This window comes from Aythya fuligula, chromosome 1 (assembly GCF_009819795.1).
Source record: "Aythya fuligula isolate bAytFul2 chromosome 1, bAytFul2.pri, whole genome shotgun sequence".
Lineage (NCBI taxonomy): Eukaryota > Metazoa > Chordata > Aves > Anseriformes > Anatidae > Aythya > Aythya fuligula.
In genome coordinates, this window is record NC_045559.1 from 185,705,442 (window position 1) to 185,849,620 (window position 144,179).

At 43.2% G+C, this 144,179-nt stretch overlaps 3 protein-coding genes and 2 non-coding genes across 5 annotated transcripts; 1 reads left to right on the plus strand and 4 right to left on the minus strand.

Annotated features, from left to right (window-relative positions):
* Positions 1-31,109: 31,109 nt before the first annotated feature.
* Positions 31,110-32,658, minus strand: RASL11A (RAS like family 11 member A). Its single transcript, XM_032201996.1, has 3 exons — positions 32,538-32,658; positions 32,286-32,422; positions 31,110-31,839 (listed from the first exon to the last, which is right to left on the minus strand). Exons 1-3 carry the CDS (start codon positions 32,656-32,658, stop codon positions 31,387-31,389), a joined length of 711 nt encoding a protein of 236 aa, XP_032057887.1. The 3' UTR covers positions 31,110-31,386.
* Positions 32,659-36,980: 4,322 nt separating this feature from the next.
* On the minus strand, positions 36,981-41,501 carry RPL21 (ribosomal protein L21). The gene is made up of 6 exons (XM_032207465.1): positions 41,436-41,501; positions 40,350-40,428; positions 39,698-39,759; positions 38,637-38,749; positions 37,838-37,988; positions 36,981-37,119 (listed from the first exon to the last, which is right to left on the minus strand). The coding sequence occupies exons 2-6, from the start codon at positions 40,414-40,416 to the stop codon at positions 37,030-37,032; spliced, it is 483 nt and encodes a 160-aa protein (XP_032063356.1). The 5' UTR covers positions 40,417-40,428; positions 41,436-41,501; the 3' UTR covers positions 36,981-37,029.
* LOC116485242 lies at positions 38,445-38,577 on the minus strand. Its single transcript, XR_004252841.1, has one exon. It is a non-coding gene; the product is annotated as a small nucleolar RNA SNORA27 (small nucleolar RNA).
* On the minus strand, positions 38,962-39,037 carry LOC116485227. Its single transcript, XR_004252827.1, has one exon. It is a non-coding gene; the product is annotated as a small nucleolar RNA SNORD102 (small nucleolar RNA).
* A 14,678-nt stretch (positions 41,502-56,179) lies between the features above and the next one.
* USP12 (ubiquitin specific peptidase 12) lies at positions 56,180-92,349 on the plus strand. The gene is made up of 9 exons (XM_032185063.1): positions 56,180-56,299; positions 67,223-67,303; positions 73,163-73,376; positions 76,428-76,654; positions 81,529-81,605; positions 81,811-81,894; positions 85,408-85,605; positions 87,605-87,683; positions 89,655-92,349. Exons 1-9 carry the CDS (start codon positions 56,252-56,254, stop codon positions 89,754-89,756), a joined length of 1,110 nt encoding a protein of 369 aa, XP_032040954.1. The 5' UTR covers positions 56,180-56,251; the 3' UTR covers positions 89,757-92,349.
* Positions 92,350-144,179: the final 51,830 nt, after the last annotated feature.

Genomic DNA, 144,179 nt, shown 5'->3' on the forward strand with positions numbered 1-144,179 from the left:
CCAACCATCCCCTACCACCAATGTCACCCACTGAGCCATGTCCCCAAGCACCACATCCAGCCTCTCCTTGAACACCCCCAGGGACGGTGACTCCACCACGTCCCTGGGCAACCCGTCCCAGTGCCTGACTGCTCTTTCTGAGCAGAAATGTCTTCTCATTGCCAACCTGAACCTCTGCTGGCACAGCTTGAGGCCATTCCCTCTGGTCCTATCACTAAACAGCGCTTATTAATAATTAAGCTGGGTAGCAGCAAGATGTTTTCAATTGATTTTTAGAAGAGGAAAAAAATAAACAATAATAATAATAATAATAATAAAAGGAAATTTCATTTTCTTAAGAAACAAGGAGCGAGGAGGTGCTGGCGGTCTCAAGCCATCGGATGCAGAAGGAGCCAAGCCCTGCAGGGACTCCTGCGGGGGTGCAGAGGGGGGTTTTCTGCTGGGATGTCCCAAGCCCTGCCCTGATCCCAAATCATCAGCGGGGCCAGAAAACCCTTGGGGTTCCTGTGCCTTCGGTGCATGGGTGACATCTACCGGGGTGACACCGAGCAGTGTCCGGCTTCCCGGCTTCTTCTGGAAAACAGCTCGAAAAGGGCCATTTTCAAGGCTTTTTGTGGACTGCGTCACCCCCAACCGGTGGCTTTGCGGTACAGCGCCCAGTTCTGCTGAGCCTCAGCAGGTATCTTCAGCTCCATCAGGCGCTTTTATGGCTGCAAATAAAACCCTGCCCATAAAGCGATACTTGAGCTTGCGGGCTGTTGTAACTGCTTGTTTACCTGTCCCAAGGTGAAAGCCGATAATTTTTTTCTTTATAACTGTATAAAGGCTGCGTGTGCCGTGTCAGGAGCGCACTCCTGGATTTCTGACAGCTGGCCAAGAGCGGGTGTTGGACTGCAGAGGTGAGACTGCAGGAAATCTTTACATGGGAATAGGAATTTGTTCCTCTGTAATTACAATCAGAGCTCGGAGCTGCTGCTTTGATTGAAAATTCGGAACCAGTCCGGAGCTACTGAATGGGTTTTCTGCCATTGGTCTTAGGATTTCTTTAAAAATGACAAAATAATGGTCATTTCTCTCAAGTTCATTTGCTTATTTCTTTGTTTATTTTACCTTCTGAAGGGTAGAAAGTAAAATTAACAAAAAATAAGTGCTTAACTTAAAAAAAAAAAAAAAGCAAAAACAAACAAACAAACAAAAACAGTAAAATAATTAATCTAAGAAGCAATAAGCAAAATAGAAATACTCATGTCCTTTCAGAAAGCAAGTAGGTCCAGGCTGGTGGCTCCTGCTGCCATGCAGTAACATCGTCCTGGAGTTAACGGAGCCATCCTCACCAAATTGCCCTGGCTGGATGCAGCCTGCTGAGGGCACGGATGCTGCACCGAGCTGCCAGACGCCTGCAGCTGGAGCAGTGCTGCAGCAAAGTCTCTTGCAGGAGGCTGTGAAGCCTGCTCTGCTTGATTACAAGCTCTTAACCCATGCAGCTGCAAACAAAAAAAAAAAGTAAATAAATACAGTACTTAAGGGCTCGTATTCCAAGTTGAATAGAAAGCAAACAACATTCATTCTTTAAAATGTTGTGATTTTAAAGCCTTTTATTATTTTGGCACCTGCCCTACAGCTTGTGAGTGTTTAGGCAAGGTGAGGCTGCCGTAGAGGCTGTGCAAGCAGTGCCTTGGCATTCACATGGAGTAATACCACTCACAGCCACTGCAATATTTGCAGTGCCATAAACATTGATCCAGCTCATCCTCTCTTCCTGCGTTATCTCCCCACAGATACAGTCGGTTCCTACAGCACAAGGCTGGGGCAGGAGGAGTCCTACTGGGATACCAGCAAGATTCATGTGCCCACCTGTGATGGGGACTAAAAAGCGAGCTGTTGGTGGGAGAGCTGGCTCAAGCTGGGCAAAGGCAGCCCTGAACGTGATTCAAGATCAGCCCTGAATGTGGGTGTAGGTGGACTCTGCGATACCATGTCTTTTCCAGTGTAGACCATTCCTTAAAGATGGGCACTCTTAATTTCTCTAAATTTCTTATTGCCTCTTCCCAAGGGAACAATGATCCTCCTGTGTGCTGAGTGTGCAACTGCAGGTACCATCCCAAGCAGGTAGGACCTGTTTTATGCCTTGAACACCAGGGAAATTCTGTCTGAAATCAGTCCTTGTGGAACAGTGTAAGTAACCTGCTGCTGTCCCTAAACTCACCTTACACAGACATTACATTGGAGCCCATTTTCAATGAGTTTCCAGAAAATTTCTCATAGACCGTCCCACGAGATGCTTTTCAGATGTCCACAGAGATTAGATATTGCTTTTCCCCTATAAAAGGACGGTAAATTAATCTGGCATGACCATGTTTCTTGTAGATCCATGTTCTTTTATATATATATATCCATTTTACATCCACTTCCTTGGCTTTCACTATTTAGCCCTTCATAATTTCATCTGAGGTCTTGCATGCTGGCAGCTGTAACCCAATGGGCCCATAGTTTTTCTGATTTCCCTTACTCCTTCTTAGTACCTTCATCTCAGCCCTCCTTTATTATATATTCTGCAGATTCAGGGGTCTCTATTGCTGCTGCTAAACCCAGTTGATTTGCCTTCATAAGTCCTGTTGTAGTCTTTTCTAACCTAATATCTACAGAGTGTTTCCATCTGACCTCCAGGAAAGCTTCCTTATGCTCCAAAGCAGAGCGTTAGTTCATCTATTAATCACTACTCCCCCAGAGTTAGCAGTCAGAGCTATAAATCAGAGCACCATAAGCAAGCACAGTGTATGTTACATGTGATACAGATGAGTAATGTTATGCCTCATCTTGTGAAATGTAAAATAAACTCCTTCAGGATATACAGGAATGGCAACCATGCAGAAAATGATTTTTTCAGACTGTCAACCATGCGGAAGAGGAGTGTTTAGTGGCTTTAATGTCTGATCTCAGACACTAGACTTGACGAATTTAAATGCAGATTATTTTGTGGCACTCTTCTGAATAAGATCCTATGAGGAAAAGTCTTGCCTTTTAAGATCCTGTGCTATTTTTTTACAATAAGGTTTAGCTTATATGTCCTTTGGCAAGACTCTCACTTCTCCCATTAGATGTTCTGCTCACCTACGCCCAGCTGACATCTTCCTGCCCAGAGACAATTTAATGGTGCTTTACAATTATTACTTCTAAAGTCCTTTGGAATTTACAGCTGTATAAATGTCTGTGGTATTCTGTAAAAGTTATGTGAAAATCTTGGACATCTGCCCAGCCTCGATATTACCAGGAATTTGGATAAAAATGTGGTGTGAATGGCTTGGGCAGGGAAGAGATTACAAAAAGTTATTTTGATTGATAGTTCCTAATGATCACGAGCTGAACGACAGAATAGTTCGCCATGCTTTTGCCTTGTCCAGTCCTTTTGAGCATTTTTTTCTTCTGCAAAGGAAGAAAATCATTGTACTCTGCTGAGCGAGGCAACAACATCATATAGGAACAAAGCATTTGCCTTTGGTCCTGCCTGCTTTTGGATAACCAAAACTCAGATACCGCAAGGTGGAGCCAGCAGGCAGGAGAAACGAGGGCAGGACGGGACGGGGAGATGGAGCTGAGTGCGAGAAGAGTGAGGTTATTTAAACACGGTTGGTCCTCTGTGCTTTCCGAGGTCTTCTTCAAGGCTGGCTGGCACCCGACCAGACCTCTTTTCTCTGATTGTAGCAAGGGATTCTAATTAAAAACTCTTCTAACTGCTCTTATGTTTTTTAGTTCACGTTTCTGCACTGTACTTAATAACTTCTTTTAGGATCCAGACCAGGATGCTGTGTAGCAGTTGGCATTCCCTCAAAAATTTGGCTTTTATAAAAAGACGAGCACTCCTGTTGTTTCCTCTATTTCCTAACAACTGTTTAAAATCAAGTGACGTGGAAAATGTAATGATCTCTATGTCTTAATCCCTCATGCTTCATTTCTTTTGGATTAATGTTTGGCCATGACTATTTTTGTTCCTTTGTCATTGTAAAATCAAAGCACAATCCAATGTTCCTTTTCAGAAATCAGTTGTTCTGCCTTCTGCAGTTTCATCACAGGCAAAGGAAGGCATTTTTTTCGCAAAGAAAAATGTTGGGACTCTCCTGGCAAGGTGGAGCACAGTCTTTCTGCTCAGCAGGTATTGAGCTCACATCCCACTAAATTGTTGTTGAGATATTTCCCATCTTTGAGATGGGAGAATAAAGTCCTGCTCGTACTTAAATATTAAAATGCAGCTGCACTTTTGTTGGGAAGCTTGGGATGGGGTTGTAGGGCTGCTGTCACCAGGGGCTGGAAATAGAGCCAGGTCTTTGAGGAAAGTAACACCCTGTAATAGATCACTCCATATAAGATGGACTCACAGACTGTTCCAGTGATAACTGAACAGCTAAAGTTAGTTGATACAAACCCAGTGCAAGGTCAGTCCCTGAAGGTCATGAAGGAACCTGCACTACATGGATTAGAAGCTTAAGTTTCTTGAGAATTGATCTAATACTTGAACAACTGCCTTGTTGTTGGCCAGCCAACTTGGTCTTGGTTTTAAGCTTTCCCCAGTAAATGAACGGTTTGCCAGGCCTTTACCATTGGTTTCCACTCATGCAAAAGTTAACCTATATATGAGCTTTCTTCATGGGTTATTCATTCAATGTAAGCCCACCATATCTACTCCAGCTTCTTTCAGGTGATTCAATCATCATTTCAACAGCAAAGTTTGCATTTATCCAAAGAGACCAAGTCTTTTAAAGTCCACAGCTGTGTCAGACGTTAAAGAAAACAGATTCTGTAGACCAATAGTATCCCATAGGGTCATGTGTAGTGCTGGAAATGACATGGGTGTGCTCAGCAGTTCCTGCCCTGCGATTTTCATTTGGGTGCCCTGCTGATTGATGCTGTGTCGCTGAGGTAGCCACAGAAGCCGATATTTCCTGCTCCCTGGGCTCGGCCCCTGTTCCTTGGTCAGGTAAGGATGTAATCACACTTGTTGTCAAAGGTGGAAGCTGAGGACACTTGGCAGTGCAGGAAATCAGGCCTCCTGTGCAAGCCTATAAATACAGCTATAGATGCCAAGCTAGTAAAGAAAATTGATAGAGCTGTCTCTGACATAGCTGCTGTCTTATAGGCTTCTTACAGACCATTAACACAGCTCTTGTTGTCTGTGATGGTGCCCATCGTAGAAGATAAGCACCCTGCCATCTTCCTGACTATATCTGCAAGCCACAGGAAGGGACGATAAAGATTTTACATACTTTTTTTTTTTTGTCTCAAAGACGCAAAATATGCAGTGAGACTTTCACTTTCCTCAGAGAAGCTGGTATTCTCTAAAGTTTAAGCAGTTAAAAAGCTGTTTGCATGATGTAGCCACCTCAAGAAGACTTCAAAATTTTAAAATAATATAAAGAAATCATACTTTTATTTTTCATTATTATTTTATTCTGCTTAGTTTGCTGTCCCTGCAATAGCTCTGCACCAATGGGGTAATGTCAGAGAGAAGTGTGACATTTGGGAACAAACATTTAAGAGCTACTGCAAGCTATATTTGATAACAGAGGAGGTGCCTGGCAGTCTGTGACCTTTAGTGTAATAAAAGAGTGGGATAACAAGGATCAAAATCTAAATCCTGAGACTCCACAGGGAGCACGGCCAGTGCTGGGCCTTGGCGGAGAGGCACTCCTGGAGCTGTCTGTCACAGCTGGATGTGCCATATTAGCATCTTTGCTGTGCTGTCCCCACTGAAATGTCACAGCCTGTTTCTTCCAGCCAAAGCACCCAGCAGCAGCACGATGTGCTTGTGGCATAAGCCTGCACCAGCTCCAGAAGATTTCCCATCACTTGGCCTAAAGGCACAAGATAAATATGGGTGCTCTCTGCCTCGCAGCTCAGCGTAACCACTTGTGTACATACTTACATGTTGTCAGTGTTTAGCTGAAAACAGCATTTCCCAACATGCTTGCCTTCAGAGAAGATGAGGGAAGACACATGCTCCAGATGCATGGCTGAGCACAGTGCTCTGTGGGGTTCAGTGCAACTGCATGAGCATTGGTGTAAAAACCCATGCAGAATAGAGCAAAGCATTTTCAACTCTTACATTAGCTTAATTTTTTTGAAAAAGAAAAAAAAAAAGAGAGAGAGAGAGAAAAAAAAAAAAAGAAAAAAGAAAGAAGGGAAACAAAAAAGAAAAAAGAGAGGAGAAAAAGAAAAGAAAAAAGAAAAGAAAAAAGGACAAGAAAAAAAGAGCAAAGAGCAAAGAGTAAAGAAGAAGAAGAAAAAGAAAAAGAAAAAGAAAAAGAAAAAGAAAAAGAAAAAGAAAAAGAAAAAGAAAAAGAAAAAGAAAAAGAAAAAGAAAAAGAAAAAGAAAAAAAGAAAAAGAAAAAGAAAAAGAAAAAGAAAAAGAAAAAGAAAAAGAAAAAGAAAAAGAAAAAGAAAAAGAAAAAGAAAAAGAAAAAGAAAAAGAAAAAGAAAAAGAAAAAGAAAAAGAAAAAGAAAAAGAAAAGAAGAGGTGCTTTAGAAGCATCCATAAACATCCATAAACCAGAGGCCATGTTATGCCTATAAACCTTGGTCTACAGTTTTCAATACAAGGCAATAAAACCTCCTGGGAAACAGGAGCTCAGTGTCCTGAAAAAAAAAAAAAAAAAAGAATAAAAGAATAAAAGAAAAACCTCCCTGAATTATTTCTGAGTTATTTTAGAAATCTGAATAGCACTGCACATAAATATATTTTCCTCCTCCAAAAGGCAGGTCACAGCAGCCTTAATTATCAGGGGCCGGAATGGAAACAACATAAAAATAAATCCTTTTAAAGTTTGCTCTCATTACCACATTTGGCATATTTAAACACAAACACCATCTGTGTTTATCGGGAAACGCGGCGATAGCTGCCGTCCGATCTCGCGGAGACACCAATGTTTATGGAGCATTACAGTAAGGGGCACATGCGATGCTTCCTCGGAAACTGAGCTCCCCCGAAATTATTTGCTCAGCCGCCAGCTGCCAGTGTAGATGGGAGGCGCTTTTGCCAAGGGAAGGATTGCCATGGAAGAAAAACAAAGCCTCCGACCTTGCTCTCATGGCAGCTTCTTCTAGCAACCCTGAGGAGGCAAATAGCAGGGAAAGCTTGCAGCAATGAATCAAGCTATAAAAAAATAAAATAAAATAAAATAAATGCCTGGTGGTTTTAATGCCAAAGAGACGAGGAGGAGGAGAACTGCCTGCAGAGCACTGGGGTCACTCCGCTGGTCTGTGCCCAGTCCTGGCACCGTGTCCTTGTGGTGGTCCCTGTCACTCGACTCTGGTATGACATCCCCAAGAGGTACACAGGAGTTTCGTGGGCAGACAGGAGCTGACTGCGCTCCCCATGGTTCCCAGCATGGGCTGCTTCTGGGGAGAAACAGGAGAATTAGGAGACAGCAATGGGAGCAGAACCAGGATATGTCCAAAAGGCAATGCTGCCAAGGGATGCTAGCTTCATCAGCAGCTTTTCTAGACACCATTATGCTTTTGGAGCCCTCCCACTGGGACCAAATTTGTCCCGTGGATCTGGATCCAGGGGATGAACCAGCAACACGTCCTCTGTGAAGGCAGAGCTACCAGAAACACAACACCCGGGGAGCAGAGGGGGGCCCACCTTCACCCCGGGCTGCAGCACTGGGACCAGGATCTGGCTCTCCCGTGACGACGCACAAGATTTCGGCAGACTGCTCATATTAACGTCCCAGTGTGTGGTTTGCCTCACCACGCGAAAGAGCTGTTTGAATAATTTTGTAAAATGTCAAGTATTTTTAGATGGTAGAAGTAATTATGTGAAGATATAACAAGCTCTTTGACAGTGGAAGACTTTAAAAAAAAAAAATGAAAGAAAAAAGAAAACACAAAAACCACACATGTAGACATCCAAAATGTGTTACATCACCTAAACCTGAACAACCTGGAATGGTCTCTGGTGCCCACTGCTCTCACTTCCCTTGCCCCAGACCAGGGAGGGCGGTGAAGATGGATGCTGGCGTCATCCAGAGCAGAATTTGGCTCATTATTTCCCTTCTCACAGAGACAGCATCAAGTGGCCTGATGTGTAACTGAAATACATTGGACCATGCAAGGACATTTGGATTAAAATTAGAACAGAAGCAAAAGCCCCAGAATTAATGTTAATTTGTTCAATTCCAGACTGATGAGTTTATGAGAAGCGGAAGTGCAAAAGTTAGCAAAACTGCAGACGGCAGTTTCACAGTATAAACTCCCTCATCAATAATAAGCTCCCAGAGCTTAATTTGAATTTTCCTTTTCTTAATTTCCTCTCATTTACCCTAATTATGTTGCCAGTGTGTTTGCCTAAGCAATTTTTCTCTATCAGTGGTGTTTACTCTCCTCAGATATCTACAGACTGTTTTCACTTCTGCCCACACACTGCGTTATATCTTCGACAAACCCTATTTATCTCCATGATTTCCCCGATAAGTCAGTCCCTCTGGTTTTCTCCCAGCTTTGTTGCTTTACTCTGGGCTCTGTCATCGCACCAGGATGGTGGTGTCGGACCCCAGAGCAGCCAAGCAGAAGCTCTGAAGGCACCGAGGACAACCTGCCTGGTGAGCCCACAGCCAGAGCAGCAATTTTCAGCCTGTGCTTAACTCTAAGCACATGAGTAATCCAACTTGCTTTACTCAGATTACACATGCCCTTAAAATAAAACCTTGCTCAGCTGCAGAGCTGGAGTGGGACCAGAGTGTTCTGCCTATTCTGCATCGAGACCATTTTAAAAGTTTTTTTTTTTTTTTTCACCATTTTTTCCATAATGCATCATGTGAGTGGCGTTCCAAGTGTGTTTCCTTGCAGACATTTGTCTGATTTGCTGCCCACTGTCACTCCCATGTCTGCAGGTGTGTTCTCATATCTGTGCTTCTCCGTCCTACAGACATTCGGGGTTTATGTGGATTCCCAGAACTTGCTGACATTCTTCCAAGCCAAGCAGCATTTTTGTCATCTTCCATCCATTTAAAAAAGAGCAATTGGAAAAGTGTGGGGAGGTGCAGATAGCTTTGGCAGTGAGCTTTCTCTGACAAAGCATGACTTAGGGTAGGAACATCGGTGAAGAGCTCCCAGCAGCTAGTAGGAAGCTGGAAAGTGTAGGGCTGGTTTCACAAGGGAGTCCTGCAGTGTCACTGGGATATTTTGTGCAGTCTCCAAGACTTTTTTCCAGCTGCTGAGGAAGCCCTCATGTCTTTCCCCCACACAGCTTCTCCAGTGTCTATGCAGACATCAGTCCTCTCCTGTTTAGCCCACAGAGACATTCACAGGACCTCTTTTTCTCCTATACTTAGACATTTGTTGTTGTAAAGCTTGTAAAAAACAAGCTCTGGCACAACATCAATCACAGTTCAATAGCGCAGTGATAACGAGGAAGGCCTGCACGCATGCCTGCCTACCTGAGCCACAGTCCTGTAGAAACCTCATTTCCTTATCAAACTGGGCTGAAAAGAGACATGTTTGGGGAAACAAGGAGCTACCCAAGATAACTGATGAGCTGTAGAGCTCTACCATGCTAATCACATTCAGGTTCATTTCAGCTAAACAGCTCTGAAAAAATCAGGGAGATCTGAGGTACTAAGTGCCATAAAGACTGATCTGCTCTCTTTAGATGTCCAAGCATGGACTGAAGGAGTGTGACATTAGTTCTTCAGATTTATGGCTTATGGCTTAAATTTATGGCTGCAACAAAGAGCTAAGACTCTCCACTTCTGGTGGTACAGCACTGGTAAGGCAGACAGATTTTGGAACCAAGTGTGAGGGGAGTAAAGAAGGATGGACTCCATTGATGCAATTTATGTGTGAACAGGACGTGTCCAGGGCATCTCCTCTAGCCTTTGAGGGCAAGAGGCACAGCACAGTTTGCATCTGCTTGGCTAACCTCATTTCACCTACAACTAAGTTATGGATCTGTCATCTGTTAGGTCTGTACATCCATTGGGTCTACTTGGAGTCCTTGGTTTACGTTGTCCTTGGTTGTTGGTCCTTGTTCTATGCTGTCCTGGGTCCTTGGTCTGTGGTCTACGCTGTCCCTGGACTGTACATAGACATTTGCTGTGTAGACAGGTTGCTGCCAAGGTCCAAAACCACACAGGGAATGTGCTGATGCTGCATCTCATCAGGACAGCTGCAGGCCAGTGGTCAAAGCTCATCTCCTGTCCCTGGCTAGTTTATTTGCATAGATGTAGCTGGAGACCAAAAGGATGCCCAGAAGGAGATGGGCTGTGCTGGAAAGTGTATGGTGGAGGTGAGAGAGGTAAATCCAGGCCATAGGTGGAATCACAAGTCCAGACACCATCCCATGCATTTCATTTGAGCTGCTGACCTTTGAAGAGTGATCAGGAGGCACCAGGCTGGGAGGAGCAGGCAGGGTGGAGGAGGGATGACTATACTCAGTAGAGCTGGATGGAGCTGCCATGCACATGGGGACTGTAAGGGCAATTTATTTAAGAAAAGCCATCCTCATGCTCAGAGCCAAAACTCTCAAATTTCATCTTAAGCAAGCCACCCCCACAGCACTGTACATACCTTACATATTTTTTTCCCTCAAGGAAGTGTTTTGTGATGATTAATGAATGATGAAGGTCAACTTCTGGGTCTTCAGCTTGCACTGGACTCCAAAGAAAACAAAATCTGGAAGAGTTCCAACTAAAAGTGTCATAACAAATGCATCCAGTTTACTTTATTTGTGATGATGTTCACAATGGACTTACTAAGTCCATTCTTTAAATAAACAGAACTTGAGACTGTTTGTGAAACGCTGGGATTTTCTGTCTTAAAACATCTGCTGCCTATTTCTTAAGGGCCATTTAGATGAAGCTAGAGCATGTCCAGATCTGTATCGATTTCCTGAAAATTGCTTAAACATCCTTCAAAAATGCAGAAATCTGCACCTTTACCACCTGAGGAAAACCTAAGGCTGAACCAAATGAGACTGGGTAGCCTCTAGCTGGGAGAAATTCAATAAATCTACCCTGCACATGAACTGTGTTGGTATGAGAGGCTGGAAAGGTCGCTGGCAGGAGACAGAGAAGTTGATGGTAAACCTACATAAGTCCAACGAATAGTGCTTGTTGTTGCATAAAGCACCACGGCTATTTCAGCAGCGTGTGTTTAATAATGACGTGCCCATTGAATAAACAACTGGGCTCTATCTTCCTCCTCGACTGTGTTGCTCTGGACAGGAATTTCCTGGTAATAGTCTGCCCCATTAGGTGGGCAATAATTGATATCCTTCAAGAATCTTCTTTGTCGTGCCATGTATGAAGAAGCACTAGTAACATCTGCAGGATAACTTATCCATGAGATGTGATCCTTGTCAAATATCTCTGTGAAGTTTGATGTCTCACTCCAGTTTGCTTAAGCCACACCATAGTGACTTGAGGATGAAGCTAATGTCATGAGAACCTCCACTGAACCTTCAGTAAGCTGCTGTCATGTGGGATATAGATCTCCCATCCCATTTATTTATACTATTATTTTTCCAGAAGGAAACAAAGGTCCAGTGGCTCCAAGTACTTGCTGGAAACATGGCTAGACTTCATGAGTACCTGCCTTTAGCACCTGTTAGAGATACCATGATATAACCTGTGTCTCTTTTGCTGATTTTTGCTTTTTTTTTTTTTTCACAACATGGAAAGAGCCCATAAAAGGTTGTGAGTCTTGGATTAAAGCTGCACTAGGCTACCATTTCCCTCTCGCAGAACTAGCACACCTCATTGGAGACTAATCCCTCTAGAGACCTGGGGAAAAGAAGAAACTAGCACCAGTTATAAAGTCTGGCTTGCAAGAGAGGCTTGAGAAACACACTTAAGGACTTTAATAAGGCCACAATTGGGAAAAGCCTTCCCAACCACTCTTTTGTGGCCTTAAATGATAACCACATGATCCCAGCAATGAATAACCACCCAGGTGGTGAGTCTTTAGGATGTCTGACTTTAAACAGCCTCCAGAGTCCACAGAGCCTCATAGCTGCTCACATCTGTGCCCACCACATGCAGTGTGTTATGTACATGACATGTGTGCAGAGGGTAAACTGATACCCAGATTGTTTTATATTTAGCTGGAGAAATAACTGAACATTATCACAGCCCCTTAAGGATCATCTTAATTATTGCAAACGCACAGATTCAGAGCACCTGGAAACTAAAGTGCCTCTTTGTACTTAGCAGTTTTGATTTTGATTACACAGTTTCTTTGGCGTTATCCTGCACTTAGCCACTTAATTGAGACACTTCAGACTTCTTCCTTGCAATGTCAAAAGAAACAGCTGTGTGCCAAACTCTCTTATTCCTGCAAATGAATAGGATTTGTTCCTTGATCAGCCAGCTAGCCTCATATATAAGACAGTGACATCTGGTTTTATGCTGGCGACTGACAGCACATACCTTTCTTCCTAACTAGCGTTGTCTCCATAGTCACCAAACTGGCAAAAGGTGCACACTGCATGCCCTCACTGCTGCTGAGCTGTGCCAGAGTGTAGGTACCTTGACCTCAGGGCATCACTCCAAACACTTCATATCCTGGAAACAGCTGCAGTAACTTGCACATGCGTCTTGAAAGAGCATCAGGCTGTATCCTTCATTGTCTGGATTTGTTACTAATGAAAACGCACTGATTGTACTGGAGTTTCTTTTTTCTAGTTCTTGTGTGGCTGGCAGGGAAGCTAAATCTGGGCTACAAATCATGACAGCATGCTTGATTGTTTGTATTAAATAACTACATGAAGCTGCAGCAGGGGAGGTTCAGGCTGGATATTCAGGAAAGGTTCTGCACCCGGAGGGTGGTCACGCACTAGGACAGGCTCCCCAGGGCAGTGGTCACGGCCTCAAGCCTGCTGGAGTTCAAGAAGTGTTTGGACACATCTCTCAGACACATGGTTTGGTTTTTGGGTGGTCCTGTGTGGAGCCAGGAGCTGGACTCCACGATTCTTATGGGTCCCTTCCAACTCAGGATATTCTGTGATTCTGTGATGCCTCTGAGCCCTGATGGATGTTTCCTTCTGCTATTCAGGAAGGTTATTGAATTCTTCTCCAAAACATCTGACTATTCTTAATTCTAGGAAAAGGGCCTCTGCCTCATGTAGGCACAAACTAGCAATTCCCATTCTCCTTTTCACAGAGTGCATGGCAGGGGGAAGGGGAAATTTGGCAGAAGCACATCTCTTGCAGAGAGCTAAAAGTTGCTGTGATCCAAAATATGCCACCTGGAGAAAACCTTCCTTGTCAGAGCCTCAGAAAGAAAGGCAAGGGTTCTTACCTAGATTAATCTCATTTTAGCATAAATTAGAGGGGCCCTAAAGCAACTTGTGTTTGAGCTGCCGGCTACCAGGTAAGAGGGATTGCTGTGTCACCCAGGGGTCACTGGAAGACAGAAAAATCCTTTGTTTGAGGGACTTCAACAGGCTGCTGGCTGGGAGCCTCGTGTCTTCCTGGCAGCAGCAACTGATGGTTGATGTGACTTCTGCCTCACCTGCAAAAAGAAAATAGTAGTCCTGTCTTGGAATTTTTTTTTCTTTTTCTTCTGTGTCAGAAGCTGTGGTGAAGAGCAGAACAAAAGTCAGGAAACCTGAGTCCTTTCATCTCCCAGATGCAAAGCGATGGCTCTTCTTTTACTGTATGGACCAATGCAGGGTGGGCGATCCTGGGTAGGGTTTATCTCGTGGCCTCAATCCCTGGCTGACATTGCCCAATCACATCTGTGACAAAGTGCACAACACCGTTCGGGATAGCTAAAAAGGTGAGAAAACAGGCTGGCACAAGAGTTGACCCTACAAAAAAAAAATCTCAAAAAAAAAAAAAAAATCTCAAAAGAAAATGAAATTTAATGTCTCGATAATAAAATCAAGGTTTTTATCAGCTCATCTGGATTTATGGGGTAGGAAGCGTTTGCTCTGCTCTGATTCAGTTAAATAATGATCTGTACCAGCTGCCACAAACTGGGTGAGTTCACCTCTTTGACTCATTTTTGCCAACGCAATCTGCAGCCAGCATCCTTCTCCTGTGCAGGGCGATCTTCAGCAAGGTCCTTACCCCCGTGGGGGAGCTCACTTGGACACAATATCTCTTTTGAAGATTTCTGTCCTGCTCCATTCGTCCCAGTCGCTCAGCTGATGGATGGCCACCTCTTTCAGGAGCGACACGTACTTCCCCGAGGCGTCTTTCACCCATGGAGATGTTCCATCACGTGTAGACAACGCTCCTCCTTGCTCCTGCAGAGAAAACCCCTTAAAGGAAGGTCTGTACTGGCAGATACCAAGTGCCCTGGACGCAGAGGAGGCAGAGCAGCCACAGGCAGAGGTCATTTCAATTTGCTAGGTAGGCTCAGCCATCCAGGCAGGACAATGGCATTACTGCCGTCACGACCTGTCTATTTCAGGCCTTTGTGCCCAGGTCCCTGTGACATGTACCACGAGTAAATGTCGTACTTTGGAGACATTCCTGCCAAATTTCCTGACACCGAAGTGTTTGGAAGGGTCACTGGTGATTTCTTACTGTGTTTTCTGCTTAGGAGTTGGGATGTCTTTCGTAAACCTTCAGAGAGAAGAAAGATAGCAGTAAATAGCTTCAGGTTCTGGCCTCCTTTTGTTCTTGATTTTAACAGCTTCTGTCCTAATTATAATCATTTGCCATGTGATTTTAAAGCAATTATGAATTGACTGTAATGCATGCAGATTACCAATCTCTTTGTCATGCACAAAATTCATTCACTCTGCCAGCAATTTCAGACACTGAACTTCAGCTTGTGACTCACAGCTTTGCGTAAATGATTCTACAGTAAAACCTGTGAAGTAGTAAAGCTTCGATAAACATTTTTCTTTAACAGATTCTTCAGTGTTATTACTCCTTATAAGGACTCTTTGCCAGCAGAAAAGAAAACACTCCCACACAAACATGGGCAATTTAACTGGAAACCTTTTATGAGGTAGGTGATTGTTTTATACCTGAGCAGATATTTATTGCAAATTACTCTTAGCTACAGCAAAAAATTCATGTAGGCAGAGAGGCAACAGGGAGCTGAGAGCAAAACCTTTCTAGGTTCTTTGTCCAGGAGTCACTGGGTCACCTCCTTAGGTGCTGTGTGTGAATCGATGCAGGTCTAGGAGCAGTGGCTGGAGGATGCAGCCCAGAAGAGGCTGTCAAACACAGAACATTCCTTAAAAATTAGAGGGCCCTCCAAAAACCACAGGCTGTTAATGAACCCAGCCAAGTCATCTAAAACAATCAATGGTTTTACTTTGCAAGCAGAATTGTCTGATGAAATAATGGAAAGCTTCATGGATATCTGGATGTCATTCCCCAAAGTAGGTCAGCTTGACAAGATCACTCAAAACAATTGCTGACAAGATTGCTACCATCTCCTGTTAGCCTGTTCAATATACCAGCACTGGTACAATCACCCTCCAATGTCAGGGAAGCACCAGATCCATCATCTACCTAAAAATGTCGTTCATCTGGAATTTAGGGACATCCAGGAGCCTGATCAATGTCCAACTCGGTGGCCATCCATCCAAACTAAGAGGAACTGATAGATTGGTGAAATGTATATTACAGCTGCTGGCACTACCAGGATTGGGAAATAACCCCCAAGCTATTGTTTGCCTTTAAAGTTATGCCATGCACTTCAAGTGGCAGCATTAGACCGGGAACTTGGGCAGGCTTTGTCACTGCCTACCCAATACTGCTTTCAGCACAGTTATGGTGACAGATTTACCACAGTTTCAGAAAACATCGGGAATGAGCACTTGTTCATGAGCCATATTATGGCTCTTCTGCAGCAGAAACTGGCTTCTAGCAAGTGTGTGCTAATTAAAACAATCACTTCAATGCAGCCCATGGATGCAAACACCCTCAGTGATTCATGTGGGCAAACTAGAATGCAAGCAGAAAAAGAGCTTCACCAAGACCAGCCCCACTGACCAGAATGCCTAATACCCAGCCCTAAACCAACTGTGTTTCCGTGTATTCTATACTTTTGAAAGCTGGGCTGCCTTTTATTTGTTTGCTTTTCTGTTTTGCCTTTGTTGATATCAGCCTCAGCATCTGAGGCTTAATTCACATCAAAGCGGAGTCCTACTGGCTCCAGAGAGGGCCGAGCCAGGTCCACACTTGATGGGAATTCTTTATTTTATAGAGTGAGCGTGCAGCTGCCTCACAGACTCTGGAGTTGTTAGCAAACAATGAATTAGTTCTGTTTTAGCTCCCCATAACAAATGCCTCACTGCAGTGCAGTAAGGGAAAGGAAACACAAGAGTCACTTGGGAGGGAACAACGGCACTGCAGAGAGAATGAAGCCTTCATTGCACAGTGGTCCAACAAAAACAGGACTCCATGGCTGCTGTAAAGGAACAGAAGCTCGGTAGTGTGCAGCCCTACAGTTGTATCTTTGGGTAATTATATAAGCTAAGACACCACAGGCTCCAACATGATTAATTGAAGGGGACCATTATGGGGACAAAGCGTAGGATGACCCTTGCTTTATAGATTTTGACCACGTAGGTCAAAAGATCCTTGCCTCTTCTTCTGCCAGGGGACAGCCAGGGCAAGGGCTCAGTGGGGGACATGGCCGAGTGCTTGAGCCTAAAGGCAACAAAGAAGAAGACCTAAGGGTGCTTCTCACAGCTCCTCTCACAGCGGACTTCACCGAGGGTACACGGCTGCACAGACATGGGGCATGAGGAGGTGGCACTCTGGGACTTCTTTTGTCCTCTGACTTCCACACATTTCCTTTGCATGACAGACAGAAGTCAAACCCCAGTGGTACTTACACTGAGGTGTGAGTGACTGCCCACCTCCAGTCTGGATTTTCTCAATGAGCACTTCTCAAGAGAAACCTTCTGGAAGAGCTAGAAGGACCAGCCCTGAGCACTGTGGTCACCCAGAGCAGCTTGGCAGTGAGGCTAAGGTTCCATCTCCAGCTGTATTTAACCTCCTGAAATACTACTTTCCACAGTATTTATCAATATGGACAAAGCCAGGAAGATTTGGGATATTCAGTGCACAGACAGCTGGTCTATTCTCAAGCTACTGTATCCTTGGAAAACAAAAAGGGGGTTCATGATCACACATCCACTCATGATCCTGGAAACAGGACAGGGTTGAAAGCTCACAAATGAGTCAAGAAGTGCAAATGGGGGTGAGATTCTGAGCATAAAAGTTTGAGAACCAGTGATTCAGTCCTAAATAGGACTTAGCATGTTTCCTGGGCTGAAAGCAAACACAGTGCTCTGTAAGGAGATGTGTACAGCGTTTCCCATCCCTAACCCAGGAATATATTTTTATTAAGCTAAAGGCAACGTGAGTTTGTTCTTTCTCCATTGGGAAGGAAAAGCAAGATGAGAATCATTTGGTGGCAACTCTTTCTCTAAAATCTCTGGATGGAGCTTATGTAACGCTCATATAACATTTTATTCTGTTTAAGGGAAATTTTCCAGCAGCTGATTTAGTCATGCTCCACTGCCCAAAATGTGGAGCTGAAGATGACAAACCCAATTCAAACCTGACTTCACCTTTAGAGCCTCAGACAGTACCTTGAATGTACTCCCTGGGAACCAGGAGTTGGAGAATTTTTGGAAAGCTGAGCTGCCAGCAGCCAGTAAGACCAGGATGAACATCTCTTCTGTGTGGAAAAAGCCTTCTTGCTTCTTTTTGTCTGCTTAGTTGTTTCTTTCTCTCTCTCTCTCTTCTTTTTTTTTTTTTTTTTTTTTTTTTTTTTTTAATTCCATCCTTATAGTTATTAAAAGGAATGTAGGATGCTTTGCCCACCTCTGTGGCATACTTTGGATGACTAAGAAGCAGTCTGTAATTTTATGGCTTAAAAGATGAACAGGGAAGGGCAGAACTACTGTACTTAAAGCCGTAATTGTGTGTGAGTACTTGTAAATATCAAGGCCACCTTCGGGAACAACTGTGTAATGGCTCTTCTTGCTCTATTCCATTTGTCCAGTACAATATAATGGTTAAATCGATGTAAAGTGTCATGTATTTCTTTTTTCTACTCTCCCTGGGGCTATTCTTTTCAGTTATGTATGTTCAGCTTTGATCCCCAGAAAAATCAATAAAGATTCAGTTGTTCTCAAAAAAATCAAACTGAACCAAAATAACAACAACAACAAAAACCCACCAAGCTAAGCATTTAAAGCATTTTCTGTCATCTTGGTGTGGATTAAGTAATCCTTCTCTCCCTCAGGTTGCCACAGAGAGTGCCCTACTCAGCAAACTTTTGTAAAATGAGCAATAGCATGAAAACAGGCTTATACTTAAAGGTTTTTCTTGGTCTCATTCATAACCATAATCAGTGGTGTTTGTACTTGCGTTCTCATAAAAGAATCGTAAAGACTTTGCTGTTTCAGAAACACAAAGGCTGTTTTCACACACGCACACACACAAATAAAAAAAAAAAAAAAAAAATAAGTACCATGCTCTGACACTCTGTTTGTGCCAAACTCTGACTTTTCTGTTCACTTCTATGCACAGCTGTGAATACAGCAGAGGTGTGCATGATGCAGTCAGCCCCTGACTGCAAGACAACACAGCACACCTATCCGAGTGCATGTGGGAGTAATCTGAAAATAATAAAAAATGAGCAAGCACATTAAGCACAAACTGAAATTTATCTATGTCTATACAAAAATAAATCTTTGCAGAAGACAAAAATATATTTGCAATAAAGCCTTCATTTTGGAACATAGGTCTTCACGGTGGCTTTTGTCTCCTGTGCAACCTTCTGTGCTTTCTAAAGGTCAGATAGCACAGCTTGGCAAAATGATGCCTCACTTCTCAAGCAGCCTTAAGAAGTGGCAAGGTTTCATGCTCTGAGATATAATTCTGGTCTTATTACAGAGAGCAATTTTGGGAAATGATGAAATACCATCAGAGCGCATCTCTGCGAAGCATATCATGGCCTCCAGGATTAAAGGCGTTGCACCCGGAAGGTCTCAGCACTGCAGCCCAGGGGCCAGCTGCTCAGCTAAGCAACCGAAGCAATTCCCTACCATTTTGGAATGTACTTGGGTCTGATTTAAGCAACTCAAATCTCGGAGTTGACTGGATGTTGGAAAGGAAAAGCATCCACTTAGGAACATCAGCAGCTCAACAGATAGAAAGTAAAAGCTGTGAACAGTACCTTCCCCAGGGCCCCTTGATCCACTCCTTTAATTATTCTTCCCATGGGTTGTTTGGAGGTTTGGGAGGTTTTTCTTGGAAACAACATCAGACTGGGGCAGGTTGGATGATCCAGTTCTTCCAGTTACGTGAACTTCTTACAAGGAGGGAGGAAAGAAGCCAAACGGGGGTGTATCATCACACTGTCTGTGTTATTATGTATGCTATTTCCCAGGACATCTGTGATGGCACTGATCACACCCTCCATGCCCCAGCACCCTTGGCTCCCAGGGCATTGAATGCTGTGCTGGTGTGGGGTACACCTGGGTCTGCTGGGAGGAAAAGAAAGTGTAGCACTGTTTCTGGAGGAAAAAAAAAAAAAAAGTTTTGTTTATCTGCAGCTGCTAGACAAATAATGTCGTCAAGAGTCTGTTCTCTTGCTTTAAGTGGAAAATGTTTGTGTCAAGCATCTTCCCCAACGCATGCAGCACTGGGGGTGGAGAATGCCAGGAACTGGTACACCCCCATGGCTGTGGTCGCTGGTGCCATCATCAGCACTTGCTCTCGGCAGCAACTGAGTCAGCAGAGGACAGCAGAGAAGAGCTCCCGAACTGAAGAAGTTTTTCACCAAACTACTCATCACCTGTGATGTCCTTGCAGGGCTTCTGCAGCGGGCAGATGAGTGAAGAAATTAGGTGGGAGGTTAAGTGGTGTTTGCCTCTGCAGGGAAGCGATGGTGAAACAGCCCACGGCATCATTTCCCATCTTATCCCACTCTCTCTCCCAGCTTCACCATCTCAGTTGCGCAGCTGAGCATCAGCAGCCATGCTGCCAAAATCTTGTAGCACTTAAAAGCCACCACAATCCAGCTGCAACTTGAGTGGTGCCTACAAAGTAATCCACGGGAAGCTGGAAGTTAAACAAGCAAGTTACTCACATTCCCTCCTCATCTGACCAGCAGAAGTTTCTGGAGAGCAAAGCAAAGCAAACCAGGTGCTACTAGCAGAAAGAGGAAAGTCTGGGCTCCAGGACATGCAACACAGCCCTGCCAAAACCAAGAAGCAGCTGTGTTTATCAGAGATGGCTCTGGAGGAGGGGGTCAAGTACACATTAGTTGGAGAAACTGTGTTTAAGTCTGCTTAATGCTCCTGAAGAAAAAAATAAACATCAGCCAGCACTTCAAGACTGTACTGGGAGGTGTGTGGGACCAGAGCAAGAAGGTCCAAGTGAAGCTGGCAATCCCCAAACCTCAGTGTCCCCAGCAGGTGTGATCATGTGAAGGATGGTGTAATCATTTCTCCCTTCCAGAAGGCTGCTGGATGCTGCACCTCCAGACACTTTCACTCGGGAAGGGTGAGAAAGGGGTGACCTGAGGACAGAAACATTGCCTTCCTATGTGTCTGGGTCATCCATCACACGTGTGGGCTGCTGCAGCAGAGACAATCCCAATTACCTGCTGACCCAGCAGCTCCAGACAGAAAAAAAAAAAAAAAAAAAAAAAAAAAAAAAATCAGACTCCACAGCAAGCAACAAAACCACCACCCCAGTAGCTCACTGGGGAAGGACAGGAGGAGAGGGTGATGTCCTGCACCCCACCACAGGGACCAGGAGTTAGCTCTTGGCAGGCCTGGAGCCAATGTCTCTACTTGGTGAGGAGCTCAAGAGAAATCCTTGTGCATACGCAGACGTTTAACAGAGCAATATTACACACTAAGAAATACAGTATAGTGACGCACTGCCAACATAATGCTTACAAGATGAGAATATTTATTCCTTATATGCTGGAAAAGAGAAAAACAAACAAACAAACAAACAAAAACAGCCTGCATTTTTCAGAAGACCTTGCATCTTTCTCCTGTGCCCTTATGAGCTCAGCCTGATTCCCCACATGCTTTGTAGTTCTGTGCTGGGTGTTAGCCTGGCACAGGCAAATAAGGCTCAGAAAGGCTTTACTATTACAAATTTCTGGTGGGGATGGACCCTGCAGGCCATGGTGTAAGAGTTTCCCGTGTTGTTCCCATGTCATTGATCATTGTGGTGCTCCTTGAGCTGGTTTTAGGAGACAGGAGTAATGCCCACCTTCCACCAAGCTAAGGCTCATGGTCACAAGGTTTCTGCTTCCTGCAGGTTTCCTTCCTCAGCTGCCTGTTCTGGCTGAGCACAATCCTCTGCCAGGTTTTGATTGATAGTGACAAGGGCCTGGTTCAAATTATGGATGTTGCTAGTAACAGCTTGCTCAAGCTTCCATGAACAACCCCAGGAAGATTGAACAAAGCTGTCCAAATCCCCAGTGAGCAACATTTCCTCTGAGCATAAGGGATGAATCAAGCATCTCAGTAATCCCGGAGGAGGAAAAGTCCAACAGGAAAACAAGCTGGATGATGAACAGTAACCAGCCGTTCCTTTCCCTGAGCACAGCAGCAGAGCAGGCTGAGGGGAGGCCTCATGGCGGCCTGCAGCTCCCTCACGAGGGGAGCGGAGGGGCAGGTGCTGAGCTCTGCTCTCTGGGGACAGCGACAGGACCCGAGGGAATGGCATGGAGCTGGGACAGGGGAGGGTCAGGCTGGGGGTTAGGGAAAGGGTCTGTACCCAGAGGGTAGTCAGGGACTGGGACAGGCTCCCCAGGGCAGTGGTCACAGCACCGAGCCTGCTGGAGTTCAAGAAACATTTGGACAGTGCTCTCAGACACATGGTTTTGGGGTGGTACTGTGTGGTGCCTGGAGTTGGACTTGATAATCCTTGTGGGTCCCTTCTAGCTCAGGACACCTGATAATTTTGTGATTTTCAACTGGAGCTCTCTTCCTTGTGAGCAAAGGTGCAGGGTGGCTGACCAGGATTCTAACTTCATGCAGCAGTTGCTATTTTTTTCCACTTTTTTTTTTTTTTTTTTTTAATTTAAAATATAGCTATTTTTTAACAGAAAGACTCCTAATACAATCAACATAAACTGGACATACTTCAGTCCCACCCAGTGGTGTCTTCCATGCAGTTCCTGCTCCCCACCAACTATCCCAGGGCACTCTGCCTCCAGCCTCTGCTTGGAGCTCCCAGGAGGGTCCTCTCAGGAGCCTCAATCCCCAGGACTTTGTGAGCTAAAGACTTCTGCTTCCTACACTTTCCCCATGGACTGGCCATTTTCTTCAAATGCAGAAAAGCTGCAGAAGGGATAAATCACCGTGAGCCATTCTCCCTCCTTTTGAATTCTGTCTTCACATCAGCAGGATAATTTGAAAATCATATGATATGAAAAATATGATTTGGAGCTCAAGGGTGCCTTTTCATTCTCTGGACCTTGAGGTCACATTAGATCATAGCCCATCACTTTTCTTTTCAAGCTTGAAGGCTAGAAACGTTCTGTGAATGGCAGCAGAGATTCAGCTCTAGCAGCCAAGGTTTTTAAGTCAAAGTCACGCCAAGGGACTTACTCTGTGAACACAAAAATGCATAACATTTAGAAATAATTTAGAAAAAATGAATATGAAAAGAAGTCTAGCTTGCCTTTGTGAAGAGTTTGTGTTAAGGAAAGCCGCATTTTCTCAAGGGCAGGCAGCAATAGCTACACAAATCTATTTTTATTATTTAGGCAGGAGAAACACTGTGAGTGTCTGTCTGCCAGCAATAAATCTTCTCTCAGTCTACCTGCTGGTAGATAGATTGTACAGATCTAACGGTCAGGGACAGAAAGTAAAAAACATAAGTCTTCCACCTTTCTTTTCACTTCAGGCAATCTTTCCGTATGTTTCTGCATGTCCTGAAGTTTACCAGTTTCAAATGTTGTTTAAGTGCTGTACACTATTACAGCAGTTGTGTAGCAGGTCCCTAACTTCCCTGCTTGAGTGCATGCTGTTATATATACAGTATTCACCCTATAAAAGAAACATCATCTTTCCTTTCCCTCACCATTTGTAGTGTGCAGAACACCATCCCAAAATGAGATCCCACCTTGCATGCAGTTTTTCAGCAAATCCGGAGTATTCACTGGGAAATAAAATCAAACAAGGAACACCTAGAGATTAATACTTCTATAAACTACTGTAGAAGAGCTGTGGAGCTACAGGTTGCAGAGACTCACCAACAAATACATTGGTCTTGATAAGAGATATGGAGGGTTCATTTTGCTTTTATCACCTCTGCCCTGAGTTAACTAGGGCAGATGCTATTGCCACGTGTGTGACTCAAGGTGGCAGAGAGCATCTAGATCTTCGGCTGCTAAACCTAAACTGCAGGAGGGCTCAGAAAAGGCAGTAGTGCTGTGTTCATGCCAGCTTGTTTATAGTTCTCCACGAGCACTTCAGACCTGGGCTGCTCTTGTAAATCTGATTAGATGTCACTGTTTTTCCCGGAGGAGCATCAGCTGAAGTGAAGAGCTGCTGAGTGCTGCTGCTTTCCGGGAAGAGAAGGATGGAAGTGCAGGTGGGGGCAGCTCCTGCCCCTGTGAGGTGGCAGCCCTAGAAGGCACAAGGAGGCCCAAGGGCAGCTCTGTACATCAGGGTGGCTCACCCCGGAGCAGCTGCCCCCACAGTCTGGGAAAGGGTGCTGGAAAATGGGAGAGTTGGGAAGGACTTGGCCATGGAGAAAGGAGCTGAAAAGAGCAGAGACTCACAGGTGAACAATGTAGGCAGCACACAGAAGTCATAGAAAAACAGGCTTAGCAGGGCTCAGAAACTTGTCCAACTTTCTTTGCCACCAGCCTCAGAACAGCTACCCTTGCTGCCTTTTTTGGTATTTTATTATATTATTATATTGGTATATATCTCTAGACTATTCTTAAAATTCTGAAGGGTGAGATTTTATCTACTTCCTGGGCTCTTTTTCCATTGCCAAGTGTCCAGACTCTTAGGAAGTATTTTCAATTTCAGACTAAACCCCTGTGCTGCAGCTTAAATCCATTGCTCCTTGTCTTCTCTACAGCTTCTTCTACATGAGAAGGAGAGAAGACAAGTCCCACGGGGAGAAGCTGATCTAGGGAAATGCCCAAGGGCAGGATCTCAGATCTTAGATCCTCAGATCTAAGCCTGTGGCTCTCAAAAATGAGGTAGGATTTAGGCTGGCAGCTAAGCCCAGCTGAAGGTGTGGGAGGTTACCCAATAACAACCATGGCATGGGGCAAGGTGTGTGTGAAAATGAGAGCTCAGGAGTAAACTATCCACTCGTGCAGAAAGACCAGGAGTGTGCTTGTTGATACTAAGCAAGTGTCTTCTCAGTGAACTGAAATGCAAAACAAGAGCTTACAGCAAGTGGAAGCATGGTAAAGCAACAAAAAGGAGCATGCAAGCACTGTTTATTCATCCTGGGATGAAATCAGAAGGCCAAAGCCCAGCTGGAGCTAACCCTGGCTGAGGACAAAGAGAAACATGAAGGGATCTTCTAAATGCGTTAGCAGAAAGAAGCAATTTGGAGAAACTGTGGGTCTACTAATGAAAGGATGACTCAATGCACTGACAGACAATAAGCAAAAGACTAAAATATTCAATGCCTTTTTTGCATACATTTTCCTTGGCAAAGCCTACTCCTAGACCTTCACTTGTCCACAATGACTTGTGAAGGAGAGGGACAAACACCAGGAGGGGCAACAAATGAGGGTCTACCTAGAGAAGCTGTAAGTATTCAGATCCAGGTGACCAGATGGGATTCACCAGAGGGTGCTGATGTGACTGTACGGCTGCAGTCCATCACCAGAAAGTCACAGGGACAGCTCTGACAACTGGAAAGTCTCCCACTTTACAAAAACTGAGCAAATACGGGTTGGATGAATAAACTGTTAGATGGACTGAAAATTAGCTGGATCATTAGGTCAAAGAACAGTAATCAATGTTGTGATGGGCCATCTGGCAGACAGTAATGAACAGAGGACCCCAGAGAAGGACACGGGAGCTGATATTGTTCAATATTTTCATCAGTCACCAAGCCGATGACACAAAGGACACTTTCATCTCATTTTCAGATAATAGATTAGAAGAGACAACTTCCATCTCCATTTGGCAGAGCTGGTAGAGCTTCCGACCAGAGGGACTTTGAGAAACTTGGGGTCTGGGTCAACAGAAAGTTGACCAATGGAGTTCAACATGAGCTGGGCAAAGTTCTGCAGTGGAGGCAGAGCAATGGATGGAAACGACCTGGAATTTAATAGGAGACTTTGGTGGGCTTTTACTGAGAGTCAGGGAAACCATATACTGGGTCTGCACAAGGACCAGCGTGGCTGGCAGACAGAGGGTAGTTATTACTCCCACTCTATCTCATGTCAGCGGGGATGCCCCAGGAGTAGTGTCCCATGCTGGCACCCCCACTTCAACAAGTCATTGAGAAACTGGAGAAGGTCTGCTGGAGTGCTGACAAGACAGTCAGGACCTAAAGATCCTGGGTGATGGGTTTGGTCAGTCTGGCAAAAAAAGAAGCCTAGGAGAGGTCTAATGCCAGCCTTCAAAAGTTGACAAAATGGAGCCACGCTCTCCAAATCAATGGTAAGCTGTACAGCAAGACCTTGGTCTTCACTGGAATGATCAGGTTTATCTATTTAGGGACCGAAGGAGGGTCGTGGAGTGGACCTCTGTGGTGGACCTCTGACCATACACTCCAGCTGACAGCTCTACCTTGGTTGGCCCCAACCAGCTCCCTCCAAACTAACACTGAGGCACTTCTCTGGGAACAACTCAATCCCACAGGTTGTCCCCAAAGGGCAGCATGAAGAAGATGATGTTAGGTTCCTCCCACAGGAAAATTAACAGGACACCATCAAACTTTGCACTCTGAAACACCTCCACACGCCTCATACCACACCTCCTGGCATGCATTGCTGAGGCCTCTTCCAGTTGGCAGCATAGGCACAGCCTCAGGGATTTAGGATGGATGCCCAGGGCAAGCTGGTGGCTGAGTTGGCAGGATGGTGAAGACCAGGGAGGGCACAAATGGTGAAAGATGGGGCATGGTGTTACCTGCATGGGAGCTGCTTTCCTAAGAAGCTTTCATAACTATCAGTTTCCTTTGCAGAAAGGTGGAAGGCAGCTTGGAAGCACTTGTCTGTGCAGCACAGCGTGGGTCCAGGTGGCAGAGAGCAGAAAAGACCACACTTACATCTCCTCTGCTGTGTCTACATGGAGGTGGACACATGGAGGTTCTACTTTCCTCCAGTGTTTTCCCCTTACCATGCAAGAGGATGATGCAGGCAGCAAGACAGCTCATTACCCAGGATAAAATGACTCAGTTCTGCTTCAGATCTTGCTTATATTTTACCAGCTTTGTATCCGAACATCTCATTAACAAAAGCAAATGGACTATAACATCTTCTAAGCAAGCTTGCTCAGAAATCCCTGAAACAATCAAAAGATGGGGAAAACAATTCATTGCATCTTATGCATGGATTCTTGGAATTTTAGATATATTAGGCAATACCCCTCTTTATTCACTCAAATTAGTCTAATTGCATGCATATTTATTGTCCACTGTTCCTTGGTATCCAAGCAAATCAAAGTAGGCTGCTTCACTACTGAGACAGCAATTTTGCATAAGAAATATGGACAGTTTTGCATCAGACTAATAATGCTGTTCCATTATTCAGAACCAGAGCTAAAATTAGCAAGCACCTCAACAACCAGATGCATATTTCATCTTCTAGGTACAAGCCTGAATTAGCACTGGCCTCTGCCTCCTACCAGTAGCCCTTAATTCCCAATGGGCTCTTCTACGCCAAGATCATTGACATGAGATAGACTCAGACTACCTTGTGTATTTGTATCCCTATTTAAACACCAAAGGGACTCCAGAAGTCAGGCTCCATTTGCTGTGTGCCAGAAAGCTACGTAAAACTCCAAATCTGACTTTTTATATAGCTTTTTAAGGAGAAATCAGCCCTGTGCTGGTACCTGTTTAAAGGAAAAGGCAGCCAAACCCACCCACAGAACTGCACCTGCTCATGCCAGGAGGACCAGTCCTTTCTCAGAGCCACCCTTAAAATGATGCAGCCTCTTTCTCCCCAGGCTGGCCAAGTGATGGGGAGCCCCTAGCACAGAGCAGGTGCAGTATCTCAACCTCACACTCTAAATAAAAGCCAAAGCTTTTCATTTTGTTGTGCAAAACCTACAAAACAGCCCTTTCGGAGCTCTTTTAATACACCATGGACAGATGGAAAAATTCCCTCTCGACCAGTGCTGTGTTTTAAGCACCCTTAATCTGCAGGGACATTGCCACTTGTATGGGAGACTGGGCACTTTGACGGATGCAATATACCCAAATGAAACTCTTTTCTTTTTTTTTAGCCTCTGTACACTGGGGTGAGAGAAAGGGTAAAAAAGTCACAGTTCTGGAATAAAATCCTCCAATGTCCCTTCTGCCTGTGCTTCAGGTCTAAACCCAAGACCAGCCTTCAGAAACCTTTGCCCCTGCCACAGACTTGCCTCCTCATGGACAGGATACCAGGGGTGTCTGCAAAAAACAGGGGCTGGGTGGGGACAAATATTCACCCTGCTATAGATGAAGCTTGCCCAGAGGCTGTTATCAACCCCTGGGTCCTGGGCAGGACCCAGGGCTGACTCCAAAGGGCTGGCAGCCTGGTCTTTTCCTCCCTGCAGCTGAGTGCAGCCCCCCTGCTTTTACCCCATCCAGCATCTTCGCATCTGTACAAATCATTTGCAACACCTCCTCAGCTGCTTTGGGTCCTAAGGGGCTGCTGATATGCTGCTGCTGCTGTTGCTGTGACTTCTCCATCATCCTTGTACTCCTTGGGCTCTTGCCAGTTCACCTCCTAGGTGAATCTGCCTACTGAGCATGGTTTGGATCAACCCTTGCTCCTAAAGCTCCTGGAAGGTTTTGGGGCTGAGAGCACTGTTTTGCTTGTTCTGAGATTTGTTTGCAGGAGGAGGAGGCGGTCTCAGCTGCAGGAAGGGTGCTCGTGGTTCACCAGCAAGTGGGGCTCAATCTCCCCTTCCCAGAGCTGTGCTCAGAAACACTATTTACTGATATTAGCTTACCATCCCAAGGAGGGGGGAGGAATTACTATGAAATGTTTACGAGGACCGACTGAAACCTGAGAGGAGGATGTTTTTAGTAATGGGAAAAGAGCCAAATACCTTGGAAGAGAGATATCCCAGCTTTAAGAATTAATTACCGCTTCCCAGTAATGCAGGCTGAACTATTCAATAAGCTTGCGCAATTTCCTGGGCAGATGCATTTTAATGGGAGTTTTGTACACAGATCAACAGCGAAATAGGGTTCACCAAGCCCGGGCACACAGGCAGAGCCCTTCAGCCCTGTGCTTACCCAGTGAAGGGCAGAGGATGCTGTGGGGTCTGAAGCAGAGCATTCACAGCATCTCACAGCTTGAGGGCCTCTGGGCAAGGATTTCTCTTGTGGATGGTTACTGTCAGTCCAGGAAGGAAAGCACAGATAGCAAACCAAGGGTGATCCTAAACACCACAGCTGTAACATCTCTGGAGCTCTGTAATTATTGTGCAAACTTTGCTATGTTGCCTTTCAGTTGTAAATGAAGTCAGTGAAATGGGTGCTTTTTATACCCTAAGTTTTCTTTTGGAAGAAAATATAGGGTGTAAATGGTCGTGCCACACAACGTACACTGGCCTAGCAAGTGTAGGTTATGTATTTAAACATTTGATCCTGCTTCTTGTAGTCAAGAGCATCAAGCAATGAATGAATTAGGAAAGCCTCATAAACCAGTTATCTCTGTTTTTCAATAAAAATGAATTGATTTCTTGATTTCTCCTTATCTTAGATATGTGGAAACAGAACTGTTGACGAGCAAGGCTGAGAACCAGAGGGATTTTTCTGGGAAGTCTGAACTGTCACAAATTACCCAAAACTGAAGCTGAGTTGCTGTTTTGTGAGCCATGCTCCAATTCAAACAAGCTTTTGGGGGCTGTCACTGTGGAGGTTTCTCTGTCAGACAGCTCTTTGGAGGGTTGTGTGGTACCTCGGGGCTCTGAGACAGCATCACCCCTGGTGATAGTACATTCTGAAACTGCTCAGACCTTCCTAAATAACCAACAAAAAAGCTACTGAAGTCCACCAGGACTAACGTTGTGTTATCAGAGGCCTGGGCACAGGATATGGATTTGTTTCTCGTTGTTCCTCCGCCCAGGATTAGTCAACCACAGCCAAAAGAGAGGAGGACATCCATGAAACCTCCTGAAGAAGATATTCCTAGCTCTACCTAGGGACCTGTGGCTCCTGAACAGAATCGCACGGAGCTGGTTGATGGCAGCAGCTATTGTAAAATTCATGAAGTCTTAAGGCATCACTGGGTGATTTCATTTCTGGGAGATAACTAGACAAAATAGCCCAGCGGGGGGGGAGATGCTGATGTAGTAGCAGCCATAATAGTGTGTGATGCCACAACGCGTTCCCGCTCCTGGAAACCCACTCATCCTTCTTGTCAGGGAAAATTGCTCTGATTCTGTTCCACAGCGGAGGTGGTGGGAGGAAGGAGGCAGATTCATACTTCCCTCTGATGGTGGAGAAAAGGCCAAGCTGAGCCCTGCCATGGTCCTGAAGGGGCCACCCCCTGCCCAAGCTGCCCCCAGCGCCATCCCCAGCTCCTGCTTCACTAGGACAGCGGGCACCAGGGCTCAATGCTGGGTGTATTTTCTGGACATGTACAAGCTGATCACCTTTAGCAGCTCGCTCAGTGAAACCCTGTACTGGGTGCTCAAGGGGGGAATCAAACTTCATCATTTCCAGCCACAGTTTCAAAAGTAACCAACACCCTAGCACTGTGGGTTTTTTTTGTTTGTTTGTTTGTTTGTTTGTTTTCCTGGAAAACAGTTTTTTTTCCCCATCTTCAGAATAGTGAAATGCTGCCTAAATACCCCAGTTGTGATTTTGTGATTTTTTAAATTCCCCTTCAAATTTCCCCATGAATTTGTGTCCCCTGAAGTTGATTTTGAGCTCACTACGAAGGCATCCGTCCCCATTAACCAAGTGCCCCCACTCCTCTCAAGCCCCCATCCCAGAGTCGTGGACCTGGCAGAGCACTTCTCAGGCTGAAGAAAAATATTTTCAGTGCATTTCAACCACTAACATCCCTTGTCCAGGCTGTCACCGTGCTCTGGCACTTCCAGTAATTAACTCAAGAGGTTTGAGCCCAATTCGCGGCCCTGCTTTGGGTCTGCCCGTGTAGATCTTGAGCTGCATCCCTCCTGCTCTCCGTAGTGGAGTCAGGTTGGAGCAGGGACAGCAAGCCATTACTCCACTTCCACGTTTTCTGCTCAGCATGGAGCAGAGCTTTATTTTTACCAGCACAACGCACGCACTTCGGAGGCAGATCTGAAGTGCAAAACCCACGTTCTGTGCTTAGACAGCCAGCAAACGTTAATAAAAAAAAAAAATAAAAATAAATAAATACATAAAAATCACTTGGGTAGGGTGGGAGAGCTGACGTAAAAGAGGAGGAAAAAGTCTGACCCGCTTCCAACTGGCTACAGAATCGCCCTGGGGAAGAGGGAGATGTGATTCCTCATAAATGCAGCTATTTTCTCTAAGGGAACCCACGCATCAGTCCCTCCTAGCACACGGCTCCGCAGAAAGCAGCAGCAATCCCCCACGCAGCTCAGCCGCGGATTGCTCAGCACTTTGTCCCACGGTGATGTGCAGCAGAGGCTCAGCCCTCCCGTTAGGGACAGACCTCTAGAAATCCGAAATCAGAGCTCATTGCTAACAGCTTGTCAGCTTTCGGGTGGGGACAGGTGCAAGCAAAGCAGCAGTCACTGAAGGAGGAAAGAGATCCTATTATAAGCAGTACTCTTACAGGCAATTCTCTCTTTTCATGTTTAATAAGGCTATTTTTTTTTTTTTTTTTTTTTTTTTTTCCCCTTCCATATAAAGCTTTCCAACAAGGGCTTTCCAAGCATTTTATAAAGGCAGGTTACATCATCATCATCATCATCATTTTACAAGCAGGAAACTGACGCCCAAAAAAAAAAGTCATTTCAGCAGAATAAAACAGCAAATCCCAGCCCAAAACAGAAAGAAAAAAAAAAAAAAAAAAAGAAAAAAAAAATAGAATCAAAACCTGCTGGCAAAAATCCCCTTCTCCAACCACATCTACTCAGTTGCTATGCAGCATTTTTTTTTTTTTTGAAAAATAACATAACCCTACGAGACCAAACAAAAGGGAACAACATAGAAACTGCAAGCTTCAACACACTTACTTCCATACTTTTGGCATTAGTACAAAAATAAAGATTTGTGGTTTTATTCGTTCACTAGTTTACAAAAATAAAGAGTCTATGGGGTCGCCCCGGAGGCTTTACTTGACTTTGGAAGACAAAGCCTGTTTGAAACGTCTCTTTAGGTCCTGCATGTTGGGGGATCGGGGCCGGGGGATGATGGATGCCCGCCGCCTGTCCGCGCCGCCGGCGTGCTGCAGCTTGCTGACCTCCTTGCAGAGGTACTGGAACACGTCGCAGACACCCTGGGAGTTCTCGCTGGTGGAGATCTCCAAAAACAAGCTGCCCAGGTCGCTGGCCAGCTGCAGTCCCTCCTTGGCCTGCACTTGCCGGGCGTGGAGGAGGTCGGCTTTGTTCCCCACCACGATGATGGGGGTCCTGGCGTCCGGGTGGAGCTGGCGGATGTGCTGATGGAGGGCTCGGACCGCCTGGTAGCTGCCGTAGTCCGTGATGGAGTAGACCACGAGGAAGCCCTCTGCCCACTTCACGCACCTCGACAGCGAGTCCAGCACCTGCACGCGGTCCCCCTGCACCTGCGGCACGACAGAGCCAAGGCTTTGACATCGTCCCGAGAGGTCTGAGCTCTGTCCTAGGGGACCGAGCCTGCCTGATTCCCTTTTAGGAAACACAGGCTCCAAAGCTGAGCCCTCAAGTGGCAGAGAACTGATCTAATTTAAGGAAGCGAGGCAGCACTCGGGGCATCCCACGCTCAGCTGGACGGCAGCGTGCCCAGCTCCCCAACCCAGGGCTTTTTATTTTTTTAGGAAAAAGGGCTGAAAGCTAACCCCACCAGAACCACGAGCTCATGCCCCTGCAGAAATCACAGTTTTTGACCCAAACCTTATTTTAAAGCGAAACCCGCCTCCTGTTTAGCTACCCGCTGCCGCCAGGATTTGGGGCGGCTCCGGAGCGAGCCGCCGAGATTTTTTTCCCCCCTCCGGTTCCCAGGGTTTTGGGGCGGGGGGCGGCGGGGCCGTACCTGGAGGCAACCCGGCGTGTCCTGGATCTGCACGGCGACGTGCTCGCCATCCAGGCGCACCAGGCGGGAGTAGAGGCTGCCGGTGTTGGGCTCGTAGTCCCCGATGAAGCGCTTGGTCAGGAAGCGCACGATGAGAGCTGGAAGAGAGGGGCTCGTTAGGACGGACGGAGGGACAAAAGGGGATAAAAGGGGGACAGGGAAGGGACAGGAGGGGACATCCCGGAGCGGAGCAGCCCCGGAGAGAGCACTCACCGCTCTTGCCGACGCCTCGGGCGCCCAGCACGGCCAGCCGCACCTCGCCGCCCGGCGGCCCCGGGGCGCACTCGGCGATGGGCGCCAGCAAGAAGGGCTGCGACATGCTCGGCAGGCGCATGGAGGGGCTCGGCTGGGCTCGGCTCGGCTCAGCCCGGCTCGGCTCGGCCTCAGCCACCGCCTTTTAAAGGCTCCGGCGGCGGCTCCGTGCGCGGCACCGCCCCGGCTGCAGCGCCCGGCCCCCGGCAGCCGCTCCGCGCCTCCCCCGTCCCTACATCGGCCCCTTCCCCAAAGGCTCCCCGCTCTCTGGGACAAGCTGGGGGACCCCACGGCACCGCCCCGGGCAGGTTTAGGGGGTCGTGGTTAGGTTTGGGGTGCAGCATCACCCCGCGGGATGGGTTATCCCTGCAGCCGGGGATGGAGAGGGGAAAGAAGGGGAATGATTTGGGGTTGGATCCCAGGTCTGTAGCTGGGTGCATGAAAGAAGGGGAATGATTTGGGGTTGGATCTCGTGGCTGCAGCTGGATATATCCCTCTACAGCCAGTGTAGAAAGCCAAGTTTACAGGTCAGCCCCCAAACTGAAGCTCTCTATCAGCCCCCAGGGTGTGGATTAAGCCCTTCGCTTTTTTGGAGTGGAGGCAACTTGAAAAGGGAAAGGATCGCACAGCCCGGCAGGTAAATTAGCCGCAAGCCTGCTAAAGGCTGGGTGCACGTTCACATCTCCGTGCAACCCGTTGCCTTGGCTCCTGCAGAATTGCTCATGCAGTGTGCTGCATCTCCAGCACGTGAGTGTTTACAAATGAAATAATTCATTTAGGGGATGCTTTGGTTTTATTATTATCCGGGAGGTAACACGAGGCAGCAGGAAACAACACGGAGGTGGCAGCAAGGGAGCAGGCTGGTGCCAAGGGAGGTGCTGTAGGCTCCCCATTTTTCACAAGTGCCCTTTGTACGCTGGGCACTGCAAATTTCCATCCCCTTTCACAGAAGCACACAGGATATTAGGGATTAGAAGGGACCTTGAAAAATCACCTAATCATGCCCCTTTCCAGCGGGGCACAGCTCTCAGCTCCACGGGATGACAAAAGATCACGTTTTTCTTTACTTTCTCTTGCCCTCCCTCCTGCTTTCTCCCCACGTCCAGGCAAAACCCAGGAACCGTGCCTGCTAAGCACTTCTTGGGAAACCTCCAGTGACACGAAACATCAGGAGGAGGGCACTAGAACATCACCAGCTCCGCTCCACCACAGCAAAAGCGTCCCCAGGGTAAGAAACCCTGGCACCACGGACCAAAAGGATGGGGCAGAACAGCATCCACTTCCCAGGGGCACGGCCCCACAGCGGGCAGGGGACCAACCGCCCCCCAAAGTTGTGCCCCACCTGAGTTCTCCCCCTTGTGCCCCATAAATCCCGGAGTTTTTCTACCTGATGGAGATGCCACATGGCTCTTCAGCCAGTCACACATGATTCACAGCAGGTAACACCCACAGCTAAGGCTGTGGAGGAAGCGCTGTGTATTATTTGTGTTACTGCGGTGCCCAAGAGCCCCTACAGGAACAACGAGGCAATTTTTCCCCTCAGAAGCCGATTGCCTCTAAAATCTCTACACCAACACTCCCTGTCATGCCGCTTTTCCTTTTGTAAACAAGATTTTCTTCCATCGCTAAAAGCTTTTGGTTTCCAAAGGTTCACGCTATTGTCATCCGCTCCCATTGTCATGCGCCGCTCATCCCTGGCCTTGTGCACAAACAGGGGCTATTTTTAAACGTTTCTTTATAAAAGAGCTATCAGAGCACATTCAGCGTGCCCTTGAGAGAGCGGCATGAAAACGAGTCCAGGCAGATGACTGCCAGGTGCTGGGAGCTGTGAAAGCAGCGAGCATTGAAACGCCACCCCCAAAATAAAATTTCCCATAACAAGGGAAGTTTGCGTCCCGTGCACCCCTGAATCACGAGGATCCGTGCAAACGAGCCCAGTTTAGTCGTGTCCTTTCTCCCCACACCAAAAATTTTGGGAACCACTGCACCTTGTGGTCTCTTGGCATCCTCTTGGCCAGCTGGGACACAGGAGACAGCTCAGCCCTCACCTCTGAATTAGACTCCCTGAATGGAGACCAAGCACTGCGTGGAAGTGCCTACAAGCACTCCACTCTCTACGTGTTGTACAGGGGCAATGGCTCTGATGTGTAACACCCACCTAGAGTAAGCTGAAGGGGAGATCTTGCAACTCCAGACACAAGCAGATGTGCCTCACCCTCCCAGAGAGACACGCTGAACTCAGCGGTCGCTCCCCTCCCCAGCAGTTTGCAGTTTGTGTGCACACTGAAAATGATTTTCTTGGATCACGGAGGCACGTCAGTTCAGGAGCTGGTTTCATGACAGCCAGTTTTCACCAGCTGCTCAACTCGCAGATCTCCCTCTTTTGTCAGGACCGTGCAAAAACAGGGCAGCTAAACACAATGAGAAGCAACTCCAACAGCAGATAGGGGTCTGCGAGTACCCGAGCTGTGCTTCTCCAAACCTGAGATCATCAGGAAACCACCGCTGCACTGACAGCAACTAAAAGGCAGCACCTATACACCAGGGAAGGTTAAACCTTTGTCAGTTTGTGCTTCTTCCAAAGATCGGAAGAAACATAGAGACTCTTGCTACACAAACCCAACCTCATATTCAGTCAGTTCTGGGAACCCAGACCGAGGAAATCATCCCCTCCCTCCCCTCCCAGCCCACGCAGATTCCAAACACGCATTTAGAGCATCTACCCTCCGCCGAGTGACCTTGGAAGGACAGGGGCTAAGTGGAAAACTCGCAATGCACAGGGTCTGCAGAAGCACAGCTCTCAAACGAGACCTCTGCATGCTGCCTGCTCCTGTTATCCCAAATTGCTGAGGAAGTTCCAGAAGTTGAAAGCTACCCACTGCTTAATTTGTGCTTGTTAAACTTTTCATCACGGTGCTAGTTGATCCACTTGCGTCTTGACAGGGAAGCACAAAATAAATGCAGAGCCAAGGTAACTTAGACAAGCAGGCATAAGAGAAATGGATGGAAATTGATGAAAAGGTCAGCACCGAAGATCACACCCACTAAAGCCTCCCACTTAACTCCTTCAGATGTGAAGCCTAATGGAAAACACTTATCCTGCTAGACAAATATTTATTTTAAATTGCTGTTCACAAGCCAAGTAAGCTGATAAAGATCTAAGGTTAGAATATACCTCAAACTGCTCCAAGAAAAATGCACATGATTGTAAGAGCTGAGTGCATGAATCAGTAAAAGTTAGGACAGATTCATCAGCCCTGTTTCGGGTGATGGTGGCGCCCTCCATGCCTAACCCATCGTGTCAAAACAGCAAAACACCCTTCATCAGTCTGCTAAGAGGTAGGAGTTCCACCTCCTGCAAGACAAGTGTTAGGCTAAACATGCATCAATCCCAATTTCTAAGCAGATTGTATGCAGCTTGAAACACCTGAGAAGATAAAAATAAACCTCATCTCTCCATTTATTACTCCCCCTCAAAAAATAGTTGTCCTACAAGTGACTGTTCAGTCATTTTCAGTGATTGACACCTACAAAGTGCTTGAGATCACCAGCTTCTCTGGTATTTCACCTCTACACGTTAGTTTTACATCATTTACTTGAGGTAGCTATGCAGTGCCTTACATCAGACTTCGGAAGGTAAAAGATAATCCAGAACTATCACCAAGCTAGAGTTCATGCATTTTCAAGGCTAAGCACGTTGCCTTCAGCAGATTCTTCAGCAAGCTTAAAACAAAATTTACAAAACCAGCCTTGGTTAGCACACAGTTGATTGTTCTTCTGCTCAAACACTGGGCAACTAGCACCAGGGTTTTGTGAAGCATTACTGAAGTTAATTGGATGAGAGAAATGCGTTAGGACATCCAGACAGACGCTTAGATCCAACAGATAGGTAATAAACATACAAAATCCAAGTGCTGAACTATGCCAGTCCATTAAATAAAGAACAAGTGACAAAGGCACGGTTTTGACATAAAAGCGTTGTTACTAAACTACTCTTTTCTAAGAATGCTTATTGGCCTGGGAATGCTCTAAGAATCCCTTTACACATTACAGTGATGAAACAAAAAGGCCTGCCCACGGCCTTATTTTTTTCCAAGTTATTTTCAAAAACCATTTTCTTCAAGTGACACTTAGCTCTTGATATATGCTCTCAGTTTGCCAGTGAAATATTTGATGTCCTCTCTTATTACCCCACTAGGTAATCAAAGGATGATCACCACTGAGCATTAGCAACTTTCAGCGTCCCTAAAATTTATGGTCTGTCAGTGACCAAACTGACCAGCAAAAGCTGCCAGTCATTTAAATGACCAATTATCACGTAAAGCAGGTTAAATAAACTTCATTAAGAAAAGCTTTCTAAAGAATCTGTTCAAAAAGTACTTAAATGAATCAGCCACAATCGCATACGCTTGTCCAAAAACAGATCTTTAATTTAATCTTTTCAAAATGTTCATTATGCCATGAATTCATAGGGAATTGGCTCCAGCAGCTCTGGATCCTTCCCGTTAGTTCTCACGAAGTGCGCTTCCCTTGGTGGAGCAGGCTGTAAACGAAAAGAGAAAGAACTTGTAACACGAACTCAGATGTAGCCTTACACAAAATTAATTGTGACACTTAATGCATTGCTATATAAACATTACAGCAATTTTATCATTTCTTGTCTCTTTAAAAACTGTTTCAAAGATTAGCTGTAAAAAAAAAAATGATCTGCTAGAAAATTTACTTGGCTTCCACTGCTGAATGAAGAAAACTACACTTCATCCTCTGCAATTTACTAATCTAAGTTAACGAGAAGTGATGCAGCCTGAGGTTCTAGAAGAAACAGCTGTTACTTTCTCTAGAAGTCATTCTTAAAGGGTTTTAACAGATTAGCAACCCTCTACAGTACTCTCTGAACAGGAAGCATCTGGCCCTTTGTTCACAGCCAAGGACATCATTTTCATCCAGGAACAGTGCACGTCTGTTCAGGCACCAAATATTACAGCTGAGATGCAGACACACTGCATGCTGTCACTCCAACCTAAATGAAGAAAAAGAAGGAAACTCCTACAAAAAGAACACAAACTAAGTGAGGCTGGTAGCACACACCTCCAACACAATCTGCAACAGACCTGGATTTTTCAGAAAGCTGTAAGCAGCTTCATTAATGTTTTTTTTTAACAAATAAATTCAGTTTGCAGCATAATGTTTTGTTGTTTTGGAAGAGAATAATGTTTTAGTCAACTGAATCAACAGTGCATCAACTACAATAAAAATATTACCTGGCGTTTCAGTTGAACCCAAATGCCTTTTTCCTTTGCTTCCTTTTTCTTCTTCTCATTCTCCTTCACCCGCTGCAGGAAGCTGTCTCTGCTCTTGGAATGCTTAATATGCTCAATACGCACATTAATTCTCTTGGCAAGAATCTTACCCCTAAGAAAAGAAATCAGGTTTTAATCTCCTGCACTTGCAAAAAGGCCATTTCAAGGCCAGCATTATGGCATTTCCACACGTAACTCCATGAGCTCAATTAGAGATCAGTTTTCTTTAAGTGGCAATCACTCAGAATACATTGCTGCAGATGCAAATCGGCGTTAATTTATGTAACTGAAAGCTTATTAATATATAACAATATGCTGATAATTCAGCCTTAAATTGCTGGAGAATAAATTATTTTAACCTTAACCTTGGAGCATACAGACAAGTAACTACCACCACTGTACTTTAGCCTCATTTCTGGAAAAAAGAAGTATCTTTTTCTAACTAAATTGTACAAAAAGATGAATAAAGCTGAAAAATAGTACTTTAAAAAGCCTTCAATATAAATGTGCAAGTCAGCTGAAAATCCCCATTAGATAATGTCACTATGTGCTGCTGAGAAGAATAACGAACTGTTTCCTCTGACAGGATCCAAGCCAAACGACCATCATTTGCTTGGGTTTTAAAAGGAAACGTACTTTACCCACCTTGAATGACCAATCAAGACAAAAAAATGTCTAACTGGCAAAGTGAAAGGAGGGTGCCACTGCAGATCAACTTCCCCCAGCACAAACTTTAGATGCTCGGAATTTCATTACTTACTTCACCTTCTTGTTAACAATAACGCCCACAGCGTGCTGCGTGACATTATATACCCTTCCAGTCTTGCCATGGTAACACTTGTGGGGCATACCTTGTTGAACAGTACCCATACCCTGTTAAAGAGGTAAAATGAGAATCAAGCCTCAACTTTAGCTTTAAAACACTCAAGCAATGTCGAGGTCTTTCTGTTCAGAAGTCAATTCAAGCACAAATACCACGTTACTCGAGATTGATTTAAAAACACTCCTGTTTTGTTCATACCTTAGAATTTCTAACCACACATTTTGTATCTGAAGACTACTAAATTCTTCTACGACCATTCTGGTGCTTTCAGCGTCGGTGAAATAATTCGATCACTTTGTCTTTAGCAAGCAATCACAGGAGACAATCATCATCAAGCTCCAGAATGTCAAGAAGCAATAATTCCTAAATGCTACAGTTCTCCAGGAGTTTTTTAAAAAAATAAAAAATTACACTTCAACCTCTGAGTTATGAAAACTCAGCACTTCAAACTGAAATTAAAGGATTCAACAGAGTAGGAATTCTTAGTGAAATGCTCAAATTTAATACAATTTCATGTTGAAAGTATGGATGATTTCAAATGACAAGTCCTAGAAAAAAAATGATTTATGGGAAATGATGCTGCATAAGCCATGCAGCATGAACTATGGCTCTTCTGAGTAGCAGGTGCAGATCAGGTGAAACAGCATCTACTAGAATGACACATGGGATTCCTGTGAGCTAGCAGGCACAACGCAGCAACCCAAGTATTAGATATTGCGTGCCTCACTCACTTTTTTCCAGCTGAGCACACAGCAACAGAGCACAGCCTAATGTAGATCACAAAGTACGTGACACTGAAGCATTAATACTGGCTCAGTAGCATTGTTATTCCAGTACTGCTCCAACAGAAGCCGCTGTTCGTGTTGACACATACGACATGAATAACAGAAGGACTACCACAAAAAAGGGAAATGGAAGTGGTAACACTGCTTCAGGTATTTGTGCTTTTTGTGTTTGTTTTATTTTTGTTGTTAATTACACTGCTTTGTAGAAAGTACCTTGATATCAACTATGTCGCCCTTCTTGTAGATGCGCATGTATGTAGCCAGAGGAACAACTCCTGTTGGGAGACACAAATATGGACGCTATGAAGCTCCCAATTTCACACACATATAAAAAGGTGGGGCGGGAGGGGAGGAGACACAGACCACGCATTTCGTAACATCTGATTTAAAAACTCAAATTCAAAATTAATTAAATAACAAAAAAAAAAAAACATTTTAAAGTAATTACCTCTTCACTTCCCAAAATAAAGAAAAAAGTGAAGAAAACTACAATTTTAATCTCATCCCTAATGCAGAAGCTGAAAAAGCGTTACAACTATTTATGATCTCACTGTGAATACAGCTGCTATCACTTATCACTTAGAAGCAAGAAACCATACGTTTTAACTAAGTATGACTTTTGACGTATCTTCTTCACTTTCAAGCAATGCAGAAATAGTACCATTACCATTGTCCAGCACTCAAAAGAGTAATAAATAACCTTTAAGACTACAAGTTTGCTTGTGTATCTTTCTGTGGGTTTTGGCCCAAGTTGCCAGATACCCATCCTTTGATGTAAGCTGGTGTATCCGTACTACCTAGGGGCTGCTGACACCCGACGGGTCAGTAGTTTAGTGCAGTTGTTCTCCCCACAGCACGTACTCACCATGTTTGCGGAACGGCCTTGAGAACATATAACGTGTTCCCCTCCTCTTTCCCTTTGTGTTCGTCATTTTGGATGATTACTGCAAAAATGAATGAAGGCTGTTCAGAACTACTGGTTCACTAAAAAATTGACTAATGATGTTTTCAGGAGTTTTAGAAAAATAATGCCTTCAAGCCTTCAGAATGATGCCATTTCCAAAAGGCAGGGTCAGACCAAACAAGATTATTAGACGCTAACACAAAACAAATATAATATTTATATAGAGCAATCACACAGCTGAGGTAACGTGGGATGATAGCCAATCACCACCTGCACCTTCTCTCTTCTCAAAGCACTGTCTGCTATGAGAGAGGGCCAAGTGGCTCAGGGCTTTGCCTGCTCAGGTGCTGAAACCCTTCAATGATGGAGGCAGGCTGATGAACAGCCAGTTTGGAGGCCAGACACCTCGTAACACAGAAGTTTTTCCTTACATCTAGTTATAACCTCTCTCATTCGGCCTTATGACAGACATCTCTCCTGTCACGTGCCCCTAATTAGGCACCAGGCCCCATCTTCTTGATGACAGCTGTTAAGTGCCCCCCAAGTGCTTCTTGGCCCTGAATGCCGAAGCCCAGTTCTCTCTGCCTCTCCTCACAGGGCTTGCCAAAAACCAAGATCTCTACTACCTAAATTATGAGGTAACTGCAGATACTACTATTACAGATGATAAATTTAACCAGTCTGTTGCTTCTTATGACTTTATCAATGCATTTTAACTTCATCTCGAGCCTCTCACCACCATAGACGCCCCTCAGCCCCGGCCCTTCACACTATGCACTCAACACCCACATTAGCGCACCCCATGTCCTACTGGACGAGACCTACACTGTAAAACTACCCTAAACCCTCCTTCTTTTATTCCTTTATTATCTCTTTCCCTCAGCAGCCTCCCGGCGCGGCGCGGCCTACCCCTCCACCCACCACCCCACGCCGCAGCCTCCAACCCACGGCCTCTCCACTCCCCCCCTCACCCCCCGACCCCTTCAAGGCCCTTCCTACAGCCCCCCAGCCCTCTAGCGGAGCCCCCCGGCCGCTCCCCGGCGGCACCTGACGGGCGCTGTGGGCCCGGCGCCGCTCCCCGCGTGTGCCCACAAAATGGCGGCGCGGCCCGAAAGGAAGGGGGCTGGCGCTGCGGCCGCGCTTAAATAGGGGGCCTCGCCGGGGCTGCCCGCGGCGCGCCTGACGGAAAGAGACAGGCGGGAGAATGGCCACCCTCCCGCCCGCCTGAGGGAGGAAAATGGCGGCCGGGGGGGGGCCTGAGGGAAAGGGGGGCGGGAGGGGGCTGAGGGGAATGGCAGAGGGGGGAGCTCTGAGGTGAACGGGGAGGCTGTGGGGGGTTCTGAGCGCCCCGGGTAGGGCTTTTGTTAGCTTGAAATACAGCTCCTTAACGAATAATTTCTCTTAATTTGAAATATAGTGGTAAAAAGTTGTTTCACGGTGTTGAATAAAGTGTTTTGCGTTAGTTTCCAGCGCTGCAAACCATCTGGTACTGTGTGTCAGTCGCAGGTGCCAGAATCAAGGTCCTGGGCAAGAAGATCCAGTGTGAGGAACAAACCAGCAGGATTCTTCAGCCATCAGAAGTAAAGAGGCTGCTCAGGTTCGTTTATATGTACATACTATTAAATGTTATAATGTCTAATTTCTGTGATTTATTTTTTTTTTCCCACACAGATAACGTGCGAATCCTGAACAAAGAGCCTCTGTACGGCCACAGGTTGCATCAGCAGTGTGGTGCCCGCAAATGAAGCGGGCTGGTGGGCAGCTTCCCGAGCTGGCAGCGTGACTCATGGTGTTTGTGCAGCGTGGATGTCGGAGCAGACAGGAATTACAATGGGAAGCGGGCTGTAGGCAGGAGTGAGTCAAAAGAGAGCCTCCCTCCCTTGGTCCAAACACGCAGGGACAGTTCAAAACTTGTTTCAGCTATAAGTTTGCCCTACTGCAGGAATTCTTGTTTCGAGTGAAAGAAGCACTTATTTAATTTGGGGGAGGGATGATTACTTAAAGCGATATATAAAAACATATTTGATCCTCTGACTAACTTCACAGTTACTCTAATGTTGTCTTGCAAGGCTTAGGCCTAAGTCCTTTCTGTCATCAGTTTAAAGCTAGCTTAATATTTAAGGATGATAAGAATGGATTTGGAGGATTAAATGTGCTATCAGGTTCTACCTGCAAAACTAGCTGGCTGACATGTTTTGACAGATAAAGGCCTTGTCTATACACAAAATCTCTTATATTGTTATATTTAGAAAAAATTGTATTCCGGTTCTGTACCATGACAACTAGAATTCACAGCACTTGGTATCTATGCAGTGGAAATCTGTATTGTTTAATATACCTTCAGCCTAGGTGCTATGGATCTTTTCCAAGCTTGAGGTAGTTATGAGCATGAACAGCTCCTAAGTGGAGAAGCACATTGGCAAGAGAGACAGAGACTTCAGGAAAGACATCAAGCAAAGTGAAGACAGGAAGCCAAATCCTAAAAGACACTATTAAATAAAGGAAGATAGATATTTTCAGTGAGCTGAACTCTCTACTCTTGGCAATGATAAAGGGTAAATTACATAAAGGGTAATTTTTTTCTCCACATCAAGCAGGAAAGAATGGGGAAGAAAATCCACATGTTGAAACTTATTTCAACATACAGGGCAGGTAAATATAATTCAAAAGGGAGCACTAACTGCGAACTTAATTGAACTCTGCTTACTTTGGGGCCAAGTAAGACATTCAAGATTTGCTACATTTTTTTTCCGAATAAATTGCACAATAGGTTTATTTGAAATTTCACTGATGTTCTCATTTGTAAAATTCAGCTTGGTGAACACATTCCCAGGATTCTTAATTAACTCAATATTTCAAAGAAACCACTGTGTTTTAGAATTTATCATAGAATCATTCACTGGCCATGCTGTCTGGGTTTGATCCAGAAGTCTGTCGTATCTACCAACACTCTACACGCAGTTTCACAAAACTGTTGTCTACTGAGCACTCAGACTGCAGAGCATTTATAAGCGCCTCACAAAATAATAAATAATATTTTTTGTCTCCAGCAAATAAAGCTGCACAAGGTGTTTGGTGAGTTCTGGTCTGGAAACCAGAGCTAGCAGGCAAGCAGATGTAGGGGAGATACAGCTCTGTATTCCACATTGCAGGTGCTCCCCTTACTGCCGTGCTTCATCCCCTCAAAAACTCAGGCTAAACTGCTCTTCCTTGGTCAAACTGCAATTGTAGGATTCTGATTCCAATTTCTCCTACACTGTATAGAAAAAAAAGCCTGTTCTACTTCAGAAACACCACCCTCAAGATTGGAGTGAACATGCTAAGCTACACCCAGCTTAGCATGAAGATCTAAAATCCCATGAAGAACTAAAAACCCACGAAGAACTAAAAACCCAGTCCCAGGCTGGTGCTCCACCCATTAACGTACCCTGGAAATATTTCTACACTGTGGTAGACCCAATTTCCATCCTAGTCCTTCTGGCTTGGAGGTGGAACAAATCTGAAAGTTGCTAGGGAGAGCATGTTGAAAAGTAGGGCCCATTGGAAGTGAGAGGAGTGGGGACTAGATAAACATCACTTTGTTTTTTTAGTGTTGAAAACATACCAGAAAAACATTTCCGGTCATTGAGTTCCCAGAGTCAGGATTCTGATACCTTCTTTGGGAGAGTCCCATTTTGTTTCTGACACTTCTCTGCAGCATCTGTCTGGACAACAGCTCTCTCTACAGAATAAATGAGCTATGACGATTCTGCACATGGGGTTGTCAGGAATTCTTCACTGAGTTTCTAATGCGCAGTTGGATCTGTCTTGTTCTTAAGCTCAGAGGACCAAATGATATACACAAGGATGTGGAGTGTGACATTCCATTTATGTTAGGTTATTCAGCAGGGGTGCAGAAGGAATTTAAATTAATGAGAGTTTGTAAATTGCTTTGAGGTGAAAAGAAATACATTCCCCTTCAGTAGGGTGTAGGTTTTCCTGTGTCTCACATTCATTACACGTTCATTATGTGGGGGAAAACAAACAAACAAACAAAAAAACCACCACTGACTATGACTGGAGCAAAATTTTAACAGAAATAACTGAGATTAGGTGTCAAATAAAGACGATTGAAATTTGCAGTTCCTCTCATGATAGCACTGCAATACCGAGAGTCTAAATGGGAAAGGTTAAAACAAGATTATGAAGTTGACTGGTTACCCTATAGCAGGCTTCCATCCATACTGCATTTACCCTGTGCCATTGATTAAAAAGTTACTATCCAAAGTTATGTGCCACCACTGAAGCTGATCGTGTTGTTCCATTGTTCGCTCTTTCCAAAATGATCCTCTTACGTTGCAAAGTCATACTTCTGTCCCCTTTTCACAGGTCTCTAGCCTCCCAATGATTCTGGTTCTACCAGCCTGGTTATTTCTGGTAGTTGGTCCAACTCCTCATCCACAAAACCCACTCTGTAAATATGAAAAGTCAGAGCTTTAAGTGAGTAAAATTTGCATCAGAGCAAGCAATCGCTTTGCAAGAAGATGACTACAGACAAACTCCTTGAGTGGGCTCACTGTGGAATTGCTTAAGTGCCAGTGCAGGTGCGGTAACTGAGCTGCATCACCAGTAAGGCATTTCATGGAGAGGGGAATGCAGAATAATGACAATATGCTTCTAGAACATTGGAAAGGCAAAAAAAAAAAAATAATATGCAGAACAAAAATAATGATGGGGTCAGCACATCACACATCAGTGGAAGTTTTCTGTATGCTGCTGTTATTTGTGCATTAATTGCTGCTTCAAAGTGTTACTAGATACAGCTAGACTGATACTGAAGCCAAGCAAATGTCCTTTTTCCACCATTATCTCTTGATTGCCACATAAAATCTGAAATACTGAACAAATTCTGTCATTCAGCTGCTTATTTGAATAACATGGCATTCTGCTTGTATATGCGAGTACCGCATTATTGGCCATTAGGAATCATTAGGAACGTACAAAGAGCCTGTCGTGTAACTGAGACCAGCTTCTCACGGGCACCAAACAATACAATCCATTTGTCAAACTTCCCGTTTATGAAACATCATTTCAAAAGCAATTAGCATCCTTTCTTCCCTCACTAATGGAGTGGCTTCTCAGGAAACTGGTTTCATTAATACTTTTTTTTTTCCCTCAGACTTCTTGTAAGTGCCACTAATTTTTTTGAGGTCACCTGTCTCTGTGTAACCTCCTCTGAGTCTAACCCATCTAACCTGGAAAAAACAACTCCTCATATTGTTAGCATCAGATTTGCTATATATATATATATTTGGAGTAAAGATGATTAGTCACTCATTGGCTAGCAGAGATGATAATTTCAGATCCTTTTAACTCCTTTCCTGTAGAGGAACTGAACTGCTGTGAGCAGCAAATCTGCATAATATGGAGATTTCTGTTGGCATCCTGTTTTGATAATGTATATATTATATATATATATTTAAATCTCATTTTTCACAGTCCCCCTTAAGCCCTTCCCTATCTTTCTGGGGAATTACAGTTTAAGAAGTGAGAGGCTTGATATTTATTAGGAGCATACTGTTATTTTCTGTTCATTTGTTTACAGCTGAACTTTTGTGTACTTTTAGCTGGAAGATCAATTATGTTTGCTCTGTTTCTTTTTCTGTAATTATTTACACTGAAGAGTGATACCCACTTTACACCTTTGTTTTACTAAGCCTCATAATCCATGCTCTTGGAGCTTCCAAACACACAGCAAGCGCTACGTATTTGCTCCCATTCCTATACATTGCTCTTGTGTATCAGTGATCAGAGCTGTACGCAACAGTCCCAGTGACCTTATTTATAATATGCTGATTAGTTCTGAGACATTTCTTCTTATTACAGAATATGATCACAATTCATGAAATACAAAGGTCATTGGGTTATTTTTTTCCCTGGCAATAAATGTTTCAGTGATTGTCCTTGACTTGCTAGCTGGGAGCTAGGGGACACTTTTTTAATCTAACCCTCATTCAGTAGCAGGCCTCTTGGTGGTTTCAGTGGCACAAAGTCAGTTCTTAAGTAGTGATGATTTTTCTCAGATAAAACTCTTGGTGTCTTTAAAGAATTTTTGTCTATAAGGAATAAACAGACATGGACAGAATTGGCCATTAATCGCTTTAAAATAGATTGGCCAAAATAAGTACACTAGGAAAAATTGCAGGCTGGTGTGGGCCACACTTAGTTTACCTTTTGCTTATCTGATTTCTAGCATGTGACTATTTTATTCACTATAAAGTATAATTTTAACAGAAGCTCAGCCTGAGCCCTATGCCAGGTTGGCCATACCAATTACTTTTTTCAAGGCAAACTAACATTTGGAGGGCAAAGAGATTCAGCTTTACATAGACCTGAATATGAGCTTTGTTGCTGAAATGCTGGAGCTTGGAGACCACCTGATGGAACCAAACACACACAAGTCTGTGGGGCCCAATGCCGTGCATCCCAGGGTCCTGGGGAACTGGTTGATGGAGCTGCCAAGCCTCTCTCCATCGTGTTTGAAAAGCCTTGGCAGTCAGGTGAAGTCCCTGGTGATGGGGAAAAGGGAAACATCACTCCCAGTTTTAAAAAGCTTTTTTAAAAGATCCTTATGGACAATAGCAATGTGCCCTTATTGCAGCTACATCCAGGGCACTAGTTGGCCAGCATGGTAAGGATTTATTTCTCACAGTTTTAGCACTTGTTAGAGCACATCTGGAGGACTGTTTTTAGTTCTGGGCTCCCCAGAACACAGCATAGACTTACAGAGCAAGCCCAGTGAAGAGCCACTGAGATGTTCATGGGGCTGAAGCACATAAGAGAAGAAGCTGAGAGAGCTGGGTTTAGCAGCTAGCAGAGGAGGAGGCAAAGGGGGGATTTTCTCTCTGTTTTCCACTTCATCTGTAGAGAAGATGGAGCAAGAGAAGGATATGAGGCAATGGACACAAGTTAGAACATGGGAAAATTCCAATTCAAAATAATGAAAACATTTCTAATGTAAGGATGGTCAAAAACTCAACCAGGTTGCTCAGAGAGATGGTGGAATTTACATCCTTGGAGTTATTTAAAACTGAACTGGACATGGTCTTGAGCAAACTGAGCTGGAGCAAATCTTAGCAGAGGATTGAATTAAAGACCTCTGTAGGTACCAGAGATTGTATTAATCTGTGATTCTGACTTCTCTACATCAGTAAAGTAAAAATGTTGGTGGAATCATTCTCTGTTTCATAAGTACTCTATGAAATTACACTGGTTCACTGGCATCTGAGGTAGCCATTTTTATTTCTCTTTAATTGTTCTAATCAGAGCCATTAACATAATTGTCTTTGCTTATGAAATGGCAAAGAGTCTCGTTGGAAGGAAAGGGCTTCATAAAATATTGGTAGTTTTATTTCAAGAAAAGGAATGTTTTCTACTTAGCCTTAGCTGAATTCCAGTAAACACAAATTTAATTTTATCTTCAAACTCCACCAAATTAAATTTGCTTTGCTGTGTGAGTACATACGAAGTTGTACATGATTTTAACAGTGCTGCAAAATGCACTTTTTAATAATGCATGAAGTAACTAGAGTTATTGCAAACTCAAGTACTGAGCAGATTGCAACAGTCTTTCAGCAAACATCATTGTGTTTACTGCACTTGTACATATCTTCTGAATGCTAAAAGAAAATCGTGTTGTGCCTTCGTAGCCTCTTCTTGGAAGAAAAGAAGAATTAAATTCAGAAACCACAGGAGTAAAAAGCACGCTGTGCTCTGCATGCAGGCACTTCGCATGTGTTTATAATCTCAATTATATACTCTTTCCTAGGACTTTGTTGGAATTTGTGCTCAGCAAGCTTCAGCCTTCACCGAGTGATTTGTTTTTTGCAGGCCAGACTTCTTTCCAAAACGTGAAATGGTCCTTAGCCTTTGCAGTCTTACACAGAACAGTTTCCTGAATCATTAACCTGAAGTCGATTCCTCGGTATCACAAGATACAGCTGCTTTAAAAGAGTTGCATTTTTTTTTTTTTTAATGCATGTGCTTTTATTTTCACTGTGTTTTGAACATGTTCAATGTTCTGCTCTCACATCTTTCGGTTTTCTAGCTTACTGAGCTAGAAACTCGTAAGAAGCAAAAAGTGATTTTCTCAAGTAATCCTCATCTCCTGACCCCAGGAGCTGGCATTGGAAGGGAGCTATCAAATTATCACAAGGCTTGTGATAACATAATGAGAGTTACCTATGCTCTGACAACCCCTGTCCATGAGACAACAGCAGCTGCACCGAACAAATATGTACAGCCAAAAAAGAACAAAATAATGGCAAGTCAAGGAGAAGTGAAACTGGGAATTAGCAAGGGATAAACTTGACCAAGCTGTGACCAACCAAGGATAACATTGACTGACTTTCCCATATGTAAAATGGGAATCATAGCACAGATTTATGGATCAGCGTTGCAGTTAGGGATCAATTAATTAATATTTGTGACAACTATGGAATCCTTAATGGAATACATGTAAGTAAAATAGTAATGTGAGATAAATAGTATCTGTGCCCCTCTAAGGCAGCCAAAGCTTATGCATGCGAGAGGGACAGTGCAGGTGAAGGGACAAAAAAAGGCTAAGGAAATAGAGGTCAAATGGCAAGAAGAAGTGCTGAGAGGGGGGAAAATGAAATGAAAGCACGGGGGAAATGGAAGGAGGCAATGGGGTCATCTGGGACAAAGAGGTGAGATGCCTGGGTTACTGCAGTGTAAAGACACAGGGCACAAGCCCATATGAAATTGAGCTTTATTAGTTCTGCTGCACATGCAATAACCTGTGTACGTTCCTGTTTTCAGTTTGTTGAGAAAAGTAATTGTAAGTATAACCAGATGGGAGTATTTAACTGACCATCTGCAAGTACAGAGGGAAACTATGGGTTTTCCAGGGTATAAATCTTCCAAGAGAAGAAACCAAAATCATTCTACTTCTGTCTTGCTGACAAAGAGAGCATTGTTTGAGAACTGATTGCAACACGCACTTGAACAATAGCTTCAGATCAGCGGAAGCACAAAATATTGCTAACTGTGACATATGTTTCAATTAAAACAAAAATAATGAACCACCCATTAGTGTCATGAAAAACACAGGCTATTAACAGTAAACGTTCTTTAGCAATTTTATTATCTCCACAAAGCTGTATTGAGCATTTTTTCCACTTCTTACTGATCATTTTTTCCACTACGTAACTATCTGCCATATGCATGCTGCTTTACATACTCCTCCCCAGCTTCCTTTATATCTTGGTGCTGTAGAGAACCAAGTGGGGGAGGCTGAAATTACACAAAGGCTCCTTACCTGGAGGCTGCCTGTTGTCATATTGTGCGTCAATGTTGTTACTACATGACAGCTAATCTTGCTTTTGGAGAAATGCTGCAAAGATCACAAAAATACTGTCTTTCTGACTGCAGTGGGAAGCTTTGCTTGGTGCTCTGGTAGGGAGCACACGCACCAAAGCAGCATCCTGTACTTCTCACCTCTGGCAATGGATTTTCCAAATTAGTTTTAGCGCACTTAGGAACTGTCACTGACTTCTGAGGTTTTCATTCTATGGAGAAACTGAAGTGAGTTGGTAACAATGGTTCCCCTGGTGCCTGTGTCAAGGATCAAATCCATTTAATTTTCTTTAAAAAAAAAATCCATAAAAGAAAGTTTTTTGATACAATATTAAACAGCCTTATTTCTAGATATACTTGTGGCCCTATTTCTGCAAAGAATTCTGCAGAGGCCTCTGCAGATGCTCAGAACAATGTCAAAAAGCACACGGTTGCTGTTTCCATCCCTAGCTTGCGTACTTTCATATTGAGATCATGGAGACCCAAACTATACACATTTCTCTTGCAGAATATGACGAACATTATCACTGTATAAATGGACTCTTTTTCTAAGAATGACTGCATTACTCTCAGGCTCAGGCAGAACTCCACGTTCTTCAAGGAGTCTGGAGAATCAAAGTGTGATAACATTTTACAAATCTGCTGTTAATCTCAGCACAAATAAATGATTTTATTTTACAGCCTTGTTGGACACCTCTCTTCCTAATGTGTATTTTAAGTTCTGTTGGTGGAAATTTGTATTCAGTTTGGCAGCATATTTTATTTTCTCTTTTATACTTTTAACTTTTTGGATGTTGGTAATCCTTTGCGTAATAAAAGGTTAACTGTTTGCCAGCTATATGTATGGCAAGATGCCAGTATCAGCTGAGCAGTAAAAAAATGCAGGTACCCAAGTATCTTTATCTGTGAACTCTGCAAGAAACAAATATTGCTCTCTGCTTAAAAACAAAGCCACAATGACTGAGGAAAGCTTTGGTCTTCTGAAATTATCGTAAGGTATAAATCATCGTGAGCCAGTTTTACTCTGCCAGATAATTCTCCTTCACCAGTGTTTTCTGTTTACAAAGTTGGTCTAATAATGATTACTTCTCATTACTTCTCTGTAAAATGTTCCAGGATTTACCAATGAAAAGTGTAAGGAACAAAATAATATTTGTCTTTAGTACAAGTATAGTTTTCATAATTTTCCATAGTTAGTATAGTTTTCTGTGATAATTTATTAATAATTTGTTTATGATTATAACTAAGATTGAACTATTTATTTTGAAACTATGAATAAAATGTATCGCCTCACCTGTTTTAACTATTTGCCTGGATCCTCCCATATTCACTTGGCCAGCCATCACCCCTCAGTCACGGCTCCCAGAGAGCACATTCAGCTGCTCTGAAAATAATTATTTTTGAATATGTACCAACAACATAGTTTACAAAGATTAGTCTACTAATCCAGATATTTAACCTTCTGTCGGTGAATACAAGATATTTTGATACGACTTTTAAAATATATTTCCTGTTTGTCTCTGCTGTTCCCAAGAAAGATCCAATTTCACTCACATAATGGGTTAAGATTCCAGTTCTGCATAATTTGCATTCAGCTTCAGGTTTTCTTGGACTCGTGACATAAAAGTTGAGGAAAAATTTCTTTCATGTCTCACTCCACTACCTCGTAGCACAAACCCTGTAACACCTGTTGCCCACGAGGTAAGGTGTATTGCCAGAGCAGGGCTGCTTACTCTGCCATGAGGATGGTGGATGACCTTCACTGGGTTATGTGTCAGTAAATATCCAGACGGTGAATTTAGATGATCTTTTTGCAAGGACTAGAACCCCGTGCTATCATGTCTGGATCTAAAATTACATTTCCAGGACAAGTAAAGAGGTTTATTCAGAAAGCAAGCTTTTCTGGCCTCAGAGCTGACTGCTGTGAGCAGGAGGTTGGACAAGAGACCTCCAGAGGTCCCTTCCAACATCAATTATCCTATGGTCCTGTTAGGTTATGATCCTGTGATCATACTACACACTGCTCTGACAACAGACACAATACGTCTGCATTCAGACACTGCAGCCACAGTCTGGCTGCTCGGTAGTTTGACTGGTTAGCAGACAGGGCAAGCAGATTCATGGGACCAATCCTGCCATCAGCCAACAGGAACAAAAACCTGACGTGCCCCAGCCTCAGCAGAACCACCTGCAGTTGCAGATAGACGATACGGGAACAAACATACCTGTGTACCATGCCTACTCCTCAATTTTTCAAGCCAACCTACACACACACCCTAGAGTAAGCTGGGCTCCTGCCAAGCCATGAGTTACGAAACAAGGAGAGGCACGGGGTGAGCAGCAGCAGTTCATACCTGCCATGTTTTCTCTTCACTCCTCTATATATTTGGATTGTAAATTCTTCAGAGGATTGAACAGATTTTCTCTCTCTGTCTTATATAGGGACTGATAAAGAGCTCTGGCCTCTGAGTTGTGTCTCCAGGTGTCATGGCAATTTGAATATTATATAATAATAACAACCACCATGCAGTGTGATAGATTTTAAGGGCAGGGAACTAATTCTATCTACTCAACTAATACATTTCTGTGAGAAAAGCACCTATTCTTCAGCTGAAACCCTTAGGAGATGCTGAAAGCAGCAGTTCTCTCAGCAGCATATCCCAACCATTAATGTCACCATCCACTCTTAAAAAGTGTGTAATTTCTAATTCTAATTTGCTTGATTTACAGATATTTTTTTTTCTTGTTACGCCTCTCACTGTGCAAGATTAAAGATCTCTGTGGTCACCTCCCAGTCTTCTTTTTGATAAGGCAGGCAGTAAGATCGTGTCCTTTAAGTCTCCCCACATCAAGAATTTTCTCTGGCCTCAAACAACCTCTCAGCATTCTTTCGACAACAAGGAGACCAGAGGCTGGTGCAGAATTACCACAAGAATCTCACCAATGCCATATGCAGAGACAAAACAACGTCTCTTGCTGCTTGCCACATCCCTGGTTATACAGCCAAAGACTCCCCTATTTATCTATGCTGTAACATTGGACTGGAAACTAATTTTTGTTGTAAATTCAGTCACTGCTCTCCATAACACAGCTCATCTCCGCAGGTATGACCTGCTCACTGTATTTTTGAGTAACTCTACTTGTGCCTACCTTTGAATGGAATGAATTTACCAAGCAATACAGATCTTACGATAACCTCGACCTTAACTTAATTTTCCATTTAGCCACTCCTTTTCCTCAGAGCACACCAGCTTTGCATTCCCATAGCTGAAAATCCTAATACATCTATCTGTTTTCCTCAGGATTAGCACGGACCATCCTTGTGCTCTCCTGAGAAACTTCACCCTTCAGAGCTGCTGCCCAGTGGATGCCACCTTCCAGTTTCTTGAATAACCTGAAGCCTGTTCTCCTAAAGCATAGTGTCTGCAGTCTGTTGCTCTCCTTCTTCAAGATCATGAACACCACTCCTGGCCAAGGCTTTGAAGACCAAGCCACCGATTGCCACATCCCCTGGTTCCTCCTTGCTGAAGTGGCAGATCCACCTGTGGCTGGCCCATCCACTACCAATAAATCATCCCCGACGCCCTTCCGAAATCATGACTGTGATGTGTTGTGCTTGTAGCAGATGTCAGGTGGGCTGAAATCCCCCCTAAAACCTGGGGTCTGTGATCAGAGACTTCCAAAAATCCTTTAAAGAAGGCTTAATTTGCCTACTGAGGTAATCTTGAACTCCCACCACACCACCCCTGCAGAGCTCTGGTTTCCCAGGCTGTAGGCGTTTGTGCACATACCCTTGGGGTGGGTGGCCCCTCACACCCTGTTTCATCGTTCCTGTGGTCTCTCTTATTCCCAGCATGCTGCACCATTTTCTTACCACCCGTGATCACCATTTCTTCTCTTCCCCATGTGTCACAGCCTCCCTCCCATTGTCCCCAGCTGAAAATTCTCCTGTCCAGGCTGGCTGGCAAAGATGCCCTTGTCTCACTTTGTCAGGTGGATCTTGTCTCTCCCCGGAGATACAAGATACAGCCGATATCTCCTCTCAGACAGGGTTAGTTACCATCCTGATCTACACACATTACATCAACTCTGTAGTTCTTCTCAAAGCTCTGCCTCCTCAAGTATGCACACACACACAATCTTAAGTCTACCCTACCCAAACCAGTCAAAATAATGGAATATTTAACTTTAAATCCCAATTGTGACAATTAAGCGATAATGTCCAATCATTTCTTCACATTTTAATAGGCAGTGACAGTGTTTCAGTATTCAGCTTTCTACAGCCCGTACGGTTCCACTCGGTGCCACTTTATTGGCTGCAAGCTGAATTATCTCCCAGATAATCTTGTAGAATTCTGCAATAGTGCAATCACATTTTGCATTCTTGCTCCGGGGAGACAGCATCCTGCCATACAGTCCTCGTGTCCTTCTTTGAATACTTTGTCCACTCCATGTTATACAAGACTCTCTTTTGTAGAGAGCCTAATACTGTAAAAGAGTCTTATTAAATATGGATTTTGCAGCTTTGTATTTCAATAGATGAATTGCTGGGTATCTGATGGCTTGGCGTGTCTAGCTGGTCAAATACATGTATCTTCCCTTGGTCTTTTTGCTCATGGGTGGCCAATCCACTTCTTTTGTTTCTATTTCTCATCCCCTTGATGCTGTCCTCCCCCATTGTTTCTGTGGCAACAGTTTCTGAATGTAGTCATCCAGGAGGTATTCATTTTCTCAAATACTGTACTTATGAAATACACACTTCTGGACCATGTCTATTATATAAAAGAAATGCTTGAGCATATCTCAGGTTGCAATAAATAGCTCAGATAGAAACCTTTTAAAAGACATAAATAATATGTTTCACATGAAGGAAAACTTAATCTTTCTTTCCATTCATTTAGTTGCTACAAAATGTTTACTTCTGAAAACCACGGAATCACAGATGTATCATAATTTAAATTTATAGTTATTAAAATGTCTTTCTTTTTTTTCAGTGATGTCTTTATGATCTAGGTCCTATTAAATAGTATCATTAATAATAATGCATCCCAATCTGCTATATGTTTCCCAAATGTGAAAAAAGCCAGGGTGAAACATAGCTAATTTTAGGCCTCCTTAATGCAGATATGAACATCTTGGACTAGTCATCCAGATTTCCGTTGTAGTCCTCAGACAAACAGGCACATCTAGGAGATGATTCACCTCGTTCCCAAGCAGACACCTTAAGCAGTTGATATAAATGCCTGTTCTACAGGTCAACTTCATTTTGGAGACATCTGAAGCTAGGTTGGGCAAATCTCAGATTCAGTGAAGGCAAAGAGCTGTTAATCTAGAGGCTGATTAAGAAAAAGGAAAGGAGAGAGGATCTCAAATGTCTGTCTTATGTGCTTGACTCTCCCCACCCCTCATCCTATGAGGGACCCTTTAGTAATGGCTCTGACAAACAGCTGCTGCTTGGAAGCAGAAGTCACTCCAAAGTTAACCTGCAATTATAGTGATGTTGATAGGAGAGAGAAGTTTCCTTAGCTCAATTTTCAGTTTGCTTTTGCTGCTTAGTTGGAATTTGTGCCTAATTCCATTCTCCCCATGCCACAAGGTAACCACTTATTTTCAGCACCTGCACTAAGGAAACTGCTCGCTCGCCCTCACTCCCCTCAGTTCTCTTCCTCCCTGTTTCCTCCCCATATCAAGTCTGTTCCTCAGTGAATAAAAGCAAATTCAGCTGATAAAATGAAATGGAGCCCTAGCAATGTAGAATGTGGCTGCGGACTTCACCACCAAAAAAAATAAAAAAAAAAAGAAAAAAAGAAAAAGAAAACAGAACCCAAGAGGCAGGCACATTTCATCACCAAAAAATGAAAAAAAAAAAAAAAAAAATAAAGAAAAAAAAAAAAAGAGAGAAGGAAGATGAACCCAAGGGGTGGGAAAGTGACATGTCTCTACACAAACCTCCCCATTCCACACAGCAACCCCTAGAATTGCACCCAGCAACCCCTAAAATTGAAACCTATGGGCACTGACAAAAAATAAATAAATAAAAAGGTGGTTGAAACATTAAGAACTGCAGCGCCTGGAGTGCTGCGAGCAGCCCCAAGCGCCCTCACACCCACCCCGCGCCCACCACCGCCATCTTGGCGGGCGACGGCCCCAAGCACCTCGCCCCCCTTTTCTCCCCTCTGCGCATGCGTGCCCGGCGGCTCCCGAGAGGGGGCGTGGCCAGGGAGGAGGGGCGTGGCCTGCTCGGCGGCGGGGCGGGGCGGGGCCGCGCGAGCGAGCGTGCGCGCGTGCGTGTGCGGCCGCGCGCCCTCGGCCGCCGTTGGGGCCGTTGGGGCCGTTGGGGCCGTGCGCGTCCCCGCGGCGGGCGGGGGGGGCGCGGGCTGCCCGGCCCCGCTGCCTTCATCCTCCTTTTTCTCCTCTTCCTCCTCCTCCTCCTCCTCCCTCTGCCCGGCCCGGCCCGGCCCGGCTCGGCTCGGAGCTGTGATTGGGCAGAAGATGGCGCTGGGCGGATGGAAATCCTAATGACAGTCTCCAAAATCGCCTCCATCTGTACCATGGTGAGAGCCGGGGCTGGGGCTGGGGCTGGGGCTGGGACTGGGACAGGGACTGGGACTGGGACAGGGACTGGGACAGGGACAGGGACTGGGACAGGGACAGGGACTGGGACTGGGACTGGGATTGGGGCTGGGATTAAGGCTGGGATTGGGTCAGTGTTTGGGATTGGGATTGGGGCTGTGTTTGGGGTTGGGATTGGGATTGGGGCTGTGTTTGGGGTTGGGCTGCCTTTGGGGAGCAGCTTGACCCCCCAAACGTACCAAAAACAGGGATGGGGGAGCCCCGGGATGCTGCCTCAGGTGGCTTTGTGTGGCTTCCTTCTGCTGGTCCCCATCCCTCAGAGCACTGTGATCGTGCTGTGGGGTGGCGAGAGGCTGTTGGCAGGTGGGTGTTGTGCTGGGGACCTGGAGGAGTGGTGGCATCCCACACATTGGGGTGTCATTGGGGCATCGCTCCGGGTCCCGATAGCAGGCTTGCTTCTTCATGGCTCTCTTGCAGAGGTGGTGAGGCTCCCCTGGAGTTCCTTTGTAACGAGGGGTGGGGAGCTCTGTAGGCTGCCCGATGAGGGAATGCTGGATTTAGGGAAGGAAACATCCCTTAGTCAGTAGAAGGCACCGCAAGTCATAGAAGAGATGTGTCAGCAGGTCAAGATTTATCTTGCACTGGGCTCTTTTCTAACGCTTCCATGGACAGATCAAAATCCTTGTTCCCAAATGTGTTTCCACAGGGGTAGAGATGGCTTAGGGGAAAAACACTCTCTGTGTGTCCTCCCATTTGCTAATTTGCTGAATGGGGATTGTAATGTATCATCGTGTCAAGGAGTGGGAAATGCTGATGCGTGCAGAACTGGAAACTGATTTATGATTTTCATAAATCTTATGGCAAAGAGTCTTTAATATCTCCAACAGGCAATTCGGAGTTGGCCTCTGAGAATTTGGAATGAGCGGCCATAAGCCCGTGGGGTGGGGTTGCTCAGGTGGGTGCTGATCAGCTGGAGTAATGGTGTTGGTGACCTGGGAGATCACATCTTTTCATTTGGACTCTTAGGGCCAGACGTCCTGACCTCATGAGGTGTCCACCAAGATCTTAGGACCAAATGTAGGACCAGGAGTTTCCATTTTCTAAAGCACTTACATTTCAGGTTAAGACTGTCGAGGAGCCAAAGTGATCCTTGAGCTAGGACAGTCTGGTTGTACTGCAGTTGTAGCTAACTCATTTTTTACCTACAGTTGATCACTGCCTGTTGTGTCAGCATGGGTTCAGTGCTGGTCCCCTCATTTAGGTCCAGTACAGGACAATGCTTCTCTGCTTATCACAGTGTGGAAGTTGTAGGTCTGGATGGGCCAAGCAGCTAGTTACAGATTATTCTGTGTATCTGTGGTTATTAGAAATTATATGTCACTGGCATGCAGGTCAATACCTAAACAAGGCTTTCAACTAAAAATTTTATGATTAACTAAAGCGTCTATACCTGTGAAGCTGAAATTCTGATGTCAATTAGATATTCTGTGGCCTGTCGTAACCATGTCCACTGAAGTGGATAAACTGTGGGTATAAGATTTTTCCTGCACCTTTCTGATGCTTAAGCTTTAATAGTGAGACTCGTGGTAGCTAGAATAGGATGTAAAAGTTTGGCACTAATTTATATAGGATTGTGCTTATAAATATTTCAGTAAAGATAGTGAGAAGAAGCGCTTGATATTTACTTTGGAGTTGTCCAGAATGACTCCTTTAATTTTCAGTCATACAGTAATCATGCTTAAGCATTAATTTTTCAAAAGCAAAAAGGAATATAAATGCTGAGCAATACTTTTCCTGGCAATCCTTAGTTGTGTCTACCCACCGTCTGATATGCTCTCAGCAGCTTTCTGAAAATTCTCACAAGATTTTCCTGCCCTTTGCCCATGCCTCTTAAAAGAATTCTCAGGCTGTTGTTTCCCGTCTTGGATTTGGATAGTACAAAACCAGTAACAGGTAATTTTTGCCAGGAGACAGTTGGTGCTTACACAAACCTAACACATACGTACACCTGCAGTCTGGAGCAATGTTGAAGAAGCTCTTCCATCTCAGTCCCACATTTTATGGCTTCTTTTTTTTTTTTTTTTTGCACCCAAATTAGTTTCACTTCTGCTCACTCACCAATATTTAATGCATTTTACCCTTGTTGTTCAAGCTCTGAATACTGGAAAGTAATAAACCAGGTTTTCCAGCACTGCCAGGTTGTGTAGATACAACGAAGAGTGATCACGTCCAAGATTTTTACTCTGTTAGCCACAGTGCCTTTGGAGATGATCTTGCAGGAGCACGTTCTGTGTACAAAGGGGACTTTTTTTCCTTCATTAGTTTGTTATCTATACTCCAGTGTTCATATCAATTATTCCAGAGCTCTTCCCGTAGTGCTGTTTTCTGCTCTTCTACCCCTTTGGTCTTCTCTCTATCACAGCTCTTTTGGTGTAATACGTCTTAATTACATGGCTGGAGACTGTGGGAGAGCACTGGAAAACGCCTTTGCTCCTGGTTTAGTCACTGGTCTTGTTGCAAAGTGGATGAGGTTATAAGGTGGGCTTTGTTGTTGGTTTTGATGTCTTTGCAGTAGAAGTAGAACCTGGCCTTTCACCCTCATCCACGCGTTGACCTGCAATCAAAGTCTTACCTGACTGAATGATATTGGGTTTTTAATGCATTTCTGGGAAGTGGTAAAATAACCCACGTTAACTGCAGCAATATGTGCCCTGAGCTACAGTCGCCATAAAATAATGGTTGAATCTAGTCCTTCTGACTTTTGCTTTTGCTGTCTAGAGTCCAGCAAGCATTTATCAGTGGGTGGAAGGTATCAAGCCTTGTAGTGGCTGGTAAGGAGAGGACAGAAGTTACCTCTGTAGTTTGAAAGGTGTCAGTCTCAGACATAGAGAAGGAAGTTAGGATAGTAGCAGTACTTGTTTTTCTGTTTTTCTTCTAGAAACTGGTTGATTATGTTAGCATGACCTGAAAAAGCTTAATGAAATTTACAAACGATGCTAATCTGTAAACCGTAGTGCTAGACACGAAAAGATTTTGCTTAATGTTTCATGTATTTGTCTAAACGCTCCTTCTCTATCTGCTAGATTAACGTTTTATTTACAGGGTCAGTGTACTTGGCCATTGACTGTCTTCAGCAACTAATTAAAACCCCCAAAACTGACATCAAACACATACTTTGTAGTAAATCTGGCTTTTATAATGTAATAGTGTGCTCTGTGTGAGGAGTTTGCACGTCTTACAGTCTGAATTCTCATTTTTAGGTTTGTTTTTGAAAGCAGTAAGGGGAATCACAGTGAATGCCTGGCTGTTGTCCTTTTCCTGCCTTCTTATCCTATCCCACCAGTACCCTCGCACCCATTTCAGTCCCATTTGACAAGGAAGAAGAGGTCTCAGAGATACCTGAGCTCGTACACGCATGTGGGGAAAGGCTGCTTAGGGGAACAGCCCCTGCCAGCGCCCCGCTGAGGGAAGGCCGCAGTGCAGCCTACCTCAGATGTCATGGTGGAGAGGCTTTATAAAACCCTTAATTGCAGCTTATAGTTAACTCTGAGGTAGGTGTACGTACACAGGCTTCATTACTGCTCAAGGAGCTGTTTGTTTACAATAGGCATTTCAAGCCTGATTGTGAAATCCGCGCTTAATGTAAATTGATGTTTGCCAGAGCTTGCAGTCAGCTAGAAATGGCTGTCCCGTACTCACTGCTGCTCCTTTGCTTTGCACCGTCTCCTCTGAAACACAAATTACAATACTTCAACAGTAATTGATGATCAGTTTAAGAGATTCCACAGAAAAGTGTGAGGAGGACTCACGCTGGAAGAAGCAAGTAGCAGCAAGGAAGGAAGCTTCAAAGAGAGGAGGTGATCGGAAGGAAAGCAGTGGGTGAGAGGGCTAAAGTGAAGTAGCACAGAGGAATTAGCAGCGCTGTGGAGTTCCTTATCCGGCTGTCTGCCCTGCTTATGTAGCAGGGCTGGCAAGAAACAACATGAAGAACATGTGCTGCCTCCCAGCCGCTCTGCTGCTCTCTGGCACCGTGGCCTGGACCTGCCTCGATCGGCAGGCTGGAGCGCTCAGGCACTGGTTTTGTTGCAGGGCACATTCATTTTTGGAGAAGTGTGTGTTAGACAGTTAGGTTAAGAGCTTATACTGCTGCAGGGAGGTTCACCCATGGGTTGGATTTCTAATTGGGAGAGCTTTTCTTGATGAATATGACACTAAGACTCAAGCCGTGGTTGTGGCATTTGTCATCATCATTCTTGTAGATGTAACGTTACTGTGAAGTAATAAAAGTCGACACATTTGCTCTTTAAAACACTGTCTTTATGGCTCATTTTAATACACCAATTAATTTAGACAAAATTGACTCTAAATACATAGAAAAAAAATGTCAAATATGAGACATGAAGAAAAAAGTACTGAAGTTGTGTAGCTATAAAGCAGTATTTGTCCCAGCACAGAGGATTACTTAGTTTGCATATTATGTAGCTGGATAATTTCAATTATATAAATGTTTCTTTGTCTTTTTACTTGTATGCAAACATACATTCATTTTGTATATTCTAAGCATGAAGAAACGATAAAATACAAACTTGGACTCTCATCTTTCCAACAGTGAGAATTTTTAGCTGTGTCAGTGGGACCAACTGATCCCATTACTACATAAAGCTTGATTATTCAGATTGGTCTTTTAAGTAGTCTTTGTTACTTTTTAAACTAGCAAAACAACAATTAAGACTTAATGAAAGTCTTAATTTGCATTAAGCCTTGTAGGAATGATTCTGTTAAAATGTGGTAAAAGGCTTAATGCCCATGAATTGCCATTCTTTGTTATTCTCTCTCAAATCTGTTGAAGGAAAGAGGAAGATAAAAGGCCTGTATTGGGAGTAACTTTTGTTTTCCTTGTTTAGGAAGTTTCATAAATTAAAATGCTTTTAACAAAAGACATATTTCAAATAAAATCTATCTGATCTTTAAAAAACAGGACAACAAAAAAACAACCCTAGATAACTTTTGTAGTATATAACCAAAATGTTTTATTAACATAAATGATGTACTAGCATAAATACATTGAGGTGGTATATTAACATAAATATTACAGAACTGGAAAATATTTTTTTACCATTTTTTTTTAATTCAAGATTTTTAATAAGTACATGAAAATAGGAAATTATGAAAGGAACATTTTTTTTATTAAACAGGAATTTATGTGGATTAAAAGCGTATTCAAAATACACTATAGTGTGAGTTAAGAAAATCTTTTGAGCAGATGTGTTACTGTATTTTTTTCCCTTCTTTATTTTGGGTGATAGGATTTGTTTGTTTGTTTTGGTTTGGTTTAACAGGGGGATAATGCTTTTAACTACCTGGTCTTTATAGGCAGTGAAAGGTTCCTAAGGTCACTGTCAGATCCTCATTTAAATACATCTCACAGACTTCCTGTCTTGTCCATGTATAATTTAACCACTAGAAGTCTACGAAGGTAATAGTGTTGGCCTTTTAGGATCCTGCTTAATAAGTGTCATAAAAGGTGTTGTATTGATACTAGCAAAAATCCATCTGATCGGAGGAACCTGTAGCAAAATCACTAGATACCATGAACAGCATTATCCTGGGAATTTTCTGGAATTATACAAGATAAATACGGCTTACTGCATTGGCAGTGTTTAATTTGTTGTGATATGATTTCCTTCTGCTTTGAGGGTTACAGTCAAAATCCATTTTTAAGTGTGGCAGCAACCTGGGAAAAATTGCAGCTTTCTGTGTTTTGAAGATTCATTCCATGAAAGAGCCGAGCCCAGAGCCTTAATTCTTAGATTCTCAGCTTTGTGTATGGGAGTACCTTAGGTTTGACTTCAGTGTTCAAAACAGAAGGAAGTATGACTGTCTGTCTGTCTGTCTGTCTGCCTGCTGTGAAGGAAAACATGTTGTGTGTGCCCAGTGAGGCTCAAAAAGACAGGTGTGGTAGACGTGATGAATGGGAAGTGAAGGTAATTCCATGCTGTGCAATCATCTTCCTTGCCTGTGCAGGGATGTTTTACTATGGACTCAATTAGACTATTGAGTTAATACTATTGAGTATGATTAGAGTACGTGGGACTATGTCTCAAACCAATTAATTAAGGAAAAAAATACTATTTGTAAGTATTTTAAAAGCATGAGCTGAAGCTATCCAATTAGATTATCAAGTTGTGTATTGCTAGAGCATGTTCTTCTGCAAATAAATTAACAACAAGCAGTACTGAAGCCCACTCAGCATATTTTGCTTCTTCCTGGGCCAGAAACAATATTATAAGAAATGTGTTTCCATTTTGGTTGCAGTTGAACAGACCGATATAAACTGATTTAATGTAACTGTACTGTTTGCTTTTAGTCCTGACTAATATAAGAGATGGAAAAGTGTGATTTTACATATTCTAATAAAATCTGACTTGAAGAGTAGAATTTTGTATTTCTTCTACCATAGAAGACTCCATCAGTCACCATGCATTAATTAGTTTAGACTAGGAAATTCTGTACAGCTGCAATAGTGACACAGACAAGGAAGCATCTTCTAATACAATACTCTTTCACTTGCCTATAGCTAAGTCAAGTTGGAAAATTTTGGCTTATATATACCTATGTAACGCGGTTAGTTATGTCAGTCACCTTTTGTCTTTGTTGTTCCTTGCTTCTTGGGTAAGGTAGAAAGCATTGTGGGCAAAGATCTAGCATAGAGTGTATGTGAAGGGAGAAAGACATCTTCAGAATGTTGACAACAAATGTAAGTTTTGAGGTAAGAAATTTCTTTTAAAAGTTAAATCATTGGTTTTACTCAGGAAACTTAAAACTCGGTAAATCTAAAGAATAAAACTATTACAGCAAACTACTAAGAAGATGACCCACCACGTTACCAACTGATATTTATTCTAGAAAGGGATAGATCAGCATCCCCCCTCCCTCTAAGACTGACACTAGTGTAATCTTCAATGCACATTAGGCTGGTTGTGAGTCAATCTTTGTAAGAGAAGAGCTGTCTGCTAGGCTGGGTGATAACAACAGGGTAGGACACTTGAAAACTGGTCGTGTTTGCCTGCTCACTGACATGTTTTTAGACAGTACTTCAGTGCAGGGTAGATGTTTATTTTTTTTTCTTCGGACAAGTGCTGAGTGCCTTCACATTAGTGTTTCAGTGTGCACTTCTGAACTGATTCCTCCAGGCATCTGAATTTTACCATACTTTGGTTTACATCTTGAAGTCATCTTACTGTGCACAAATTAAATTCCTTCTGGTGGAAACTAAATCAAGCAGCATAGTTCAGCCACAGCTGAGTGTTCAGTCACACAGCCAGTCTAAAACCAATCTGGCAAAAAACATCTGAAACTCAACTAGTGTGTATGTCAGATCATAAACACCCACTGATGTGCTTTCCAGATCTGCTGCTGTAAGCTTATCCATATGTTAGCTGTTAGAATTAGTGCATCTGAGACCCACTGCTTGCGGTACCACAGTAGTGTGACCTCTGGGGCAGTGAGAGAAGGCAATGATAAAAGTGGAAATACTTAGCAATGTTATTGCTTTAGCAAGTTTAAAAAAAAAAAAAAAAAAGAAAAAAAGAAAGGGAACCCATCTTATAACTGCATGTTAGATTTTTTTTCCTTTCCTGTTGAAATGCTCAATGTTATGGAATTTTTGTTTTTGTCTATTTTAGAACTTTTAGAGAACCTATATCTGTAAAACTTGAAAATCAGGAGAATTAGCTGTACTTGATTAAAGATACTACATCCTTCCAGCACCAGTTGTACGGGTTGTTCAGTGAACCCCAAGAAGTAGAGAATCTTTTTGGGATCTTCCTGTATCCCAGTTAGATGACAGAGGAAGAACTTTTATACTCTGTATCATACATCATAGACTGAGAGTCCATTAGTCCCAAGTCCAGTAAATCTGTCGTGGCTGATGTAAAAAGGTACAACTCCACTTCTGCTTTAAACCACTGCTGACCTCTTGTCCAAAATATCATATGGTACCATATTATTTGGTGGTGTCACAGTGCTTCCCCATTACATGTCCAGAGAAGCTGCGGATGCCCCATCCCTGGAGGTGCTCAAGGCCAGGCTGGATGGGGCTTTGGGCAACCTGGTGTGGTGGGAGGTGTCCCTGCCCATGGCAGGGCGGTGGGACTGGGTGGGCTTTAAGGTCCCTTCCAACCCAAACCATTCTGTGATCTGTATTTGATATGTTACCAGCTGGGACTGATAATGTGTACTGTGATATTAAATGGGAAACCACTCAGAGTGAGGGTTAGTTAGGTTTTAAAATAGTTCTTACGTGCCAGATGTATTTATTTCAGCACGCTCTTCAAGCTCCTGCTGCATGCTATGTCCTCCCCGCCTGCAGCCAGCACGCTGTGCACAGGATAAGTGATTACTGTGTGGGGAGGGATGACATCCTCTTATGATAGACAAAAAGAGGGCTGTAGAAGGAAGTCTTAGTAACTTGTGGGTTTTTATATTGGTATCGAACATCCGTGCTGGTTTGTACTGATAAAACATTCATAAACAACTGCATTCAAACAAAAGTAATGCCATGCTCTGAAACCATGTGAGTGCCTAAGCCTCGAATGAAACAGCCTTGAATAATCAGAAAACTGTACTGTTAGTATAGGCCTGTCGTAGCACATTTTACTTACTGACAAGTCGGGATCTTTATTGTGCTAGAAATTTAAAGACAGTGGTCAGGTCTGTATGAAACAGAAACATCAAAGTTTATATCATAATATTCTCTCTTCCAAAGATAGAATAGAGTAGCTACTCCACCCTAGCTTTGAAAAGAGAAAGAATTTCCTAAACCCCTTGAATTTATTTTTAATGAAGTAGAGATTTTAACAATAGGATAAAAAGGCCTTTCCTTTTTTTTTTTTTTTCCTATTTATTTGTAAATAATATCCACCTTGCCAGAACTCATGGGTGTATTTCAATAATACTGCAACACCAAATATTCAGAAGCCATGAAGCGCTTTAATCTTAAATGAGGGTTTATACAACTTTTCCTTATCAAAAAACATCATTGTTTGAGAGCAGTTTTGAAATCCTAACTGATATTTTTAATGCAGTTTGTGATTTTGATTCAGTTTTATTGTTGTTATGTCCAGGGCCATTTGCTACATCTTTTGTGTAAAAACAAACAAAAAGAACTAGTTGGGAAGGAGTTGCATTTGTTTTTAAGATTCTTTTACCTTATAGTATGTGCTATTTAAGATTCACTTAGGCTTGACTTTAGATTGAAATATCCATGCTTATGTGTTAGTTTGATAGAGGGCATATGTATGTTAATGTTTTATGCAACAAAGGGTTGGCTATATTTGCTTTTCACTAAAAGCAATCAGGGTGAGACCTCTAGAAAGTCAGTTATTTGTTCTCTGAATCTTCCAGAGCAGAGGTTTTTCTATCCCTAAATAAAAAATAACAATAATTTAAAAATCTCCTTCCTTTGAAATCCACTGTTTATTGCACCAGTTTAGTCTACAGCCATCAGCTGGAACCACAGAGTAACCAAAGTTACTTTCTCTGACTTCTCTTTGAGGATCAAAACCAACAGATGTGTTGGGCAAAGTCTGCAGCATTTCTAATGCACATCAAGGCTAGCTGTACTGTGCTATCTTTTAGTTTTACAAAAGTCAAGGTATTTAACAAAACAGTTTAAACATTTTATATTTTTCATTTTAAGTGGAACCATCCAGTCTGCTTCCTATGAACAATCTGCATTTCTTAACTTTGTGTGAGATACATTGCTTGAGTATGAGAATTATGCTTGTTGAGGGAAGCATCATTTGGCCTTTTATCATTTACTTCGTAATATTATATTAATGTGATTGCTATTAAAGAAGCTACACTCTGAAACTAATAAATACAGCACACCAACAGTGTGATTGCATAAAAACACACAGTAATGATGTAACTTACTTTGAGATGTTCATGAACAGAACGTATTTGGAAATATGTTATCTAGGGCATTTTGGATAATGTAGAAATAAAATTCTGGTGGTGAAAGGGTTTTAGGTTCTTCAACATAAGCATGTAAATATTATATTGTGGCACAGCTTCTTTCTGGGTGACCTGTCTGCTTTTAAGATCCGAGTTAAACAATTTTGTGGCCAATCTAAACATCCTGAGAGTGCAGATCAACAGAGAACTCAAAGGACTGATTTTCCTGCATTCATGAGTACTGTTATCCTGCCTATAAGCTTGTATTTGGATTAAGAAACAGACTAATTAAACATGTTTTCTTAATTTGCCATGTATGATTATTGACCTGGATCACAAACTCCACTTCCTCTCCCCCTCTGGAGTACAAGCAGGAAGGTGTTTCATTCATTCTCTGTATTTAGTCTGTATTTATTTCTGTCTTCCTCTCTCCTGATTAGAGGAACTGCTTCAGTATACGTAAATTCAGTAAAATCTGAGCCTTACAATCCGAGATCTGAAGATGCAGGTTTGGTATAGAAAGGTCTACAGCTGCGACCAGTAATCTTGTGTGTGTACAAGCACAGATAAATTGAAGTAAATCAGTGATTGCCTGGGGGATACAAATCTTTGAACTAACTGTCCAGCATGCATATGTGAGAATCAGGATTGAAATATAATGTGAAATGCATAACTAAGGTCTGTACACATGATACAAAACATAGCTTGAACAATGGCTCTTTTCCCCAGATGTGTGCTGTGGTCAGACTCTTAATTGTGACTGTGTTTTTGATGTCTCTGATGTGTATGAACTGCCACTCATGGCTGTAGTTGTTCATTTTACAATTTTCAGATCTGAGTCATTTATCCTTGTGAAAAAAAATCACTAGATTTTTTTTTCTCAACCAGATAAACTCCCTGTGGACATAGTTGCAACACTAACGTTTTTCTGCTTTTGATTTTTCTAGGGCGCCAATGCCTCAGCTTTGGAGAAAGAGATTGGTCCGGAACAATTTCCAGTTAATGAACACTATTTTGGTTTGGTTAATGTAAGTTTCAGTTCCTAACTCGATTGCTTTGAAATGCTGTGACTGGATTGTTAAATTGCAAGACTGTGACTGGGTCAATAATTAAAACATTGAAATATACAGACATTGAATATACACACTTACTGAAATGGATTTTAATTATCAGCGTATTTGTTGAAATAGGTTACTGAAATAATAGTTGAAATTGGGCTAGTTATTTAATATTTTATTTCATTTTACTTATTGTAAGATAGTTCTTAAACCACTTGCAGCTAAAATGTAGAAGTATTGAAAAATCTGTTTAGAATTATATAGCACGTAGTTGGTAATTTGCCAATCTAAGAGAATAAATACAGTAAAAGAAAAAAATCTGTGAAGCTGTTGAAAGTATCAAGCCTTCACATCTGCTATTTTTATTGAGATGTTAAAAAAATATACTGAGCCCAAAGGGGAAAGCACGTGTGGAAAAACACACTGAATTGTTCAATTCATTTCTTAGTTTTCAGGAATAATTTAAAATTTAATTTCTGGTGTTACCCATGAAAAGTGTATCTTGTTTGAAGTTGCATGGTTCTGCCTGAAATAAATTATTAATGGTTTTCTTTTGGGGGCTTTTTGAAAGTGTGTACTAAAAACAGGTGGATTTTACATGAGATAGCATCTTCCTTTTTGTAGTGAAACTAATTACTTGTAACGCTGTCCTGCTACTACAGCGTATGTCTCTACCTCTAGGTTCTTAGCACTGAGATGGTTTAGGAGTCTAAAATCCCGGCATCCACTGGGCAGTCATTAAATGTTCTTACTGATAAGCTGATTTAGATGCAGCTTAACTGCCATGGCTTAAATTAGTAATTTATTCCTTTCCTGTGGAAGTTGAATTTTCTTCAAAATGATGCATTGCTTTTTATTTTTTTTTTTTTCTGTAAAGATGAAATAGAAGAGTTTAGGTGTTAATACGTATTGTAGGGGGTACACTGTTCCCCATAAGATTTTGCTCAACCTGGAGAAGAGGAGGCTCAGGGGGATCTCCTCCATGTCCCTAAATCCCTGAAGGGAGGGCGCAGAGAGGATGGAGCCAGGCTCTGCTCAGTGGTGCCCAGTGCCAGGACAGGAGGCAATTTAAATCTTGCGATGTCCTCTTAGTAATCTTAAACAGATTTCTTAGATACTACCCACCCTTTCTCTCAAGAGTACAGCACTTCTCAAAGTTTGTCCCATGATCTATGGTAGTATGCAAAGGTCTTATGCTGTCTTGGCCATGTTGTAAAATAAAGTGTAAAAGTATTATTCTATTTTTTTGGAGGGGAACAATGGCTCAGCTTAAGCCTTTGTCTTCCACCTTGGTTATGTGTCTATATTAACTCTTCTTAAAATGACCCAAGTAGTCAATAAACTAATGTGAGATCAACCTGCAGATCACATATTAGAAATTTCAGTTCTCTAACCACCTCAATTCAGATGTTAGGCTGGGTAAGTATATGATGCTAATATATTTCCACTTTAAACATGTGGAAAACAGGTGGCTCATGGGGTGTTTGTTTCTGTAAGTGAAAGCTCTACATGGAAAATTCAGGTTACAGTTGAAAGAACAATACCATTCACTAAATCAGCAGGAAATATTTTAGGTAAGTGGTAAGATCAGAACGTTGGTAGCATGAAGTGCTGCCATTTGCATCCACTAAACTGAAGATCTTTGTGAACTATCTGTCAGAGGTAGCAACTCCTCTAAAAATGCCTGACATGAGCACTTTATTCAGTTAAATCTGATTGCCCGATTGGGGTCAAACCGTAGTGCATGTCAGACTTGCTGCTGATTCCTTCTCGCTTCCTGTAGAGCCAAATGCTAAATACAAAGAAAAATAAAGTTCGCATTCCTCGTGTGATCTGGAGGGACTGAACTCATAGGAATGACACTTAATAGCAGGTCAGAGAAAGTTTTCTTGCCTGAAGCGAGATTTTACGTAAGAGATTCAACAAGTATAGATTGCCTATGTAGACATGGCTCAAATAGATAAGCTAAACATTAATGCGGTATATGTATTATGGTATTTACCAAAGCTGTAGTCTCACCATTCCAAATGCAAATCTAGCTCGTTTTGTTTTGTTTTTCTTCTTTTTATTTTATTTTTTTTAAGGATAATTCCAGGCTTTATCAGGCAAACTGCTGATTTGCAGTCCTGTCTCATTCCTTTCTCCAACTCTGGCCAACCTTTGTCATGCTGCTGAAACTTTTCAGCTTCCATAAAATCACAGAAGGGTTGAGGTTGGAAGAGACCTCTGGAGGTAACCTAATCCACTTCCCTGCTCAATCAGGCACACTGTATCCCAGGCCCACGTCCAGGCAGCTTTTGGAGCTCCCCAAGGAGGAGACCCCACAGCCTCTCTGGGCAGCCTGTGCCAGGGCTCCGTCACCCGCCCAGCACAGCAGTGCTGCCTGGTGCTCAGAGGGAGCCTCTTGGGTGCCCGGCTGTGCCCATGGCCTCCTGTCCTGGCACTGGGCACCACTGAGCAGAGCCTGGCTCCGGCCTCTCTGCACCGTCCCGTCACGGATTTAGGGACATGGAGGAGATCCCCCTGAGCCTCCTCTTCTCCAGACTGAGCAGCCCCAGCTCTCCCAGCCTATGCTCACAGCAGAGATTCTCTAGTCTGTTTATCATCTCCATGGTCTTACGTTGGACTCTCTCCAGTAACTCTGTGTCTCTCCTGTACTGAGGGACCCAGAACTAGACACAGCACTCCAGGTGTGCATTCATTGCTGCTGAATAAAGAGAAAGATCACCTCCCTTGACCTGTGGACAACACTTGTCCCAGTGCAGCCAGCACGTTGCTCCTTTGTCAGCTGAGTAAGCTGAAGGGGTAACAGCGAAGATTGTGCAGCTGTCAAAGGAAAGAAGAATGGGATCAGGAAGCAAGATTGGGATGGGCTATGAAAATAGCCTTTCTTATGTATGTACATCTTAAGGTGGTCCTCACAGAAACAAGGAGGCAAACAATAAACCACTTGAAAATATCAGTTAAGATAACTCCCCTGTATACAGCCTCTGGTAAGTGTCTCCAAAGGGACAGATGGAGGAGTGTCAGTGTCCTGTACATGCTGAAAGTTTAAGATAACAAATACCATCGTTGTATTTTCTTACATTTTCCTACTGTTACTCTGATGCAAACTACAAAGGCATTTGTTTTCCTACAGCTGTATTTTGAATAAACCAAGCTAAATACCCTTCTTGTTTTGAATAGCTGGATGGGTGCTCAGTGCTGTGCATTTTCCTATTTCAGAGTGGTGCTGGAGTGCTGACGGTAACACTACAAAACATACAGCTTATGGTTACAAACTTCTCATTGTAAAAAGATGTGCAATCATTGCTCTGTACAAGTATTGTGCTTCCGAGGCAACTGGCTTTTGTTAGCTGGAAAGTGAGGAGAGAAGGAGGGTGTCAGTTGACCAAGGTAGCAGGAGAGCTGAGTATGGAAGGAGGAGAATTAGAAAGTGATGTGTAATCTGGAGGCTGAAAAGGCCCAGATTGGCATTATTCAGTTGATGATGGGAGGATGAGAGGACTGCAGCAAGGTCTTGGCTGTTTTTGAAGTTAGAGCTGTGCTTTTGGGTTGGAGTCAAAGATGGAAAGTGAGGTGTAAAGTAATAATGATGGTAAGACCAGCATTTATTTGCTTAACAAAGTTTCCTATTTACTTAGTAGAGAAACCTCCCCACCTTTTCCCCATTTCCCTATCGGAAGCTTTTATTTAAAAAAAATACATCAGGTTTTGCAGCTATGGAGATTGATGCTTTACATAAAAAATAAACATGATCTAATAAAATTGTCTTCAGGCAGTTGTTTTCAAACTGTCTTCTTTTGCCTGCTGTCATTTTGAATTTGGTTGGAGAAAACCGTATGAAATTGATCTGCTTGCTTGTAGTTCCAATCCATAGACGTGTAGGTTAACATACATTCACGTTGCATTTAATCTCCACAATTTTGTTCAGTGTTCCCTGTTGCTTCATATTTTGGTTGCCTCTCACTGCATGCTTGTCATTGTAATTAATTTTTAATCAAAGCATGCCTTCTTGAAATGGGAATGTTACGAAATTTCTAATTTACGACCTTTTCATCTTTTGACATCAGGTATAGAGGTTTTTAGCACTTCTTCCATTTGATTTAACTGGAACTTTTTAAACATTTTAATGTGTTTCTTTTGTATATTGCTATTTCTAATTTTAAAGTCATAAATAGCTAGCTTATAATATTAAATGATTTGACATAAACTAATGCATGATTTCATCTGTTTCTATAAGGAAAAAATCCCTCTTTTCCTCTTAAATTCATTAACCTGTTTGAGTGCGGATTTGGGTTTGAGTGCTGATGTAGCTCGTATTTTTTCCTTGGCTTAAAAAGTAAAATTAACAGGTGTTATTTTCCTCACTTTTTGATATGGAGATCTTAAGACTTCTTCATGTCTTTTTAAAAAAATACACTTCTTCTTTGAGTGAATCTTGGGTATTTAGGAAGCCATATTTCATTATTTTAAAAGCAAAACGAAACAACAAAAAAAAAACATTTTCCTTCCCAGCTTTCTGATTAAATTGCATAGTGCTCTTGTTTGTCATTGTCTCAATTGGTAGAGGGCAGAAAACAGTTACTTCCCCATTACTCCTAAGATGTAAAAGCTTTTAGTGCTTTTTCTCTGTTGATGGAAGCTGCTCTTAATACCTCTAAATGGACTCTGTTTGCTGTGTAACAGTCTCCCCATCACAATATAATTTGGTACCCGTATATGCTAATATTTTTATATAAAGCATAAAAACATTATTTTCACATTTTACAGGCTGTGCCTAGTAGGTATGTGCTTCAATTTGCAGGTTGAGTGACTGCAGCTGAAAGGTTGGATTACTTGCTGAGGGCTTTATAAAGAATCTTCTGACACTTTCAGTGTTAGATAATGGGCTTCACTGCAGGAGGGCAGCATAAAATGAGAGCGACTTTCACCACTGACAATTCATGATGCCTTCACAGAGGTGACGGGGAGGTTTGTCATGTTGGGGTGAGCTGGCGACAGTGTCAGTGAGTGCAAGACTCAAAGGAAGCAGTGCCTAAGAGCTGGAAGGAATTCAGGGAAGAGGAACAGAGAGAGCATCTTGGCACAAAGGGAGTTATGGATGCTCTTCAAGCTGACTCTGCTTACCCCACTTCAATTCAGTGGCCTGCCTCTTTCAGACTGCCCATGTCCAAATTGTGTGTCCTTTTCCTTCTAATCTCCATTTGAAACTACCACCTGTGACATAGCTTCAGATCCTCAACAAGCCACGTTTCAGTGTTTGAAGAAAACTGGAATGCCAATCCTGTCACCCTAAAATGAGAATTGAAAATACAGAAACAGGTTAAAGCAGTTATTTCTGACATTGATCACAAATAATAAGATTTGGAGAATCCAATTTCTGAAGTGTCTGAACAGCTCTCTTAATTTACAATTGAGCTTCTTCACAGTACAAGGTTATGCTGTGCCTGTTCTTCACTGTTGTGGCTAGATGGATAGGTGCAATAGATAGATATTTTTACTTGGCCATGTTTTGGGAGCTGTGAAATTGGTGGTATTTGTTGCACGTTTTGACCCAAGTTAACGCAAAATATTATTAACTAATTAAATTTACAGGTAGGACAAAATGATACAGCATTGTTCAAATTTACATTTTTTTTTTTTGCATTTACTTAGTGTCCTTGTTAATCCTTTGCACAACAGAAATAAGCTTTAACATCGTAAAGTCAAGAATAAATGACTTGCAGAAAATTTGCCATGCTTATGAATTTTCTCATACTTCAGATTTAATTTTACCTGTCTATAGTAATACAACGCAAGCTAATAAATGTCTCTCTTCTTTTATAGTTTGGGAATACATGCTACTGCAACTCAGTTCTTCAGGCACTTTATTTCTGTCGCCCATTTCGAGACAAAGTCTTAGCATACAAGAGTCAACCAAGAAAAAAAGAGAACCTCCTTACATGCTTAGCTGATCTTTTCCACAGTATAGCCACCCAGAAGAAAAAAGTTGGAGTTATACCTCCCAAGAAATTTATAACAAGATTACGAAAAGAAAATGGTAACTTTTTTTTTTTCTTGTGTAATAGCAAGTATGATTTGGTTCTGGAGTTGAAATAGTGGAATACCTACATATTTATTAGGGATGAAAAGTGTTCTTGGTGCTGTAGGGTAAAAATGAGGAGACCCTAGAATGAGGGTGTAACCATGGAACTATTTTGAGAGAATCCTCTTCTCTTTCTCTTTGTGTAGAACTTAAAGTATTGTCAGAGGCTGCTCCTAACTTGCCTGCTAATATTGCCTAAGAGTTGTAATTTTATCATCCAAATTCACTGCAATGCTTTTATTTTGTATTTAAAAGATCATTACCCTTTGAACGTAGAATTCAATGCCAAATTGAATGTATGGAGCAGACATTGAGACATCCCTGCAAGAATCTAGCTTAAATCCAGAGAATTTTTATATTCAGTTAGCATTTTTACAATTCTTAGTTTGACCTACTTTTTAAAGAATTAGTGCATTTTAAAATCATTAAGTGTTTTTTATCTAATTTGTTTGCTGTAATAGATATCCCAAATTTTAAGAGATTGCCAGAGATTTTTAACATTTCTTGTTTCTTATCTGAAGAAAGAACTGTCTTAGCTAAGCAGAATAGAAAACAATCCCTAAGTTCTTCAGTAAGTGTACTTGAGTAAGTGTCCTTGTGTTTTTATGCATTTACAGAAATTATTCATTATTATTTCATTAGTTAGTTAATGAATGTTGACTGACTATGACAAATGGGGAGAATGGTTCAAATGTAAAGCAGAGCAAAACACATGAACCATTACGTTCTTTATAGAAAGTATTATTTTAAAAGCTTAATTATGTCATGACACTGAAATTCTACACAGGAGAAGGAACTGGAAGATATTCAGAGAGAAAAAATGTGAAAATTCAGCTTTTGTTGGCTTTTTGAGTCTGTTAATGATGAAGCTCTCACCTTTTCTACTGAATTAAATGGCTAAATTGTTGAGCAGTGATTTCATGGACTTTGTATATACTATTACAAGTTTATTGTACACAGTTTTGAGCGTTAGAGAAGGGTAGGATTAAGAAAGAATCAGATAGGTATGCAATACCAATCAAAATTCTGTTCCAGTCAGTATCCAGCTGTACCAGGGAGATGACTGAGAACATAAACTTGATGTATTCCACACTACAATGCTGCTATTCAATCTTTGTTTTCCAAGCCTGAATCCAACATACATATATTAATGACCTTAAAGCTTAACTGTCTGTGAAGCAGCAACTGCCTTGAAGCCACCTGAAGGAATACTGTTACGTTTACTTAAATTTCATCTAATCATAACATGAACAATGTTGTTAATTTACTGGCTGGGCAGATATCCCCGAGAGATCTGTGATGTATCATGGTGAGGAACCTCTGGAGTGTTTTACCTCAAGAGACTTGTAGCTCTTGTTCTGCCGTGATTTACTTGATTAAATAAAGATCTTGTAGGTGGTTAGATTCACAGTAGAACTTTTTCTTCTCAAAAATAGTGTAGGAGTTCATTAAATAGGCTACTTGATTCATATTCTTGGCTGCCCTGTTGCACTGTTTAACCAAATGATACAGATTAGCATCATGTTCTCCCTACTTTGCTAATAACTCAGGATTTTTTTGGTGTGTTCGAAGTTTACTCCTGGATGGTATCAACGTGAATGATAGTGAATAACAGTAAAGCCTTGATGTAGTCCCTGTGTTCATTTCAAAACGTACTCATCACTGAGGATATTCTTCATTCATCTTTCCAATTCTAAGAACTATTCCTCTTGTTAAGGCTAGTCTCTTAGTGTTATCAAGAGCAAATTGAAAGTTACAGTTAACTGATGTGAATGCTAAAAAAACCCAAACAAGTATGATATTAGCCAATAATATAGCATGGTTGTTAAACTGATAGGAGAATTTCCTTTGAAGAATTCCTGGTCAGAGAGAAGTATTTGTTAATAAATCTGGTTCAATGCCCTTTAGGTTTTCTTAGTCTGTAAGTGAGGATTTGTAGAAGCAGAGGATGTCTCAAGGTGGTATTTCAAGGGGCTACAATAAACTGTTTTCACGGTGGTACCAGTCTGAACGTAAACAAGATAATAGACTTGTGAGAGAGTTTAATCTGTAGTATTGCTATACATTGCAAGTATGTGCCGGCGAAACTATTTCCCATCAACTGAATTAATTCTATGATTGTTATGCTTAGAGCTGTTGATAAACCAATGTGAACTGCAAAACATAGTGACTGTGTTTTTATCTGTCCAACAAGTCTGCCAGTAATAAAGTTGCTACATACACCAATCTCTAGAAGCAATATTTCAGATCTTAAAAGATAGATCTGTTTATTACTTCGAGTCCTAATAAAAAGCTTGTTTGTTCTTGCCTTGGGTAGATATTCAGGCTAATGTGACATGGCTCCTACAAATACTGCCTTAAAAAGATCTGCAAAAACCAATGTTGTTTAAGAACTTGAGATACTGACATTTGAATCTTATTTTCATTGCTATTTCTGACAGCAAAGCATTTATGACAGAGCAATGGTGGCCTTAAACCCCTAAAAGTAAAAATCAATAAAGGAATGTTTTTAACATTTACTGTTCATGTTCTTCTTTGATAGAATATATAAACAATGAAATATTTCCTGTCATAAGTTCTGAGTTCATTGTGAAAATATCAACATCTAATGGCGTTTGAGATGTCCTGTGTTATCCAACGCACTGACTTAAGTTTGTCTAAAACAGCATAGCCCCTGTGGGAGATCCAAACCATTAAAATCTGTAAAATTTCAGGTGCCACTATACGTACACCAATGTTTAGTTACCAGAATAGTGCTCTAGTTTTCTTGCAGAATGGTTCACTTTTCTGGTAATTCTGATCAGTTGAGATATTTATGTGTATGTAAGCTGAGTTTCTCCCCACCCCCCTGCTATATTTTTGGCTTAATATGTGAAGTACTGATTTTAGTGTTTACTGTGAAATGATTCAAGACCAGAAACAAAGACCGATTTTGAAATTTCCATTTTTTAAAATCTTGTATGTAGTATAACACTAACCAATTTCTTGCTATTTTTAATCTTTTAGAGCTTTTTGATAACTACATGCAGCAGGATGCACATGAGTTCTTAAACTATCTATTAAATACAATTGCGGATATTTTGCAAGAGGAAAGAAAACAAGAGAAGCAAAATGGTCGCCTACCCAATGGCAACATTGATAATGAAAATAACAGCCCACCAGACCCAACCTGGGTTCATGAAATCTTTCAGGGAACATTAACAAATGAAACCAGATGTCTTACATGTGAAACTGTAAGTCTTTATTTACTTAATACATGAATGATGAAACAAAGTTCTGAAGCATGAAGAATTTATCTTAACAGACTAACAAATTAGTTTCTTTCTTTAGAAATTTTACATTTGTATGAGCATACTGTGGATGCCAGTTGGCACTGAGGCATTAGACTGGGATACTCAAAGACCATAAAATACAGGAAAAGTAATCTTTACTTAAATGTCTGTCCACAGGTATTTTGCTGCTACTCAACCCTGATAAATAAACTCCCTCTTTGAGTGAGCTATACCAAAATTTCTTTGAGAGTAGTTCTACAGTAAGAGAAAGAATATATTTCAGAGAAAAACTTGTAATTGAATTTTACCTCCTTGAGAAAGAGAAAAAACAGCACAATTTGAAAATTACAGTAATTTTGTCACGGTCTATGCCTTAGATATAGTAAAAAGCTAAATGACTGCATTTTTTTGTGTGGCTCTTCATACCTATTTTCTTTAATTACATAATGCATATATTTCAGCATGACATTGGAAAGGAGGAATTAGTCAAATTATATCTATATATTTCACATGTATTCTTTTTTGTCTTCTAGAAATCCCACCGCTTTTTGATGTCAAAAAAAAAAAAAAGTTTACTAACGTCATATATAATGCAACTTCAGACTTCAGTAGAGCATGATATTTTGAGTAATTTAAGTGCTGATTTCCACTTACAATCTTTTCTTTTTTGGTACATTTCTCCTCCCTAGTTATTACCTCATGGCAACTGTCAATCACATTTCTATTAGTTTTTAAACTGTGTTGTGTTTTTTTCTTCCTGAAACATGAGTTTAGCTTATTCTAATGACCAATGCCATTATGCTTCCTCACTGTGGCATAGTGAATAATACCTGTCAGGATTTTGATTTAGGTATGGTCCTTAACACAATAAAAAAACGCTGATATGTTATTTACCAGCATTATTTTATTAGTTATCAGACCTATCACAATTTTGAGTTTTACTGATATTGTTTGGTTCTATTTATCTGTCGTTATTGCTGAACAAGATATGTCATGGCTGTTCACAGCTATGCCTCCTTGACTAATTGAATTTTAAAGAATATCTATCACAAGCCAATTTTTTTTTTTAATACACATTGCTTTTTGTATACTAGGGCTTTTGTATTCTAACCCCTAACAATTGGGAAACTATTTTATCAGCTTCTGTCTACTCAGTGTATCAGCTTCTAATTAAAACACAATGACCTGAAAATCAGCACTTAGAAACACATTTACACGTATTAAATAGGTAATAGTACTGTGAATAGTGTCTTATTTTCAAATATAGTGAGTATATAGGATTGGTTTAATGTTTATTGAAGTTGTTGGTATTTAGAGTCCTTCTGTTTTTAGAAAAATAAGTTAAAATGTAAGGAGTACTTGAATATAACTCATGTAGCAGATGACTTGAGATTTACATTGCATTAGTTTGCATACTTACCCAGCAATAAGGGATGATTTAGTGCTTATTAATGATAAGAAAATAACCTTAGAATTTTTATTATCATTTAAATGTAGAACTTCATGCATTTTTAAATACAAAATGCAATCTTTCTTCCATGTGAGAAGGAACATATTCTAAGATGCTCCTGAAAGCCAGCATGGAAAGATTTTACTGTATTTTTAATTGTCCTGATTATAGAGCTTCTTTCCAGGACACACTGTCTCATTAGCCCTCCTTTGATCTAAAAAGTTAACATACTATTTAAAGGTTTAACCTCAGTTTAAATATGGTCAGTGGAATATCAGAAACATAGATATGGTTCTTTAACAAGGATTTGTGTCTTGGGTCAAGCTACACTAGAAACTAAATAAGTTACAAAGCATATTGTGAGTTGTCTTTATATTCTTTTAATGTGATTTCGTGTCATGATGCATTCCCCCTTCCATGATAGAGATACGAAGTATGATTAAGTGAATTTTACAATTTTATTGTAGCTGATTGATAAAAATGTTCTAGAAGTTCATTGGTTTTGCAGAGTTTTCCTCAAAATTTCAGGAAAGAATATCAGTGAACCATACAATAATGGAATTGACAAAGGGGGAAATGATCTTGGATCAAAAGCATCAGACTGGTATTGATAAGGGTTTTCTAGTCCAGTTGGTGGTCTTCTTCTTGTTTTGGTATGATTCATCAACATAAAAAAGTCTACTTTGGACTGAGGGAAGGCAGTAAGGAATAACTCAGTGGACTCTCTACAGGAGTTGTATCGAAGACTTAACTATGTCCTACTTTCTCTTCCCTCCCCCACAACAAATCATGCCCTTTGTTTCAGCTTAATTTAAAAATAGTTTCTGTCTTAGCACACATGGGAGCTTACAGCTGCAAAAGCTTTTTTGTCCACGAGCCGATTCACGTTGCTAGCAAAATTCCCAACTGAAAGAAATACAGATTCCTTGGGTGTCAGCCATCTGGGTTTTGTGTTTTGTGTGGCGTTGGCCATCAGACTACAGATGTGCAGTCTGAGTGGAGATTATGTCCATCATGTGAGAACAATGTGCCATGCATTTTCATCAGAATATTGGAACACTCCGGTACATCATTGTTCGGATGCATGTATTGTGCTAGGAGCACTCAAAAGGCTTTTTGAATACATCTGGGCTTTGCTCTGCAAGTGATGACCATGTCTGTTTCTAGGGTTGGTTTTCTTTCATTCTATAGATGATTGAGATACATAGCTTTGAAATGAGATTACTTTAGTCTAAGGAATTTAGTGATGTTTATTGGAAAATATAACCTCTAGAGAAGAAGAGACCGTGGTTAGAGTGTGAAATGATTTTTTTTTTTCAGTAAAACTGTACACATAAATTAACGGTTCAAACACAACTGCATGAAAACATCTTAAAAAATGAAGAATAGCATATTCTAAGTTATCAGCCTAGATGGAAAAAATCCACTTAGTTATTCTTTCAATAAAACCTGTAATGGTTCTTCATGATCCAAAGTGTACAATGACCAGCTAACCTGAGAGAGCTTCTTGAAGGCAGTATATCAATATTACCACTAACAATGGAAAAATTCCTTTTGTAAACTTCTGATTTAAGTACCTACTTCCTTTTCATCCAACTGTAATACATCCCTTTTTTCTTCCCCACTTGCCTCCCTGCCCTTACAGCTTCTGCTTGTGATAAAGCCACCTATGAAATTTTAATTCTTTCATGGAATTTTCTTTGACTAGACCAAGAAAGGAAGAAATATCTTAATTGCATGTCTGAATAACACTGATCACACAGCACCTTAATCCTAGCTGTCCTCACTGAAGACTGCAGCAGAATGTTTTCTAGAACTGATTTTTTTTCTGAGCCATTCTTAATTCCTAGGCTACAGTGATTTGCACCAGAGTTCTTAGTGTTCCAAACTCAAATTGGTAATTCTGAAAGTGGCTTGCAATGACATCTTTTGAAGAATTGTTGTCTCCGTACACCTAAACTGCATTACAACTCTGAGAATGGGAAATGAGCAACGTGCTGAAGGTGCTGGTTGCTCTTTTTGCCTGCCCTAAAAACATCTTGGAAGTTTTCTGCATATATTCTGGAAGTCTAAACATTACACTTAAGCATTTCAATGTTATTGTAGACGTGATACATACTGGCACAGTGGCATATTTTCTGTGTATGTATGCTTATTCTTGTAAAGATTATAGAATAGTGGGACAAATCTTTCTCCAGTCCTCTCATAGATATTTAGAGAAAGTTTTAACTTAATTTCATAAGTGTTTTTTTTTTTCTTTTGATTTGCCCAATTATGTTAATTTTCAGAAATAATTGTCTTGAACAGCTGTATTTATCTTTTTATTCTCCATGTCTGCTGCCCTTAGGAACTGTGTGCTTCTCATCTCTTGATAATCAGAGAAAAGCTTGAAATTTCTCTTAGGGAACACAAATCTCATATGTTTTAAAGATGACCTTAATTTGTTCTCTTGTAGATATTTAGCTCTAGCTGCTTTCAATCAAGAAATTGCAGCTGGGCACCTTTTCTGAAAGCACGCACTTTTGTATGTAGGAGCCATAAAAGGCAGTAGACATTCTCACCAGTGACACCAAGTATCTCTAGATACAAAGTGGAAACACTAGCAGACAAAAGCTAAGGTTGCAGTTTGCTGTTTCCTAAACGTTTTAATAACACGGTTGATTCTCAATCAGTCTCTTCCCTAACATAGAGTGCAACACCCCTGCCCCTCCTTCCCTGCGTGTCTCTTCTGAAGAGCTTGTAGACCTTTATTCCAGTGTTCCACTTGTGTGATTCATCCCACCGAGTTTCCATGATTGCAGTAAGGTCATAGTTTTCTAATTGCACCATGCTCGTTTCCCATGCTGTGTGCAGTGGTGTAGATGTTATTCACAGTTCTGCCTCTATCAGACTCAGTCCCAAGCTCTTGTTTACCAACAAATATGTCATCTGTTGCTTATGAATCTAGACAGGAGTCTTCAAAGCATTTCTGCTCTTTATTAGGAATGCTATGATAGGCAAATACATATCTGTCAATAAGAGGAAATCATAGGGGAAGAGAAGAGGTGAGAGCATTATGTAGGAGAAAAATCCTAGTAATTATATTCTTTCAAAAAGTCTGAGGTGTAGAAGGAACCTGGAATTATTGTTGAGCTAAAATCACAGCATAATCACTGGCGCTGTATACTTCCGTGGACACATACACGCTTCCGTCTTCTTGTTTCTGAACAAAATCAGAAACAGATCTCGCAAATCTCTAACATTTCCTAGACATTTCACTTGTAGCAATTTTTGAAAGCTATTACAAGGGCAATGATGCATTCTATCAATAGAAAATGATGCTGAAAAAGAGGTAAATTAGTGTGACAGGTTTTAGCTGTAATCTGCCTGTCTTTTCTTCCTGCAGATAAGCAGCAAAGATGAAGACTTCTTAGACCTTTCAGTTGATGTGGAGCAGAATACTTCAATCACTCACTGTTTAAGGTAGATACAAAAATATGAACTTCCATATTTTGTTTCTTTGTTTTTTTAACTATAAAAGCAGGAAGTAAAACTCATAGTCATTTTATGTAGCAAATTTTATTTTATGTAAACATAATAAAATTATATTTCTGTTTATTTATGTATGTTTATATATATATTTCTGGTAAGAAACTAGTATCTATATAATTTTATCTTTTTTATTCAGGGGTTTCAGCAATACAGAAACTCTGTGCAGTGAATACAAATATTATTGTGAAGAATGTCGCAGTAAGCAAGAAGCACATAAAAGGTACATCAGATTCAGGGAAGGAAAAAAAACCACAAGTATTTCTTGAAAATACTATAATATTTCCTTTTCTGTGTGTGTGAGGCATGAAGAGAAAGTTCTGTCTCTCTTAATTGTTTTCACTCTTCTTCCACTTAAGAATAACCTGGTTACATTCCTCGTGCTTGAATTCATCGAGGCTACTTCCATGAGTAATGAGAATCCATGTAAAGTGTTTTGGGAGGCCTATTATTTATTTTAAGAATGACAAAAATAATGGTCTTAAGACCAAAGATAAGATAAAAAGACAAGCTAAAACAAACTACTAATAATTAGTTAAAAATTCTGGGTAGTAATGAAAATTTACTGATTTCATGGGACTTCTTAAGCTTGTTTTTCTCTAAATAATTAAATGTTTTTTACGATTGCTGCAAGAGACAGTTTGATAGCACTTTTTTTTACTGATTCAGTCTGATGCTTGTAATAACACTTTTTGCTAACTGAGATTTTGATTAGCTGTGCTAAACATCTGCATGGCAGTGCTCCTGAAAAGCATCTGAAGTTCCATGGAAGCCTGTAGTTTATTTTGTGTAAAAACATTTCTTGTCTAATATTTCTTTTAGTCTTGTTTACACCTTTGAAAAAACTCTGATGTTGTGTACTGTGTATTTATTTATTACCTAAGAAAGTATTTGTCTGCTTATATGGATGAGCTTCAGGGATGGGAACACTGACATGCTCTACTGGTTATACCACTGATTCTGGTTATTTGGTTTACCGTAGATTGAACACGTGGCTTTTGGCATATCTCATCTGCCAAGTTTGCTTTTACACATTGCATAAGCTTACTAATTGATGTGTATGAGAGGGTTGTGAAGCAAGGTCTGTCCTGTTGTTTTCTGTTGCCTTAGCTTTTTTTCTGTGTGGGAGGCAACGTGATCCCTGACCAATAATAAGATGTGTTGACATAAGCCTGTACTGTAGGCACTGATATATTGGCAAAACACAGCTTTTATTGTTTATACTTTACTCTTCATGTGGCCCTTAAGGTCAGTTTCACTGCAGTCATAATTTTCTTCCTTCTCTATATCATAAAGTTTATCCATGTTAGTGTCTGTTCAACTAGAAAAAGTGAATTTTTGGCCAGTGAAAGAGCTCCTATTGTCAAACACAACTGCATTTTAAAAAAGAGGACTTCCATTTTGAAAAAACTGGAGCAGAAATTATATCCATATCTCAGTAATATAACAAAAAGTAACTGTCCAGAAAAATAGTTGCTCCTGTCATCTTCCACCCCTTCAGCATTTTATTTCCTAGTTCCCTTGCAGGACAAAGAGAAAACTTGAGTCTAGCAGTTTTTTTCAGTTACTATCAAGTCTAAGTTTAATGAGAAAAGAAAAGGAAGGTGTGTTTTCAAGGTTTTTGTCCCCAGTCCCTTATCTTTTAGAAGAGGATTATGTTGTACAAACATACTTACTGACATTCTGAAAATACAGTCTTGAACACATCTGAAGCCTTCATTGAGCTGTATTGCTGAGACTTTTGAGCTACCTTTCAGGGCTAAAGTCTGACAAATTCTGCACAGTGCTAATCTAAGGTAATAAGCTGTGCCAAAAAGCACTGCACTCTAACTTGGTAGCTGTTTTTGTGGCAATTTTATTTTATTTTGTGGGCAAATTGATCACTCAGAGGGTGGAAGTTTCTGTTTGTTGCCAGGCCAGCTATGTTTGGCTGATGAGGATTTGTAAGCACTGACATGAGATCTCAATACCTCAAACTAGGGAAGGGGGGCAGTGAGTCTTCAGTAAAACTAGGTTATCACTTTCTGGCTTTGACTTCAATAAAATGAAGCTGCAACATGTACACAAAATCATTGCGCTTAGAGCATAGCATTATCTTATTTTGGCAGCATCGGGTAGGCTGAATAACAGTGTGCTGTTTGTATCCCTTGGCAATGTTAAATGAACAGCTTGATAGGAACGCTTGTGGAGTGACAGAAATGTGACAAAGTGGTATTGCCTATTTTAAAATTCTTATTTAACTTGGCCAATTTATTGGGAAGTTCAACTGGCACAGGATCTCTGAAACAACATTGTTGCGATACCTCCAATGTATACCAAGTGAGGTATAGGATTTGCATTTGGGAACTCAGAAAAGCTCGAGGGAGGTATGTCTTAAAAATGAATTCTGTCCTACGTGGCCTTGTGGTGGTTTGATACTGGGAAGTAGCTAAGCGCCACCACAGCAGGCTCTGGTTCCCCCTCTTCAAAAGGACAGGGAGAGAAAATACAATGGAGAGTTTTGTGGGTTGAGTAAGAAGAGGGAGATCACTCACCGATTACTGTAACAGGCAAACTAGTAAGGGAGATTAATATTGTTTATTGCCTATCACTGGTAGACTAGAGCAGTGGGAACTAAAAGTGAACTAAAGACACCTTCCCACCATCCACCCTCTGCTAACTCTTCCCCCCAAGTGGTGCAGGGGAACAGGGAATGGGGGCTGCGGTCAGTCCAAGATGCTTCCTCTCCTCTCCCTCAGGGTCCCTCTCTGCCCCTGCTCCCCATGGGGTCTCTCCCATGGATGCCGTCCTTCCCGAACTGAGCCTGCGGGGGCTGCCCACAGGCTGCAGCTCTTCAGGAACTGCTCCCACACGGCTCCATCCCACAGGGTCCATCCCCCAGGAGCAAACTGCTCCAGCACGGGTGGGCGGCAGCTCCCCCCAGACCCCCTGCTCCTGCGTGGGCTCCTCTCCACGGGCTGCAGCTCCAGCCTGGGGTCTGCTCCTGCGGGGGCTCTCCATGGGCCTCAGCCTCCTCCAGGCCACATCCACCTGCTCCACCGGGGGCTCCTCCACCCATGGGGGGGCTGCAGCGTGGAGATCTGCTCCATGTGGGACCCATGGGCTGCAGGGGGACAGCCTGCTCCACTAGGGGCCTCTCCACGGGCCGCAGGGGAACTGCTGCTGCCTGCCTGGAGCACCTCCTGCCCTCCTGCTGCACTCACCTGGGGGCTGCAGGGCTGCTGCTCACTTCTCTCTTTCCCAGCTGCTGTAGCACAACAGATTTTCCCTGTCTTAAATCCGCTCTCCCAGAGGCACAGCCAACATTGCTTATTGGTTTGGTTGTGGCCAGCGGTGGGCTCCTTTTGGAGTTGGCTGGAGGTGGCTTCTATATAATGTGGGGCAGCTCCTGGGCTCCTCAAAAAGGCCACCTCTGCAGCTCTCCCACTACCAAAACCTCGCTTCATAAACCTAATACAGGCCTTTATGTCTAAACTATTGTATGAGTTGTTCACGGGTCTTCATTTAGCTACTATTTTAAATAAATTTACAATTCTCTCGATTGTTAAAATCCACCTTTACTTTAGCAACAAGGGGGAAGTTCTGTATTATTGAGATGGCTGATGATCTTAGTATCTTTTTAATGCATGTTAATTTTTTTAAAGACCTCAGTAGATACGTTTTCTGTTAGTCAATATCAGCTGAAGGATTTGGCTCAATATTGGAAATACTGCATTTTTATGTTTGTGTTTTTCAGGATGAAAGTAAAAAAGCTTCCTATGATTCTAGCTCTCCATTTGAAGAGATTTAAATACATGGATCAGCTGCATCGATACACAAAACTCTCTTATAGAGTAGTTTTTCCTTTAGAGCTTCGTTTATTTAACACCTCAGGAGATGCCACCAATCCTGACAGAATGTATGACCTTGTTGCTGTGGTAGTTCATTGTGGAAGGTAATAACAATATATTTTATGTAAGCGATTTTTGTGTAAGCTTAACTGTGTTTACAAAAACAAAACACCCAATACCACGTCATTAATAGCATTTAAAGATCTCTTAAAAGTTTATTAGCAAGGGAAGCATTGTAAAGAGATGCTACCAATCCTGGTAATATATGGCTTTGTTGCCATGACAGCTCATTGTGGAAAGTAGAAGCAGTATATTTCATAGGTTTATTTGTATGAGCCTATCTATGTCAAAAGAAAAAAAAAAACAAAACACCCCATGTCATATAAGCAATAACTTTTAAGGATCATAGGATCATTTTAAAAAACAGAGAGGGGAAAGAATTTTAGAACAGATACTGCTTTATGAAGTGTTTTGTGTGTTTCTTACAGACTTTATCAGCATTTTCTGAAATATATGGTATGAGTTTTGTTGATTACTTTATTTCCTTGCTTTCAGAATGTGACTGTTAGACTTGTATTTGAATCATAGAATCATTAAGGTTGGAAAAGCCCTCCAAGATCATCTGGTCCAATCATACCCCTACCATCAATGACACCCACTAAACCATGTCCCTAAGCACCATATCCAACCTTTCGTAAAACACCCCCAGATATAAGAAAATTTGATCTTGCTGTTTTCCATAAATGTTCTTACGGTTTCAAGTCTTTAAATTAGGGCTGCTGTACAAACTACTTATTGACTAAATAAAAGCGCCAAAGTGGAAAAAGATGATTTAACATCTGGAATCAGAATAATTTATACTGTGAGGTCAACTACTTTAAGCAGGGCTAACTTTGACATTTGATTAGGTTGCTCAGGGCTGTACTCAGTTCAGTTTTATGACTAGGAATGGGGATTTTTACTGCCTCTTTGGGCAATTTGTTTCAGTCTATCAACATTCTCACTGTACTTTCTTTCCCCTTTATGTCACATCAGAATTTCCCTTTTCATGCTTTGTGACCATTGCCTCTCTTACCCCACCTGGTGCTGTAGTTCTCTGACAAATGCAGTAGCCTGCTGCTGGCCTTGCTCCAGTTTATCAGTCTCTCTGTTGCATTGACCAAGCAGTGTCTGGAATTCAATGTCCAATTTTGGGATCCAGAGTGCAGAGTAGCAGGGAGTTATCACTCTAGCAGTACAGCCCTACATATGCTCAGTCTTGGAAACATACCCATTCTCACAGCCATGTCAGGTTAGTTGTGTTTTGCTTTGGGTTGTGTAATTTGGTATGCAAACATGTCCCTCATAGATGGCAGCCTTCCCTCCCTGATACAAACACACAAATTGTATGAGTGTCATTAGCAGGTTCAGGCAGTTCCAGAACTACTTTAAGTAGTTGTCCACTTTCAGTTTTAAGGTTCAGCTAGTTTGGAAAATGTATCATTTTCTTACTTGAAATCTGATTAATTAGTAAGACACTTTTACAGTTTTTTTTCCTGTCGTGGTTGTGGAGAAATTTCTCGTCTGCCACAAACAGAAGAGCTGTGCATTAGAGCTGTTTTAGTTTAAATGGGAGGCTTTCCTTTCTTCTTCAAACTTCTAAACTGCCAGTTTCATTCAGTTTTTGTTTGCAGTCAAGCAAATGAAGAGATTCCTGATTGAGCCTGTAGATGAACAGTAGCTCTACGTGTTCTTCTTTATGAAGATCAGAACTGGTGTGGGATCTATCCTGTCCTTATGAAGCATCAGAATAATTTCTTGATTTCACTTCTCTGTCTCTCTTTTATTTCCCTTCATTTATATTTTCATGCCTGTGCTGCTTATTTCTCAGGTTATGTATAATCCTTTTTTTAGCACAATATTTAATACAGATAAGTGAGACATTGTTATGAAATTAATTTAAGTGGCAGAGGAAAAAAAACATGCAAGCAGAAATTGTGTTGGTACCCATCTCAATTACTGTTAAATACTGCTTTTCTACAAGAAAAAAAAAACATTTTAATGAAATATGTTTATACATACATGTGTTATAGTTTGTGTTCTTTTTTTAATTTTATTTTACAGTGGCCCTAACAGAGGACATTATATTGCAATAGTGAAAAGTCATGATTTTTGGTTGCTTTTTGATGATGATATTGTTGAGGTAAGCTTTGTGTGTACTCTGGACTTTATTCTCATACCAACCTGAGCACTTGCAGCCCTTGTTGTGTGCATGATTATTTAAAGTAAAAAGACTGATACGCTAATGAGAAGAGTTATTCAATCCCAATCTAAATGATCAATAACTGTGAGGGCAGAGCTGCACCTTGCAATTTGACTGTACAGTAAGTTTAATTGCATTTTGTTTTGTATATTTCTGAAAAGAAGCTTCTTTGTCTATGGCCATTGTCTTTCACCTTTGTTTAGTAAGCTGATCCTGTGGCCAGAGTATATGGCAAATAAAGGTACAGATAAATCAGTTTTATTGCAGTTCTTCTCTGAGAGTAAATAATTTTTTGGAGGAATGTATTTGTACATATTTTCTAAGAGGTTATAAATTATTGGAATAGATCAGTCTTGGTCATCTGTTTTGTACAATGTCCTGGATTGTTTCAGAAAAAGCTGCAACAAGCATCAAAGTAGACAAACTGTGAGTTCCTGAGTTTCAGCGTAAAATCTAGAAGTTAGTCCCTGAAACAGGAGTCTTTTGCTTCTGGTATTCTTGCTCGTATTAGCCATGCTTCCAGGAATTCGTGGTATTCAAACAAACAAAAAAATCCCTTCACCAGTTTTTGCTTTGTCAACTGTTTCATCAGTTATTTTTTATTCTTCATTGAGGAAAAGAGCAGAAACTGCTCATGTCTGTATTTTGTACTGTTTTAGGTTTTTTGCTTGTTCTGTCATCTTCCTTTTTTTTTATGCCTACGCATGAACAGAAGTATGATTGTGCTGTCCATGTCCTTTATTAGTTTTAATTAAGCCAGTACAATGAATAGTTTACATTTTTTGTTACATTATAAAAGTACTGTATAATTAAAAAGAAGAAAAATGAGTGAGACAGGTATTAGGCTTAGTGTGTTAATTGGCAGGACAAGTCACGGGTATTAAGGAGTCTTATCTCCAAGCCACGTTATGGATCGTTTTTCACACAGGAAATGACAGACATGGAAATACGCAGGGTTGCTGGGAAAGTAGAAGGATTGCCTCTGTGTCTTATCAAGATACACCATAAATTGAAATGTCTCAATAGGGTCAGAAGTTCAATTTCCTCCAAGGAAAAGAGAGGCCACTGTGGTAGATCTCGTATGATTTCACAAATATCAGGGACAATCTCTCCAATTCCAAACCAGTAACACCTGGCCCATGGTTAGTCAAGTTGGAATGACTTACTCCTTCCTGAGAGAGGTTTCATTTCAAATAATAGGAATGAGATTAAATAATGTCTGCCTAAGTGAAGGAAAGTTCATCTTTCCACCTTTTTGTTGTTTGTAGCATAATTATCCTTGGTTTAAAATACAGCAAGAGAGCTTGCTTTTAATTTCAATTTCTTTTGTATAAAAAGCGATGACAAGAAAACCAGACTATACTCATTTCAAAAATGTCTGGTTTTGGCAGACACTTTAAGTCTTTCCCCAAAAATCTTGGCTATAGGAGACTTTCCAGGCTGGCAGGATGACAGCAAACTTTGTATGAAAAACTAAGAAAAAGTCAGCCTTCATTCTTTGCCTTCTCACTGTTCTCATCTGCAGTTGACTGGCTTACACTGCTTAGAGTGAGAAATGATGTCTTGTACATATGTTCTTCATTGTGAATTCAAAGTCTTAGTGGGATATTGTTATCCTTAAAGCTTTTCTGTGTGAAATTTGCACAAACAATGCACCTTGGGTTACACTCATAGGTTCACTTAATCCTTAAAATTGCACACACATACATACATAAACATATGTGTACTCTACCATCTGTGCAGTTGATGACAGACTGAAAACAGCAACTTTAAGAATTATTGGGATTTGATTATTTTATTTAATATGTGAAAGTTATTTTTGTTTGAGAACATATTTTAGAGTGGTACGTAATGTGATATATATGTTATGCAAGGTAATCTCACGTTAAAATTTTGGATTTTCACATGCAGAAAATTGATGCACAAGCTATTGAAGAATTCTACGGGTTGACATCAGACATCTCAAAGAACTCTGAGTCTGGTTACATCCTCTTCTATCAGTCTCGGGATTGAGGGGGAACTGTAGCGAAGAGAGATTGTTATGCCTCGCATCTCTATCTTGGAATGGAGCAAGCACTGAAGAAAAGCAGGAAGCTCCGGGGGCGGTAGCACAGTTTGCACACAACTAAGCAAAGAGTTTGGGATTTTTAAAACCTTCATATCATTACCATTTTATTTGCTCAGGTATCACGCTGACTACACGTCTTCACTGCATCCCGTAAGCAAAAAAGAGATACCAACCGCTCTTGCAGGAGCTTTCCATTAGGTAATGCTGTTTCTGTGGTCCTAATTCAAAGCCCGTTAAGCTCACTGGAGAACCTTACATGGACTTCAGTGGAATTTGAGTCAGGTTCTAACTGCACTGCCAGGTTGGTGCAATAGGAGCATTAGAAATCTGTATTTTATACAGACTTCACATATAAAAAGTAAAGGACTCTTTGTGAACTTAGTTTCCTGTGCTTAAGTTTGAAAGAATGAGGCTGGGAGGGTTAACATGTAAGCAAGAAGATATATCTGGGCCCAATTGCCTTCTTGATGGTAGTAGTTTAACTGAAGATATAAACTGGTGTCAGGGAGGCAAGTATGTTTTGCTTCTCTGAAGAAGCTTACGTTATTTATAATGTATGATCGGGAACAATCAGTCAAGATTATGGCTTTTAATCTCCGTATGGGGAAAGGTTTGGTTTGTAATAGTTTATTTTTATTTATAAATTATTGTAACTTAGGATCTTGTGTACTGACTGTCCTTTATTCTAACAAGTATTGAGAATTTTATATATTAATTTGAATTAAAACTATGTTAAAATGTTAAAGAGCCAATATAAATTCTAAAAACAGTGTCTACAATGTCTTAAAAAGATTAGTAACATAGGAGAGAGATTTCCTTCTGGAAGAACTGGTATCTAAGTGAGGTACTTGATTTAATTAAACTAGAATATCATCTTTCCATTAATGGATGAAAAAAGTGAACAAATATTACACAGAAGACTTTTAAGAATGCATATCAAAAGAAAACGATGGTGCAGCGGTGGTATACCAGTCTTTATAGTTCTTTAATCATTTATTAATATCTTGTACTCTAAGCAAATTAGAATGATTTGGATCAAAGTAAGCTGTTTTCAGAATATCATTCCCTTTCTTAAAAACAGATCGACTTATGTTACCAATAACATGGGTGACTGTCTCAAAAACCACTCAAGGTCTCAAGTATATTTTTTTCTAAGTAATAAAAAGAAATAAGCTTAAAATTCAGTGAGACTGAAGATACTGCATTCCTTTAAAAGTAGAATGAAAAGTAGGGTTTTTCACTGAAACCAGCTGTTTTACCCTGCTTTAGGTTTACGAAACAGCATTAAGAACTAACTCTTGACAAAACACCTGATCTGTAATAAATGTGAACTACTGTGATCTGACTGACATTCTTCGATTTAACAGTACTTTGTCTGACAGTAGCTGAATGTAATTTCTGGAAAGTCAGGGGATATATGTTCCAGATGATGGCAATCAGGTCTTGGATGTCCTTGTCACCCCTCTTCAGCTAGTGATTTTTACATTATTGTAGTTTTCTAAGGTTATTTTATTGATACTGTTACAACTTTTGAAAAGAATGTCTCCTGTCTGCTGCTATAACTGACTATTTACTTACCTGTATCTTTTAGCTCAGGAAATGACTTCACCTATCCGCTCAGTTGAACAAATCTTTAACAGGGTCACTAAATAAATTGGGCTATTTAGCAACTGTCATGCTGTAACAAATTGCTTTTGTAAAATGCAAAGTTTCTAAAGCCCTGGTTTGGCTAGAATTCTTTTGTATAAAATTATGTATCATGATTAAACTACCAGCACTGTAAAGTAAAGCTCAAATATTGTGGGAGATGCAGAAATAGGATTGGATTTTTCTTAAGGGATTCAAGTAGTTTTAACACCTTTTTTCAGCTTTCAGTGGGAAAAGGGTTGAGGAGTGAGCCAGTTGGTTAATGGTGCATGTTAGAAGGATGAAGTCCTTTGCATACTAAAGGTACAGTATTGTAAAAGAACTGTCATGTTACTTTTTGCTAATGGACAATTTTTTGTTATTTTTCTTTCTTTTTTCTTTTCTTAGTGTAGTCAAAATCTGAGACTAGTTGCTAAATACTTTATACCCTAAAAAAATTCAAAACATTTTCATTTTATTCACTGGTTTTACTCCTGCCACATATTTTTATAAGGCGCTGACTTTCATTTTATATAGGGTTTTTGAGATAGTATTCCAAATTATATATTTCATTTTACTTTTAGTGCAGCTGAAATAATCGGAAGTTCTCAATTAAACTATTATCAGAAACTGCAACTTCATAAAAAAAAAAAAAAAAAAGAAAAGAGGCAGGGAAGTGCAAAATATGACTGATTGGTATGTGAAGCATTATAGGATTATTTCTTGGCTGTAGTACAGAGGGGAGTATGGGAAAGTCGTCAGTTGTTGTAAATGGTGGAAATGATTTGCTGTGTACCTATGTAAATGTTAATTGGGACTGCAGTCCCCTATTTTGTATATTGGAGCAAAAAACTTCTATTAAATAAAGTATGTTCTCTAAAGGTAAGTACTGCATCCTTTGCAGAGCCCCGATGGTCAGTCTGCTGTCTTTTGTGCTTTTCAGTGTTTTCAAACCTAAAAAGTATCTGGAGCTTCCTGTATTAAGTTAACTGCCCTTAGCCATGGAGGGAGAAGCGTGTTTAAATATGGTGCATTTTATATCTCTGTCTGTTGTTACAAATAATGGTTTGGTGGCAGTAATGTTTTTGGTGGTGCACTTACTTCTCTAAAACTAGTTTTTAAGTCGGTTGTTGATCTCTGAGGCAGAGAAGAGGGAAAGTTTTGAAATACCATTTTTTCTTGACTTCCATTTCCTCTGAAAATCTTTATGTTACTACAAAATGTGCATTCAAGTTACCTAATTGATTTCTTCGGTTGCCACTTTGTGGGAGGGGAAACAGAAAGAAAAATAGGAGTGCTTACAGTATTAGCATAAGAGAGAGACTGACCAAAGAACTGGAGTCCACCATCAGCAGAAAAAGGTGCATTACTTTAGTTAAAATCTCTTTTTGTTATCTATGTGTGATTTGGTATCAGGTTAATTTTCACTTGGAGTATACGCCGCTGTTTGCAATGAATGTATGTACTTTTTACAAACAAATCATAAAGATCATACCCTGCCGTATTTGTAGTTGTGACAACCATACCACATCCATGGTCTTTCAGTGTACAGAAATTGTGACTTTAAGGTGTTCAGGTTCATGTATGGATGACTAAAATGAACTCTGTTGGGAGAAGTTACTCATAAATCAGGTTTAGGTGACGTTCAGATGCTAGTCCATAGAGATGTGATGCCGTTTCAGATCTACTGCCATACCCTGAGACATCTGCGTAGGACTGGCAGATCTAACACAAGACCTGCAAAAGATCTGCATCCTTCTGGAGCAGCAGCTTAAGGCTGGACAGGACATCCCGGCTTGTTTCCCATGTCTTTGTCTCAGCATTTTCACAAGCACTGTTGCATATGCCCTCCTTGGTGCATATAAAGATGAAAGTTTCTATCACTTCGTTACTTTTCTGAGGCCTCTGGTTACTTTTTTAATTCCCTTATTAAAATGAAAAGAATTTTATGTTCTATTTGGTCCAGTCTTTCAGCTGTGGGTTTAAGATGATCAGTTATTATTAAGATTACCCTTTAAAAAGAAATGTTGTTATGTGAAATGTTCAATCTTCATTTAACAGAACTTCCTTAGCTTTATTTCTTATCTTTTCGCACAGAAATTTCCTATTGCCTGTACAAGAGAAATCTTACTATGGGTTAAATCTGTGGGTTGCAGCGTTACATTGCAAATGTTTATGTGACTTTTTTTTCCAGAAGTTTAAATAATCCAGATGTGGTTTGTTTGCTCTCATAGAGTGGCTTTATAGTCTGAGTTGTTCACTCCCTCCCCCCATGTTTGTCTGGGTTGATCTCAAGATTGTATGTCTTTGAAATTCAGTCTTTGTCTTCCCTCTTGATAATACAATGTGCACATTTTATGGTTTCTGTCCTGTAAGGCTTCAAAAATCCTCTAACCTCTCACAGTGTAATGTGAGATGTATAATACATTTGTCTCTTCACATGCAAGCCTCCAAGTACTCAATTATTGCCAAAATTAATATTCTACATCATCTGTATTCAAGGGCTGTTCATTTTGCAGCAGCATTGCTGATCAGTTGTTATAACTGAACTATGCAGGTCAACTACCATGCAAACAAACACTGGCTTCATCTTTTTACTATGGAGATCTCTGAAATCTGTTGTTTCCCGTTTTAATGATGGAGTCTGGTGAGGCAGAAATAAACTTTGTTTGGCTTATGTTCAAAAACATCTGCAAAATTGTCTGCCTTTTTCTTTTTTCTTTTTTTTCTTTTAGTGAGTTAATTTTCAGGCTAACACTCAGAAATCTGTTGTTATGGTCATTGAGTTCCTTTTGGGGGAGCTTGTATAAGTGTGTTTTGGATACGTAAGAAGGATTGTTTGCAGACATCATCAGCTTTGAAATGAACTAAAGGATATCTCCCAGTTTCTTCCCAAAAGTTCAAATGATTATATTCTTCCTTTCCCTCTAACAGCTTGTGATTGCTGCCTTCACAAGAGATTTTAAGGGTTCAGAAAAGGGCAGAGGTACTGCCTCCCTAGCTCTTTGTATAGAGCTTGTGCTGGCAGCATTAGGGAGCTTTAATTACAGAAGGATCATCAGTCATGCCCTTGATCTGCATTCCACAGGTTATGCAATTCAGGAGAGAGTATGCGGAGTGGAGATCTTACAGAGAAAATGGAGAAGTAACTTTGCAATTATTCCCTACAATACTAGATAGAAAAGCAACATTTCCCAAAAGGTAAAATATTAAATTTAATGAAGATCTCAGGTGCTGAGGGTGTATCCAAAACATCCAGCCATACTCTCGGCTTCTGTTGCTTTAATTAGTCATGCCTATATGTGTGTGCTTTGTTAAAATTTGTTAAATCTAAATTCAAAATTTTCTACTTGTACACATATTTGTGAGGTCGATATGACTACATTACTTAGTGCTCTTCCAGAAACAGTTTATGTGTATGTTTCAGCTGAATGGAGTATAATCTTGCAGCGGTCTGATCCAGAAAGCATTTTCAGCTTTTCGCTAGGAGTATTTTTCATTTTTGTATTTCCTGTTACTGTTTTTAAGGTAGAAAAAAAAAAAATAAAAATCTCAAGATCTCTAAATACTTTACTAGCATGCTATATTATTCAGTGATGCAATATCCACGAATGCCTAAAAGTCTCGCTGCTGTCAAGCGTTGACTCTTAAGAGTCTGAATGTCATCACGTCATAAAGCAATCATGTATCAGCTGCTTCGAGTGTGATTATTATGTTATTTCAACTCTCACTAAATGTTGCTTTATTGTAAAGGCTGTTTTAATCGTCTTGTTACGAGTTGTGCTAATGACATTCAACTCAAGTTATACTTCCATGTGAGCACATTTATTTGTGTTTCTAGGAACTGATTATCCTAACGTTATGTCAGTCCTCTCTCTGCATCTTTCATGTCAAGCAAGACTGCAGGTGCATAGATACAGGCAATGTCTGCTAAATTAGTGAACAGTATTTCAGAGATTAGATCAATATTTAAGATTTTTTTTTGCATTGAAAAGAGCTGGAGGTTTTTTGTCTTCTAATCCCTATGCATCTGTGGTGAAGGTTCTCCAACAGCAAAAATGATTTTTTGAAGTCATGGGATTGAACAAATGTGACAACCGTGATGTACCCCTTTCTTCCTATTTTTAAAAACTGTGGAAGCAGTCCTTAACATTGTTACAGAACATGAAATATATCTGAAAATTGAAAGATATGCTTTTACAGAAGGTAGCTTCAAATTATTTTGAGATTGCTTGAGTTCAGTGTGGTGACATGGCCCTATTACATCAGGGATCTATCAGAATGAGCAACAGATCCATTAGGAGCTAGATACCAAGATTTCTTTGATACCTTACTCTATTTGGGAATCCCAGTGTATTCTAATAGGACAAAAATTTTACTGAGGGATATCTCTATCCATGGTATCATCTACCCGGACTTGTGCACAGCATTTGACCCTGTCCGGCATGATATCCTTGTCTCCTAATTGGAGAGGAATGGATTTGATGGATGGACCACTTGGTGGGTAAGGAGTTGGCTGGATGGCCACACTCAAACTGTTGCTGTCAACAGCTCAATGTCCAAGTGGAGATCAGTAATGAGTGGTGTTCCTCTGGGGTCAATAGTGGGACTGGCAATATTTAACATCTTTGTTGGTGGCACGGTGCGGTTTTACTTGGGTGGGCAGTGGAGCTCCACCTTAGTCATTCTCTCACTCCCCCTCCTTAAAGGGAAAGGGGAGAAAATACGATACAAAGGGCTCAAGGGTTGAGATAGGACAGGGAGATTGCTCAACAATTACTGTGACAAGCAAAAGAGAGTCAGAGTAGGGAGAGAGTAAGATTTATTGCCTATTACTAACAAGCTAGAGAAGCGAGAAACAAAGCAAAGAAAAAAAAACACCTTCCCCCCATCTAACCTCTTCCCCCTGACCAGCGCAGGGGAATGGGGGCTGCGGTCAGTCCAAGATGCTTCCTCTCCTCTCCCTCAGGGTCCCTCTCTGCCCCTGCTCCCCGTGGGGTCCCTCCCATGGATGCCGTCCTTCCCGAACTGAGCCTGCGGGGGCTGCCCACAGGCTGCAGCTCTTCAGGAACTGCTCCCACACGGCTCCGTCCCGCGGGGTCCATCCCCCAGGAGCAAACTGCTCCAGCACGGGTCCCCCACGGGTGGGCGGCAGCTCTCCCCAGACCCCCTGCTCCTGCGTGGGCTCCTCTCCACGGGCTGCAGCTCCGGCCCGGGGCCTGCTCCTGCGGGGGCTCTCCATGGGCCGCAGCCTCCTCCAGGTCACATCGACCTGCTCCACTGGGGGCTCCTCCACAGCTGCAGCGTGGAGATCTGCTCCATGTGGGACCCATGGGCTGCAGGGGGACAGCCTGCTCCACCAGGGGCCTCTCCACGGGCCGCAGGGGAACTGCTGCTGCCTGCCTGGAGCACCTCCTGCTGTTGAGCTGCAGGGTTTTTTTTTTTTTTTTTTTTTTTTTTTTTTTTTTCCCTTTATTAAATATGCTCTCACGGAGGCACAAACAACATTTCTTATAAGCCCGGCTCTGGCCAGCAGCAGAGCCTTTATCTAACATGGGGCAGCGTCTGGATTGTTAAGAGCGAGTCCAGAGGAGGGCCATGAGGATTATCAGAGGGCTGCAGCACCTCTCTTAACAAATCAGGCTGAGGGAGCTGGGGTTGTTCAGCCTGGAGGAGAGAAGGCTCTGGGGAGAGCAGCACCCTTACAGCAGCCTTCCAGTACCTAAAGGGGCCTACAGGAAAGCTGGGGAGGGACTGACTCCCTCAGGGTGTGCAGTGACAGGACAAGGGGGAATGGCTTTAAACAAAAAGACGGGAGGTTTGGACTTTATTAGGAAGAAAATCTTGACTATGAGGGTGGTGAGGCCCTGGCACAGGCTGCCTAGAGAAGCTGTGGATGCCCCATCCCTGGAGGTGCTCAAGGCCAGGCTGGATGGGGCTTTGGGCAACCTGGTGTGGTGGGAGGTGTCCCTGCCCATGGCAGGGGGTTGGAACTGGGTGGGCTTTAAAGTCCCAATTCTATGATTCTATGATATTTCCAGAGCAGCTACCAAGAGCCTGCAGTAAACACTGGGAAAACAACTGCATTCAGCAGTTCTGGGCTTGCTAGGTCTACACAAGGCTTTGAGACCGCCTGTGGCTCCTCTGCATTCCCTTTTTTTGGACAACAGGAACACCACATCGAAGACTACATTTTGATATTCAGATTTCTGATGTAAGATTCTGGTATTTTTTTTTCTGAATTGCAAAGCATTAGTGGTAGGGACCCCAGCCTGAGACCACGAGCTGTTTTCCACACATATATTGAAACACCAATTAGCCTCTTATATTACAAACCGAAAAAAATCATAATTCACCAGAGGAGAATTGAGACAAAAATGACTACAGTTTCTAAGCTGTCTATAGTCTTTTTACATTATGGGATTGTGTGCAAGACAACCCTTTCTTTCCCCAAATATATATTAAAAAAGAACTTCAGCATTTAGAAAAATTACAGTGCATGATAATTTCGTGCTTCAGTGAGTAACAGTAATTGTTAAAGAATATAAAGCAGCAAAACACTGCTTTGGGCTAAATTTGGTAACTTTTAAAAGTAAAACTAACTGGAATGTTGTAAGCTTTTTAATAAGGATTAGAGGGAGACGAAAAAAGTCCTACACTTGAAATCTGAAAACAATGAGCATCCTGCTAGACTGGGGGGAGAGGGAGGGGATGTGCAAAGAATAAAACAAAAGAAAAAAAGCTGTGCAGGCTGATAGTCTGTATAACATGCTGCCTCCTACCAGCCTGCACTATGAGCCTCCAAGTCCAAAAATGGCATCTTCTAATGTTTGTGCTGTATGTCAGATATATTCAAATCCATCAGAAGACACAGCTTGCCATTCAATGGAAAACTTTCTTAACATACCTGTGGTAATAGCTACAGCATGTGAATATTCAACTACAGCAATGTCATCTTCAATATTAGAAATGCTTTGAAAGGGAATAATGTGAAAAAACAGCTGCCACATGTCCTTAAAAATGAGAAATGTGGCCTCCTGGGGATGCTTGGTGTCATAGACTCATAGAATGGTTTGGGTTGGAAAGGACCTTAATGACCATTCAGTTCCAACCTGGCCTTGAGCACCTCCAGGGATGGGGCATCCACAGCTTCTCTGGGCAGCCTGTGCCAGGGCCTCACCACCCTCTGAGATAAGAATTTCTTCCTAATATTCTGTCTAAATCTACCCTCTTTTAGTTTAAAGCTGTTACCCTTTGTCCTGTCATTACACCCCCCAACCAAGAGTCCCTCCCCAGCTTTCCTGTAGCCCCCTTTAGGTACTGGAGGGTCACCATAAGGTCTCCCCAGAGCCTTTCAAAGCCATGTTGGCTGTCACCAACCACCTCCTAATTTTCCATGTGCCTTAGCGCAGTTTCCAGGAGGATCTGCTCCATGATCTTGCCTGTCACATACGTGAGACTGACTGGCCTGTTGTTCTCCAGGTCTTCCTTTTTTCTCCTTTTAAAAATGGGGGTTATGTTTCCCCTTTTCAAGTCACTGAGAGCGTCACTGTGGAGTCCTGGATAATCCAGTCCTGCTTCGGTGTTTCCCTTCAAGAAAACGTGTGTGTTTCAGAGAGCTGTCAAAAATCTCCTGTGGAGGACTCCTGCCTATAGTCTGACATTGCAATCACTGTTGCATTTGGCATTGTGCCCAGACATGAAGTGCACATAAAAACTGAATCTCAAAAAAAAAAAAATCCTTGCAAAGTTGGCAGCAAGACTGGGTAAAACGCTACATAAACTGGTTGCTTGTTCTTCTGCTTGTGTGCAACAGGTACAGCAGCTTTTAGGACTGAAGTGTAACCTTGTTGGTTTTTATATTCGAGTCATCCTTATTGTGACACGCTCAATTTGGTGGTTTCAAACTGAGGGGCATTTAGCATCTGCTCATGGAGATAATCTCATTAAATCGTGATCTGACTCTGATTTCCATCGCTGGCAGTGCATGGATAGGAAAGACTTTCTGACATTTTGTGGCTATTTACTTAAGTGCCAAGAGCAGCACGGCGTTTTCTGCTTAGCTCCCTCGAGGGCTAGCCAAGATTGTAGGGGTCAACATGCAGAGAGACTAGAAAAATCCAATTAATCATTACATTTAATAGGAGTTGTGGATTTTAAATACCTTTGTTGATATGGAACACAGATAGGATACTGTAAAAGCTGCAGAAGCAAGGAGTACTGAAGGCTTGTGCTCTTGAATATTTCAAACCTTTCAAATGCTCCATAAAAGCACACGGACCCTCAAAAAACAGCAGCTCTCCCAGTGCATTGTCCTTGAGAAGCTGATTCTATGCAAATAGCAACATTTTCTGGTGAAATGAGGAGCAATGAAGCATTTTTCTCATTCTGCGAGCAGGGTCTGCATAAATTTTGAGGCTGAAGTTCTTTCTCGTTTAAAATTAGTTTGAAGTTACGTGATTAATAATTTAATGAAATACTTCTCACAAATTACTACATTTGGTGAATAAAGTTCTAGGTCTACTTAGATCAGTGCTGGCTTTCCATTGTTGCTGCTACTTTTTTAATTATAGGACGGGAGATCTGGAGATTAGAAGTCAGCTTTCACATTTGGCACTCCATTTCTTTGGCAGATTGGTCTGTTGTGGATGTTTAGATAATTATATGTAAATCCCAACTCTTGCTAATGGCCACCTTGAGGGTTATTTACTACAAATTTGTCAGTTCCTGAATGTTTCTCCTAGAGCAGGAGGAGGAATTGAAAAACATTTTGACACATTCGTGCCAATGGAAGTTGAATGCAGACATGGAAATGCTTCAACTCTGCAGTGTCTAAGCATGGATGTTTTCAGACTGCTACTCTTATGCTGGCAAGCAGGCTATGTATTTAAAAACAAAAGCTTTTGAAATGCAAGTGCCTGGAGCCAATTGTCTCACTATGAATTAAAATTCTATTTGTCTGCTAAATATTTTTCACTATTAACAGAAAAAATTAAAAAAAAAAAAAAAAAGTAGCTACATACTTTCAGTGTCTCTGGAAAGGTCGTAGGTTATTTTAATATAGGTGTCTAATTCAAATTTGAAAGTGTAACTTTTTACATAGACTTGACAATTTGGGCTCGATTTATTGAAAGAATTTTTCAATAGCTTCACATATGGTAAAGGATCCATGTCATAGATTGCAATGACAATGCACAGCTACATATAACAGAAAAGAAGTTTTCACATAATTAAATCCCAGTCATCTTAAAATCAATGGAGCTAATAATAGCAATGGTCAAAGCTTTAAAAATGTTCCAAGTGTGCCATAATAACACAGTGTATTCAAACCTATGTGGGCACAGATTTGTGTTTATGGATGATTAATGCTATTCATACAGAAATATCAACATCAACAGCAAGAGCTTTCACATACTAAGTGTGGGAGACAAGTTCTATCTTCTTTAAATAGTCTTTTTAAAACATTTTTTATTCCTTTATAAATTCAAATGAACAATTTTTCAAACTAAAACTGAGTTGAAGAATGCAGCCAAACATAGTCAAGATTAGTTCATTCACAGCTCACCAATAGTTTGTTCATTACATATAGAAATTCAAATCTTCAGAACTGAATTAATAGTACTCAGCGAACTGTGCTGATTCTGTTTTGTTATACAGTTGACCTTTTTTGTTTGTTTTGGTACATATACATGGTACTAGAGAAGAAAATCCCTCCCCCACACACACACACATGTAACCCCATATAATAAACTAGATTACAAATTATAATAATTTAATATATAATAATTTATATAATTCTGTGAAACTGTATATATCTTTGAAAAATTATTGAAATAAACATTTATGATGTTGATTTAATAAAGTGCAATTCTGAGCTACAGAATGGCTGGCTGACTGGAGGGCTTGGTGTTTGGTTTGGTTCTGTGAATTGTTTTGGTTGCCAGATGTAAATATTGGCCTTTCCTAATGCCTTTCTTGTGCTCTTTTCAAAGAGCCCCAAGATTAAAATGAAATTTAGTGTTTCTGCTGGATTAGAACTAGTAAGCAAAGAGGAATACTGGCCACTGTAGAATCACAGAATCATTAGGGTTGGACAAGCCCTCCAAGACCATCTGGTCCAACCATCCCCTACCACCAATGTCACCCACTGAGCCATGTCCCCAAGCACCACGTCCAACCTCTCCTTGAACACCCCAAGGGACGGTGACTCCACCACCTCCCTGGGCAACCCGTCCCAGTGCCTGACTGCTCTTTCTGAGCAGAAATGTCTCCTCATTGCCAACCTGAACCTCCCCTGGCACAGCTTGAGGCCATTCCCTCTGGTCCTATCGCTAGTTATCTGTGAGAAGAGGCCGACCCCAGCTCCCCACACCTTCCTTTCAGGCAGCTGCAGAGAGCAATGAGGTCTCCCCTGAGCCTCCTCTGCTCCAGCCTAAACAACCCCAGTGCCCTCAGCCGCTCCTCACAGGACTTGTGCCCCAAGCCTGTAGCATAATATGTGTCCTCAATTTTATGCAGGCTGTGACACAAAGGTAAGTGCCACCCCGTAATATTCAAGAACAAGACAACCTGAATCACTATGGTTGTGGAACAGATTTACCGAGGTCATAATTAGATGCAAAGACAATTGGAAGGTCACCCTGGGCTTTACCTTCAGTTGCTTCCAGGCCACCCAGAGCAGTCAGGGTCGGTGATCACGCTAGGACTCGGGCTCAGGTACAGCTCTGGGTGTCTGTGGGAGGGAGGACATTGCTGCAGAATTCGAACACTGCAGTTAAACCAGTCCTGCCAGGGCCACACCACCTACGATATGTGCTAAGTAGTTGATTGTCAGCTGGAATTTCACCAAGGGCTAATTCTGCATTATGGATTTTTGTTTGTTTGCTTTAGAGTGCTGTTGTGTGAGCAAAATTAGTTAGGTTCATGTCAGTGGCATGTGGTTTTAAAAGGAGGGCTGCTTGGAGAGAAGAGGGTCGAATGGTGTTGAAACGTTGTTTTTTTTTTTTCAGTGTCAAAAATGAAATCTAGCCATTTGCACAGGCAAACGGTGGGATTGCAGGAGGGAGCTTTGAAGAAGCTCCAGCTCATTGAGCATGCAGTGGGCCACCTACCAACCAACTGATATTGATATTTGACTTCTCAAATCTGATCTTTCTCCCTCTGATGAGAGCCTAGGGTAAAGGAGACAGCCAACCTTGCAGTGTCCAGGGCAAAAGCCACTAGTGGGGTATGGTGCATCTGTAGAGGAACATCTCCTGCCATGTTTGTGCAGTTGTGTCCTCAGAGGAGGCTCAGGGGCGACCTTATCGCTCTCTACTGGTACCTTAAAGGAGGCTGTAGCAAGGTGGGGGTTGGTCTGTTCTCCCACGTGCCTGGTGACAGGACGAGGGGGAATGGGCTAAAGTTGCACCGGGGGAGGTTTAGGTTGGATATTAGGAAGAACTTCTTTACCGAAAGAGTTGTGAGGCATTGGAACAGGCTGCCCAGGGAAGTGGTGGAGTCACCATCCCTTGGGTATCTGTGTAAAAGGACTGGGTGTTTGAGCTAACAGAGCGAGATTTATGATGGTTATCTTTGGAACAGTCTGGCATGAAAAGAGATGAGCCACATGATGTCACAAGTGGACTTAACAGAGACTTTCTGAAGAAAATAAATGACTTCGGAAGAACCTTCTGATTCCCCAGGCCAGAGGAGGATGTTTCCTACTAAGCTTTCCTTGTGGCCTCTTGTGTACCACAGAGCTATAATTTTCCTCCAGCTGCTGCTGCGGGGCACCTCTAAGTGGTGCGTGACTCCTCATTTAAGGTGCTTCTTGCTGGAGTTTCTAACCAGGCTACTTATTTGAACTCGGCACCCTTCTCCTGGTGCCTTTCCAGCCTCCACACCTCTCATATTACCTGACAAGTGGTCAGCCTTTAACAGCAGCTCCCTCCCCTCCCCTCTGACTCGTCTCAGCCCCACCTCACTCTCCCTGACTCCAGCCCCATTTTCTTAGTGGGTGTGAGTCTCAGATTTTATATGACCTGCTCCCCACCTCCCAACTCTACCTGCTTCTCAGGACAGATCTTTTCACCCATATGGTCCCACTCTCTGCTCCTCTTTTTTCCTCAGCCTCGACTCCCGACAACCCCGACTCATCCCACCACCCCACTCTCTTCTTCTCTCCTCTGGCTTTTCGGGTTCCCTCAGCTTTCAAACTAGGAATTACTTGCCCAGGCTCAGCCGCAGGATGCTCTCCTTACAGCTTCAGGACTAAACCCAGCCCCAGCACCTGGTTTGTGACTCATGATTCCCACTTTTGGTAGCCACCGGTTCACAGACAAGTTGGGCTGGGCAAGGTGGGGTGACCCTGCAGCATTGCCTGCCAGAGGGGATGCTGCCACTCCTGCAAACCCCTCTCCTCCACACTGTTATTATTGTGCTACACAGATTCACTTGCTGTAGCTTCAAGACTTTCCTTTCCCCTCACCTCTATCTGCTTTCTGGCCTGGACAGCAACGTCAGCTTAATCTCCCTAACAAAGTCATGATGCCTTCCCCTTCATCTCCATTTATGCATACTCTGAGTGCTCTGCTTAAAAATTAGTCATTTGTAAACCAAATGCATCAGCAAGGTGCATCATTATCTTCTTCCAAAGCAAAATTATCCTTGAAACTCACCTGTAAAATGATCCCTAAGTAAGGCCAAGAAATTCAGGGGCATCAGATGTACTGATACATCCGATAGTACCATAATTCTCTAAATCTCTAATTTTAAGTTTTACCTCTCTCATCTGTTTATACCTCCCCGTGAGTAATTGTTTATCCTTAAATTGTGGTGTGAACCAGGTTATTATCATCTGTTTATGCAGGACAAGCCAAGGAGAGCTGGAGCCCTATTATAAGCTGCGTAAGGGCAATCACAGCAGTCATTATACTGGGAGGATGTCAGACACGCATAAAGGAGGCACTCATGACTGTCGAGCTCCTAACTGGTGTTGCACTCCCCATTGCAGCGATGGAAACTACATTTTTTAATTTTGTGATGATACCCATTTGATATTATTTCTAATTCCTTTAGTTTTCCCCTCCTTTAGTGGTGGTGGTGATTTCCACCCAGTCCCCAGCTCCGTGCAGTGTGTTGCCAATTTATTGTTTTGCCTTGCCCAGCAGGAACACAGGAGTGGGCTGGCATGGCCTGAACCTCACCTTGATCCAGTTGGACGCACCTGTATTCAGTGGAGAAAGGGCTTTATAACCATTGTGCTAACTCTTTGCAGAATGAAATGATAGCAAGTAATGAGGGGAGGTGCAGTTGCAGCACGCTACTAATTGGGCACTAAAAGCCCAAGCACCGTTGTTAGCACAGCTCTCCGCAGCGGTAATTCCAAACGTGACACTCTTCCCCCGACAAATCCACCTTGATGGGTAAATAAAGTGACATTTGGTTGTAATCACTGAAAAGTTATGGCAAAGCCCATTCATTTTAGGCCTTCACACATCTAGGAACAGTCCCTGGCAAAGTGAAGAGGGCTCGTTCCAATTACTCTGAAGCACACCAATATATCGCTCTCTCCTTGGTAAACAGTTACTGAAAATTGCACTTGTTATTTCCCCGCAGCCCGTGGCAGCAGCAGCTCTTCCTCGCCTGGACAGCCTCCAGCCCCAGCCTGCACGCCGTGGCTTGTTGGGGAAATCAGCTCCGGAGCTGTAATTTATCGCTCCAGCTGCTGCCTGCGCAGCGTTACTGGAGGGCTGTGCTAATTGCCTGGGATTAATCCAAGCAGAGACGGGCACGCCGCACTTTCTAATTTGTAGGTAGGATGAAGATGTTGGTACTCGCCGTAACAGCCTTTTCTTGTGCTTCGGTGGTTGCTGTGCTGGTCAAAATGGATGTCGGCAGCTTGTAGGAGGTTTTGGTATTCAGGTTTTATTTCCTTTCCGTTCCGTCTGAGAACAAATACACACATGCTGGAAAGGTCCTCCAAGCCAGAAGAGCTCAACATGCCAAGTTATAGATTTGGAAACTGTAAGTGATGGAAACCCAGCCAGCTGGCACTGCTGCCCTTGGGCACAGGTGGGAACAACTGGGAGCTCTGGCGGGGCTGTGGCCGTGCAGCATCCCTGCCCGTGGCTCCCTGCAGAGCTGCAGCCAGACCTGCCCTGGAGAAGTCCAATGCTACCCAGCTTTGCAAGCCTATAACTGAGCAGCTTCCCCTGATGTTTCAAAGCACCACAGGATGGCTGAGGTTGGAAAGGGGCCTCTGGAGGCACCTGGTGCACCCCCTGCACAGGCAGGACCACTGGAGCATCATGCCCAGGACCACGTCCAGGCAGCTTGTGAACATCTCCAAGGAGGAAACTCCACAATTTATCTGGGAAACCTGGGCCAGGGCTCATTTTGTGTACAAACAGCATCCAGATCAGCAAGCATGGGCAGGAGGTGCATCTCAAAGGGCATCCTTTGTCTCTGTGCTTCATGCCTCCTAGCAGGTGGCTGTAGGAGCAGCCCCAAATTAACATTTCTACTAGTTTTTGTTTTGTTTTGTTTTGTTTTCTTTTAGTGTCCATAGTTTTCATTTTCCTTGAGATACTAGGGAGTGAAAACTGTATCTGGAGCTGAAGGTTTAAAACTCAGCTCCCTGCCAAGCATCAGTAACTTTGCCCCAAGTCCCAGGGATGTCTCCTTCATGTCCCTGCCCTCCCACGCTCTCCAAATAGTTCAGCTTTTTATTACAGCCCTTTCCTCAGTCCAGAGAGGACTGTGCTTTTGTAGGCTGAATCCCATGTTGTTTCCATCCACGTTTGTATTTACAATTTTCTCAAAAAACTCCTCCTCCAGTAGCTCTATCAAAACACACATCAGCGCTCATTTCTGCTGATTATTTACTGCCCTTCACTGCCTTTACACCGGGTCTTTTCTGAGAAGCTTCCATTAGGGGCCCTTAAAGCTCATCACAGGGAGGATGGTCACAGGTGGGGCAGGGCTCATTAAGCTCAGGGTGTTTTTGTTCCTGGTACAAAAACATTAACCCTGGTACCGGCGATAGCAGCAGTTGTGGCCGATCTGCCCTGCAGTGCTCCCCTGGTGCGTAACTCTGAGAAACATCCTGAGCTCGGCATGCCCTCGGAGCAAGCAAATATCCTATAATAAATAAATATGACGTTACCTCTGGGCTGTGGACAGTGTTGAGGAAACAACAGCCAGCATCTGCATCCACCTGCAATACCTTGGCCACAGCCTGCACATCTTCAGGTGCTCCTCTAGCCCCTTACCTCGCACCTCCTGCTCTGAGGCTAAACGTAGGTACACGTCCCAAAATACTACAGCCGTAATCAAAGGAAAAAAAAAGACCCCAGGAGGCAGTTATTTATTTTTAGAGCTGATGATAAACCCACAGAAGGGATTCTGCATCCATGAATATCTTTCCACTTAATATGAATTATTCAGCCACTTTTCCACAGCTGGCTTGTTTGGAGTAAGCAGCAACTTGGACTTCCAGCCATAAATCCTCACTGGCCGTGTCTGAGGATCTCTCCTGGCACACCCAACATCTGCGGGGTCACACCAGCCCCACAGGCACTCAGAGGAGCACCAGCTAGGGACAGATAGACAGACAGATGGTGATATGCAGCAGAAGCAGAGACCGGGGCCCCTGGTAGCTCTCCAAGCAGCTGAGGGCTGCATGCTGCTGTTAGCAGAGCTGACTTTTCCCCTCTTTCACTCTGGAAAATGTAACCCGTTCATCTGGCAAACACTCGCAGAGGATCAGCGGGTGCTGGGAAGTGCTGCAGGCAGCGATACAACAGCCTGGCACGTCTCATGTCCTTGTGGTTAACCCACCTTCTAGTTAACTGACGGATGTTTTCCAAATGGCCAGAATATAGAGATGGATGAATCTGCTGCTCAAGGTGGCAATACTACAGCGATGGCAAGAAAAGGTCTCTGGGCTGATCCAAGCATTGGTAACACTGGCAGCCTTTGACACAGCTGCTAGCCGTGTTCTCCCATGACAGAGCCTCTCTGAGGATCAGTTTGTATTGGAAATGCTAAAAGCTGCTCCCTGCAGCCTTTTTTACTAGTCTGTGTGATGCAGCTGCCTGCTGGGAGGGCAGGACCTGCAGCCCCGTGTCCAAGAGCCTTTTCCCTGCTCTCCTCTGCCACCACAGAGCACATTTTGTTCCTCTGGGAGAAGAGAGAGAAGTGGGGACAGATGCTGGGAGCCCAGATTGCAACCACCTTGGGCACTCACGGGGCCTTTCCATGAGTTATTTCCACCATGCATGAAATGTCCTTACTTCAGGTATGTGATGAGAGAGCTTAATTAAAAAATGAGAGGTCTGGAGTGCCCACAGGGGACAGCAGGGGCCATCCACAGGCAGGCACATATTTCTACAGCCCCCTAAAACCCCTGTTGCTGCCCTGTGCCCATGCCTCAGTCTCCAAGCTTTCCTCTGGAAGAGGGCGAGCATCTCCCCTCCACGGACAGGGCAGCAGTGGTGTTCCCTTCCTGTGCAGTGGCAATCGTTTCCCTGAAGAAATGGTCAGATTTAGCCCAAATCTGCTAAACCAGCATGTTTATTTTAAGGCACATACCTTGGTACATACCACACCAAGCCTTACCACATCCCCACCAGATCCATATGAAGCAAAGGGTTCACCCAATTCAGCAACAAATTCACGGTTATCATGGACTCTCCTACTCCTCTGCCAGTTTCAGAGCAATCCAACATCTATATAGATATATATTGTAAATATATATATACATATATATACCAGTTACGCCCTGACCCCTTAGAAGTGGGGGACATTAGCAAGCCAGAGTATTTTCCAGATCTCTTCCAGCACAAATCCTCTGGCTAAGAGCAATCCCTGCTCCTCTCCACCAGAACAGCATGCTCCTGCCTGCCTCCCTTTCCTCTCATCACCTCACACAGGATCTTGACCTGCCAGCTGGGATGGCATTAGCACAGCTATAAATACAATAGCCATAGTATTTAGTGCCATGAACCTGTTTCCTGTTGAGAGTGACCAACACACCTCATCAGCAAGGCCCTCAGCACATTTTTTCCATCGCTAATGCTGTTAGCTGAGTCACAGAGACCTGGGATCCATGCACCAAGGTGCCCAAAGTGTGCCTTCTTCTTGGTCCTGTGCCCACCAGATACCCCCTGTCCCCAGTCCAAGCCAGGACATCAGTGCCAGCAGGCACTGGGACCTTCTTCAGGGATCTGTAATGTTTGAGATACCACCTGCTCCGCTTCTAGGCTGAAAACACAAGTGAAAACTACATCCCCCTTCCACTTGCTCTGTGTGGTATGGGTACATAGGGGGTGCACACTGAAGTCAGCCCCTGCCCATGGCTCAGGACCGGCTCTGGGAACTGCAACATCTCCTTGGAGCATTCCCCACGGGCACCCACCCAAAACCTCTCTGCAGGAGAGCTGCGAGGCCATCAGGAACACACCTGGTGCCCATGATCCCAGAGAGAATCTGCATCTTGTTGCTTTCTCTCCTCGACAAATTACATGTAGGTGGAACCAATTATAGGTAATGGGCTTCAGCTTCCTAAACGCAAAGCACAGGAGGCTAAAATGTGCCCCAGATTGACGTCAGCAGAATTTCAAGTGTGTAGCTGAAGGCAGCATCCCTTTGATATCTGTCTATTAGTATGTTTTGCTGATGTCATGGGTAGTGTTTTTTTTTTTTTTTCCATTCATCTGTTTAGAATTTTTTAAAGCTGCATTTTAACTAATGATTTGCACCAGCAGAAAGAGAATTAGCAAAGAGTGTGTGTGTGGCAGGGGGGAGGGTTGGAGTGGCTCTCTTGAAAATATGATGCCACAGAAAATATTACTGTGAGGTTGCTGGGTTCAGGAACAAGCCCGGAGTTGTATTTGGAGGTGTGAAGCACATCGCTCTTAGCTGGTGGACTTTAAAATGTGCCTGTGTCTCCCCACCCTCAGGGATCTGGGTAATGGTTTTGCTTTCATAAGCACATCTATTCAACAAGAAACTGCTTCTCAGCAGCTTCAGAAACGCCAGAGCTGGCTCAGAGCTGTGCAGGCAAACCCGCTTTGCTGCAGGCAGCAGGGACCCTCTCTTTTCTCCCTCACCACACCTCTTTCATCCTTCCCTTGGGGAAGGGAAAACCCCACATCAGCTCTCCTGGGTCTCCAGAGCCCTCCTTGCCCATGGGGACACCAGCAGAGTGGGATAGGATCACCCACTGGGGACGTGTGGGAATGGCAGAGCCGTGCCTGCTCCCGTGACGTGTGCGAGATGCAGGCTTCCAGCAGCTCTGCTGCCTTACACAGAGGATGTGCCCTTATTGCTTGTATGGAAAATATTGTTAAATCATACAAGGGCAGAGATTTATGTGTGAGGTGCTGGGCTTATTGAGCACACCCAGTAAGCAGCCAGCTTCCTCTTTTGCTGATTTGCTTGTGCGGAGGCAGGCAGAGAAATGCTGGGGGTAATCCAGGGATGCCTGCTCACAACCATGGCCAATTCTGTCTCTGAAAATACCTTCCTCCAGAGAAGTCCCAGTGCATAAGTCAATGAACCCTTTATGGTATGATCTGATGAGAAAGGAAACCCGACAAACAAATTGCACAAGCAACTTCAAGTCCTTCCTTAGCTTAAAGCTTTTGTTCCTTCAGGTGGCACCCGAAGCACTGGCTGGCTTACACGGGTTGCCCTCACTTGGCCTGGAGGCAATGCCACCAGCAGCTGATACTGATATGAAATATTACCTAATATATATATAATACATATATTGATATTGAAATTATACTTAATAATCTCACAGCCCACGTCCCACTACTTCCAAGCTCCCCAAGCTCAGAGCCAAGGCCACCGGTTCTCACTCAGGAAGACACATCCATTGTGGCTCTTTGACCAAGCTGCTTCAGAGTTTGGAAATACTCAGAATGTGAAAATTACTTGTGACCTCTGAATTTCCCAGATCTCTCGTCAAATTTGCCTCAGATGTTCAAAAGATTCATATTTATTTATTTATTAGGTGTCATAAGATTAAAGATGTGCATACTCAGGGAGTCTGGCAGACATTTCACAGATACTTTTACCTTCATGGGGTTAGCACCACACCTATCTTTCTCTGAGGCAATCACCCGAAGCTCAGGGGGAGAGGGTTATGCTTCCTCTTTCCGTTTTTACCAACCCAAGGGAATGTTTAAGATTTTTGCTGCAAAATTAAACATCTTTAGTGGGAGAAACTGGAAAAAAAACATGGTTCTGGGCAACCTACTCTGGTTGTCCCTGCTTGAGAAAAGGGGTTGGACCAGGTGGCCTTTGGACATCCCTTCCAACCTCAAATAGGTTGTATGAACCTTCCAAGGCTCAGTCCTTCAAGATATTTCAGTACCTAAAGATACAGATGATGTGATTGCACACACATCCACAGGAGCAGGACTTTAAGCTTTTACGTACAAGCACCAGGTACCTTTCTGTATCTTTAGATGAGCAAAGGTTTTCAAACCTCTGCTGGTAAACATACATGTTAACAGAAGTGTGACACTCTACTGATGTTTTCGCTGCACAGGGGAAAATGGAGAAAAAGAATAAAAAGATTTGTTTGTTTTCAAACAAAGACCCCATTCTCATTTGCTGCTGCTAACCTTCAGCCATACACTGCATGTGCTAACAGAATATTCACAGCAGTGCTTCTGGCCTTGGTGTAAGCAATGTTTCTACCTGTGCTGCCTTTTTCAAAAACTTGTACCCACCAACAAATAAAGTATAATTAGTAATTGGAGCCTTTAATGATGTTATTTGAAGCAGGTTTTTCTAGGGGGTGTTTGTGTGTGCGTGTGTCAGCCCGTTCCTTGTATCATTTCCTTGAAAACTCTAACGAGTACTTCTGCCCTCCCGATAAGGCCACTGCTCGAGGAGCTTGGAAATGAGGAGAGAATTTGAGCACACAAGCAATTAGTTGAAGGTACATCTTATCCCTTCAAAAGCTGGTCCTATTAAACGGCACTCAGACCATTACGCTCAGCCCTTACAGGAAATACCATAAGAGATCATCTGAGAAAATTTGTTATGCAAAAACACCGCGTACTGAAGCCACTCAGGTAGAAGAACACGCAGGTTACTGAGAAGCGAGCAATCATCAGCTTGAAGGCTGTCTGTGCCAATAACTCTTGGCAGACCCTGTTCCTCTCAGTGTGCTCATGTTCCTTCCTTCTCAGAACCCCACAACCCCACCAGCCTGGTGTTTTAAAGCCATATAAATACCCCTGACATGCAGGTCACACCCAGCAGCCTCAGGGGTGCAAAAGTTTCTCCAGAAGCAGGTTCCGTGAAGCTGGTAATGGTGCAGACTGTGATAGTTCCCTTGTTTCATGCTTGGAAATGGGGAGAAGAAATTTTATCTCAATCTGTTCCTGAATCTAATACCTACCCTGAAAAAAAAAAAATCAGCACAGAGTTAAAGCTGGTAAACTGAGACACAAATAAAAGCTTCCCAACAGGAATTGTCTATACAGTGGGGAAAGGCCCAGCCTTGCCTGCAAAGGACTGTCCTGAGCTGTGGCACATCTCTTCTCAAACAAGGAGGGGGATGAAGCAGATTGCACTGGTGCAGATCGGGAACGACATTTTGCCTTGGAAAATGTCATTTTTTGGAAATGAATAAGAGCACTGTGTTTTGTCTTGAGTAAGTAAACAGACACAGAATTGAACTAGCTTTATTTTCTTTCTATTTGCTTCTTTCTTGGTCCCATCCAGAAAGCATACCTCACACTGCTGATAAGCACCACCACAAACCACACCATGTTTGGTGTTCAGTGCAGACACGGCTTTCACCCGGCCTCGCTTCGGTTTTCATTGCACATGAAAGCCAGCAGAGGATAAACCAGCAGAAAGATCTGTGGAGCAGGGATCCTGCAGCAGGGGCTGTGGCATAAGAACCTCATTAGTCAGAAGGACAGTCATTCAGGGGTGACTCAGCTGGGGAAAATGTGCTTTTTGATGACTTAATAAAGGGATGCTTAGCTGTGTGGGTTATTTTGTGTGTGTGTGTGTATTGTGTTGTTTTGTTGTTGTTTTCTTTTTTTGTTTTATTTACTTAAATAATTGCTGTTACTGACTCATTGCTAGTGGATGTCAAGGATGAAGTGAGCATTATGGCACTAGCTTATCTAGCAGACTTGTGGCTGTCACTTCAGAGCATGTTTTAAGCGCTGCCACCTGTAGCTTAGGCTCTCATTTACACCGTCACAGGGATTTTAGTGGCTTTACAATTTTGCAAAGAAGCCACCACTCGAACTGATTTTTCCCTTGCTGGTGGTCTGCCTTGAGCTTATTGTTATTAACAGGGTTGTGGTGTTTCGGCTGTTTCCAAGAACTATAGTAGGAGGAAATGTTTTGCAGATGGCTGTTTTGTACATTGCAGGACGTAACAGGAGAGGTCCTGGGCTCATAACACCACCACAAATCATCAATGTTTTTGAAATTTATTAGCCTCTGATTTCTCATTCCTCATGTTCCCCAGAGATTTCTTAGAAATCAGCATATCTGGGGATATTTTATGCCTGCACCAAGCCTGCTGTGCCCTGCTGTGTCCCTGGTGCATTGATCATCCTGCACACAGGCCGTCTAAGGGGGACAATGACGCATGCTTCCTCCGCAGGTCAACGTCTGAGCAGGACTTCCTCCGCTGCGTGCCACGGAGCAGAGGCCAGAAAGCCTCTCAATCCTCCGCTTTTGACATTTTTCCTGCAAGGGAAAGGAAATATCTTTGTTAGCGTGCCCGACAGAAATAAGTTCATCCAAGGATAAAAGGTATGGGGGGAGGAGAAGGAGGGGACTGGGAGACAGACAGACTGGAGACAGCATGGGCAGAAGGGGTCAAGCTTGCTTGTAGGGGATAAGCAGCTGAAGAACAGTCTGTTACCAGCACAGCACACTCCTTTCTTGAAACCTGGAACAGAACCCAGCACTGGCAAGGCTTTACATTCCTCTGCAACCAACAACAGCTCTGCCATCAGCTGGTGGAGATGGCATAAGGTTAGCAGTTGGGCAACACAAGCACTGGCACATGGACATCCCCTGTGGTGTCTGCAGCTTGTTGGCCACACATCCATGGAGTCGTCAGCTGCCACATCCCTGCTGAAAGCTCCTGCAAGGCCCCTGGGGTTCAGAGAAGGGGAATTACAGCTGGCACGTGCTCTGGAGAGAGAAGGGGAAGAGAGGAGGGGGGAAAGGGAGAAGGGTTCATAAAAATCCTGTGAAATGACAGTGAAGACACTGCTGAGAACACTAATAGCATCTGGGAAATACCAGCACCCACACAATCTCCATTCCATTCCTAAGAGAGTAGGAACAATCCTTTTTCATTTTATTCCTTATTTGAGTAAACCAATTCTTTAATCAGTAAATCTGAAAGACTCCAGAAGCGGAGGCCTGTAACAAGTCCCCTGCTGTCACGGCTGACCATCTCTTAATCCTTTCTGTAAATCATTCTTGCTGCATCATAAAACAACTTGAGTTTTGTTCTTCCTACTTGTACAGGCAGACTCTGTCCTGCACTCCTGCTTTTCAGAGCACTCTTCAAATTCTGATTGCAAGCCTGAAATTATTCAAGTTTCAGCCCATTTACTCTTGAGCTTTCCACTGTCAAGGATACCTCATGTACTAAACAGAGGCCAACCTCTATACTAAGAGGTGATTCCCCAGAGAAGCAACAGCTTGACAGTCCAAGCATGATTGATTTCGTCTTTGTTTTCCTACTGCTTGTACTTGTAACAATGAATATTTTTAGAGATATTACTGTACTTTAGTTAGAGTTATTGCAGCAGATTGCACTTAAACAACAGCAGTGCATTGCCAATATTTAAAGTCCAGACTGACTGAGAGCCCAGTTATGAGTCTACTAATTTTGTTCTTGTTTTGCTTAACCTTAAACCCAAATTATCTCAAAAAGAACAAGAAATACTTGTGACAGCCGAAAAATTTCAAACTTAAGCTGCATATCAGCGGAGCTTTCTGGAAGATGGATTAGAGAGTAAATTTGTTTTATTGACCATTTAAACTGTAACTAAATAAAGCTATAGGAATGTGCTCTAAGAATAATCTAGCACTGTCAGAAAGACAGATTAGGACATTTACAGGCCTTCTTTTAATAAGTTTTTTATAATTCTCAAGAAAAGAATCCCAGTTCCTGAGAATAAAAATGGGTCTCTCACGTGCTTGCAGATGCATTTCTTGTGCTGTCTCATTTTGTGCTCAAGTGGTCTAGAAAGGAGCGTGGGGACCTATGCTAAGGGTAACAGAACAATATTTCTGGCCTCATATACTAGCCTCCTGGCACTTCAAGACAAAGTACACTTGGTATTACCAAAGAAACATTGCAGGCCAAAATGTAGCTCTGGGGAGGTACATCTACTAGCCACAGCCACTTGTCTCCACTCCAAACCCTAGGAAGCCCCACCTCACAAATGCCATCTCTTGCCCTCCCCCTACAGCTTTCTTGTGCCCACCTGGTCTTAGCCACCTGGTCTTAGCCACCCATCCTTGCTCTTGGGAAATATTTTCTGCCTTCCCTGTGTAGTGACATTTTTCTTCTTCTCCTTCTCTTTCCTCTTCTGTCTGAAGAAGCTGACATCCTCTTTCTCCCTCGTCCTTCACCTCCTTCAAATCAGTCGGTGTGCATGCCTGTGTGCACATGTACATGTGTCCTTTGTCTGCCCACAGAGATGAATGACATTGTGTGGTTGTGTCCAAGCCCTTTCATAGCCTCACAGAATCACAGACTGGTTTGGGTTGGGAGAGACCTTAAAGCCCATCCAGTTCCAACCCCTGCCATGGGCAGGGACACCTCCCACCACACCAGGTTGCCCAAAGCCCCATCCAGCCTGGCCTTGAGCACCTCCAGGGATGGGGCATCCATGGCTTCTCTGGGTAACTTGTTCCAGGGCCTCACCACCCTCAAATTTATTCCTTTTAACAGCAGCTCTGGTGGTCTCAGCATCCTTGGCAGGGGAAGGCCACAGCCACCCATGCCACCTGTTTCAGCACCCAGAAACCAGAGCTCTGCTGCTGTGGGGAGGCTGGCACAGAGATGTCAAGAGACAAGCGGTGTCTTGGAAGCAGCTTGAAGTCACAGGTGAAATTCCTGCTTTTTCTGATGGGGCTGAAGGAGAAGGGGTGGGTGACCATGGCTCTGAGAGGCAGATGGGGTGACAGTTACAGAATCACAGAATCATCTAGGTTGGAAGAAACCCCCAAGATCATCTAGTCCAACCTCTGTCCTAGCACTAACAAGTCCTCCACTAAACCATCTCACTAAGCTCTACATCTAAATGTCTGTCTCCTCCTGAACAGGGGCACTGGGAACACCAGAGATCGAGTGTCCCACACAGGGCACACCTCAGCAAAGGAGTGTAAGGACAGCCGAGGCCCTGCTTTAACTACAGAGCAGGGATAAAGCTTACGAAAGAGATTTAATTAAAGCCGCTGCTTGTATGCTCGTTGACCTCACTCCACGAGCAATCCCTGTGCCTCTGCCAGGGAAGATCAGAGCAGCTGAGGAGCTCCACGAGAGAAAGCCCAGCCTGGCAGGGGAACTGCGAGCCCGACCAGCAGAGGCACAAGGACCTCGCCCTCCATGAGGGCACAAGGCATGGCCCGACGGCTCCATCTGCTGGGCGGCTGCAGCTCCTCCATTTGGGCTGCTGCCTCTCCCCCAGGAGGCCTTGACGGCTCAGGCCTTGGCCCATGGCATGGGTGAGGCGTGCACAAAGCCGGTGCCAGCCTCCAGGATGGTGCCAGCCTTCAGGATGGTGCCAGCCCCACGGGCTGGCTCGCCCCGAGCATCTCTGTGCACCCCATACCCCGCCTCGCTGGCGCTGATGCCCCTTGGCAGCGGTCGCGCCCCGGTGCAAAGGGCGCCGTCGCTCCCCAGGCACACGTGGCTGCCAGGCGTCTTCCTACTCCGCATGTGCTCGCCAGTGCCCGCCACCATGGCTGGGTGACAAATCCGAGCCTGGGGCAGACAGCCAGAGGCTGCCGTGCTGGCCTGCGCCCTCCATGCCGGAGGTGAGCTCTGGCACGTCAGGGTGGCAGTGAGGCGGCTGCGTCTTGTGCCGCCTCAGTACATGCTGCAGATCCATACGGGTCTCGAGACCCCCAGTTACATGCAGTCTTGAGAATAATCCTGTTGAATTTCATCACTAATCCCCGCATCCTGTGTCATCGTGTTGTTTAAAATGTATTCAAACCAGCACAATTCACCAGCTCTGCGCAGTATGGAGAGAAACTCGATGTGGCCTTGGGGACACAGTAACACCACTGCTTGGCAATAGAAGATCTGGATGTGAAAAACCTAGTTCCCATTTGCCATTCAAATAGATACCACTTTGTCCCGTACCTCAAGCCTGAAAAGGTTGCTTTGAAAATCAACTTCTTTGCTTACAGAATGTGCATAATGTATCCTTCCATGCAGGTGACTCTGAGGATGATAAGTAATAATGCAGCCAAATAACTCTTCTGTTGTAGGTCCCCAAAATAAAATGTAACCCAGGACACTTCCTGCACAATCCCAGGCAGCACTTTTTGGAACATGGTGAGATTCTCATCTCCTCTCCTTCGAGTCTTACTATCTATATGCAGCACATCTGCACACAGGGAAATTAAACACAGAGCTGTCAAAGCTGTTGCAGATCTCCTGCTCTCTTGCTTGCATCAGGGCTGACCATAGCCTGTTGCAAATGACTCTCTCTCATTTCAATTAGAAACATGCATGCATTTTCCTTGAGATTTTATAAAACTTCCATTGTAGGTCTCATGGTAAGTCGGGTCAGTCAGAAGGAGGGACAAACTCGGGACACAGGGAGGGAGTGCACCAGGGTTCACAGGTTCTGGATTCTAATCTTGTCCTGCCACGCACATGAGTCACCCTTGTTATTTCCACCAGCAAAATGGTAAGAACAAGGGAGCCCTTTTTTTTTTGCAGCCTAGTGAGGTCTGCAGAAAAAATCATTGGCTGCTGTTGAGGCTCACTTAACCATTTGATGGAGAACTGTATTTGTGGGTTCTCTATTTAAGCTGCAGGCGTGTAACCTGCATGCAGGTAGTGTGTGCCACTTCCTTGAGATCAGCACACTGCTACTCTGCTTCCTAGGGGCGAGTCCCTCTTCCTCTTCTTGCAGCATGTATAAATGTGCCATTCGAAAAGTTATGAGCTTTTTATTGTCACTTGTGGAGTGAGATATTGAACCATCGAAGTGCTTATTCATTTCTGTTTATCTGATTGTCGTAATGTTTCTAAACTGCCAGTTGAAGGTAAGAGATAAACTCCAGCCAGCCTCAGACTGAAAGGCGCCTTTGACGCAGCTAGGTTTTTTCATTAGAGGATGATATATTATTTATTGACCCACACAGGGTCACCTGGAAATACTTCATGCAGGGAATCAAAAGGGAAGAGTAAATACTGAAATCAAAGGGCCTGCAGGACCTCGTTTTGCTGGTGGGACAGTTTTTCTCTGCTTGTGTGGGAATGGTTGACCCAGCCCCGTGGCTGATGGCTCTGTTCTCACAGGAAAAGAAACTCCTGTGCCCTCTTTCGTTCAAAAAGGAACAAATGTAGTACTGAACAAAACAGGCATCTAAATTATTGAATCTATATTATTTATTTCCCACAGAATTCCCTGCCCCTCTTTGCATGACCTCCCTTTTTCACACCAGCTTGGCAATGATAAGCAGAGATGTAGGGACCAAATCACTGTTCACAGCTACTGGAAGGAGGGAAATGCAGGGATCTCCCTGGGGAGGGAGGGAAGACCAGGCATCACTTCTGAAGGAGATCAAACAAGAGGGAGCCTTGCTGTCCTGTAGATTTCCCAGGGTTGCTGTAAAAAAACTAATACAGACGCATCCCTGTGTAATAGCATTCACATTGCAAAATGAAAAAGCTTTTCTGAGGCTCAGGGGAATTGTGTCTGTGCAGGGGGTTCAGAGAGAACAATTTTCTGAACAAATCTTTGATGTTAGCCTTTCAGCATGCGATTTCCATGGAAGATGGGAGAGCCATCTATCTGCTAAAGGGAATATTTACCTCTTCCATTCTGCAGCTCTGTTCACTGTTGCTATGGTCGCGTGTTGTTATAATTGTCTTTTATTAAAGGCAATCTCCTTTTTAAAGACTTCTATACTACATGCATCTTGCCAACTTTCTGGTTCATCATGTCTGTTTACCTATTTAGTCTGTCTAATGATGGCATTTTTAAGGCCTCAAGGTATTTGGTTTCCAAGCAGTGATAGAATTAACAGAGAGGTTCCCAGCATTATCATGATTTCCTGAAGTCAAAGGCAAGTTGCAAGTAGTGGGATGTGATTTTTATTTTTTATTTTTAATAAATAAAATGCTTGTTTATAGAAAAGAAAATGTGTGGAGATTCTGCCCAGCTGAATAAAACTTTTCTACATGCAGGCATGTAGAACAACCTCAAACAAAATACATGGATCTAATGAGAACAAAAACTGCACAGAAAGACACACCAGCCTACAGATTGCTCTTAAAATGCCTCACAAGGATCCTTTATCCCCGAAGTCCTTTTTCAGGCCATGGCAAAACTCTGGTTTTGGCTTTTTACCAAGCAGAGATCAAATATAATAGACTGCAGGAGATAACAGTGTAACTCAGCCGCTTAAATGCCTTCTGACAGAAATTTGTCTATCCTGTTTCTCAAAGACCTCCAGTTGGCCTACTGTGGTCTAGATATGGATTCTATGATTTCCCTTGAGTCATCAGTGCCCGGGGAAAAAAAAAGTCTTTATTTCAAAAGCAAATGGCTTTTTACACCAGGCTGGGTGTTCGCAGTGAAGCCAGTGCATTTGCTACAGGAGCTGCTGGAATAAGTGACATCTCTGTCCCTGTCCCTTGTGCCTGGCCATCCTTCTGAAACCAGGACATCAAGGAATGAAGGAAATGTGCACCAAGATCCCATCACAACCTGCAGTTGACACATGAGCCTGGGAAGTGTTCCTGTGTCCCACAGCTTTCATGGGAGCCAGGTTACTTCTGTCCTATTGCTGGGAGAGAGAGAGAGTATGGTCAGGCAGGCTTTGTGAGGCCCCAGGCTGATGGAGCCAAGCACAGCTCCTGAAGCAGCTCCACATCAGCCTTGCCACTGTTGAGTCTCCTTTTCTTGGAAAAGCTCCAGCTTGCACAGGGTCAAAAGCAGCATTTTGGTCAAAAGGGACTGAAAGTGGTGAGCCTCGCCCCGCAGTGAGGCAGTGATGGTGCGAGGGGCTGCTGGTGGAACAGCACGTGCAGCTGAGGAAGGCTGAAAGGGGTTTTTGATCCCTTCAAAGGAAAGTTCTGGGTTCTGTTCAGCTCAGCACGTCCTTGTCTGTGGCAATTCAACAAATGTGTTTGGCACATGTGCTGAGGCTCAGCGCCACGCTGCCAGTACCGGCTGTGGCCTCACTGCGCAGACCTCATTTCCAGGGCAATCTGTGCTCCCACCTCATCCCTCCTGCTCAGCCAACAACCAGCAAGTCTCATTCCCCCCTCACATCTCTCATTCTGCCTGCCCTGGCCCTCATTGCATAATAATTTCTCTCTCCACAGTGTTTTATAAAATGAGCCTTGGTTGTCCCCAGCCAGGCTCTCCACACCCGCTGCCCTCACCCAAGTCTCGTTTTAACAGGGAGCAGCTACACTTGCTTTTACCAAGCTGCTTCAACGTGATTTGCTTGGCAGCGGCACTCAGAGCAGCGACAGGGGCAGCTCAGGCAACGCGGTGATTTCGTCTTATCGTTCGTAACAAATAGTGGGACTGCGAAGCCAGCAGCAGCAGCCAAACTCAAGCAGTTTTAATTATTATGAGTTTTGTGATCACACATTGCTGCAAGGGTAAAATATAATGGGGTTGCTGACATTTTGCTGGTATTGCAAAGAGTGTTCACTTTCGGGAGAAATGGGAAAGAAAGAAAACAGCACTCAGCTCTGAGTGGCAGACTATTTGAGGCAGGACAAGAACAGTTTTATTTTGCCCAGTGCCAGTCATTGATTATCTGCTCCTAAAAATCCACCTGCCTAGCGGGTGGTGACCTTTGTCAGGCTGGTCATGGTGCATAGGCATTACAAAGCACAACGGGGATGAGAAAAACAGATGATGGAGATGCAAAGCGGAAATCTCACAGTAAGAAAATTCCTTTTCCTCAGGTTGGAGGCAGGAGAAGAGGTCGAGGGCGTTGTGTTCCCCTCACGCATCACCAAACTGAAGGAGTACCACCAGTCACTAGGCAGGGTAAGAGTGCAGCTCAGTCCAATCCTGTGTTCAGCTGTATGATTACTTGCAATTAGCAGTCTGTCAATCCAGCAGCTGAAGTATCATGGGGGTTACCCGACCCAGTTCCTAAAGGCACTGAGCTGCTCTCTAAATACTCAGAAGAGCCCTGCTTGTGACTTTCTTTAGCACCTGGGATGGATTTCACCTCCATGAGGATGTCCAGAAGAGATTGGAACCGGTGAACATCCTGTCACAGGGAGCTGCACAGATTTAAGCACTGTGCAGCTGTATAAAATATACACACCATAAAAATAAATCTCTTTTTGTTTTTTCTTGAAATTGCAGCATGCTAGTTTTGCCTGAGTCACCTTAGTTCTTGTATTAAAAAAGTGACGAGTGGTTTCTTCGTCTTCTCTGTTCTGATTGTAGTTTATAACCTTCTAACGTATCCTCCTGCCTGTGTTTTTTGGGCTGAGGTGTCCTCTCTACCTGTTTTTTCCATGCACAGAAGCCTTTCTGTACCTTTGATCACCTTTGTCAGCCTTCTCCATATCTTTCTAGCCATAAAGCAATATCCTCTGTCTTCTGCCTGTTAATGCTGTGTAAATGCTAAGAGAGGCCAATGTGTACCATTCATTAAGCCCAAAGGAAATCTTCAGAGGTGTGTAAACCCCACAACACAAAGGTGCACACAGAGCGTGTCACTGTGCATGGGAGTGCAGATTCAGAACAGACAGTGGAGACCAGTGTGGAAGAAAATATCTGTGGGACTGGAAAATGAGCAAATCCTCATCCCTGCAGAGACACAGCATCCTGCCACAGCCTGGAATAACACAAGAAACATGAAATGCTCATTAGGAGCGAGTGACAAGTGACTGCAACTCACACATTTCTCTGACCATGGCAGGCTAAGGAGAATGATGTCTCAAATAGCTGTCGGCCCTGAACACCAGAGAGCACCTGCTGAACCCCTGAAGGGAGACACATTAAATGTGGGAGAGGGTCAGACACATCCCCAGAGTGACAAACTGCATTTCTAGGACTCCCGTGAACCAGACCCTGGAGATGAGCTGTGTCAGGGGGCTGAACCACTCTGCAAACTCCAATATGTGTGCAATGAAATGCAAAGAGTCTGTGCTGGCATTTACAGGTAAATGCAACATTAAGCACCTGCCTTAAATTCCCAGTCCCTGGCTGTGGGTAGAGAAATGATTCCTGGCTTAAAAGCCAGGCTGTGGGGCTTGTGAAGCAGGTGGGAGAGGCAGCACCCACATCCCCTGCTCAGCACTGCTGCTTCTGTTCCCTGCCATCTCCAGCTCTTGGGCTGCAGGAAGGGATCATGAGCCCTTTGCACAGCAAAGCAGCCCCGATACCCCCTGCTGATATGCAGTAGATTGGATGTACGTCATTGGATGTAGGTAACTACAGAAAACTGACACTTTTACACCCAAATCGTAGCCTTTTTTTTTACATCCTAGAGCTAGAAAAGACATCCGCTGCTCAGGGTGTCTCTGCAGACACCATACACTTGTGACACCAGATATCAAGCCATAATGACACCTTCCTCTAATGCTTTCCCTATTTTACCTGTCCAGCTGGTGGTTACAGCACACCTCAAAGGTGGAGGAGATGCAAGCCCAGTCCCTGCCTGAATGCACATCAGCCCACGTCTCCATCTTCCCAGAAGGTTTCATGCCTCCGCATTGGAAAGAAGAGTGCAACAGAGCACTTCTAGGTCCAGCAACAATAACTCCTTCTGCATTTTGTACTGAACAGCCTCTGGATAAAATACCAGAGTGAGCTGGACCATCAGACTCCTTCCTTCTGTTTAATGCATTAACAAGCAAACAACCCTTTTCCTTCTTTTTTCACTCTGCCCTGGCCCAAGATCTCTGCACAGAGGAGCAGAGTTGGCCAAAGGGGAGAAGGTGTGACAGAAATGTTTAAATTCTAGGGAAATGGGAATGAAACAGGAAATGGGAACTCACCAGGAATTCCCCTGTAGCTGGAAGTGACCTGGGTGTATCCTGAAGGGCTTCAGTGAGCAGGTTTTTAGGAAAGGGTCATTGGGCCAGGGCAGTGTTTCTGGTCCTAGGTGACCAGCCTGGCTCCTTCCTTGCACCTGGACATGCTGTTATTTCCTCTCTGGTTGCTTCTGGCATAAAGATCAGCTAAATCAGCTAAACATGGCATAAAGATCAGCTAAACTGAAAACCACGCACTTGTGTTTCTACACCCTGAATATTGAGATGTAATGACAAAAGTGTGGGCACTGTTGCCTTGAAGATGTGTTGCTAAGAAGCAAATGAAGAGGCTGAAAGCTGCAAAAGAGGGGCAGCAAGGGAAAACACAAGCACAGCAATGGAAGGAAGGAAGAAGCTCTGCTTATAGTTTCCTAAAATCAGATACTATAAGGTTTAAAACTTGGCTTTCAGGAAGATCCCAAAGCCATTTTTCTTTAAGGGCCTAACACACGGGTGCTGTCATCAATAAATATTTTAATTGCAAAGCAGAAATCAGCAAGTAACTGGAAAACAATTCAACAGTGACTTCAGCTACTTCTCAGAGACCTTCCTGGAAGGCTAGAGGAGGGATGTGGGAAGTGTGAGCAAGGCACTGAGTTTGCCTGAAGCAACATTAAATTTTTCCCTCATATTTTTTATTACTGGGCAATACTTAAGTGGTCAGCGAGTAGGGTTTGAAACATCCATTTGATCCTCAGCAAAGAAAAGGATGGAGTCCAGAACATTTTAACCTTTCGTGTCGAATACCCTGCAAGTGCTCCACGCTGCACGCAATGACTTCTACATAAGGAATGAGCTTTTATAGTGCTCTTCATGTTTAGTGTGCCCTTCAAACGCCGGCCAGTTAATCTAAATAATACCATAAAGCAAATTAAATTATTTATCTACTCAGAGATAAACCAGCAAGCAGAGTTAAAATAATAATAATCAGTTCCCTCTTGGGCTGTTAATTTAAAAGGGGAAATTGTTACGGAGTTCAACTTATTTCGCCAAAATAAAGAAACTTCCTGGTATTTCTGCTAAGGACATGTGCAGAATGAGTGGAATGGCTACACTGCATGAATTTGGAAGGCTTGGTTTTTTTTTCTTTTTTTTTTCTTTTTTTTTTTTTTCCCTTCAGTGTTTCACCAGCCTCAGCCCACTGTTATTAGAGAAGCTGCTTTTTCAAGCTGGTCTAAGCGTGTAAAATAATGGAGTCGCAATTCTGGCGAACCCTTCTTCTCATATCATCTTCCTCTGTTCATAAAAGAAGACTTCACGGGGCTGCCTTCCCCCAGCAGTGGCTGCCCACAGGAGCTGTGCATTTCTGCCGTTGCAGCCTTCCAGCCCCCTCCAGCACGTGGGCCAGGCTGGGTGCCAGGGCAGGAGGTGTTAGCGGGAGGCCACAGCTCCCACCGCCTTTCAGACCTGCACCTGGCCTTTGGCAGAGGCTCCCCTAGCCGCATAAAGGCTTGGAGGATGTAGCCATATAAACTAGTGCAAACACTATATAACAGCTAATCTTCACTGCCGAGGAGGAAGTAAAGGAGCTTTATGAGTGGGAAGGTCAAGGAATGTTATCCGCTTCTACTCGGGAGTTTTGTGGTCTGCATTTACATTTTATCCATTTGCTTTTCTATTGACACTGGCTTGGGGTAAAGGAAACTCATGCAAAGATCAGATTGCCAGTCGAGATCCTGACAAAGGAAGGAAATGGCCACTGATTGCCTTGGACCTGACTTGGCATTCCTCACCCTCCTCACTGCCCCGCTGCCTGCTCCAGGTGCCTCCGGAGCGCAGAGCAGAGCCTGTGCTTGGCCAGTGGGCATCTGCCCTAGCTTGCAGGTAATCTGTTGGGAGCATGCTTGGGCAATTTCAGCTGCTAGAACTAGAAGAAATATTTCAGACCACTCAGAAGAGCACTGGGCTTGAACTCCAGGAGTGTCTCTGTGCGTCTCTTTTGTGATCCCTACACCAAAGGGAAGCTGAGAGGGGACAGGAGGGAATTCTGTCCCCACCACACTCCCTTCATCTGCCCTGGTGTTCCACCTTTGGGGAGATATTTTAATATAGTGGGAGAGTGACAACAGGTACTTCTAATGATTCAGATCTCGTTATGAATGTTATTCTTTCCAACAGTCCATCTAACAACATAACACACTTACATAGCATTATAAATCCATTATATGAATGTGCATATGCACAGACACTGCACAGTTATATATAAATAACCAGCTTATGTAGGACAGCCAGATTCTTTTGAACACCTATTTTCCAAAAAGGTAGAATAGTGAGATTTGTAAAACATGGGAAAAAATCCTAGACTTAATTTATGATTTTTAAAACATAACAAATAGAAGTTAAGAACAAGGCAAAAATGTATGTGGGATCCACAAGCAACAGGAAATTCACTTCCCTTTGGAAATAAACAATTTCACAGGTAACTGCTTGCTTTTAGGATGTGCACTGATGCAGAACAGAACACAGAAGTTTTTGTTGTGACAGTTGAGGTCAGATTTGCAGATTCTACTTTCAATCAAGGGTTATAAATAGAGGAAATCTCCAGACTTGCGTGTATGAATTGGAGACTGGAATCTGGTCTGGCATATTGGTCCACTGCAGAAATGAGAGAAATGACAACCCTGCCTGATCCCTCATCCTTGCTTCTGTTCTTTGACCTGAATCTAACAGCAGGGAGTCCTCTGCTAACCCAGGGAAAACCAGGGGCACTCATCCATGGTATCTGCTGAGTGAGTAGCCCACCACGAGGGAGGCTTTGCCCCTGCAAAGGGCTCCTCGGGGCTTGGGGCAGATCCATTTTCCCATTGGTGTGTGCACACGTGTGCACGCAGGGCCAGCCAAAGCCTCGGGGACTTTTGCCACCACCCTGTTAATCATTACCGAAGCTGAGCTGTACTCTCTGAGATCTCTGACCTGTTTTGCAGCCCTGAAGGGTTTATGGCAGCCAGCGAGGCCTTGGCCGGTGTTTGGATTGCGTGCTGACAGCCGGCCAGCTGGCCGCGGTTCAGAGCTCGGCGATACGGCGCACGGTGGGACTGTGCCGCCCGCTTGTACTGCTCGGCCTCGCAGGGACGTGGAGCAACGCCTGCTCTATCAGCCGGGTGGGAGTGGGCCCAGGGGACACGGGGTGAGGAGGAAGGAGCCGGCCTGGGTGATTGCGAGGTCAGGTGGAAGTTACGGGTGCAGGAACTTGAGGAGCGGCCCACGGGCAAGCAATGGGTGGTGCAAAGAGAGCCTCTGGTGCTCTTGTCAGTGGGATGGTGTAAAAGTGTGGAGACGAGCTTAACATGGCACCCGATAGCATGCCCTGCATACACACTGGCTGTAGCTCACATCCACGGTTTGTCCTTCTGCCCCATCATAGAAATTGAAGGGAGTTTTATAGCTGGTTTCAAAGAAAAATACAATTCTGGCTGTTCTGAGCACATGGCATCTTGGGCTAAAGTCCTAGAAGATTCATGCATATAGGAAAGATTTCTCCTAAAGGTCTTGTTTATGTCCATTTTCCTTCCTTCTTTGCTCAGGACTCTGGATTCTTTACTTGAAACCATTACTGATTTGCTGAAGTTTGAACTCTGAATTTAAGTATTGTCCTATTTCCACTCTCCTGAATTGTAAGTAATTTCAAACTCAGAACAATTTTGTCAGTTGTTTGATTAGCCAGCATCTTGCTGGCTCCTGCATACCCTTTCTAGCTGGTGACTCTCAGCATGGACACCTGCTTCATGACCATGCAGTCCCTCAGGGAAGCTCCTCTTTGGACACATTCCAAGAGGACACAAATGAAGAAAATGGTTCCTTTTTCACATGACTGAAAAACGCATAGAAATCGTCTTCTGGATCAAGTCTAAAAAAGAGCATCACCCATGCTACACAGAAAACATCTCCATGGTGTCTAAAGAAGCCAGCAGTGATAGCTATTTCCAGCAGAAGAGAGCCTAGAGACCCTGGCTGCCCTCCTGAAGACCATGTTCTCTCTAGTCTGATGAGTGACAGGCTGCTCAAGCCAAGACATTTATTCTTTTACATTTACAAGGTGCTAGGAAATGGAAGGATGTTTATTTACTAACATTACCCTGTTTCAGTGGGTTTGTTTAATTTCCATCCGTGCAGATCTTACGGTCCACCAACTTATGTTGCCTGCATAAGGCACTGAGCTCTGGCAGGCATGAGCATGTAATTGCAGACAGCAAACCCAGGCAGGTTGGCTTCTGCTTGAGTCAATCGAAACCCTGGAGGAGCTTCCAGAGAGCACCAGGTGTTGCTCAGCACGTGGTCCTGGTGGGCCAGAGCCCACTACGGGGGCTGGTTTCCAGCAGGCTGAGCCATTGCAGGGAGGTGTGCTGCAATCGGGATGCTATCTGCTGTAATCCTGCTCTCTTCAAAACATAGCAAGGTGTCACTTTTTCATGAGACCAGGAAAGGGCTCTATTGAATTTCTCCATGCCTGAAACAGCAGTAATCTTTTGCTCCTTCCCTGCTGTCTCACTGGTCTGAATCCCAACGTTTTAACAAAATGACAGTTCTGTGCTACATGAAATCACTGGGAACTAACCAGTACAAAGAACGCTGTGCACCACTGACAAAAGCCTTTTCATCGCTTACAGCCAGCTGTCTGGGTACATGCTCTGAAAACCTTTGAAATTTTGGGGGCTGAATCACTTGGGTTACATTTATCCATCATCTTCTTTGGTGTTACTCAGGAGTTTGCAGTAAGCAAATTTTACTCATTTGGGATAATGAACGTAATTCATTTGTGCTTCCGCTTCATTTTTACCAAACTACATCACAGGCAGTCATCTTTAAGGTATAAAATATACATGTTCAGCGAGGGCTTATTTTACTGCAGTCAATAATCTATGAATGCACCGTGTGCTCAGGAAAGAGCAATTTAGGCAAATTAAGAGCTGTGTCATGAATGCAAGAACAAAGCTCACTGCCAGCATCTCTCTGCTCTGGGGGTTCTCTGGCAGCGTGTGTCCAGTGGGGACACAGGGTGTAAAACCTTCGCTGTAGCCATCTTTATATCTTGAGGATGGGGCTGTTTCATGGGTGGAGAGAGGGTTATTAATGAGCACTCAAAGCAGCAGAGCCATGCATTTCTGTGGGTTGTCATGACTTGGGGTCTTCCCGAAGGCCACCCTCCTTCTAGAGGGAAAACACCCATGGGATGGAGAGATGAACTCTGTGAAAAATAGGACTGTTCCCTTGTTCTGACAGGGGGACTGTTCTGAACAGCAGAACAAAATGGCCAAACTCATCAAACCGGCTTAAACAGAGAGCTGCAGGCCCTCTGCAAATGGTTGCAAATTCTGCTCTGAAATGAACCAGCCCTGGCAGTTCTGTGATCCCATCACCTGGAATGATGCTTGGTGGGACTGCACACTATGTGGTTCCAGGTATTTCAACCATCTGCCTTTAGCTTTCACTAGGACTTGGCACAGAGACCCTCTTGGCATACAGCAAAGCAGAAAACAATCTGCACTGTGCTAAACTCCTGAGGGCATGGGGAAAATATATTTTATCTTCTTTTGTTATAGATCAGTATGGACACAATGACACTGGAAAATTGTATTAGAGGAGGGGATAGACCAGGGTGCTTGATTCTGCCCCTGAGGAGGGAGCAGTGTAGGTGCATCCCCCAGAGCACAATGTGCAGAGACGCGCTCTTATTTCTACCATACATGCCCAGCTCAGTTATTGTGACCACCGTGGTGTCTGAGGCATTAAAGAGCAGCCCAGACTGCTTTCTGGGGCTGACAGACATTACCTTCCTCCTGGGGTGATGGCAACACTTAAATAAGGCATTTTTAATAAGCATCCTAAATGCTTATTTGTGTAGCCCCTTTAGTGTAGAAGGACAGAGGTGAGTAAGAGTATGGAAGGTATAAGGGAAGAAAGTGGGAGAAATGGTATCAGAGACACGATAATGCCAAGGTAATGCAGTGTTGTAAAGAGGAGCAGATGAGCAAGAATTAGACATTGAGATGTGGAAGTCTAAAAGTGCGTGAGAGACCGAGGAAAGCAAAGGCAGAAGTTGGTAGCAGTTTTCTTTAAACAGGGATTGGAGACGAGAGCTGAATAGAGCAGAGAAATGAGGAATAGATAGCAGAGTTGCCCATCCTCTGATTTATGGGACTGATATGACTGCTTAGTCACAGAGCGCTTTCATTTTCCAGAACTGCCTGGTCACGGCACAGGAGGTGCTCGTGCCATGGTTGGCAGGATCCCTCTTGTTCCCCTTGCAGCACACGGAGCCCCATCGGACATGTCAGCCATCCCCACACCTCTGCCACAGCACCACTCCTCTCAGCCATGCTCAGGAGACATGCTGTAGGGGTGTGTTATCTGGAATCTGTACCTATTTAAAAAAAAAATAAAATAAATACTGAACTCAAACCCTTCTTTCAAACCCAAGAGCAAGCCCTAGAACTGCAGGCTCATCATCTACGGTCACCTTCGGACCACTGAGTGTCACTGAGGAGGCCACCCAAGCAGGATGATAAGTTTGCACCAGGATGCACAAAATGCCATATTTGACCCATTTTCTGTAAACTATCATAGGACAGAGCAAGTGCGTTGCCTGTATCCCTCTGAGTGTTGCTAAATAAAGAGTGAACACTGAAAAAATTTTTGTTTGGTATAAAAACATAGCCTGATGCAGAAGCAAAGCACGTTCACACAATTAAGACGTGCTACTAAGTGACAGCGTTTGATCAATCAATTGACTAATTGCGTAGGACTGCAGCAAGTAGAGATTCTTCCATCCCGAGGTTGCTTGCAATGAAGCAAGGAGAAAGAGGTCACCTAAATGGTGCACGACACAGGCTGGCCACTGCAATCAATCACTTCTGCTGATGGGAAAATGCAGGCACTTCTGCAATTTCCAAAATCTCACAGGCAAATAATTATTTTGGATTAGAAGCATGTTGTATTTTTGAGATATTTCCACACAGTCACTGTTAGTTTATCACCTAATTAAGGTATATTGTAGCGGGTTATTACCAAATATGAAATTTATTACAGTTACTTTGCGGTTATACACAAGGGCTGAATTAGTACTTTATTACTATAGGCAACTGATAACACATCTAATTAAGGTATCTTTGTATCTATCTCTGTTGTTCAGAATTGTTCTGACAAATTATTTGCTACCACTGAATAATTGGTCTTATTAGTTACTTCAGTGTCCTGAAACACAACTCAATTAACAGGTAGAAAAAAATTATCATACCACCAAACTCCTAAGTATTTTAATTGGTAAATAATAAAATAATACCAATCAGAACATCACAGTTGCTTATCTCATGGAGATTACACAATAAAATAAATATGTAGCTGTAAATACATCTTGTTACAGCAGAGAATAGTCTGCACGCTTTAAATTACTATAAGAAACAATTACACTTCCTTATGAAGTCAGATATCAGAAAGAAAAAAAAAAGGTGGTCTGTCCCCCAACTTCAGGAGTATATCACCACACAAAACACAAGCAAATTAAAAAATACAGGTGAATCAGGTGATATACCAGATAAAACCTTGTGTTTCTGAGTTCCAGGCAATATGTTATCTTGTGTCTTTGCAGAAGAAAAAAATAAAATAAAATCTGGAATTAACATCAAAGATGTGGTCTCATGACACCAAAGGGAGAACAGTTTGATTTTGGTGCTAACCAGAAGTGGGGATTTGAGTTGTGAACACAGGCCTAAACTTTCCAGGACAAAATTTTTCCAAAGAACAAGAAGTAGCCCAGTGAGTGATCAACATGGTCGCCAGAGTGCTAAAGCTATATAACTTTAATTGGAAAAAAAAAATATGGAAGAAAACATATGCACAGAGGACATACAAGGCAGCCCAACCTGGTTTCATTGTAAAGAAAATAAGGGAGAGAGAGGGACTGTGAGAGTCATAGCAGCAGTAATGGGGAAGGTGGGAGCAGAAGGGAAGTTTTGTTGTTTGCCATCCCATGCAATGAACCCAGAGAATCTCACAAAATTCATCAAGACTAGAAATAAAAGCATCAAAAATATTTCAGCTCAAACTTCAATTTCTTCCTCATTCTGGGAACATTCCCACTGTCTGTAGTTAATTTTCCATCGTCAATTAGAATTTTTTTTTCCATTTCTCTCCTTTCCCCCTCTTCTCCGTCCTATTCAGGAGTTGGCGAGTGGGAAAGGCAAATGTTGAAGGCCAGTACATGCCACAGAAATTCAGCAAGCACAAGGGCTGGTGAAAATTCCCTGCTCCCAACTTTTATGGCAGGGTGCAATTGGTGGTGTGTGTTTGCTGTTCAAACAAAGGAGCCTTGGAGTTAGAGGAAGATCTTCCCCAAGAAGCTGCTGACTCCCGAAACCCGGTGTCCTGCTCCTTATCAGGCTTGTTTATTACAGGTTTCATAAATGTTTTATGACTCCCTGATGACTACATCGCTGAGCAGGGTGGTGGCAGCTGCCTCCAACTTTGTACGTTGTTGACAAAAGATCAAAGACCAGATTTACCACCCTGATAAGATGGGATGGATAAGAATCCCGAACTGACTTTTTCCCCGTTTCCTGCACTGACAAGCACATTGCAGAACTTATTGACAGAGCAATTCTGCCACTGGCGACTCAGTCTTGAAAACTTGTTTGGACAACGCTCCTACCGATTTCACAGAGTCACAGGGTGGCTGAGAAGGCACCTCTGGAGGCCCCTGGTGCCACCCCTGCCCAAGCAGGGACACTCAGAGCAGGCTGCCCAGGGCCAGGTCTGGGTAGGTTTTGGAGATCCCCAAGGAGGGAGCCTCTCTGGGCAATGCCTCTTCCTCTGGGCTTAGTGAAGAATCCTTGAAATGGGCAGTGAGGTTTGAAACCTCTGTTGATTTAGGGCCAGCCACCACCTGGACTGAAATCCTTCCCTCAGAGGCTCCCTGCACAGGGAAGCACTGAGGTGACCCTGGTGGGCTAAGATCAATGAGAACAGCTGTGGCGTTTGCTAACTTCCCAATTTTTCAAAGCTCTGGTGCACAAGGCCTCCCTCCAGCCATGGCACAGGGCTGGCGTGTCCCCATCTGTGGTCCTGTGGGTTGGGATCTCCACCTGGCTGTGCCCCACGGCCTGAGCCCTATGGGGGCAGTGGTTGGGAATGGGAGGCTGCACGGTGAAGGCCTGCTGAGCCCATCACACACAACACACCTGATTTTAACAGGTCTGGTTTTCTAAGAGCCCACCCCATGGAAAAGGTCCTGGGGTTGGAATGTGCCAGGTTTTGAGGTGATATTTGGGCTGGAGAAGGAAACTTCTCCTGTGGGCATCTCCACCAGAGCCTCCAGTTCTACAGCACGAGGGGGGGCACCCAGTGCTGTCAAAAGCATGTAGCATGCACTGTAATTTAGGATATTAGATGCATTAACAAGCTAAAGAAAGGGAATGGTAAGGCAGGGCTACAATGTGTTTCAAACATAACCTGAAGCAGGAAGACTTGATTGCTATTAACATATTTTTTTTGCTGTAAACCGAGTGAATTGTTAAAAAAATATATATTTATGCTTCTTCTCCTAGCCTGGTAAGAAAACTATTTTTAGCTTCTTTTCACTATTCATGGACAGACATTATGAGACAGCTAAAAATAAAGTATTCTAGAAACACTGTGGTCAGTGATTCTGGGTTTGTTGACTTTTTAATATAATTCATGACCAGAACAACTGTAATGCAACAACACAGGGCATGCCTGAGTCCAGACCTTGGTTTTGCAAGAAGCCTGACTGGATTAGCAAGACCATAATATCCCAAAAATAGACTTCAGAGCCACCTGAGCTGCAGAAAAGATGGCCCGAAACGATAGGTTAGCCCACAGCACTTAAAGCCAGGCAACAGCATGCGATAAAGGAAGGTAAAGTGAGGTCTAAATTTCCAACCCTGAGTTCTCAGACCCAGACCCTGTAGCGAATTGCAGGAAATCCATTTCTTGACTGCCAGTGATACTTGGTCATAGAGTGATGGTCCTCTGCTTGGAGGGCAGGGGAAGAGAGCCTGTTAGAAAGACTTAGATTTTCTTGAGCTGCCAAGTGCCAAAGAGTACCTTGCTGGGGGTTGCTGCCTGTTTTGTAAGGTGCATTTTCTTCAGTTTCATTGAAAATCAAAGATCAAAAAAAGTGCAAGTTTACAGCATTTTTCCTCTGTCCTTGATGCCAGAACCTTGCTTCCTTGTAGTTCAAAGAAGGATGCTTCAGTGGAAAAGGAGGGCTCAGTGGCTACAAAAAAGTCCATCAGATGGAGAGGTCTGGGTTTTACACCAGTTTTTACTGGGTTTTACTCCTTGTCCAAGTGTGAGCAACTCCACAAAGTGATGGAGAGTACAAAATCAAAACGAGTGACCTGAAGTCCTCAAGGGACTTGTTTTTAAAAAAAACAGCAGATGGAAATCTGACACACGTAATCTGTCATGGTTTTACATGATCTAATGAGGACAAATACCCTGTTACACACTTGGGTAATTATTTGGCATCCAATTACTTAATCTGCATGCTCGTTTGCTGCTCTTGGAAATAGAGGTAAGACTCTGGAGGGGGTTGGTGATGCAGTTTTCATCCCTCTGTGGTGATGATGATGTGACCTGTTGATGGGTGTGTGATACACCTACCACCCTGGGCTTCACTGAGACTTTGTGCTGTGGCTGCTTCTTCCCGTTTGCCTGCGGCAGGTCTTGGCCATCACTGGTGATGATAAACGTGCCCTGGCATCCTCACAGCGTCACAGGATGGCTGAGGCTGGCAGGGTCCCCTGGAGGCCCCTGGTGCCACTGCTGCCCGAGCAGCAACACCCAGAGCAGGCTGCCCAGGACCATGTTCAGGCGGCTTTTGGAGATCCCCAAGGATGTTTTTGAAGACCTCCACAGCCTCTCAGCCAACACCTCACACGTGGTGTAAAAGCTGCTCCCCAGGGAGCTGCCGGGGCTGCACGAGGAGCAGCAGCTCCAGTTAGGGAAGGGTTTGCAGGGCTGGAGGGCAGGCAGCAGCTCCCTAGCAGGGAAAGCGAGCACAGCCTTTTATAGCAAGCACAGGCAGGTGGACGTGGATCTTTATCTCCTCTGCACTTGTTTCCTAAACATTATCAACTCAGATTACTGTCCACAAATTTCACTCCAAAACTTGAGAGTAATAGGCTTTTACAATGCAGTAAAAAAGATATTAACTGGTTCTGGGATTGACTAGACAACCATTTACACCACTCTTTTATCAATATTGCCATAATTTGACACTTCTGAATGGAGGAGGATTGTAAAGCGTCTGCAGACCCTGTAAAACATGTTAAATGGAGATTAGTCTTACTGCTTAGTTTAAGCCCAGTAAAAGATAATTAAATTGACTGATGCAGCTGTAAATCTCACTTTTATCAAATCCTGCCTCTCTTTGTCCTTATGATTTTACAGCATCATTAATGTTGTTGTGACAATATCATTAATCTCCTCCTGCTGCTCAGAAAATGAAAGGGAACCAGCAGACACTATATAAATCTGCTCTCCCGTCACCAGCATTATCTTTTCTCGCTTCTTGGTTCCCCCGCAGCCCAGACACATATTTCATTCACGAGGTGCTTTCAGAAGCTGAAAATTAATTGTAAACACACTGCACTGTTTTTTTTTCTCTTTGTTTTTTACTGCTGCTTTTGGGAAAAGATTTTATTGTTTTTTTATTATTATTATTTTTGTTAAAAGGGGATTAGAAATAATCCTTCGGTGCTTCTTTTTCATTTTTTAACTTAACCCTTGGTGTTATCAGTACAACAGGAGACACCATCAGGCCTACAAGCTCCAGAGGTATACCTAAGACACCTCTGGCTTTCACAGTGCCTTTCCTGTGCTTTTCCCCACATCAGCTCAGTGGTTGTGCAAGGCACCAGAAATGTGAGCTCTCAAAATCAGACTCCAAAAAAATGCATGGGTTCAAACTTCAAGACACCCTTGGCTGGGGGGGCAGACAGATTTCAGGTTTCTTTATGGGCCTCTTGGGTCACATTTTTGTGGTTTTCTCTGCAGCCAGAAGGACTGAAAATGTCATTAAAAAAATAAAACCTCCAAAAAATAAAACCTTCCCAAAAAATAAAACCTCCCAAACAGTGCCTAGGCAAGGCACACGGGACAGCACATCCCTGGGACAGTTCCTAGTGGGCAATGATGGGTCAAGGGCAGGTTTAGCTACACAGACTCTAACGAGCCCTGGCACTGGCTCTCAGGGCCTGAGGACTCATCATGGTCCAATTTATGTGCTAGCTGAGGTGGAACTGGTGCATCTCCCAGGTCCAGGCTCCCCAAGGAGGGAGTTGCTCTGCTGGGCCATGAGAAGCCTGTCAGGAGATAGGCACGGGGTGCTCCATGTTCCTGTGAGGGAGTGAAGAACCAGCAGGATTTTAGGAGGTAACTGATAAAAAGCAATCATAGAGGATGCCAAAATACCTGTGCTGGTGTTTCATAGCACTCACAGAGCCCTTGGGAAAACCATGGAGGCACAAAAGTCTCTGTGAGTGCCTGGGGGCTATCAGACCACCTCACTGACCGCATTTCTGCTCAGCCCTACAAAAAATTGTTCCAGTTTTCTTTCCTTGGTGTGGTTCTTCCCTGCGTGACTGCATATGAACTGTGCATCCTGAATCACACATTCCTAAAACACCTTGTTCCTTCACATTCCTAAAACAGCTTGTTCTCCACAAGAGGGTCACTCGCCTTCCCAAGATTTAGCTGTGGACACTAGGTCACGCACCTTGGGTTGATCGAGGAACACAGAATCCCATCTCCCAGTTTGTGGTGGACAAAATAATCCCACATCAAATAACAGGGGATTTCAGATAAGTGGAGTCCAGATAACCACGCTGTCTGCCTCCCCCAAGGTCAGCTGGCTCAGCAGGGCTTTATCCACATTGTTTTACCTAAAATATTTACCTGAGACCCAGGGCTAAATCCCTTCAAGCCAGATTTCCATTGAGGCACTTCACCTTGGGTGATGTGCCTCACATGACTGAAATTTTGTGGGGTATTTCTGAGAAGAAAAAAAAGCAACAAAACCAACAACCTGAACACTGATTGAAGCCAGATGACTCCTCATAATAAGAAATATCAGCAGGAAAACCAAGAGGTATACAGCTACAACATCTTCATTGGCCATTTTATTTTATTCTCTCTATTTCCGTGGTTAATTCCAGCTTCTAAATCTAGCAGGGCCAACACGTAGCCAGAATTGTACTGAGCCTGGTTGAAGTCAATGGAATAAACTGGGTATTTGGCTTGCTGTTGGGAGAGGGGAGAGTTTATATAAAAATATTTTGGAGTTCATAATCCAGCGTTCAAGTTACAGTGAAGCCTAAATATAGTACTTCGATCATCAGCAGCTATAGTTTCGCTCCAGTACGTCTTCAAACTCTGCGGTCTGAAAGTCCAAAAGATAAGAAGCACTTCTCAGCAGTGCAAACAGACACGGAGCATGGGGTTCGTGCAGGAAATGCTCCTCCTTTCAAACCGCAGATAACAGGGCGCTCCCCCTCACCTCGGCTCTTTTGGTGGGCATGGTTTGCCCTTCTGCAAAGACCCAGAGCAGCTCCAGCTCCTCTTTTCTGTGCCAGAAAGATAAGCAGCGAGGAGCTGGTGCCTAAGCTCTGCCAAAGGGAGTAATTTATGGCAGGAGCACAATAAGTGGAATGGTCTGGGATAAAGGTGGAAAGAAATGGATAGCGTTTTGCTTGGGTATGCTGTGTGCTAGGCTTAGATATATTCTTAAACGTACAGAGAGGGCTAAAACAGGTGATTTATTTCTATTTATTTGATTTTTTTTCAGAGTAATTTGTGCCTGTCAGGTAGTGTTCTCCACAGTTACAGAGGATTCATGTCAGTAGATGGCTAGCTTCGGTCTTATAAAATAGAGGTATTTAGTATTAGGCTGAGCTTTCTGAGCAAGTGATGGAGAAAGACAGGCATCATGTGAAGGCAGCTCATCAGAGGCCAGGTTTAACAACCCCCTGGAGGCACCTAGCCCTGACCACGCAGGGAGGAAGGCCTGGCTTGGACCAGATGCATGATGTAGTGTGGGTCCTGTCTCATGAAGGACCAACCAGGAGGGAAAAACCTGCATAAGCAGAACACAGGGATGGCTACAAAGGAGCCGTGGACATGGGCTGCTCCCTTCCTTCTGCTGCCAGCTGGGATTTCCTTCCCATGGATGGCCCTTGGCTCAGGATAGGAGATGGGTCTTACAAGCCTGGGGCTGGGCGTCCTCACAGGGTTCAGCGCTGTCCCCCAGCAGCACCCCACGTCCCACTCATGTCACAGCTGCTGTGAGCCTGAAACTTCTCTCACCAGGGTCAGCAGGTCCACGTGCGTGAAAGTCCAAGGGCAGGACTTTGCCAAAGTCCTCCCCTTTATGGCGCACAAAGGTCTGCTGTGCTTCCAGGTGGCTCCAGGCAGGCGGCGAGAGCTGAGCCCTCGCTCGTGTAGAGCTCATCAGCACATTGCCTTGTTCAAAACCTGCTTGAAATCAAAGCCTGGCCACACCACTGTGTGCTGATGGTACTGACACCTCCTGCCTGGCCTTGGCAGTGGCAGAGGTGCTGCCTTGTGTCAGCCGGAGGGACTCCTGTGCAGCATCTGGCCCCAAACTGAGATTATCTGGAAGAGTAAATACCATAAGGTGCTGCTGCCTCCCTGAGTGCTGTTACTCCTCAATAAAGTGTGCACGTTATTTGATTCTAGTTGTATTTGGTTCAAGTTGCTTCCTAATGACTAGAGTTTGAAAGAGATGTCAACAATTTTCTCTTTAAATTAACAGTGATAGGCTTTTATAGCAGAGTATAAAGATATCAGCTGGGAAATCTATGGCCATCTATGTCTTTATTTTTTCCCTTTATCTATTGATATTGCCCTAATTTGACACTTGCCTGTTGAGGAAGCTTGTAAAGAGGCTGCCGACCCTGCAATGCAAGTTAAATTTAGATTAGTCTTACAGCTCACTTAAAGCCCAGTAAAGTGATAATTAAATCCACTGCTGTGGCTGTAAACCCTTAAGTACCTGGAATTAGCTTTATTCCTGCCTCTGACAATGCAGCTTCGTTGGTGTTTATCCTCTTCCCCAGCCCCGGGGCCCATCCAGCCTCCTGGAAGGACGCATCCTGGCTGCCATGAGCTGGTCCTGAGCCTCAGCACGAAGCTGCTGTCACTGTGCTTATCTCTAAGGTCAAACCAGGGGTGGCCATCTGGGTCAAAACCATTCAGCTTATCAGGGAGAAAACATATTTGTTGGGGCAGGCAGCAACAAATCCTGCCTCAGTGGTGGCGTGGTCTCCAAGGCTGCCCCCTTGGGCAGGGTGACAAAAATTGGTTCCTGCAGCCCCATGGGACCCCGTGCTGTGCCAGCTGGCTGCCCTGGGGCCAGGGATTTTTTAGGAATAGCCTACTTGTTTCTTTCATGGGTAAAAGGGTCCAAAATACCTCTGAACTGCTTTTATAGATACCTAAAGGAAAGCATTATACATCGTAGGAAGCCATGCAAAGGAGAACAGGTTTCAGTTTCGGCCACTGTGACTCAAAAGTCAGCTTATGATGAAAAAACACATGGAAACACATTCAGTGCTCTTTACTAGGCCTTTTCAAGTTTTGTCTGATATCTCGTTTGAATTTCAATCTGCATGCTAATTAAATTTCCAGGGAAGGAGCAGATCACATTTTCTCAGAACAAGTACTGATTACTTTTGTTATTTTCTTATTTTTCTATATAATTTTCTTGTCATTCATGGCTCCCTCTGATCCATTCAATAGACAACATCTTGCACCCTGCATCACCATAAAGCAGGTGATACCAAAACCCTCCATCCAGCAGCAGCAGCAGAGCAGCCACCCGGTGCCTTTCCCAAGTGCTTTGCAATCCAGCAGACTCCAGGACAGGAGGCAGGAAGAGAGATTTAAGCTGCTTAGACAAGGACCAGGATATACACAGTGCTGCTTCTATAAATTGTTTAACACTTATAAGTTCGCAAGGGCACAAAATGAATGCGAGCATAATGAAGTTAATTAACCCATGGCAGCAAAGGGAACATCGGTGCCAGCCAGAGCCTGCAGTCGGCTCTCCGCTGCCCTTAAGGGAGCTTTTTCCAGCTGGTTGCTTCCAGTTCTCACTGTGCTGTGTCAGTGGATGGCAAAAGCCGTGCAGGTGGAGCCTCTGCCCCCGGGTTTTCCAGGCGGGCCGCTGCTGCCATCATGCGGGAGCACGGCCCGACCGATGCGGAAGCACCCCGGGGCCATGCAGCCACCCCAGGCAGGGGTGAGGAAGGACGAGAGCATCTCCCTGGGGCTGCACTGCCTTCTTTTCTCGCCTCCAGGTCGCTGGGTTGCTCACCTGGTACCTGGAGAGAGAGAAGAAGGAGGGAGTGTGATGGCTTTGTCTTTCCAATTCCACCCAAAGGAGACTGGAAGGACCTGCAGCATCCCCAAAGGGGACCAGAGGGACTTGCAGCAGCCCCAAAAGGGACCAGAGGGACTTGCAGCAGCCCCAAAAGGGGACTGAAGGGACTTGTAGCAGCCCCGTGACTCCCAGCTTCTGCCTTCCACCCTCCTGCACCCACCTCTTGCTCACCAGTGATCGCAAGAGAGAAAAGCCAAGGATGGAAAGCACCCCAAACAGGGACATCCTAACGACAGCGGGGAGCAGAGCAATGCCTGGGTGCTCTCCCAAAGCAACCCAGAGCTAGACACTGGCTTGTGCTGTTTGAAGACATAATAAATTTAATGCATTAGCCTTCCAGGAGCAGCCAGTGCATCTCCCCTTTGCTACCTTCAGAGAGACTTTTGAAATCCTGAGAATCCCACTGAGCCATTATGAAACTTTAATGGAGAGAGATTCTCTGAGCATGCTGAAAGGATTTCTCTGCATTTTGGTTAATTTACTGGGTTTCTTTTTCCCCAGCAACTTTCTTTTCAGCATCTTTCTTCTCTCACCCTCCTAAGCATTAGGTCTGCTCTTTGTTTCATTTTTCATTTTTTACCTTCCTAGGCAACATTAATTAAGCCTTCTAGCTACTTTTTTTTTCTTTCCTTTTTTTTTTTTTTTAGACTAGGTCTTTTCCTTTCTTCCCTTCGGCTTCTGCTTTGTATCTTCTGATTTCTGTGGCTTTCTTCTCTGCCTCTTTCTGAGTTTCCGTATTTTCTCTGAAAACCAAGTTTGCAATGAATTGAGTGGGTTAAAATGACCAGGTCAAGCCATCCTCTGCCAGATCACTGGAGACCAGTATTCAGCTGTTCAATAAAACATGACTAAACACAGGGTGACACACAGATTATGGGAAAATTTTTCTGGGCACCTCAGGTGCTGGTGACCTGCCCGCTCCACTATGAGCAACACTTTTCATATCACTACCCAGACATGAGACATCTGTCCCTGATGGACTTTTCTGATGCCTTTTATAACCAAAAGCAAGAAATAGGCACTGTGGGGCCACAATAGGCACAATTCATTGACTGATTTTAGGTGTCTGCTTGGATGTTAGATGATTCTCTGGGAATATCTATTTTTCTCTGCCTTGAGGGACCTTAGGAAGAGTAGCTGGACCTTTGTATGTAGCTGGTCTCCCCCAGCCATATAAATCCCTTCCACCACATGAGTTCCTCTCTCCTAACAATAGGATCTACATCTACATCTTTGGTTATCTGTATTCAGGGACATCACCACGTGTGTTTGAGCTCCACCTTTTCCTTTGCCACATCTCTGCAGCACAATGTTGTGGCTTAGGATGACAAAAATTTCTTCTTTTACTAAAGGAAATTATTTCTAGACTCAAGCACACCTATTAGGTCCTATTCTTGCTACTTTCCATGCTTGTTCCTAATCCTTCCTTTACTACTGTGGTTGATAAATTAAGCTATAATTTTTTCCACCACCTGGTATCATTTTATCAGGGATACATCGTACCATAAATTAATCTTCTATGCTGCTATTTAAAAAATAGTAAACTAACCTTCCACTTTATTACCTAGAAACTAATCACTCTGTTCAACACCCCCACTGCTCATACTCAGCCAGGCATACAAAATGTCATGCCTCTATTTCTTTCTATCAAGCCAATAAATAAAGATACCATCCCCCTTATGGACAAGAGCTTAGCTTCCATATATCAACACAATTGAGATCAGTTCACTGGTAGCAAATACTTCTCTCAGACATAAATTTTCCCTGACAACATTTCTACAAGGCCAAGAAGTGTTTATATGGAGTCACACTCTGGACACTGTGCTGATGGATAAAGCTGATGCAGAGATGAAGCTGAGTTGTATCAGCTCTGAACAATCTTAGACTGGAAAACTGAACTTGCCTGAGCCTCTGTGGATGCACAACATAACCCCTCCTCTTCCTCAGCCAATTCAGCTTTCTGATCTGAAGCAGCTGCTGCTATTTCAGCCCTGAAACCACTTCACAGCCCTGTCAAAGTCTTTCAGGGCTGCTACGTGTTTCTTGTTGACTCGTTGGAGCCAGTGGGACCAGCAAACACCAATTAAAGAGAAGGCGTAAAAATTAAAGGAACTGAGAAACGGGTGGAGAGTGTTTGGCTCTTTTTCATGGTCTGGTGATTAAAGACAAAATATCAAAGTTCCTTCTGATATTTGTTTCCTTGTCAGAAAGACAGCTTGGAAGGGAGAGGCCCCACAACAGAAGGAAGAAAATCTGTCATTGTAGGAAAAAATGGAGGCTTAAACCACAGACAAGATTCCTGAAGCATGGGAACAGATGGATTTAAAAGATATGAAATGTCATCTGAATACATCTGATGTTGATTCAGACTGATACCTTGAGGAATAAGTAGCAACAAACTGGTATGACAGACCTTTATTCCATCAACCTATCATTTTCATGATCAAGCACTAACTCTGTCAGACATTTCTTCATGCTCACAGACTCCTCTTTGTTCCTAAGCATGCAATCAGGCTGGAGAAATAGAAATTAAAGGGGGAAGAGCTTGGAGGAAATTCATACATGTCATCTGGACAGAAGTTGTTTCATCTTTTTGCAAGTGGTCATTTGAACAAGGGGTTCTGGTAGGTGGGCAAGGAAGCTGGCTAAACCATGGTGTGTTTGTAAATAACTTCTTTTAATAAAGAAATAGATTTGGATTTATTTGGTAATGGTGTTCTTATTCACCATGGGGCATATAAAACAATGGGCAAGAAATCCTCAACCCTTAGAGTTTTACCTTGCTTTCCTGCATGTAGGAAGATAAATAAAATATTTCTCAGTGGGCTTGCTTTTTCACTTACAAAGCTCCCAGAATTCCAGTGTCTTAAACATCAGTGGGGATTATTGATCCCTGAGTGGAACAAGAGCGAACGTCATCGGACAAAGTCTTCTATCTGAAAAAGCACACCTGAAAAATTGTGCCCTACAAATACTTGCCTTTCTCCATCACTGAAATGTGACCGGCTCACTTGTGAGGTGGGGTAGTCCTGTCCTGCTCTCTTGCTAACGATTTCTGTCCATAGATTTCATAAGATTTTTTATCCCGGTCTCCAGAGGAGGTTTCTTCTTTCTGCAGAGCCACTGCCCAGGACCATTTGATACCTCCAGCCTATTTGCACCAAACTCAACATCTCGTGAAGATTTAGTGGTGGTCGTTGAGTGGAAGCTGGTGCATGCCAGGAGGGAGATGTTTGTGCAATTCAGCCCAATCCCTCCCACAACACAGCACCACCAGCCAAGGTGATCTTCTAACCTTCTTCTGGGTGACCTGACCAGAAGGTCTGGGTGACTTTCTGGTTGCTGCCAACCAGCCCCAGCACATGATGCCATTGCCATGTGGGTGGGCATAGAGGAGGGCTTTAATGTGGGCTGTGAGATGTGGGCAGCTGGGGACGACCTGGGATCCCTGTGATGGGGCTTCCTCCGGGGACACCAGGCTTTATTAGTGCTCATGGAAAACCCTGGTTAGCTGTTAAATCTTTGCGTATTTGTAAATGCCCATGTTATTTCTCCATCTCTTAATGATGGTAATAAACCTTTGAGCAGATCTGGTTTGCACCAGATCCCTGTGTTTGGATTGTCTATAAGAATGATTGCATGGTATGGAAATAAGAAGCCATCTAGAAATATACAGCTATAAAACAGCAATTAAAACATAAATGAGCAATCCGGAGCCTCCCTCGAGGGATATGTGGGGAAGTCAGATGTCTTTCCCTGCATCTCAGATTATCTTGAAGTATTTTGAAACAAAGAAAAAAAAATGTTAATAATCATAGTCAAGAAAGCTACCAACTGCAGAATATAAAATTGCTAATAATATCCTGAGCTCTGAGATAAGTAACATTGTTAATAAGGCAAAAACATTGGCAGATATAATTACAAAAATAAAATAAAATAAAATAAAATAAAATAAAATAAAATAAAATAAAATAAAATAAAATAAAATAAAATAAAATAAAATAAAATAAAATAAAATAAAATAAAATAAAATAAAATAAAATAAAATCCCTTCATATTAAAAAAAGAAAAAAAAAAAAAAGAAAAAAAAGCAGATTAACCATATGGGTTATACAGTTGAAAGAGGGGAAGAGGGGCAGAGACAGAGTTCTCCCTTAGCCTGTTCCCTGGGGATACCAGCTCCTTCTGACTCCCTCACATCAGTCATCTGCAGCAAGATACCCTTGCTGTGGCCAACTGAGACATGAGGTGCTGGTCGGAAGAGGATGTATAGCTGATGAAATGCCTGTTCTCAGCCTGGACCTGGAAATGAAGAGACCTTGTTCTCTCCAAGTCTGGTTCAAAAGGACTGCTCTGCCCATCCCCACCTACCCTGGGGCAGTTCTGCCTCTGGGGCTCCTGAGAAGCAGCAGAGCCCAGCTTCTCCCAGACTTCTGCCTGGTCATTCGTTGTGCTCTTATGTGCACCTCGTACTGGTTAGTCTGTCTTTGGGCAGAGATGTTTTCAGGAAAAAAATCTCATTACGTACTAGAAAGACAGCTAAGGTTGAAACATGAAATGCTCAGAAGTTAGGACATGCCAGAATTAAGACTGTCTGAAGAGATGTCTGTCTGTCCCTGGTGTCACAGAGCTAGACCAGAAGTGATCTTCTGGATTTGGGGGAACAGGGCTTGAGAGGGTCCTGTTAGATATCAGAGAGGCGGAAGGCAGGTTAACAGCTAAAGGGAATTTAAACATTACCAAAGTATACATTTTAATTTAAAATGCACCATTTTCACATTCTGTATTATGTTTTACGTAGTACATGAGCTTATATCTAGCAGAAAGTATTGAAGGTAGAATGCAAGGAATGCATAATAACCAGTGTTTGACTTTTTACAGGATTTAATGTAGTGGAAAAACACATAACTTCCATATACTCTTATTTTCAACTTGCAGTTTTCATAACATTTAGAAAGAAAACTGAATAATTCTGCCTCCTACCTCTCCACCAAATGCCATCATTTCCATTTTTCTTGTGCCCATGCCTGCCTGATAAAGTCCTTAATTCCCTTCAAG

Excerpts from the sequence above, each read along its gene's own strand:
- RASL11A (XM_032201996.1), bottom strand. The coding sequence starts at position 32,658 with ATGCGCCTGCCGAGCATGTCGCAGCCCTTCTTGCTGGCGCCCATCGCC. Across the intron at positions 32,423-32,537 it reads CCGAGGCGTCGGCAAGAGCG|CTCTCATCGTGCGCTTCCTG; the intron begins GTGAGTGCTCTC and ends CCTCTCTTCCAG. Across the intron at positions 31,840-32,285 it reads ACACGCCGGGTTGCCTCCAG|GTGCAGGGGGACCGCGTGCA; the intron begins GTACGGCCCCGC and ends GTCGTGCCGCAG.
- RPL21 (XM_032207465.1), bottom strand. The coding sequence starts at position 40,416 with ATGACGAACACAAAGGGAAAGAGGAGGGGAACACGTTATATGTTCTCA. Across the intron at positions 38,750-39,697 it reads GCGACATAGTTGATATCAAG|GGTATGGGTACTGTTCAACA; the intron begins GTACTTTCTACA and ends CCTCTTTAACAG. Across the intron at positions 37,989-38,636 it reads ATTGTTAACAAGAAGGTGAA|GGGTAAGATTCTTGCCAAGA; the intron begins GTAAGTAATGAA and ends TTCTTTTCTTAG.
- USP12 (XM_032185063.1), top strand. The coding sequence starts at position 56,252 with ATGGAAATCCTAATGACAGTCTCCAAAATCGCCTCCATCTGTACCATG. Across the intron at positions 67,304-73,162 it reads ACTATTTTGGTTTGGTTAAT|TTTGGGAATACATGCTACTG; the intron begins GTAAGTTTCAGT and ends CTTCTTTTATAG. Across the intron at positions 81,606-81,810 it reads TCAATCACTCACTGTTTAAG|GGGTTTCAGCAATACAGAAA; the intron begins GTAGATACAAAA and ends TTTTTTATTCAG.